This window comes from Cibotium barometz, chromosome 11 (assembly GCF_041138505.1).
Source record: "Cibotium barometz isolate CiBa-2024 chromosome 11, ASM4113850v1, whole genome shotgun sequence".
NCBI lineage: Eukaryota > Viridiplantae > Streptophyta > Polypodiopsida > Cyatheales > Cibotiaceae > Cibotium > Cibotium barometz.
The window spans coordinates 2,381,893-2,517,233 of NC_141056.1; the positions used below are offsets into that span (position 1 = coordinate 2,381,893).

The 135,341-nt window shown below is 44.5% G+C and overlaps 1 protein-coding gene across 4 annotated transcripts; it reads left to right on the forward strand.

The window, feature by feature from the left end:
• Positions 1 to 715: 715 nt before the first annotated feature.
• LOC147633659 (uncharacterized) lies at positions 716 to 108,178 on the forward strand. 4 transcript variants are annotated; one of them, XM_086804626.1, is made up of 3 exons: positions 716 to 918; positions 1,022 to 1,159; positions 105,888 to 106,241. In XM_086804626.1, exons 1-3 carry the CDS (start codon positions 808 to 810, stop codon positions 106,011 to 106,013), a joined length of 375 nt encoding a protein of 124 aa, XP_086660752.1. In that variant the 5' UTR covers positions 716 to 807; the 3' UTR covers positions 106,014 to 106,241. The 4 variants fall into 4 exon arrangements, with proteins under 4 accessions (XP_086660752.1, XP_086660753.1, XP_086660754.1 ...); XM_086804627.1 differs by lacking the exon at positions 105,888 to 106,241 and adding an exon at positions 103,017 to 103,392 and having other exon boundaries at positions 719 to 918; XM_086804628.1 differs by lacking the exon at positions 105,888 to 106,241 and adding an exon at positions 108,152 to 108,178 and having other exon boundaries at positions 720 to 918.
• Positions 108,179 to 135,341: the final 27,163 nt, after the last annotated feature.

Sequence of the window (135,341 nt, forward strand, 5' to 3'; positions counted from 1 at the left end):
TGTATGTAAGCATACACACATATATATACGTGTATATATATGTATATACACACACACACACACACATAGAGAGTATAATTAGTAAAATAAAGGTTTTTAGTTTTGCTTTTTTGAAGGGGTAAGATGAGAGGAGGAGGAGAGAGAGAGAGAGGATAATGAGTCAAAAAAAGACATATTTAAAAGAGCTATATATATATATATATATATATATATATATAGAGAGAGAGAGAGAGAGAGAGAGAGAGAGAGAGAGAGATCTATGGAATACTATTACAGCTGGTTATTTATAGTCTATCTTCATGTCTTTGAAAATAAACAGTCTAATCTATTGGCAAGTCTAAAGTTTCATATGCATGTGCAGATCTGAAAGAAACCAGGAAGAAACTGGCTACAGATATCCAAGACCTCGAACCATCTTAACAATAATGTTGAAGGCTCTTTGGAAGTTGCTATCCTGGCCAAGAAGAAAGAAGTGGTTGCTTCCTCTATAAAAGATAGGAACCTAGAAAAGCACATTCTGGAACTTGTGCAGCTCCAGACCGAACCAGATGACTAAGCTAAGCTTTGTAAATAAGCTGGTTGTAACCTTGACTAGTCTATTATGTTTTCTTTTTTTTTCTTTTAATTTAATTTTAAGGCTCTTTCCGCTAAAAAAAGGTTTTTTGTTTGAAAAATAAAAATGAGTTGGAGAGGCAGGTTGTATTTTAATTTATAAATTTAGTGGGAAGAGAATTGGGTCTGTCCGCAAACCCCAGGGTATAACGCGTATAACACCATTCAAGCACAGTGAGAGCGGGGCAATCGATCATGAGCTATCCGGGAGACACATCATTCGCTTCTGATCTTGAGAAGAAGCTGCGCTCAGCTGCCGATGAAGCTTTCTCGGATGTGCAGGATTACGTGAATTTCACTCTCCAGGTCTCTCTCTCTCTCTCTCTCTCTCTCTCTCTATATATATATATATATATATATATATCTCGTGTCTCCTTTGTAATATGCAATGATTCTCTATTCTGCGCAGCGAGCCTATTTCAAGTGTGCGTACGAGTGCTTCGACAGGAGCCGAAGCCAGCAAGAAATCAGCAGCTGTGTGGAGCGGTGCAGTGCGCCCGTGCTCAAGGCCAGCGCCGCCGTGCAGAACGAGATGTCAAGGTTCCAGGTTGGCTCCTTGGCTTTTCTAACTCCTCGCTTATGCGTGCATGCTGGAATGACCAGTTATCAAATCTATCATCTTAGAGAACAAGAAAGAAGAAAGATTTATGGCCTCAATATCAATGACATTGGAGGCTATGGATGCATGTTTTGACCTTAATGTTGTGCTGTCAGTGGTTTTGCCTGCTGTTTTATAGCGGTAGTTATTGGATTGATTGCTCTGATTGTTTTTTGCTTGACTTTATATAAATCGTCTAGTGCTTGTCTTTGAAAAGTTTGTGCACATCATATTTTGACGCAGGCTAGGCATGGTGGTAAGTCTATACGATCTTAGCACACTTTCATGTTTGAAGGATACGAAGTTATATCAGAAAGCTGAAACCCCAAAGATAACCTGAATTTTGAACCCTTAATAGTGTAGACTCTACCTTGAGTTCCCCTCTCGAGGACTAATCTGAGAAGAGCAAGCATTTAATTTTCGTCGTCCAAACTAGAGGTCCGACTTAACCCATTGTGCGGAGCACTGTTCCCTTTACCTTTTCTTTTTAAAAATTGAGCAGAGGGTAGAACTGTGTAGGAACTTTACAATCTTTAGACACACAATATAATTTGACAGCACCAAGGAGTCACTCGCAGTGGATTTGGCTGGTGTAGCACGGAGAGAGCAAAGTGAGGTAGTAGTTTCTTAGTATTTCAGCCTTTGCTATGGGACTTTTGCTGTCATGTGCACACATGGACATGGCTGTTTTTCAGTGCCTAATTCTTGATTAGGCAGTAGATAAACATTAGTACTAATTTGCTGGACTAATTCTTTCTATTTGCTACTTCCACTTAGTGCTAGGCTTCATTATGGCTGAGTCTGCCCTGCATCTCCGGAGGTTTGATAGAAACTCAGTACGAAGGGCTTTTTGTGAATATATGCTCTTATGTGTATGTGTGTGTGTGTGGAGTGCTTGTGTGAGAGCATATCTTGATAGAGAGTTCTACACCCACTATTTGGCACTGATGACGTTAGCGGGGATGTCGTAGTATCTAGTCCATACTATGCATAACGGAGTTGATAGTTATATAGTCTCGTGGGTTGACTACCACGAGTATATAACATGCACGTTCCTAAAAGGTGAATTTGGGCATGTTCCTGGATTCATCTAGGTATATATATATATATTATATATATATATATATATAATTATCATATATATATATATATAATAATTATATATATATATATATAATTATTATATATATATAAATATACAAATATATAAATATAAATATAAATATAAATATATAAATATATAAATATATAATATATAAATATATATAATTATATATATATATATATATATATATATTATATATTATATATATAATAATTATATATATATATATTATATTAGGTTTAGGTCACTGGAAGGCATTTTTTGTGGACTAGGATCCAGTTGGCTAGCCATAGGAGGTGACACACTTCATGTTGGTAGCATGTAGGGATTTATTGTCCATGAGGCTGGCCGACCAGCAGTTGGCCAGAGGAATAGTTTTCCAAGAGCCTTTAATAGGCAAGTCCTTGTTCAGTTTTAGGGATCTGACCCTCAGTTGAAGGCAGGTCAAGAGTCAGTCAGTGGAAGGTCTTTACACTTCCTCTTTTACAGCTCTCTCTCTCTCTCTCTCTCTCTCTCTCTCTCTCTCTTGGTTGGTGACTCGCATCAGGGGTCCTATTCAGTTGCTTAGGGCTGAAAGAAGACAATCAGAGATTCCATGCATGTGACTGCTTTCAGTACTTTTATCCTGCTGAAAAGATGTGAAATGCAATCTTTTGACCATTCAAAATCATTGATAAGAATTTGTGCATCAATTTAAACTAAATGCTGTTTCTAGCTTGGGTTGTTGAACATAATTCAATAGACTGCAGAGAAAGAGACTGGTAGCCCGCCCTCGACAGGGCACTTTCCTTTTGGGATGATTTCTAGAGCTTTGGCAAGTTCCTTGATTTTAAAGGGGGGAATGCAAGTGATTCCCTAGAGACTAGAGGACAACTTCGCATGCGTGCTGCCAAAACTACTATCCTACTTAGTCCCTTTGAGGGGGGTTGGCTGGCCCCCTCTTTGGAACTCTGCTTTGTATATCCAGTTGTATCCAATTATGGGCCGGCCATGAGGTTTGGGCATCAATTTCCAAGTGTTGTTTTGCAATAGTGCATTATTTGAGCCTTTGATAAATGATTTGAAGCTCTATATTTCCCCATGGTCTTCCCTTCCTAGACCCAGGAAGAGAGAAATTGACATAAACTAAAATATATGCACATCAATAAAACCCATAGCTCAAATATTCAAATTAAGCTAGAGGGAATTACTACATGCATCTTTAAATGTTGTTGGCTCTTCAAGTGCCATCACATTATTCATGAAACAACAATGTGTCCAAGCATAATTGTCGCAATAAGTCTACTTGTCACGTGCTTTGATTTCCTCACATTTTTATCCTCTTCTAATTTTGCTGCATATTTGGCAATGTTCGCTGCGGTAAATTACCTTCAACATTGATGTTGTAGGGTTGGAACATTTGAGCTTTGTGCTACTCGATTTGAAGAGTTAGATGGGTTATGTGAGGTTGAAGTATTGTTGCTAATACTTGTTAGCCATTTCTCCTCATAGAATTTCAGGTGTGAACTAGTCTACTCACGCACTTTTTACGATGGTGGACATGGGTTTTTTCTCATGTGAACACATTGATTGTGTGTTGGCCTTTTAGACCTAGACCATATAGTACTTTATTCTTTCTCATTCTTCATTATTATCAAAGTACATTTCTAGCACACTCTCTCATGTTTTCTCTGTTTGAGCTGTGTGTGTGTGTGTCTATGTGTTTGCAGAGCTTCCCTCATTTGTCACCATTTGGTCCATCTCCATTTTTGGAGCCACTTCTATGGGATTGTCACTCCATAGAGCAGTCATATTGTACCATGTTCACATTTGGCTAGGACAATGCCCCATGTGAAAGGGTCAGTCATTTGGTGTCACATGGATGGGAACCAGTTTTGTGCCACCCGTGTGACCAGTATTGTGTCATATGGACGAGAGCTTGTTTGCTGCCACCTGTGTATGACCAGGATGCTTATCCATGGGACTGTCACTCCATGGTAGGATTGATATTTATGCCGACCTTGTCTATGGGATTGTCACTCCGTAGGAAGGCTCATGCCAGGACTTATGTTTTGCCTATGGGACTGTCACTCCATAGGAAAACCAGGACTTCACATTTCTGTCACGCCAGTTTTGTGTCCGACAAGAAATCCTTGTACAAGTTTCATGAAAGGGAGATTTCGTCCATTACGTGTGCACATGCATTTATGTTTGCATGCATAAACTTGTTTTCACATGACTTGTTCTCGTGTGTTTGCTTGCTATGTCGTGCCAGTACACTGGACGGGGACGCTCCTAGTGCACCGTGGGTGTGCTGTTTGCTGATGAGTTGGTGTGGCATGTGAACAAGTGGTAAGTATTACCCTTTTTGGTCTTTTCAAATGTAAAATCCCTTAAGTAATGTCAACCTTAATATTTATAAGGTTGGGTGTTCACACACATTTAAACATTGGCTGGACATTTGCTTTAATGTGGGTACCCAACATTATTAAAGTTTAATAATAATAATGTAACAAGTATTGCATGAAGAAATTCCATTTCCCCACACGTGGATGGTTGGTGGGAGAGTGATTGATGGAAAGTACTTGCCTGGAAGCTGGACTTGCCTACTTGTACCCGCCTCTGTCTACGAGCTTGTACCCTCCTCTGTTTAGCACCTTGTACTTGGCTGCACTTGTTGTACCAGGCTGTACCAAACTGTACTCGGTTGCACTTGCTGTATCAGCCTGTACCAGACTGTACTCGGCTGCACCCGCTGCACCAGCCTGTACTTGACTGTACCCGGCTACACCTTGTGTACCAGCATGTACCTGATTGTACCTGGCTATATCTGTTAAGGTTTTATAGCTTTATTAACATGATTAAACTTAATTAATGAACATAAGACGAATACTGTAGGAAAAGACTGAGTTGTTTGCATTGAGACAGGGCCTTTCTTAAATAGAGGCCGAAAGGGTACAAGTGAAGAGACACATCCCTGGGAAGGGGTGTGGCTCTTGAATCAATGGTTATGTCCTTTGGACTTAGGGGTGTGTCTTTTAATGAATAGACATGTCCTTTGATAGTGACCCATGTGTAAGGGTGTGACCCTTCAAAGGTGTCCTTTCAGTTAATAAGGGATTAAGGAGTAATTAAGGAGAGATTAAGAGAGTTAGTAACAATCGTGACATTCCCTCCCACTTAAAATAAGACTCCGGCTAAGAAGAGATGGTTGTCTTTGAAAGAATTCTGGAAGAAGTTCTGGATATTCCTGTAAGTCTTCATCACTTTTGCCAAGTAGAGTTGGAATCATCAAGATCTCTCTATATAACCAAAAATTATGTAGTGAGTTTCTGTCGTGTTTCTTTCTGTCTGACATCAAGAATTGTCTCTGGGATTAAGAGTATGTTTTCATCTTCGATTTCTGGAACATAATCCAAAATATCTAAAACTGAAAAATCACCGTCCACAAACTTCTTGAGCTAAGAAATATGGAAAGTTGGATGAATTCTACTCCAAGAAGGTGGTAACTCCAACTTATAACTGAGAGATGAGTTCTTCTTAATAATACGAAAGGGTCCATAATATCTTGGGCGAAGCTTTGGGAAGATTGATTTAATTGTCTTGTATCGATGAGAGGCAATATATACTAATACCAAGTCTCCTTCTTGAAATTCAATGTGACAACGACGCTTATTAGCTGTGCGCTGATATTGCTCTTGGACGTTGACCATCTTATTCTTATATCTTGCATTTCCTGAAGAATGAGTTGCTTTATGTTGAAGAACAAAGTTAGCAGGAACAAGGGGAGTATGGCCATAAGCTGCTTGAAAAGGTGTCATTCCAATAGCTGAATGATAAGAATTATTATAAGCAAATTCCACCAAAGGTAAATATTCTTCCCATGAGTCTAATTGAGACTGAACATAATGATGCAGCATTTCTTCCAGAATCTGATTAACTCGTTCCGTTTCTGTGGATGATAAGCAGAGCTAAAGAGTAAATTTGTACCAAGAGACTTGAATATTGAAGTCCAAAAATGTCCTGTAAACTTTGGATCTCGATCAGAAACTATAGATTTTGGCAATCTATGAAGTTTGAAGATATACTGTATGAATAGTATTGCAATATCTGAAGCCTGGGCTGCTTTGTTGCACGGAATGAAATGTGCCATTTTAGAAAATCTGTCAACCACCACAAGAATCTGTGTATTGCCTTTAGAAGAATGTGGCAACGAAGTGATAAAATCCAAACTAATACTTTCCCAACGTTCATTGGGAATTGGAAGTGGTTGAAGAAGACCAACTGGAACTTGTCTGCGAGCTTTTATTTGTTGGTACGAGAGACATGCTGTAACAAACTTAATAACATCTTGCTTCATTTAAGGCCAATAGTATGTAGCTGTCAAAAGACAATATGTCTTGTTGATGCTTGGGTGTGCAGTATAAGTGACCTCGTGATGTTCTTTCACCAATACTCTTCGAACATGAGTATCATGAGGTACACAAATACGATCCTGATAATATAATAAACCATCCACTATTGTATATGCTCCATAAATCTTCAAGTCGGAAGGAGTTGTATTCTGAGAATTGAGAATTCGAAATGCATTTCCAAAATCACGATTATTTGAATAACGGTTCTTGAAACTTTGAGGTATATCCATTTCAACTGTAGAAATAGCCAAGACCGAAGCTGGCGGCATATGATTGAGGGCATCACGAACCACATTGGTAAGACGAGGAACATACTCAATTGTCATATGAAAATTGGCTAAGAATTCGACCCAACGCGCTTGCCTAGCATTCATAACTGGCTGCGTGAAGATATATTTCAAATAACGATGATCTGTTTTCACCACTGAATCCGCACCAAGGAGATAATGTTTCCATGCACGATAGGCATGAACAATAGCCAAAAATTCCTTGTCATATACCGGGTATCTTACTTGAATTGCAGAGTGCTTATGACTGTCAAACGCAATAACATGTCCTTGTTGCATCAAGACGGCACCAATGGCAATATCAGAAGCATCCGTGTAAACATCAAAGGAGAGAGTAGGGTCAGGAATAGCCATGACAGGAGTTGTTGTCAAAGCTGTCTTTAAATTTTCAAAAGCTTGTGTTGCGGCTTCAGTCCACTTGAATACAGGAGCGGACTTTAGAAGTTCTGTGAGAGGAGCAGCTATTTTGGGAAATCGATGAACCTTTGTGTGATAGAAGTTGGCAAGTCCCAAGAAAGAACGAACATCATGGATGTTTGTGGGAGTTGGCCAATTGACAATAACCTGTATTTTCTTTGGATCCACGGAAAGACCGTTTGCTGAAATAATATGTCCAAGGTACTCCAAGGATGTCTTGAAGAATTCACTTTTGCCTGGATTAATATAAAGAGCATTGTCACAAAGCACCTGGAAAACGATCTTAAGATGTGCCTTGTGTTCTTCCATATTACGACTGAACACCAGGATGTTGTCAAGATAGATAATAACGAACTTGTCCAGAAAAGGACGAAAAAGATCATTCATCAGACTCATAAATGTTGCAGGGGCATTGGTTAACCCGAATGGCATGATCAGGTACTTGTAATGACCATATTTTGTACGAAAAGCTGTCTTATATTCATCACCTTCGCGAATGCGAATCTGATGATATCCAGACTTAAGATCAATTTTGGAGAAGACCTTTGCATGGAGCAATTGATCAAACAATTCATCAATGCGCGGAAGAGGATACTTATTCTTGATGGCCAACTTATTAAGGGCACGATAGTCGATGCAAAGGTGCATGGGCTTATCCTTCTTTTTCACTAAAAGTACTGGAGCTTCAAAAGGGCTTTTGCTTGGTCGAATATGTCCTTTCTCCAAAAGTTCAGTAAGTTGTCGCTGAATCTCGTGAGATTTTGTAAAAGAAGGAGCACGAGTAAGTGGAGCACTGCTAGGAAGGATATGGTCGACTGGTCGCCGAGATGGGAGAACTGCAGGAAGCTCCTGAGGAAAAAGATCCAAGTATGGAGCAAAGAAAGGTTGCCTGAGATACATCACCTTTGTATCTATGTCCTCGGGAGGATCGTTGGCTGAATAGACCATTAAAAGTGCTGAGGAACAACCACTCTTGCGGACCCACCGTTTCAGTTGAAGAGCTGAAAGGGTTGGTGTAGAAGGTTGGTCTCTGATTCCTTCGAGTGCCACAAGCATATCATTTTGAGCAAATTGTATGGAATGGTTCCGGAAACTGATCAGGGGATCATATTGATACAACCATTCTTGACCAAGGATCATATCATAATGTGCCAAATTCATGACTTGGAAATCCAATTTGTCACGATAGTGCTGAATTCGAAAGGAGAGGTGTTTGGCAATGGTGTTACACAAGGATGTGGAACCAACGGCAAGCTCTACTTCATAAACAACAGCACTTGGAGAAGTCCGAATCTTCAATCTCTGAGTCAAGGTGGTTCCCACAAAGTTATGAGAACACCCACTGTCAATGAGCACCTGAATAGGGTGACTGGAAATAGAACCTTGAAGAACCAAAATCTGAGTAGACCACTGGGGCAACGGTGAAGAGGCAGCTTGTGCTGTGGCAATAGCGGTAATCACTGAAGCATGTGCAATAGCATGGTGATTGTACTCCAGCAGCAAGTACACTAGCAGGTGCAGTTGAGTGCAGGACAGCAAGTACAATCAAGTACAGGACAAAAGGTACAGGTTGGTACAGCAGATGAAGCTGGATACAGGCTGGTGTACAGGCTGGTACAACATTTGTAGCCGGGTACAATCAGGTACAAGCTGGTACAACAGATGTTGTCACGATTGTGACTAACTCTCTTAATCTCTCCTTAATTACTCCTTAATCCCTTATTAACTGAAAGGACACCTGCTGTGAAAGGTCACACCCTTACACATGGGTCACTATCAAAGGACATGTCTATTCATTAAAAGATACACCCCTAAGTCCAAAGGACATAACCATTGATTCAAGAGCCACACCCCTTCCCAGGGATGTGTCTCTTCACTTGTACCCTTTCGGCCTCTATTTAAGAAAGGCCCCTGTCTCAATGCAAACAACTCATTCTTTTCCTGCAATATTTGTCTTATGTTCATTAATTAAGTCTTAATCATGTTAATAAAGCTATAAAAGCTTTACAGTGGTATCAGAGCAAACTTTTTCCGCCCTGTGACATGCCCAAACCCTAACCCTAACCCTAAAATTAGTCCTAACCTTAACCCTAAAATCAGTCCGTCCAAACCCTAAAATTGGGTGTAGCCAATGTTGAATGGAACAGAGTGTTGAATGGAACAGCAAGAGAGAATGTCCCATCAACTTCAATCCCCAACTCTCAATTTTTGCTGATTAAGTTTGGGCCAGCCATATGCAGGACACTCTTGAATAGAGGCAAGACAAAACAAAAAAAGCCTTCAATCAGGAGGGCTACCTTTCAGCCGGAACCCTTTCATGGACAGGCACCCCTCTTTTGAATCGGCGCATCCCTTCTTCGAGGCTTTTCCTCCAGGTTGGCTGCCCGTTGATCAACGCACATCGACTTGCTGATTTTATTTTTTTTTAATACCCAACACACCTAATAACCCTACCCAAAGGTTATAACCCTTAGGCTTTAATTGCCACGTATACAGCCAAGCAAAAAAAAAAAAAAAACATAAACACAAACTCACCTTATGGCCCCTGCGAAACAGCGCCACCTATTGGCCGTTTTCAGCTTGCGATTGCCACCACCCTATATTCGTCTGCAATGGACCGGATTGTTATGGCCGAGGAAACCTATGATTTCAGTTATCACCCTCTCAGTCCATATAGTGTCCTCTCCTACCCGTGTTTCTCCACCGGTCTCGGCCCCTGTTCTAGTGAGTGTGCTCCCCTTTTTCCAGCCCACTCATTACCGTATTCAGATAGCTACACAGACTTCTCACCTCCGAGAATTCGACGTGTGGGTGATCTGTGTTCGTACTTTTGCACAGGATCTGGATCATTACTGTTTTATACTCAGGCGTCATCCTTATCTGGGCGCTATCCTCCTCGAGTGTAGCATCATTTTTCACGAATATACACCCTTGACACCAGTAGCTGCCCCTACCCATGTACCTTCTTCTCCAGTAGCAGACTCTCGTGTGAGCCCAGTCCGAGAGGATCGCCCTTACTATACTGGATGGTCTATAGCCGCTTCACCAGTACGTAGCCTCTCCTCTCGGGATTTCCAGATGCCGCACCCTCCAACCGATAGTTCTTACTAGAGCCCAGTGGCGTCATCAACAGCAAAAACCCCTAGAGCCTCGTCACCCTGAAGCCTCTACATCAACATCTTCTCTCATGGCAGAACCTGTTGACATACCAACCCCTCTGGAATGGCAGCCAGCTTTGCAGCAACTTTAGCAGCAATTCCAACACCAACTCCAGGAGTCTATGGCATCCTTGGCTTCGCAGATCCAGCAGCTCCACACGGATCGCCACTCCTACACGAGTTCCGTGCCAGCAACAGATGTCTCAGCAACAGAACCAGCAGACGCAGACATCGTTCCTTCCGAGGTAGAAGGCGACGACCTTAAAACTCTTTATCGTCTTTTACAAGCCAGTAAAACAAAGAAATTGGAAATTAAACCCCCTGACTCTTATGGTGGTCAGGCGCAATAAGCGCATTTTAGACCAATGGCTCTACAAACTGCGGTTATACTTTGAAACCATGACCCTTTCTAATTCCCAAAAAGTGATTTTTGTGGTATCCCTCCTCAAAGACACTGCTTTATTGTGGTGGCAATGACGACAGCACGCTGGAAAATTGGTTACGTGGAAAAATTCCGAGCAAGTCATCCGTAAGCAGTTCATACCTGCCAATGTGGATTTCCAAGCCCGTACTCGCTTATGCCATTTGGACCAAACTGGTTCCTTGGCCTCTTATATCTCCCAGTTCACCAACTTGATATACTGGAGATTGACTCTTTGTCCCCAGCGGATGAACTTTATGCCTTCGTTGAAGGTCTTAATCCCACACTGCGTGCCGATGTTCAGAAATATAACCTTGTCAATCTGGCCGATGCCATACGATACGCCGAGCGCGTTGCAGACATTAATTCTCGAAATTCGGCCTCTTCCGGTCGAGCTAATGCCTTTCAAAAAGCCAATGGATCTCGTACGAACCGAGATAGTTGCAGAGAATCTTCTAGCACTTCTACCTCCCGGTCTAATCCAACCATGCAATTCGGATCATGGACGGGATCAAGGACGTAACCAATCTCGCAATCCTCGTCCTTCCACTGTTCCTTCTGGACGGGATCAACAAAAGACAGGATTGTGCACAATTTGTAATGGACCTCATCGTTGGTTTGAGTGTCCCAAACGACCAACCCATCAACAGAATTCTAATGCTGAACCCTCCACTTCCGAGGAGAAACCCCTAGTTGCTGACAAAGGAAAGCGTGCAGTTCCATTTGTACCTGCAGTTGTACGAGGTGTTGTCCAGCATCTACTGTTGCTAGGACTTGCCTACAGTTTGGAAGTGCAATAAAAAGGGGATGAGCTTCTCTCTTGAGAATTGAATTTGAATATTTGTCAGGTATTTATCTTTGTATTTTCAAATTCAGTAATTATTAAAATTAAATGTTGCTTGCATAAGTCTTGTCAGGCAAAATTATCACATCTCGTTGCCTTCATTAAGTAAGGCCACCGGGATGGTGACTTTTTTCCATGATTACCTTGACCGCGCCCTCACATTTTGAGGAGCCAGTGAAGGTCATTTGGGGTATGAGGAAAACTAGGAGCAAAGCTGATTTGGGAGCACCAAGTATTGCTCCCTTCGTGGTGTTTTACCTTGCCAGGTGTTAGTACGGACATGCTTGTTGGTGCACGGTCCCGGAAGACCAGTGAGGGCAGGTGTTCACCCAGTGAAGGTGGGAGATTACCTGTGACTTGGTCTACTCCGACAACTGATTCTTCGTCGACAAAATCTTATTGTTTACCGGTTGTACTCACTCCTTGTTATGGAGAAATATGGTCTAGGGCCCGTGAATACTTGTACGTATAAATACTCCAAGAAATATAATAGTATTGAGGGGGGGGGGCCCGCCCTTTCCGGCCCTAGTGATGGTGTCAAGTGTTCTTTATCATTTTCAGTTTTAATGTTGCAAGTATTGTCCATTGTTTGAATTAGTTAAGTGATCTAAAATATGTGTATTTTATCTTCCGATTTGTAGGCCTCCTGTAGGGAGCGGTTACATTGGTATGAGAGCCCGATCGTCTCTCTTTCTCAAGAGGAGACACGGTGTTTTGAGATCAGAAGCAAACACAGACACTTGACTCAATGGACAGCCAAGGCAACCCTTTGGAAGTGCCAAATTCAAGAGGCTAGTCTAGTGCTTCTGGTGATTCTGATGCATTGCATGGAAGGCTTGAGAGAGTTTATGTCAGTGCATTCATGGGACAGCCATCCCGTGGAAAAGAGCCTGCGCATGAGGATGAGCCCAATGCATTGAGGACTGAATTGGAGCACATGAAGCTTTTGCAGACAAAGGAGCAGGAGCTGAAATTCTTGCATGAAGATCTCCATGTACAAAGCGTCATTGAAGCAAGGAAAGCTGATGCTATGGTGGATATGACCTTTGAGTCTATGGCTCGTGAAGTGGGCAAGAGCTCAAGGGAGTTGGCACTCTCCTATCTCATCCGAAAGGTGATCTCAAAGAAGGAGAGGATGGGGAGTTAGTATTCAAGAATCTGCCTCATTTGAAGCAGGGAGACCCAACATCTCAACAGTTGAGGTCTTTTATACACAAGGAAGAGGTATCAGTCACTTCTCGCCATGCATCTACTCCTCATGGAATAGGAGGAAACAAGTATGTGCATGTTGGAGCTAGTGGGCGACATGATGGCCTTGTGGATTCAAAGGATGTATATCATGGAGAGAGTGGTCGGCATGCAAGCCGAAAGTCTTTGCCCATTGAGTTGTCTTGTGGTGAGACATTGCATCATTTGGGGAGGTCACATGCATCTGGACCACAGATTCATAATGCACATGCTACCGTGCCTCGTGAAACATCTTTGGTTGCCCATCAAGCCCATGCAGAGAGGGCTGCCCCGTTGGATAAGGGGAAGAGAAAGAGAGAAGAACATGAATCACATTCCAAAAAGCTCAAGGAGTTCAAGGCAGGGGACAAGTCCGTGAAATTTGATGCCTTTCATGGAGAGTATGATGCCTCCAAGGTGCTTGCTTTTGTGCCACAGTTTGACATTGCTTTTAGTAATGAGGACTTCACACTGAGAAGTCTAAAATTCGTCATGCAAGCATGTTTTTGAAAGGGGCAGCTGCCCATTTGATAGAATGTGTAGGGGAAGAAGGGAAAGTGGAAACACAAGAGAGAGAGAGAGAGAGATGGAGAGAAAACACAGGTGAGAACCTGCTCTCAATATCATCACCAAAAAGAATACATGTCCCGAGCAAGAGGGCAGAACCTCGTAAGTGAGGGACTGCAGCTAGACAAGCTAGACAAGCAATGCTAAGAAGTGAAATATGAGGGAGGCATGCCGGCTATATATACTACTACATGTAGGTAGCCGACTGGAGCAAAAGACCTCCACGACTGGGAAAAATACCCAGGACAATAATTGGGGAATTGTCAAATCCCCACGGATCTCCTCGTGATCGATCTTGGTTCGAGACTCGAAACCTGCAAACAAACGAACAAACAAACAACAAGGGGGTGCAGGCCTGACTCACCTTCCAACCATGACAGCCGTGGGCAAGCCCACAGTCTTGGCTGTCCCCACCGAGCCACGAGTTGAGCTAACTAGGATGACGTACCGACCAATCTCCTCCCCGCGACGTCCCATACCGCCACGAAGGTGCCCTCGCGGGCCTCGAGACTGCTGCCGGCCTCGGTTGCGTAAAGCAGGTGCACGTCTGCACTAGATCCAGGCTCCAAGACCATAGAGCTCTCACAAATTCACGAGATTCTCTATATTCCAATAACTAACCTTGGCCACCCTTTTATAGGCTCTTGGCCGGTCATCGGGCGTCCACACTGGGGCGTCCGCCCGTCCATACTTGGGTGCCCGCCCGTTAGTATATCCCTAACTCAGCTCGTCAATTAGCTTGCCTAGTTCCAAGCTTCCCCAAGCCTCGAAACTAGTCTTGCATGCGTGTAGCACACGGTAGATACACACTGTGCACATGACATACTCCCCTTGCTCTAAGACCTCACTCCTGAGCTCACTAAAAAGCCAGGGTAATCTCTCTGAAGAGTAGTCAATGTCTCCCATGTAGCGTCCTCCTCAACACGATCCTTCCACTTGATCTTGTATTCCGTGATAAGCGTGTTACACAATCTTCTCTCACGAAATCCAAGAATCTTTTCAGGTTCGTGCGGAACAAATGTCATGTCCTCGACATCTATAATTTCTTGAGGAGTAACTAACTGATCTGCTCCACCCAGTACTTCCTTAAGTCTACTGACATGAAATACAGGATGAACTTTCACATGAGAAGGCAAATCCAATTCATATGCAACTGAACCAATCCGTCGTGTAACACGAAATGGTCCACAGTATCTGGGGGATAATTTCGGAGATCAACCTGTTCGTAAAGTCTCGGAATCTTTCGGAACTCGCAAATACACCATCGTTCCTTCAGAGAACTCTCTGGGTGAACGATGTCTATTAGTGTCACAAATCCCTATATTCTAGGGACATGCGGATGCGTGTCAGGCCTAGAAACATGCGGATGCATGTATGTATTATACCTGGGCATGTGTATGGATCATATGAGTGGATGCATATGAGTCCAAGGACATGGCAGGACATTTGTGGACTTTCGGGCGGTGCCCGTGTGGATTCCGGCCATGCACACATGGTGTGTTATGATGGCAGGCGGAATATTTTCAAGTACAAGAATGATGATAGGTGGTTCTCCAAGTTTACATGTGCACAATGCATAAATGATGCATGCCATAACTTTATTTTACTTTGCGTGACATTGTCTTGCTGCCTGGACAATGCTTGTTATTTTGGCTTGTGAAGTCCGAGGGACCGGGGACGCCCGGGCACCTTGTGGACACGTGTGTGCACTCCTGCTTGGGCCTAAAACTGTGGGCTTATGGGTTTTGCAGGTGGTAAGTGCGTCCACACTCAATTTACAGTTTATTTCATTTACTACTAAAGTTTATTGGTTTGCAGGTCCACACTCATTAATAAGTGGCCGGACAACTTATAATGCGTTCGCATTTGGTTGGACCAAAATTAATGAAGTCCGGACAGCTTATGGCCATTTCCCATTTGGTTGGACCTAAACTTATACAAACAGGACAAATGGAGCACTATGGGCTGGACACCTACCTGGACACCTTATGGGGACACTTGTCAGCCATTATGTGTACCCACCAAGCCCCATAGGTGGCACTGGAGAAAGGCGCCTCCTTCAAGAGGCCATTTGGGCTGTTTTATTCATAACTCAACACATTGGAGAGCTGATTGAAGCTTTGGGAGTTGCTACAGGGCTGGTTGCTTGCTTCCCGGACTCACACAAGCTTGGATAATGATCCCCACACTCTTCTAAAGGGCTGGTTGGTAAATTTCAGACCTGTATTTTCTGGTTATTGCGAGTTTTGGGCTGGTTACAGGTGTCCAAAGTCAACTTGGACAATACAGGACAGCTCTAGGGACCTCCACAGGGCTGTAGGACCCTTTACAGGTGGATTTCTCGCGATAGAAAGTTGCTGTTTTGGACTGGTTATTGCACAAAACAGGCCGGACAGCAATGGAATATGTGAGCATGGATGTGTCTCAAGGATTCCTGGTGTAACAGGTGTTTAGGGTAAGCATTGGGAACACTTGCTCGCGGAGAACACAGGTTTCTGGATCAGTTTCTCGCGTGGAAACAGGGCCTAAAGATCCATTTACATCCTGTGCAGGGCGGAGTACCTGTGAGGATTGTGATACTCTTGTGCAGGGCGGATGTACCTGTGAAGAGGCTTGTGCAGGGCGGATGTACCTGTGTGTAGGGCGGATGTACCTACAGATTCTCTTGTTTGAGATGTATTCATACATGATGTATTTGGTAGAATCAGGTGCAGGCTGGTGGTGAATCCCCAGGCACCCGTAAACTTGTACTTGCAGACTCTTTTGGTAATATAACCTAAAGGGGGGGGGTCAGCCTATCATCGGCCCCTTTATGCGGTGTACTGTCATTTTCAGCTTTGTGGTTGTAATGCTCAAGTGTTAGGTGCTCAGAATCTTGTTCACATTTATATGATTCCAATACACGCGTCCGCCTCCCGTTACATTGGTATCAGAGCTCAGTTTTTCTCCTCATTGGAGAACGGTCTGAGGCTTGGAATCATAAGTGGTGACCTGATTTGAGTGTCATGGACAGCCACATTTCTGACAGTGTGGAGAACACACAGGACCGTGAATTTCATGGTACAAAGGATGCAAGAGATGCTGCAGGCAATGATGTCTATGGAGATGCAGGTACTCATGACACTATGCATTCTGATTTGGAATCTTTGAGGCGTCAAGTGCGACGCTATAGGGCTGAAACCGAAGAGCTTAGGTCATTGAAAAATGACCCGGATGTACAAAGGGTGTTGGCTGCGAAGGCAAAGGCTTCGGTCCATGAAGTCACTTTTGAAGCAATTGCAAAGGAAATGGATGTTGAGAAACCCCGAGAGCTTGCACTTGCATACCTAATGGTTAAGGGTGATGTATACACTAAAGCAGATGGTAGTTTGGCTTTCAAGAAGCCACTCCTCATGGCTGCCCATGGTGATGCACATGATGCACAACAAGCAGAAAGAGCACAGCAAGTGCCAAATGCTGAAAGGACAAGAGTCCCTGGTGCTAGGCTTGATGCAGGTCAAGAGAAGAGTAAGAATGAGGGATCCTCTACTCATTCCCGCTTTGCTCCAAGAAGACATGTCCATTCTCGTGTTGAGCTTTCCACTCATTTGGAGAGTGTGGCTCAAGAGAGAACAAAGAGGGATCGTGAATCTTCATCGCGGCATCATCATCATGCAGATGAACAGGATGTACATAGGGATGCATATAGAAGGAAGAAGCCTCGAGAGTTCAAGTCCGGTGACAAGGATGTAAAGTTTGAAAACTTTCAGGGACGGATGGACTCTACCAAAGCACTTGCTTTCATTAGACAGTTTGAGATAGCTTTTTGCAATGAAGACTTTTCGGAAAAGTCTATGCTCAGGCATGTGGGAATGCATCTCAAGGATACGGCAAGTGATTGGTGGCTTGCAAAAATACTTGATGGAAGTGCTGCCCCAACTTGGTCTTCTTTCAAAATTCAGTTTTATGATCAATTCTTACCACCAAACTTTGCAAAGGATGTACGCAAGGAGTGGGATTGGCTGTCCCAAGATGAGGGAGAGTCCGTTGCTTCATACATAGCAAAGTTTTGGAAAGTCCTTCTCAAGGTTACTCCCTTCATGAAGATTGGAGAGGACGAGAAGAAGAGAAAGTTTGAATCGGGACTCCATCACATCATTCAACAAAGCTTGGGAGTGTACCCAAATAAGACCATACAAGAGCTTATACACTCAGCCATGATTGCGGAGAACTTGCACATAAAAGCACCCACAAATAAGCCATTTGCAGGTCAAAACAAGAGCAAATTCAGGGCTGGTTATGACCAGAAAAAGGGTGGACAGCCACCTAAGAATGCTCCCAAAGATGGCCGAGATGCAAAGGATGACTCCGAAAAGAAGCCGGGGGGTAAACGCCACAATTTTGGGCTCTCAAAACAGCAATTGGAAGAATACAGGAAGGCTGGAAAATGCTTTAAGTGTGGCAGTAAAGATCATATATATCCTAAATGCCCACAGAATCCCAAGAATGCTGAGCCTAATGTGCAAAAGCCTCTTGTGAATGTTGTACCCGATGTGCAGGGTAATACAGGGCATGAGCCCAAGAGTAGAGTCATATGCAAGGCTTGGGGCAAATTGAAGGATCAGCCCGCTTTGTTTCTTTTTGATGATGCTTCCACAGATAACTTTATATCCGTACAGATGGCTGCCGCCATAGGTCTTAATGTGGAAGACATGGGAATGCAAATGAATGCAGATGCCGCCTTTGAGGGCAAACAGGTTGATGTAACTCCGGTCATTGGTAAGCTCCGTGTACATATACAGGACTACCTCGACTATGAGAGCTTTCTAGTGGCTCCTCTTACAGGTTGTGATGTTTTGTTGGGGATGCCCTGGCATCACCGTTTAGAGCCTACTAAGGCTTACAAAGAGAAGAAAATCAGCTTTGTACATAGAGGCCGTGAGCACTCTATAGATGCTGGTACTACTGGAAGTACCATACCTCTTGTAAGCCATGTACAAATTAATAAGGCAATAAAGAAATCAGCTTGTTCTTACTTGGTTTTTGTACGTGATACCATTGAACATTCTAGTGTTGATGTTAGTACATTAGATCAAGACAAGCTTAACTTTTTGAATGAGTTCAAAGATTGTTTTGCAAATGCTTTGCCAGCAAGGTTGCCACCAGAGAGGCCGGAAGATCATTGCATAGATCTAATTCCCGGTAGCTCTCCACCTAATAGGCCACCATACAGGGTGAGTGCTAGTCAACAAGAAGAGATTATGGCACAGGTGAATGAACTTTTGGAAAAGGGTTTGATTCGGCCTAGTTCCTCGCCATATTGCTCGCCGGTACTTCTTGTTCAAAAGAAGGATGGTACTTACAGGATGTGTGTTGATTACCGTGCCCTCAATAAGATAACCATCAAGAATCAGTTTCCGATTCCGCGCATTGATGACATCTTGGACAAGCTTGAAGGTTCGGCATGTTTCAGCCGAATAGACCTCAAGAGTGGGTATCATCAAGTGAGAGTGGCACCTCAAGATGTACACAAGACTGCATTCAGGACAGCCTTTGGTCTTTATGAGTTTTTGGTGGTGCCTTTTGGCCTTACAAATGCACCCGCTACCTTCAACAGGATGATGGACAGGGTGTTCAGAAAGCATAGAAAGTTCACAGGTATATTCTTTGATGACATTATTGTATTCTCAAAGAATGAAGCCCAACATCGTGAGCACCTGGCTATTGTGTTTAAAGAACTTAAGGAAAATCAGCTCTACATAAATGCAAAAAAGAGTGAATTCTTCCTCCCAGAAATTCACTATCTTGGTCACATTGTATCAAAGGATGGTGTGCGCATGGATCCCGCAAAGATACAAACCATGCAAGAATGGCCAGAGCTGAAATCAGTCCATGAAGTGAGAAGCTTCCTTGGTTTATGTGCTTATTACAGGAGGTTCGTCAAGCATTTTGCTTTCATTGCCGCTCCGTTACATGACTTAACGAAGAAGAAAGCAATCTTTAAGTGGACACAAGAAGAGAGAGATGCCTTTCAAAAGTTGAAGAGTGCAATCATCTCGGGACCGGTACTCATTATTCCGGATTTGCACAAACCTTTTGTTGTGGAATGTGATGCAAGTGGGGACTGCATAGGGGCTGTTTTGAACCAAGAAGGACATGCCATTGCCTATGAGAGCAGACGCTTGCAACATGCAGAGCTTCACTTACAGGTTTATGAGAAGGAGTTGTTGGCTGTAATTCATGCCCTTACTATTTGGAAACACTATCTTTTAGGGGCTGATTTTATGGTCAAAACTGATCATCAAAGTTTGAGATACTTTTTGACTCAAAGTAAGCTCTCAGAGAAGCATATGAGATGGGCAAATTTCCTCTCAATGTTTCATTTTCAGATTTTACACACTCCAGGGAAAAAGAATGTGGTGGCGGATGCCTTATCTAGACGACCACAGGTTCATGCTATTACAGTTGCATACCATGAGGACTTATCGGATATGCGTAATACTTATCATCTGGATGAGGATTTTGCACATGTATGGGCTGATTTGCAAGAGGGTATTGCTGTCCCATCTTATGTCATAAGAGATGGATATCTCATGATGCAAAATCGTATGTGTGTGGTAAAGAACCTTCGCCATAAGGTTATGGATGAGTGTCATGCTCCTCCATATGCAGGTCATAGAGGCATTTTGGCCACAGCACAAGCTTTGGAGAGGTATTTCTTTTGGCCACATATTCGCAAGGATATTGAAGCATATGTGCGTGAATGTATGGTATGTCAAAAGGTCAAATTTGATAGACATAAAGCACCTGGATTGCTTCAACCTTTGCCTATACCAAATGAACCATGGGAAAGCATTGCTATGGATTTCATTATGGATTTGCCAAGGACGCCACAGGGAAATGATGCTATTTGGACCATTATTGACAGGTTTAGCAAGCAGGCACATTTCATTCCCGTGCGCAAGACAATAAAGCCAGATCATATGGCTAGGATGTTTTTGGCACAGATATTCAAACACCATGGCATGCCTAAATCTATTGTGGGGGATAGAGATCCTAGAACCACAAGTTTATTTTGGCGCGCATTGTTTGACAATATGGGTACAAAGCTGAACTTCTCATCAGCTTACCATCCACAGACAGATGGGCAAAGTGAAATAGCAAATTCAGCCGTCCTCGACTTGCTGAAATCTTATGTATCCGACCGCAAATCGGATTGGGAGAAGTATTTACCACTTGTGGAATTTGCCTACAACAACACGGTACATACTTCTACGGGCAAGGCGCCCTTTGAGATTATCTATGGCAAGGTGGTACTACCACCCATCCTTCGTACAAAGGATGAGATTTTTGCAGCAGATGAGTATGTCAGAGACTTGGATACTGCATTTGCACAGGTACGGACAGCCATAGAGAGGTCTCAAACCAAGAATAAAAAGGCAGCTGATAAGCATAGAAGGGATGTACAATTCAAACAAGGTGATTGGGTCTTGCTGAAATTTGAAAAGGCACGCCTTCGGAAGAGGCCAGGAAAAGAGGGAAAGTATCCTAAACTTTCCAACAGGTACTATGGACCTTTTCAGATCTTGGAGAAGATCAATGATGTTGCATTTCGGCTTGTACTCCCAGATCATTGGAACATGCATAATGCTTTTCATGTGAGCCTATTGAGACCTTATGTGGGACCGACACCGTTTGAGCCGGTTTTGGAAGACCCACCCGAGGTGGATGAGCTGGAAGAGATTCTTCAACCTGAACAGATTGTTTTTCACAAGGAACGAAAGCTTGCGGGAGGCAAACTTGTTCGTAGCTACCTTGTGAAGTTCAAGAATTATTCAGCTTTGGATGCGAAATGGATGGATGAGGCCTACTTCGAGGATTACCCAGATCTTTTGAAGGCCTATCTGGAGGCTTTTCAGTTGCGGTCAACTGATTAGAAGCCGGGGGGATGTCACAAATCCCTATATTCTAGGGACATGCGGATGCGTGTCAGGCCTAGAAACATGCGGATGCATGTATGTATTATACCTGGGCATGTGTATGGATCATATGAGTGGATGCATATGAGTCCAAGGACATGGCAGGACATTTGTGGACTTTCGGGCGGTGCCCGTGTGGATTCCGGCCATGCACACATGGTGTGTTATGATGGCAGGCGGAATATTTTCAAGTACAAGAATGATGATAGGTGGTTCTCCAAGTTTACATGTGCACAATGCATAAATGATGCATGCCATAACTTTATTTTACTTTGCGTGACATTGTCTTGCTGCCTGGACAATGCTTGTTATTTTGGCTTGTGAAGTCCGAGGGACCGGGGACGCCCGGGCACCTTGTGGACACGTGTGTGCACTCCTGCTTGGGCCTAAAACTGTGGGCTTATGGGTTTTGCAGGTGGTAAGTGCGTCCACACTCAATTTACAGTTTATTTCATTTACTACTAAAGTTTATTGGTTTGCAGGTCCACACTCATTAATAAGTGGCCGGACAACTTATAATGCGTTCGCATTTGGTTGGACCAAAATTAATGAAGTCCGGACAGCTTATGGCCATTTCCCATTTGGTTGGACCTAAACTTATACAAACAGGACAAATGGAGCACTATGGGCTGGACACCTACCTGGACACCTTATGGGGACACTTGTCAGCCATTATGTGTACCCACCAAGCCCCATAGGTGGCACTGGAGAAAGGCGCCTCCTTCAAGAGGCCATTTGGGCTGTTTTATTCATAACTCAACACATTGGAGAGCTGATTGAAGCTTTGGGAGTTGCTACAGGGCTGGTTGCTTGCTTCCCGGACTCACACAAGCTTGGATAATGATCCCCACACTCTTCTAAAGGGCTGGTTGGTAAATTTCAGACCTGTATTTTCTGGTTATTGCGAGTTTTGGGCTGGTTACAGGTGTCCAAAGTCAACTTGGACAATACAGGACAGCTCTAGGGACCTCCACAGGGCTGTAGGACCCTTTACAGGTGGATTTCTCGCGATAGAAAGTTGCTGTTTTGGACTGGTTATTGCACAAAACAGGCCGGACAGCAATGGAATATGTGAGCATGGATGTGTCTCAAGGATTCCTGGTGTAACAGGTGTTTAGGGTAAGCATTGGGAACACTTGCTCGCGGAGAACACAAGTTTCTGGATCAGTTTCTCGCGTGGAAACAGGGCCTAAAGATCCATTTACATCCTGTGCAGGGCGGAGTACCTGTGAGGATTGTGATACTCTTGTGCAGGGCGGATGTACCTGTGAAGAGGCTTGTGCAGGGCGGATGTACCTATGTGTAGGGCGGATGTACCTACAGATTCTCTTGTTTGAGATGTATTCATACATGATATATTTGGTAGAATCAGGTGCAGGCTGGTGGTGAATACCCAGGCACCCGTAAACTTGTACTTGCAGACTCTTTTGGTAATATAACCTAAAGGGGGGGGGGGGGGTCAGCCTATCATCGGCCCCTTTATGCGGTGTACTGTCATTTTCAGCTTTGTGGTTGTAATGCTCAAGTGTTAGGTGCTCAGAATCTTGTTCACATTTATACGATTCCAATACACGCGTCCGCCTCCCGTTATAATTAGAATAAAACCTGTCTCGGTCTTGAGCACTTCTAATAGATTCCTTCGCAACTTGTAACATTTCCTGCATATCTTGCAAAAAATTACGTGCTGCATTATGCTGAAGTCCTAAGAATCCTACTGTAACAGGTGATCTAGGTTGAAAACCATACATAAGCATGAAAGGACTTAACCCTGTACTCGTATGCTTAGTACTATTATATGCAAATTCTAACATAGGAAGATAATCCTCCCATGAACTTTGTCTTTTGGATACATATGCTCGAAGTATATCCTCCAAAATCTGATTCACTCTTTCAGTCTGGCCATCAGATTGAGGATGATCTGAGGAACTCAAATTCAAAGTTGTTTCCAACTTCTCAAAAACAAGTTTCCAAAAATCACTCGTAAACTTAGAGTCCCTATCACTGACTATGTCTTGCGGTAACCCGTACAGTCTAAACAATTGCTCGATAAACTACCGTGCTAATTGCGTAGCTGTAATAGTCTTCCGGGTCGGTAAAAATCTAGCCATCTTTGTCAAGCGATCTACCACAACCCAAATAGAGTTGTAGCCTTGATGTGTTCTTGGCAATCCGGTAATAAAATCCATGGAAATACTTTCCCATTTATTACCTGGGATTTGCAAAGGATGCAACAACCCAGCCTGTCTAAAGCGTTCAGCTTTATTTGCCTGACAAATTTGACACTTGAGAACATAATCTTCTACATACCCTTTCATCTTTGGCCAATAAAAAGTGTGTTTCACTAACGATAGTGTCCTGTGTACCCCAGGGTGTCCAGCAGAAGGGGCGTCGTGACACTCCTTAAGAATCTTGGACCTAATGTCCGAGATCTGTGGTACACAAATTTTGTCATTACGGAATAGTAAACCATTCCGAATCATCCACTGGCCTCCTGCAGCCTGAATGGTAGACTGCTCAGTCATCGAGTCTTGGTCAATCAATGAGCTCCCGTCCTGGATCTTCTGCCAAAATGGACCAAAATAACTATCAGTCCTGCAAAGCCCTCTCAATGACTGAAATAAGTCAGTAGAAATCTCGGTGAACGACAAAGTATTCACCTCTCGAATTCGACTAAGCGCATCTGCAATACTATTCATGGACCCTTTCCGATAACGGATCTCAAAATCAAAATCTTGCATTAACTCGGCCCAACGAGCTTTCTTGCCTCTCAAATCATCCGCATCACACACATACTTGATTGACTGATGATCAGTCAATACCACAACTTGGAGCCATATAAATAATGTCTCCAAACCTTGAGAGCATGAATCACAGCATAAAGCTCCTTCTCAAGGGTTGGCCAACGAGATTGAGTGTCGTCTAGCTTTTTACTTTCAAAAGCAACCGGTCTACCATCTTGAAATAAAGCAGCCCCGATAGCATAGTCACTGGCATCAGTTTCAAGAACATAAGGCCGACTAGGATCAGGCAATGCTAAGATAGGTGCTTCCTTGACTTGATCTTTCAAAAGTCTGAAGGCCATATCCAAATCGTTATTCCAAGTGATAGGTTGATTTGACTTACGTCCACGACCTTTCAATAAGTCGGTCATCGGTAGTGTGAGCTGAGAGTACTCCCGTACAGATTTCCGAAGAAAAACAACAAAACCGAGAAAAGAACAAAGTTGTTTCACTGTTCGTGGTATAGGCCAGTCCAAAACCTTCTGAACTCGGTCATAGTCAATGCTCAATCCATCTCTAGTGATCTTGTGTCCCAAGTAAATGATGTCGGTCATAAAGAACTCACATTTACTTAACTTAGCATATAGTCGATTCTGTCTCAAAATAGATAAGACAATCGTGAGGTGTCTGACATGATCCTCAAGAGTACGGCTATATATCAATATATCATCCAGGAACACCACCACAAATTTTCCCAAATGTTCACGAAAAAGATCGTTCATCATTTGCTGGAAAGTGACTGGAGCATTGGTTAACCCAAAAGGTAATACGAGAAACTCGTAATGGCCATACCTAGTCCGAAAGGTGGTTCTTTCGACATGCCTTTCATGAATACGTATTTGGTGGTAGCCAGTACGTAAATCTATCTTCGTGAAATATTTCGCTCCTGCTAACCGGTCAATCAGGTCATCTGATCTAGGGAGAGGATAACGGTTCTTAATGGTCAGCTTGTTCAATCTCTTGTAATCTATACACATTCTCCAGGTATTGTCCTTCTTTCTCCTAAGCAACACAGGTGCACCCCAAGGTGATTTACTTGGACGGATCTGGCCCATCCTCAAATAATCTTCGAGTTGTTTAGCCAACTCACTTCCTCAGCTTGGCTCATCCTGTAAGGTGGAATACTGACAGGATGAGCACCAGGGATCAAGTCAATATGATGATCTACTGCCCGTTGAGGTGGTAAACCCGATGGCAGTTCCTTAGGAAATACGTCTTGAAACGAATCAAGTATCTTCTGTAATTCTTTGCTTTTAAACACACTTAATTCATTTACATCCATGGAAGGGATGAGAAAGGAAGAAAGTGGAATCAATACACAATGGAAAGCGGTATACAAAGAAGAATCCATTATATTTCCAAAATCAAGTGTATTTACAAGAGGTCCCTGCGAGGGATGTATACAATCACCTAAAATACTATACTGGGTGTCCTTATGCTGAAAAGAAAAAATATGACTAGACTAATCTATCTGGACTTGAAGAGTCTTAAACCACTCAATCCCTAATAACAAGTCTACATTTTCCAGATGCATTACATAGCATTCCAGAGTATCTTTGTAGTCCTGAATCTGGATTGGAAGCATCTCCACCTTGCGATCCCAAACTTGCCTTCTCGCAGGTAGACGTACCTCATAGGTATGGTCGCTTAGTGTCGTATCAAGACTCAATTTCTGCACAAGTTTGTAGTTAACAAAGTTATGCGAACTGCCAGGGTCTAAAAGAATGTGAATTTTATGGCCATTCACTTCTCCATAAACTCGGAGAAGATCATGCAAGCCAAATACTTTAGAATTGAACAGACAATTAGAACAAGTACTAGGGCGAGAAAGTACAGTAATTGACGTACCTGTCAAAGACAACTGGTTAGCTGCCTTTGGCTTGGGTCTTGCGTTTGTCTTGGTACCCTTTTGCTTTGGGCACTCATTACGCATGTGTCCTTTTTCTTCGTAGATAAAACGTCGTCTTTCCTTCTTGAGCTTTAAAGCCCTAAGGAGTCATTTCTTCTTCGCTGGTGTCGAACTGGAACTCTTCGAAGGTTGGTCCGAAGACTTTCCTTCTGTCGTGTTAGCCATAGGTGCGGAGAACTTTCTTTTATGCTTGTTCCCCTGCTCGGTAACGGGTTTCGACTTGGAAGAGACCATCGTATCATCATAGATACGAGCTGAATGAATGGCCTCGTCCAATGTTTTACATTTGTTATTTTTTACTTGTAATCGGTACGAGTCTGGTAAACCAGCTACGAAAAACCCCAAAAGAGTAGTGGGATCCATCTTTGTAGCTTTCATCTGCAAGTCACGAAACTTCTGGAGGTAGACCTCATAAGTGAGGTGCTGCGAGGTCATGGTCAAAGCTGAAAAACAGGCAACAACATCATAATCATCCTCTTTAATGAGGAATTCTTTCTTGAAGACGTCTTCAAATTGTGCCCAAGTCGTTGGCTTAGGGTTGAGTTCCTTCCACCAAAGCAAAGCTTTGCCGGACAGGAAACCTGCTGCTAACTGGATCTTCTTTCCGTCATCATATGGATGAAACTGAAAGTGAACTTGCCACTTATGTAGCCACGTGTCCACGATCTCCTTGGTGCGTTGCTTTTGCTCGCCCCCGAACGGTTCCAGAGTAATATTGGGGCCTAAAGCTGAAGCTAAGGTATCCATACCCGAGAAAGTAGAGAGGGTAGTGGTCAATAGAGCAATGGAGTTCTGCAAAGCTTGCATCTGAGCTGCGATTTGTGCCTGACGTTCCGATGAAGAAGCTTCGAGAGCTACTTTGAACTCTTGGAAATCTGATTTTGACACAAAATCGTCAAAAAGATCGGCATCGGTACCTTCCGTAGCCGGCAAGCCTTCGCGTTCCACAAGGGGCTCCAACTCTGATTCTTGGGTCGACATCGTGAAGAGGGTACGTGGAGAGAAAATTCGATCTTTGCACAACAAAAGTGCGAGTGAACTTGAGAGCTTGAGAGCTTGAAAACTTGAGAGATGTGTGGCAAGAAGTCCACTTAAGGGGTTTATAAAGATAGCCCCAAAAACTAAAAATCTCCAAAAGCTAGGCTTAGCTTTTGCTCTGCTTTTGTGTTTTTTTTGAATAAATAAATAAATAAATAAATATATATATATATATATATGGATATATATATTCTATACTCTTAAAAAAAAAAAAAACACTTTGAAACCTTGGAGGAGGGGTCTTTTAAAACTTAAAAAAAAAAAATTGAACTAAAAAAAAACGGAAGCTCTAGAAAAAAAAACGTATGCTTTCCTTTTTTTTGGGTTTTTCTCCTCCCGGATTAGCGCTGCCGGCGTGCTGTCTGCAGGCGTCACATTCGCCGGCCGGTGCTTTCTTGCGCCGACCTGCGCCTGCGCCTGCGTGGGCCTGGGCATCATGGCAGCGTGCGTGGGCGCCGGCCTGACCTAGGCGCTGCCTGGGCTGGCTACACAGGCCTGGCCGCTTGGTTTGGCAGGCCTGGCCGCCTGGTTTGGCTGCTTCCCTGCCTGGGTACAGAGTCCGCCTGCGCACAAGGCTTGCACACGTTTGTGTGCGAATGTGCTTTCTTGGCCGACTGTGTACTCGCCCGCCACAATGCTGCCCACAAACGTGGCGCCAACACGACCGCTAGCACGTTTTCCAGCACGCCACCACGTTTCAACCCTTCGCATCTCTCTTCGCTCTCTCTTTCAACGAAAAGCAAATGTGCTTTTTGGTTCTCTGTTTCTCTCATTGCTGAAAGTGTTTATACAGTTCAAAGCCATCTTCCTCTTCGTTGCAAAGCAAACGACCCTACCATCTACCATCCCTAGCATCTTTGATGAAGAAAAAACACATACTGAATCTGAAAATAGCAGTATGCACAGAAAAAACAGCAAACTTTTTAACACATACCTTTCTTCGACCTCATCTTCTGTACCTACCGACTTGCTCGTTCACGAGGTATGCTCTGATACCACCGTGAAATCCCCACGGATCTCCTCGTGATCGATCTTGGTTCGAGACTCGAAACCTGCAAACAAACGAACAAACAAACAACAAGGGGGTGCAGGCCTGACTCACCTCCCAACTATGACAGCCGTGGGCAAGCCCACAGTCTTGGCTGTCCCCACCGAGCCACGAGTTGAGCTAACTAGGATGACGTACCGACCAATCTCCTCCTCGCGACGTCCCATACGCCACGAAGGTGCCCTCGCGGGCCTCGAGACTGTTGCCGACCTCGGCTATGTAAAGCAGGTGCACGTCTGCACTAGATCCAGGCTCCAAGACCATAGAGCTCTCACAAATTCACGAGATTCTCTATATCCCAATAACTAACCTTGGCCACCCTTTTATAGGCTCTTGGCCGGTCATCGGGCGTCCACACTTGGGCGCCCGCCCGTCCATACTTGGGTGCCTGCCCGTTAGTATATCCCTAACTCAGCTCGTCAATCAGCCTGCCTAGTTCCGAGCTTCCCCAAGCCTCGAAACTAGTCTTGCATGCGTGTAGCACACGGTGCACATGACATGAATAAATATGGGTAAAATATGAGTGAGGGGTGACCAACCCCTCTGACTAACATGGTCAGTCCTAGAGGCTAAAATAGGACACCAAATAGGAAGCTAGCAAGTAGGAGATGATGTCTAACACCATTGGTGGATCACTGAAAAGACCACTAAAGATCCCATTTGCACTTGGAAAGAGTTCAAGGACAGATTTTATGCACAATTTTTGCCTCCAAATACGGAGCAAACTCTCACACAAAAGTGGGATAGACTTGAGCAAAAAGACAATGAGAGCGTGCAGCAATATGTCAACAAATTTTGGAAAGTCTTGCTTGAGGTAACTCCCTTTATGCAACTCTCCCGAAGATGAAAAAGGAAGAGGAAGTTTGCAACCAGCTTAATGTTCAGGCATCGAATTGCACCCGAAACGCACCCTTCAACAGCTCATAGCATCTGCTCTTGCAACGGAGCAATTGGTGCTTAAAATTAAGCAGGATCAGGGAGGGTCTAAGGGCAAAGAGAGGGCTGTCCCAAACCTGCAAAAAGGTGGACAGCCACCTAAAAAGAACTTTTGGGAAGCCCAAAAGGGAGGTAAAGCTGAAAGTACCCCATCCAAGGACATTGCACCAAAGAAGAATAAGTTAGGCTTGACCATGGAGCAAAGGGAGCTATATGCCAAAGAGGGGAAATGCTTTTCTTGTGGTAGTAAAGAGCATATATTTAGGCAATGCCCTACCCGCAAGCAAAAGCAAGAGGACAAGCCTCCCAAGGCAAATGTGTATGCCATTCCCGATGTGCAGGGTAATACTGAGCATGATGGCAAAGAGAGAGTGGCATGCAAAGCTTGGGGACAAATCAAGGACCAGCCCGCCTTATTCATGTTTGATGATTGTGCAACAGATAACTTCATCTCTACACAGATGGCAGCCGCCTTGGGCATAGAGATTGGGGACATGGGACCCCAAATTGAGGCAGAGGCAGCTTTTGTTGGCAAAGAGGTGCAGGTCACTCCTCTTATTGGCATGTTGCGCATACATATACAGGGTTATTTGGATCATGAGCATTTCTTTATTGGCCCTCTCAATGGATGTGATGTATTGCTTGGCAAGCCTTGGCATCATAGCCTTAAGCCCCGCATAGAATATAAAACCAATAGGATCACCTTTATGCAAAAAGGCCGCATGCATGTCATGGATGTTGGCAAAGAAGAGGACTCTATCCCAGTTGTATCTCACATCCAAATTAATAACGCAATGAAAAAGAGTCTTTTTGCGTACTTGGTTTTTGGTCGTGACAAAATTGAACAAAATAATGTGAACGTGGATGTATTGACTCAAGAAAGGCTGAATTTTCTTAATGCTTGTAAAGATTGTTTTGCTGATGCATTGCCAGGAGAGCTACCTCTTGAGAGACCCGAGGATCATCGCATAGATCTTGTGCCAAGTAGTTTCCCACCTAACAAACCTACATATCGTGTGAGTGCCGTACAACAAGAGGAGATCGTGAAGCAGGTTAATGAGCTTTTAGAGAAGGGATTGATTAAGCCAAGCTTCTCACCATTTTGCTCTCCTGTGCTTCTTGTACAAAAGAAGGATGGATCTTTCCGCATGTGTGTGGATTATCGAGCTCTAAACAAGCTCACCATCAAGAACGGGTTCCCAATCCCACACATAGATGACATCTTGGATAAGCTTGATGGCTTGGCTTGTTTCAGCTGTATAGATTTGAAGAGTGGCTATCACCAGATTCGTGTGGTATCCCAGGATGTCCATAAAACTGCATTTAGGATAGCTTTTGGATTATATGAGTTCTTGGTGATGCCTTTTGGCCTTACCAATGCCCCGACAACATTAAACCGTATGATGGACAGGATATTTCGACCCCATCGTAAATTCATAGGTGTATTCTTTGATGATATCTTGGTTTTCTCCAAGAATGAGGATGAACATAAGACTCATTTGGCTACAGTGTTTGAAGAGTTGCGAAAGCATAAACTTTTCATAAATGCTAAGAAAAGTGGGCTCTTCCTCTCGGAGATACACTATTTGGGGCACACCGTATCCAAAGAGGGTGTAAGAATGGATCCTGCTAAGATCGAAACCATTCCGAATTGGCTAGAGTTGCAAAATGTACATCAAGTGTGTAGCTTTCTTGGGTTATGTTCATACTATAGGTGATTCATAAGGCATTTCGCTAAGATTGCCTCGCCATTGCATGATCTTACAAAAAAGAAGAAAGCCACTTTCCAATGGACTTCGAATGAGCAAGATGCCTTCTTGCAACTCAAAAATGCTATCATTTGTGGACCCGTTTTGATTGTTCTTGATTTGCAAAAGCCACACGGTGGAATGTGATGCATGTGGGAAGTGTATAGGAGCTGTCCTAAATCAAGAGGGTCATGTAGTTGCTTATGAGAGCCGTCGATTGCATGATCCCGAGATCGATATGGACATTTATGAAAAAGAGCTCTTGGTTGTAATTCATGCCTTAAAAATATGGAAGCATTATCTTCTTGGGGCTGAATTTGTAGTCAACTTTCTTTCCATGTTCCATTTTTAGATCATACATACTCCGGGAAAGAAGAATGTAGTGGCAGATGCTTTGTCCAGGGAGCCTTATATAGCTGCAGTTTTAGTGGCCTCTCATGTGGACTTATCTGCCATGCGTGATTTGTATCATTTGGATGTTCATATATGGCTGGTCACTCACATGTCTCTTATGAAGAAAAATTGCATGTGTGGTGTGAAGGATATCAAAGGTTATGGAGGAATGTAACGCTCCACCTTATGGTGGTCATAGAGGTGTTTTATCCACCACATGCATGATAGGAAGATATTTCTTTTGGCCAAACATGCGTAAAGACATTGAGGCTTATGTACACGCATGTATTACCTGTCAAAAGGTAAAATTTGATAGGCAAAAGTCTCTCGGTTTGCTTCAGCCATTGCCTATTCCCTTGCAGCCATGGGAAAGCATTACTATGGATTTCATTATGGACTTACCTAGATTCCAGCATGGGAATGATGCTATTTGGACCATAGTTGACAGGTTTAGTAAGCAAGCTCACTTTTTGTCCGTCAAGAAAACCATTAAAGTTGATTATATGGTGAAGCTTTTCCTTGCTCATATATACAAGCATCCTGGTATGCCTAAGTCCATTATTGGGGATAGAGATCCCAGGACTACGAGCCTCTTTTGGAGGGCTTTATTTGATAACATGGGCACTAAGCTTGAGTTCTCATGTGCGTATCACCCCCAAACAGATGGTCAAAGTGAGGCTACAAATTTTGTTGTGTTGGATTTGTTGAAGTGTTATGTGACAAATCAAAAGAGTGCCTGGGAGAAGTATCTTTCACTTGTAGAGTTTGCCTACAATAACACAGTACATGCGTCCATAGGAAAGGCCCCGTTTGAGATTATTTATGCCAGAGTGATCTTGCCACCCATCCTTCGTACAAAGGATGAGTTTTTTGTAGCCGATGAGTATATGCGTGACTTGGATGTAGCCTTTGCTCAGGTGCGGACAGCCATTGCAAGGTTACAAGACAAGCATAAGAGGGCTGCCAACAAGCATAGAAGGGACATGCAAGTCAAGAAAGGTGATTGGGTATTGCTGAAATTTGAGAAAGCTAGGCTTCGGAAGAGGCCAGGATGAGAGAGATCATATCCAAAGCTTTCTACTCGATATTATAGACCCTTCAAAGTTATTGAAAAGATCAATGAAGTGTCCTACAGGCTTGCTTTACCGAGCCATTGGAAGATTCACAATGCTTTTCACGTGAGTCTTTTGCTGCGGGGCCAGATCCGGAAGAGCCTGTCACAGAAGATCTGCCCGAGATTGATGAGCTTGAGGAGATCCTCTAGCCAGAGCAGATTGTTTTTCATGAGGAGAGAAAGCTACCGCATGGGAAGCTTTCCAAGAGATACCTTGCGAAATTTAAGAACTACTTACCCATTGATGCAAAGTGGGTAGATGAGGATTACTTTGTTGACTATCCGCAGCTTTTGCAAGCATATCTCGAGGCTTTTCAGTTGAGGTCAACTGTTTAGAAGCCGGGGGGATGTCACCATTTGGTCCATCTCCATTTCTGGAGCCACTTCTATGGGATTGTCACTCCATAGAGGGGCCAGATTTGTACCATGTTCACATGTGGCCAAGCCAGTGCCCCATGTGAAAGGGTCAGTCATTTGGTGTCACATGGACGGGAACCAGTTTTGTGCCACCCGTCTGTGACCAGTATAATGCCATATGGACGGGAGCCTGTTTGCTGCTACTTGTGTATGACTAGGATTGTGTCTTATCCATGGGACTGTCACTCCATGGTAGGAAGGATATTTGTGCCGACCCTGTCTATGGGATTGTCTCTCCGTAGGAAGGCTCGTGCCAGGACTTATGTTTTGCCTATGGGACTGTCACTCCATAGAAAAACCAGGACTTCACATTTCTGTTGCGGCAGTTTTTTGTGCCCGACAAGAAATCCTTGTACAAGTTTCATGAAAGGGAGATTTCGTCCATTACATGTGCACATGCATTTATGTTTGCATGCATAAACTTGTTTTAGCATGACTTGTACTCGTGTGTTTGCCTGCCGTAACCTTTGGACGCATATCCTTCACCACACATAAGCAGTTATCCTTCATAAGATAACCCTCTTTGATCACATAAGAGGCATGTGAGTGACCAGCCATCAAATCAATCCATATATGGCAAAAATCAGCATCCAAATGATACTCATGGCAGATAAGTCCCCATGAGAGGCCACTGAAACTGCAGCCACATAAGGCCTCCTGGATAATGCATCTGCCACCACATTTTTCTTTCCCGGAGTATGTACAATCTGAAAATGAATCATGGAAAGAAAGTTTGCCATTCTCATCTGCTTCTCCGAAAGCTTTGTTTGAGATAGAAAGTATCTCAAGCTTTGATGATCTGTCTTGACTACAAATTTAGCCCCAAGAAGATAATGTTTCCATATCTTTAAGGCATGAATTACAGCCAAGAGCTCTTTCTCATAGATATCCATATGAAGCTCAGCATCATGCAAACGACGGCTCTCATATGCTACTGCATGACCTTCTTGATTTAGGACAGCCCCTATACAATCGCCACAAGCATCACATTCCACTATGAATGACCTTTGCAAGTCGGGAACAATCAATACGGGTCCACGTATGATAGCATGCTTGAGTTGCAAGAAGGCATCTTGCTCCTTTGGAGTCCATTTGAAAGTGGCTTTCTTCTTTGTGAGATCATGTAGAGGGGTGGCTATCATAGCAAAATGCCTTATGAAACGCCTATAGTATGAACATAATCTCAGAAAACTACGTACTTGATGTACATTTTGCAACTCTGGCCAATTCCGAATGGTTTCTATCTTGGCAGGATCCATTCTTACTCCATCCTTGGATACAATGTGACCCAAATAATGTATCTTTGAAAGAAAGAACTCACTTTTCTTGGCATTAATGAAAAGTTTATGCTTCCGCAACTCTTCGAACACTGTGATCAAATGAGTTCTATGTTCCTGCTCATTCTTGGAGAAAACCAAGATATCATCAAAGAATAGACTTGTGAATGGGGTCGGAATATCCTATCCATCATACGATTGAATGTGGCTGGAGCATTGGTGAGACCAAAAGGCATCACCAAAAATTCATATAATCCAAAAGCTGTCCTGAATGCAGTTTTGTGGACATCTTGTGGCACCACTCGTATTTAGTGATAACCACTCTTCAAATCAAGATGGCTGAAACAAGCCGAGCCATCAAGCTTATCCAAAATGTCATCAATATGCGGGATTGGGAATCTATTCTTGATGGTGAGCTTATTTAAAGCTCTATAATTCACACACATGCGGAATGACCCGTCTTTCTTTTGAACAAGAAGCATGGGAGAGCAATAAGGTGAGGAACTTGGCTGAACCAAACCTTTCTCTAAAAGCTCATTTACCTGCTTCATGATCTCTTCTTGTTGTGCAGCAATCACACGGTATGCGGGTTTGTTAGGTGGAGAACTGCCTGGCACAAGATCTATGCGATGATCCTCGGGCCTTTGAGGAGGTAATTCACCTGGCAATGCATCAGTAAAACAATCATTGAATGCATGAAGAAAATTCAGCCTATCGTGTGGGTGAGTCAAAGCATCCACATTTTGATGACTTGGGTCAATGCTATCACGAACAAAAACCAAGTACGTAGAAAGACTCTTTTTCATTGCTTTATTAATCTGGATGTGAGATACAAGTGGGATAGAATCCCCTTCCTGGCCGGCATCAATGATATGCATGCGGCCTCTATGCATAAAAGAAATTATGTTTGTCTTGTACTCTTTGCAGGGCTCAAGCCTATGATGCCATCGCTTGCCAATACATCACATCCATTAAGTGGTGCAACCAAGAAATGCTCATGATCAAGGTAACCCTTGATATGTATGCGCAACTTCCCTATTAGTGGGGTAACCTGCACCCCTTTACCAACAAAGGCAGCTTCTGCTTCAATTTGAGGTCCCTGTTGGGTGTTGGACTCACACACTCACACACACAAACCTGCACATTAGGGTTAGGTGCAGGGTAGAATAGCTCACACACAGAAATGAGAGAGAGAGAGGGAGAGCCAAAAGTGTGGTATCCACAAAATGCAAGTCAACTCTTGCATGTGTGCCACATCCATATAATATAGAAGTACAAAATATTATATGTTAGAGTGTCCTTTCACACTTGATGTCCAAAGGGAAAAACCACATGGGAAAAAGTGCCCTTGGTTAAGCCCTGTTCACACATAGCACTACCATAAGTGAGCATATGCCTACAAATCCCCCCTGTAGTGGAAGTGTGAACCTGTACAAGGTAGCAGATCACTCTCTGTATGAGAGTAAGCCCAAAGCTTTGCGGAAAGCTTCAAACTTTTCTCGAGGTAAAGCCTTTGTGAATAGATCTGCAACATTATCCTGTGTAGGGCAATAAGATAAACCGATCTCCCCTGCATGTAGCCTCTCTCTGACATAGTGATAATGAATCTCTATGTGCTTGGTACGTGCATGAAATACTGGATTTCGTGCCACGGCCATAGCACTCTGGCTATCAGTGAGAATGGTGGTGGGTGTCTGCTGACACTCACGAAGATCAGCCAATAGTCTCCTCAACCATACACAATCTACTGTAGCTGTAAAGACTGCCCTGTACTCAGCCTCACAAGTAGATGTAGCAATAGTGGGTTGCTTTTTACTCAACCAAGATATGCATGAACTGCCAAGAAAAAAACAATTCCCACTGGTGGATTGCCTGGTATCATAATCACCAGCCCAATCTGAATCACTGTCTGCATAAAGCTGCAAGCTGCCCCCCTTGGGATAGAACAAACCAAGATCCAGGGTACCCTTAAGATAGCGAAAAATGCGTTTGACTGCTTGCCAATGCTTTGTGCCTGGGCTGTGCATGAATTTGCTCAACAAAGACACCCCAAAAGATATGTCTGGCCTCGTGTTACACAAGTAAATGAGGCATCCCACTGCCTGGCTGTAAATGCCGGCCTCAAAAGGCTCTCCAATATCATGCATAGTAAGCCGTACACCTGGTTCTACCGGAGTAGAAATGGGCTTACATTCATCCATGTGAAACCCTTTTAGCAAACTTTTTAGGTACTTAGTTTGCTGCATAACAATGCCATCATCTGTATGCATAAACTGTATGCCGAGATAGTAGTGTAAAGGTCCCAAATCTGACATATCAAATTCAGCTTTCAAATCAGATTTGAAATCTGAAATTTGTGCTTTGCTAGTACCTGTAATGAGCATGTCATCTACATACAAGATGACTATGAGAATATCGGCATCGGTTTTCTTCACATACAATGTGCTTTCAGCTGGACTATTCTCATAACCTTGGCTGGTTAGATGAGCATGTATCTTATCATACCAAGCTCTTGGAGCTTGCTTTAACCCATACAATGCTTTGTGCAACCTGCATACTTTATGTTCCTCACCCGGAGCTACAAAACCAATGGGTTGATTTACATATACTTCCTCCTGTAAATCCCCATTTAAGAATGCAGTTTTGATGTCCAATTGATGCACTTTCCATCCTTTATGGGCAGCCAATGCAATCACTGATCTTATTGTGGTCATTCTCGAAGTAGGAGCAAAAGTCTCTTCATAATCTATTCCCTTTTTCTGGGAGTAGCCTTTAGCCACAAGTCTTGCTTTGTACCTGTCAATAGTACCATTAGACTTTCTTTTGACTTTGTACACCCACTTTGTTCCAATTACATGCTTGCCTTTAGGCAAGCAATTCCACAAGATCCCATGTATTGTTCTTCATTATAGAAGAAATCTCATCTTGCATAGCTTGCAACCAATGCTCATTCTCATGTGCTTCTTCATAAGAAGAAGGCTCTTTTGAATCAAAGAGACCACCCATTGCGAATGCAAACTCCCCACGATGTACATTCAAAGCATGGCTGGAACTAGCCCTTGTTCTACCTGTGAGTGGAGCTGCAAGTTTGCTTTCTTGCAAAGTTTTCAGCAACCATCTTGGCACTGACTTGGCTGTGTCTATGGCTGTTTGCTCTTCCCTGACAAGATCTTCCACTTCTTCCATAGAAGGGGGCTGAATGGCTGGCTGGTCCACATGTTCTACATGTGAATTTTCTTGTGTAGGGGCTGGCTGATCTGAATCCCCCCTAATTACAATGGGTAAAAGTCCATCAAACATGTCCTGTAAGCCTGTATCATTGCTTTTATACAAGCTGTACATGGGCTGTTCTGAATTTTCAGCAAATACCACATCTCTACTTACAAAAATCCTTCGTGTAGTTGGATTATAAAGACGGTATCCTTTGCTTTCATTGCTGTAGCCCACAAAAATGCATTTAATTGCTTTGTCATCTAGCTTTGTTCGGAGTTGTTCTGGCACATGTGCATATGCCAAACACCCAAATGTACGCATATAATCCACTGTTGGCTTTCGGCTATACCAAGCCTCAAATGGTGTTATGGTTTTCAAAGCTTTTGTTGGACACATGTTCAACACATGAGTTGCACACATTATAGCTTCCATCCAAAATTTGTGAGGCAACTTTTGTGCTTTCACCATGCATCTTGCCATCTCCATGAGAGATCTATTTTTCCTTTCAGCTACACCATTCTGCTGCGGTGTATAAGGAACAATACATTGGTGTTTGATGCCCTTTTGAAGCATATAATCTTTGAATGCATTTGACATGTATTCTCCACCTCTATCTGAGCGGAGTGTTTGGACTTTACAATCACACATATTTTCAGCCATTGCTACAAAGTGTCGAAAGCATGTAAACACATCTGCTTTCGCTTTCAAAGGGTAAGCCCAAGCAAACCTGGAGTAGTCATCAATGAATATGACGAAGTAAAGATGCCCCCCTATGGATGGTGTCCGCATTGGACCACATACATCACTATGTATGAGCTGTAATTTACTTTCAGCTCTAACAGCTCCATCTTTGGGGAATGGTTTCCGTTGCATCTTTCCCAAAATACACCCCTCACATACATGTCTTGGTGGAGACTCAAGAGGCGGCATATTATCAACCATATGATGCTTCTGCAAAAGCATCAAACTCTGAAAATTTACATGACCAAAACGAGCATGCCATAGCTCTGCATCATGCATAGCAGGAGTGTGGGCAGCCACTGTATTTACATCATAAGTGTGCTTGTCATAGCTGTCCAGCTTATATAAGCCTTTGTATCGTGTTCCAGAAGTGACTATTTCATAACCCTTTGATGGGTCTTTTACCAAACACTTCCCATCTTCAAATTCAACCTTTAAACCTTGGTCGTTTATGGCTGAGACGGAGAGCAGATTTTTCTTTATCCCTGGAACATACAATACATTTTTCATACATATATTGGCACCATTGGCTGCAATAAGTATGACATTACCAATTCCCTTTACTGGATATGTGGTATGATCTGCACATGATACAGTGCGGCCATTTGAAGCATAAACCAAGTGCTGAAATACATCTTTGCATGAAGTGATGTGGCTCGAAGCACCACTATCAAAATACCATGATGCATTCTGTCTGTCAGATGCAATGCAAGACATATCAGTGTCTGAAGCACTTGGTGTGTCACTAGTGCATGTGACCAAAAAAATGTACTCTTCCTGGATTACATTAGCCGATTGCTGTGCTTTGTCATCAGAAGAGTTTGCTACTACATTGCCTGCTTCTTTCCTTTTCTCTTTTGCAATCCGCTTCCTACATTCACTGATGTAGTGTCCAGGCTTATGGCAGTAGTGACATTTGCCCTTCTTTTTGGGCTTGTTTGCATCCCCTTTGTCAGACTTTTCACCACTAGAAGAGGGCTGTCCATGACCAGCCTTGCTAGACTGTTGTCCCCCATGCCTAAAGCTCTTTGCTTTACCCTTATCCTTGGCTGTAAATACCTTTTCTCCACCACGGTTGCTCGATAAGTTTGCTCTTCCTGCAAGAGTAAATCCACGAGCTCTTCAAAAGTGACGGGATCACCACCTCCTCTCATTGAGAGGTTGAGAGAGGTGTGAAAGCCCAAGTAGGAAGGCGGTAAAGAATGAAGAGTGTTGGTGACCATCTGTCTGTCTGGGATAACCTCATCAATGTTGAGCAATTGTTCCTGCAAATCTTTCACTTTGGTGAGATGATCTGCCATGGAGTCACCCTCATCCATAGAAAGAAAATCCAATTGCCTCTTCAAGTAGGCAACTCTTGCCTCGTTGCGTACCTGATACATTGCTTCCAATGTGTCCCATGCAAGCTTCGATGTCTTGCAAGAACGAATGTGCGGAATAATAGTCCTTTTCACTGAAAGGGCTATCAATGACATGGCCTGTGCATCTCTAGAGTCCCATCTCTTCTGCTCTTGTGTGGGAGCAGGATCTACATCAGGAGCTCTTTGAGCACTTCCCCTTTGAGGCGTGGCTGGCTGTATGGTAAGTGGGCGTGTGTCATCACCACACACGATGCCCCAAAGCCCTTTGGCTACCAGCAAATTACGGATCATGAAACTCCAGAGGGAGTAGTTAGATCCATGCAGCTTGTCCTCCTGGGTGAGCACACCAAATACATCTGTAGCATTCTGTGCCATGTCAACAAAATATATCTGCAAGCAAACCAAGCACCAATGTGCACTGCGAGGCAACCAAATGTCTTGTGCAAATGTATGCCTGCAAACCAAAGCAAGTGTAAACCTGCACCAAATTGTCCAATTACACTCAATGTGTATACATACGCGACAAATCGCAGCTGTAATGCTCAATTACATGCTCCAATCTGAAAATCCCCAATTTTTATGCACTCCAATCGCTTCAATGTGCATCTAATTGGCCAATTTTCACAAAAGCCCCAAATTTTTGCAAGTGAAAGAGGTTCAATTTGTTGATTTTGACCTCAATTTCGAAAACCCCCAAATTTCTGCAAATGAGAGAGGTTCAATTTGCTGATTTTGACCTCAATTTCAAAAACCCCCAAATTGCAGTCAAAGCAACATGCCCAATTTTATCAATTTGTCCTGAAATTGAGAAATCCCCCAAATTGCACTTGCAATTTTCCTGTGAATTTGACTTGCACAGAAGTGTCTGCTAGATCTGCACACATGACCTGCACTGGAATGGCTACAAAATCTTGTATTTGTATTTGACCAAAAATTTGTCCAGAGAATACCTTCAGGCAAGGGCAGCAGGCTTGGAGCAGACAGTCGAATAGAGGGAGCCAGCAGGCTGGCCAAGTCGTTGCAGCTGGAGAATCAACGTTGAAGGCTGGTGCGTGTAGCTGGCAGCCAGGTGGAACCGGGTGCGTGTAGCTGCAGGTGTCGAGTAGGCCTGCAGAGCGTGGGTGTTGAGCAGTCGAACAAGCGGGAGCTGAGCAGGTGTCGGGTCCCAGTGAGAGGTGTAAACACGCGTAGGGAAGCGGTACGAGCAAGGCGCACGGCGCTGGAGTCGGGCAGGGTGCGTCGGCGGCCTTGGACCAGCGCGGGTGCCTGGAGTCGATGGTGGAGGACGGACGGCGGCCGGAGCAGGAACGGCGACGGGTGCCGGTCGAGACGGAGCAGAGACGGCCGGCGGGCGGGTAGCAACGTCGACGGCCACCCGAACGGAACGGAGGGGCAACTTGCGACGGGGTCGGCTGGAACGGAATGGAGAGCCGACACGACGGTGGGCCGGCGGCTGCTGTGACGGAGCAGAGGCACGCTAGGCGGCGACGGAAGTGGGCGCCGGCTGGAGGTGGAAGGGCCGCCCGCGAGCTGGGCGGTGGTGGTGGGCTCCCCACTAGTGCTGCCCGCTTCTGGCGGCTGGACGGTGGAGCAACGACGGACCTGTCGGACAGACGTCGACGGAAAAACACAGCGTCGACGGAAAAACGCAGGTGACGGACGAAACGTCAGATTTCGACGGAATTTCGGTGACGGAATTCCACAGCCAGCAGTAGTTTTTCCTGGGGCAGAAATCCACCAGCTCTGATACCAAATGTTGGGTGTTGGACTCACACACTCACACACACAAACCTGCACATTAGGGTTAGGTGCAGGGTAGAATAGCTCACACACAGAAATGAGAGAGAGAGAGGGAGAGCCAAAAGTGTGGTATCCACAAAATGCAAGTCAACTCTTGCATGTGCCACATCCATATAATATAGAAGTACAAAATATTATATGTTAGAGTGTCCTTTCACACTTGATGTCCAAGGGGAAAAACCACATGGGAAAAAGTGCCCTTGGTTAAGCCCTGTTCACACATAGCACTACCATAAGTGAGCATATGCCTGTAGTCCCATGTTCTCAACCTCAATACCCAAGGCAGCTGCCATTTGAATAGAGATGAAGTTATCTATTGCACAATCATCAAACATAAATAAGGCGGGATGATCCTTGATTTGACCCCATGCTTTGCATACCATCCGCTCTTTTCCATCATGTTTTGTGTTTCCCTGCACATCGGGAATTGCATGCACATTTGCCTTGGTTTGCTTGTCCTCATGCCTTGGTTTGCGGTCAGGGCTTTGCTGCCACAAGAGAAACATTTCCCCTCCTTGACATATTACTCCCTTTGTTCGGGGGTCAAGCCAAATTTGTTCTTCTTTGGCCCATGATCTTTAGATGAGGTATTATCAGCTTTACCTCCCTTCTGGATCTCCCGAAAACTCTTTTTAGGTGGCTGTCCACCTTTTTGCAGATTTGGACAGCCTTATCTTTGCCCTTTGAACCTCCTTGATCTTGCTTAATTTTGAGCACCAATTGCTCTGTAGCAAGAGCAGAGGCTATAAGCTGTTGCAAAGTGTGTTTCGGGTGCAATTCAATGCCCGAACGATAAGCTGGTTGCAATCCGGAGCGAAACTTCCTCTTTCTTTCATCCTCAGTGATTTGCATAAAGGGAGTTACCTCAAGCAACACTTTCCAAAACTTATTGACATACTGCTGCACACTTTCATTATCTCTTTGCTCAATTCTATCCCACTTAAGTGCAAATGGGGTCTTTGGTGGTCTTTTCAGTGATCCACCAATGAGCGGCTGTCCCCTTCAAGAACATGCTAGCATGGCGTACTTTAGACTTCTCAGTGAAGTCCTCATCACTAAAAGCAATATCAAACTGTGCCACAACTGCTAACACCTTGGAAGCATCATGCTCTCCATGAAAAACATCAAACGTAACGGACTTGTCACTTGCTTTAAATTCCTTGAGCTTTCTGGCATGAGGCTCATGGTCCTCTCTTTTTCTTTTCCCCTTATCCAACGGGGCAGCCCTATCTGCATGGGCTCCATGGGCCATCATGGAAGTTTCATGAAGCACGGTGGCATGTGCTCCACGAACCTGAGAATCAGATGCATGTGACCTTCCTGCATTAAGGCAATGTCTTTCCATGAGACAACTCAGTAGGCAAAGCTCTTCTAGTGGCAGATCTGTCACCCCCTCCATGGGATACATGCCTTGAATACATGTGACCATCATGCCCTCCATGAGCACTAGCATACATATACCTGTCACCCTTTGTGCCTTGTGGAGAAGATGCATGACGAGAGGGTGGCTGTCACCTCTTCCCTTTGCATAAATGACCTCAACCTTTGAGATGCGGGATCTCCATGCTTCAAGCGAGGTGGATTTCTGAATTTCAGCTCTCCATCTTCCCCCTCTTTGATGTCACCTTTGCGGAGGAGGTAGGAAAGTGTCAACTCCCTTGGCTTCTTGCCCACTTCTCGTGCCATGGACTCAAAAGTCATGTCCACCATTGCATCGGCTTTCCTTGCTTCAATGGCACTTTGCACATGGGGATCTTCATGCAAAAATTTCAGCTCTTGCTCTTGTGCCTGCAAAAGCTTTCTCATATGCTCCAATTCAGCCCTCATTGCATTAGACTCTTCTTCTTGCATAACTGTCTTTCCACGAGACAGTTGTCCCCTCGAATCACTATCATTCACCCTCTCAAGGGGTTTGTGCCTTCCCTGTAAAGCATCAGAACCACGCGAGGCACTTGATGGGCCCCTTGAATTAGGCACTTCCAAAGGGTTGCCTTGGCTGTCCATTGTGTTAAGTGTGCTAGAAGCGGGGTGTCCAATACACAGGTTCGTTTCCCCACTAAGAAGAGGGAAATAATCGTACTCTGATACCAATGAAACCGATCCTGTCAAGTGGGAATAGACTCCGTTGGACACCCACATGCGTAAATAGCACAACTTAAATATTACAATATGAATGGACAACTCAATAACAACTGAAAACTGAAATGAAAAGAAACGATGATCAATGGACACCAGCATTGGGGCCGGAACGGGCCGACCCCCCCCTCAATATATAATATATTATTGGGAGTATTTACGTGATACAATGCTCCATGGGTTCAATGAACCAGATGATGTCTATGTACAACTGAATGAATACAGTTACCAAACAAGAGACTCGAAGTAGATGTTCGAAGAAGAGCGATCCACTTGAAGAAGTTTAGTCTCTACGGTCTCGTGCCTTCACTGGAATCCGCAGAGAGCGCTCCACTGGTGTTCCAGGACCACGCACAAACAGGCACTCCCGTACTAACACCTGGCTCTCCCGATCTCGGCACCCATGGTTTATTTGGCATCGTTGCCTCCCATATACAAATCTTGTTCCTTGGGCTATCGGGCATCGTTGCCACCCAAACTAGAGCGTGTCCAAGTAATCATTACATGAGCATAATAATGATCAATTCCAATCCAATATATATACAATGAAGAGGGCTAGAGGTACAATCCCTCCCTCTTGAATCTGTCTTGATCACAAGACGTCTATATCTGGACTTGAAATACATATGGACCAACCACTTTGTCACCATTTGGTCCATCTCCATTTTCGGTGCCACTCCTATGGAATTGTCACTCCATAGAGTAGCCAGATTTGTGCCATGTTCACATGAGGCCAGGCCGGTGTCTCATGTGAAAGGGGCCTGTTACTTTGTGTCACATGGACGGGAGTCAATTTTGTGCCACCCGTGTGACACTAGGATTGTGTCATATGGAAGGGAGCCTGTATCGTGCTACCTGTTGTCACCATTTGGTCCATCTCCAGTTTTGGAGCCACTTAAATGGGACTGTCACTCCATAGAGCGGCCAGATTTGTACCATGTTCACATGTGGCCAGGCCAGTGCCCCATGTAAAAGGGTTAGTCATCTTGTGTCACATGGACGGAAACCAGTTTTGTGTCACCCGTGTGTGACTAGTATTTTGCCATATGGACGGGAGCTTGTTTGTTGCTGCCCGTGTATGACCAGGATTGCGTCTTACCCATGGGACCATCACTCCATGGTAGGATTGATATTTGTGTCGAGCTTTGTCTATGGGATTGTCACTCCATAGGAAGGCCTGTGCCAGGATTTGTGTTTTACCTACGAGACTCTCACTCCATAGGAAGGCCTGTGCCAGGATTTGTGTTTTACCTACGAGACTCTCACTCCATAAGGAAGACCAGGACTTCACATTTTTGTCCCATTAGTTCAGGCCGCTTTTGTTGGCAAAGAGGTGTAGGTTACTTCTCTTATTGGAAAGTTGCGCATACATATACATGGTTATTTGGATCATGAGCATTTGTTGATTGCTCCTTTGAATGGATGTGATGTATTACTTGGTAAGCCTTGGCATCATAGGCTTGAGCCCCGCAAAGAATATAAAACTAACAGGAGCACTTTTATGCATAAAGGTCGCATGCATGTCATTGATGTTGGCAAAGAGGGGGACACATCGAGATTAATAAGGCAATGAAAAAGAGTCTTTTTGCATACTTGGTTTTTGTTCGTGATAAAATTGAACAAAGTAATGTGAATGTGGATGTATTGACTCAAGATAGGCTGAATTTTCTTAATGCATATAGAGATTGTTTTGCTGATGCATTGCCAAGAGAACTATCTCGTGAGAGGCCCGAGGATCATCGCATAGATCTTGTGCCAGGTAGTTTCCCACCTAACAAACCCGCATATCGTGTGATGCCCCACAACAAGAGGAGATCATGAAGTAGGTTAATGAGCTTTTGGAGTGGTTCAGCCAAGCTCTTCAACTCCTGTGCTTCTTGTGCAAAAGAAGGATGGATCATTTCGCATGTGTGTGGATTATCGAGCTCTAAACAAGCTCACCATCAAGAACCGATTTCCAATCCCACGCATAGATGACATCTTGGATAAGCTTGATGGCTGAGCTTGTTTCAACCATATAGACTTAAAGAGTGGCTAACACCAGATTCGTGTGGTACCCCAGGATGTTCATAAAACTGCATTCAAGACAACTTTTGGATTGTATGAGTTTTTGGTGATGCCTTTTGGACACTTTGTATCCAAAGAGGGTGTGAGAATGGATCCTACTAAGATTGAAACCATTCGGAATTGGCCAAAGTTGCAAAATGTACATGAAGTGCGTAGCTTTCTTGGGTTATGTTCATACTATAGGCGATTCATAAGGCATTTCGCTAAGATTGCTTCGTCATTACATGATTTTACAAAGAAGAAAGCCACCTTCAAATGGACTTCGAATGAGCAAGATGTCTTTTTGCAACTCAAAAATGCTACCATTTGTGGGCCCGTGTTGATTGTTCCGGACTTGCAAAAGCCATTCATGGTGGAATGTGATGCATGTGGGAATTGTATAGGGGCTGTCCTAAATCAAGAGGGTCTTGCAGTTGCTTATGAGAGCCGTCGATTGCATGCTGCCGAGATCCATATGGACATTTATGAAAAAGAGCTCTTGGTTGTAATTCATGCCTTAAAAATATGGAAGCATTATCTTCTTGGGGCTGAATTTGTAATCAAGACAGATCATCAAAGCTTGAGGTACTTTCTATCTCAAACAAAGCTCTCGGAGAAGCAAATGAGAATGGCAAACTTTCTTTCTATGTTCTATTTTCAGATCATACATACTCCGGGAAAGAAGAATGTAGTGGCAGATGCCTTGTCCAGGAGGCCATATGTAGCTGTTGTTTCTCTGGCCTCACTTGGGGACTTGACTGCCATGCGTGATTTATATCATTTGGATGCTGATTTTTGCCATAGTTGGGCTGATTTGATGGTTGGTCACACACATGCCACTTACGTGATCAAGGACGGTTATCTCATGAAGGATAACTGCTTATGTGGTGAAGGATATGTGTCCAAAGGTTATGGAGGAATGTCACGTTGCACCTTAGAGGTTATGCTGGTCATAGAGGTATTTTACCTACGACACGCATGATTTCTTTTGGCCAAGCATGCATAAAGACATTGAGGTTTATATACGTGTGATACATTGCTGGCTGAAGCTCACGCTCCCCCCCTGCTCGCGTTGCTAAAAGACATTGAGGTTTATATACGTGTGATACATTGCTGGCTGAAGCTCACGCTCCCCCCCTGCTCGCGCTGCTGCCTGCGCGCCCTCCCCTCCTTCCCGCCCGCGCGTCTGCTCCCCCTCCCGCCTGCCCTCATGCAAGCTTTCCCCCCCTTCCTCCGCTTGGCTTTCTTGCGTGCCCCAGCGCACCCGCCCCCTGCTCCTCTCCTTCGCGCCCCCCCTCCCTTCATCAGCGCCCCGCCCCTCCTCCGCCAGCCGTCGCCCTCTCTCCCCCCCCACCCCCCCCTTTTTTCATGCTGCTCCCTCCCGCGGGTTTTTTTTGTCTTCGCCGCCTTATCTCCCCCTCCCCTTCTTTCTGTTTTTTCGTCCCCTGGGTTTTTTTCCCTTCCGCCTTCCCCCTCCGCCCTTTGTGTGCAGCTCGGTTTTTACAGGACTCTCCGCATTCGCTCCGCCTTCGACATAGCTTCAGACTCTAATGGAGGCTCCTCCCGCCCCACCTCAGAGGGACTCTCCCGCAGCCCCCTCGCCCGCCCCTGAGGATACCCCCATCAGGCTTTCTCTTTCGCCAGAAGAGGAAGCGAGCCTCGCCGCAGAGGTGGAACGCCTCCAGGCACATTCCACCATCTGTCGTATAGTCGGCACTCGCCCCAGCAGAGGGGAGATCCGGGATCTTCTCCAGGCCCGCCTTCTTGCAGATGTGGGCAAGATCCTGGATGTTCAGCTACTGGGCCGTGGACACTACCAGATCGAGTTCGAGTCAGCCCAGAGTGTGGCCAAGGTCCTAGCCATGAGTCCCCTTGACATCAGGGGCGCTTGGGCATTCTTCAGACCTTGGCAGCATGGCTTTGACCCAGCAGCGGTCGAGCAGGGAGAGCGCCTTTTTCATGTTACAGTTTGCTTCCCTGGGCTCCGTCGTGAGTACCTTCCGCTCCTTTCTAGGCTAGGAGCATTGGTGGGTTCGGTGCTTGAGGCTGGCCCCACAGCAGCTTCAGTGGTGGCCAGAGCAGCTGGACTACCTTCGGTCAGAGTTTTGGTTCCTGATGGATTGATCAGAGAGTGGAGTTTTCGGGGCTCCCGAACCAGTGCTTTATCTGCAGGCAGGTCGGCCACCTGGCCAAGGCCTGCCCTCGCAGGAGACCCCGACCTTCACCGCAGCAGCAGGCCCTCGATGGCCCGCCCACAGATGCGGCTGGGCAGGTAGTCTCCCGGACACCTGCTCAGCCCACAGAGACCTCGGAGTGGCAGCCTGGACAGGGGCGCCGCCGAGGGAGACAGCCCCAGCAGCACGTCCAGAGACCGATGCAGTAGCAGCCATAGTCTCAGCATCACTGGGTTCCCGTGAGGAACAGCTTTGCTCCCCTACAGGAGGAGACCCCAGCGCCGACTGAGGACCAGGAGATGCCAGCACCCCCTCCTTCGCCCCACCCCCACCCCCCCTCCCCCGTCCCCCCCTCCCGCCTTGCTTCCACCTTCGCCTCCTCCCGTCCCCGTCCGGTTTTGGCAGCGGCTCCCTCTCCACCCCCTCCTCCCCCCCCTCCTCCCCCCCCCGCTCGCCTCAGCTCCTTGGGAGGCCCTGGCAGTTCCCTGGCGCTCACCTTCAGTCCGGCGGACACTGAGCACCGACCTTGCTTGAGCACCGCAGTTGAGACTTACCATGCCGATTCGGGCTTCACGGATATCCTCTATCCGCAGTCGGCTGAGTCGCCTCGACACTAGACAGCGCTCGGAGGCTTTTGATTATTCCTTCACACGGCTTTTTGGAGCGGAGGGCCCCCATGAGCCAGCACCCATCAGAGTTCATGTAGTGATGGCCCGAGGGGAGGAGGCACTTGATTCAGCGGTGGCCTTCTCATTCCCTCTCTGTGGCCCTAGCGACCGGGAGTGGACGATGGATCTCGCTCTTAGCACTTTGAAGACTCAGGCAGTTGAGTTTTCTCACCATGTGAGCGATCTGGAGGTGACAGATGTGATAGGCCGACTATGGGAGTTGGCTCATTTTTTCCTTGATCCCGAGAGTGTGGATGCCTCCGGGATTCGACATTTGGTGGTTCGCATAGTGGCAGACTTAGCACGCGACCCTGGATATGTATGCATACACGAGGTTGCTCTGTCTGAGCGAGAGGCAGTCGCCATGGGACACAGCCACTGGCGTCTGATCTGTGATTCTTGCAGCACACCAGGTGGGCAGATTCGTAGCCGCTCGGATGGGGACTATTCTCCATCCAAGCCGCTTGCGAAGGCCCGCCGTACGGCTGAGACAGCATCCACCTCAGCAGGTCATCCATGAGGATCATCTCATGGAATGTACAGGGCCTTGGCGGCGCACACTATATACGTTACCGTGGTTGCTTGAGGCAGGAGCTTCAGAGATGCCTGGTTGGGTGCAGTATTGATATGATGATGATGCAGGAGCACCATTTGGGTGAGAGCAGGATCCGGAGATACGGTTCGGTGATGCCTGGTAGATGGGACACCTTTTGGTCTGCAGGGTTTGGCCCCTTGGGTGGGCAGGGAGGAGTATGTATGGTCATTGCGGATGTATGGCGGCAGGCCATTGTGGATCGCGGGATCATTGTGCCTGGTAGAGCACAGTATGTCATTCTGAGGATGCATGATGAGCTCTTTGGCGTGCTCAATGTCTATGCGGCCAACCATGCTAGTGCCAGAGCAGAGTTCTGGACCCAGGTTACGGATGCATTGCCAGAGGCCGCACATTGGTGTGTCGGGGGAGACTTCAACATGCTTGAGGACCCGGCCGATAGGGTGGGAGGCAGTCATGTCATAGTGCACGGCACGGAGCTGGCAGCTTGGGAGCGATTTTGCATGACACTGAGGATCACTGATGCATGGCAGCATGAGGCTTTCTTTCGCTCTCAGGACAGTCTTAGTTTCTCTCGGTCGGATCGCCGGCAAGGAGGGACTAATCTATCACGGATTGATGGCTTCTATGTGGGCGACAGGTTAGGGGAGTGAGGGGGCTCCGTTGGCATTCTCGCTGGTACCTCTTTTTCAGACCATGCGCCAGTTATTTTGACACTTGAGGAGAGGACACGGGAGACCAGCTTGCAGTTGAGGATCCCAGAGAGGATACTTACAGATCCTAGTCTCGCTGAGGACATTGAGAGGATATGGCATGATAGCCAGAGCTCTGACCAGGATGCAGCAGGCCAGTGTGCCCAGGTACTCATCGAGCTCAGCTCTTTTTTGCACGCTGCAGCCTTGACACGGCTGGGAGAGACACGCGAGCGGGAGCGGCGGCTGAGACGTAGCCTTGCTTCACTTCAGGAGCAGCAGCCTACATGTGAGTGGGTGGCGTCCCAGCTGAGCCAGGCACGCCAGGAGGTTAGAGAGGCAGAGGAGCAGAGACATGAGTTTTACTATCGTCGCCAGGCCTCTCAGTGGACGCAGCTTGGTGATAGAGTGACGGGGGAGTTTTTTTGCTTGAGCGGGAGTCCGCCAGCTTAGGAGGCAGGACGGATCGACAGCCACTGAGCCCGGGGAGATCAGAGCCATTGCCACTGACTTGCTTTCAGCGGAGCCAGCCACTGAGGCTCGGGATGCTTGCAGACAGACTGTGTGGGCCCATGTGCAGAGGAGGGTCACAGATCGTATGCGTACAGTTCTGGGTGAGCCTCTTTCAGAGGTTGAGCTTGCTGAGGCCTTGAGAGTCCTTCCGCGCCACAGTTGCCTTGGGGAGGATGGATTGCAACCAGCCTACCGTTCGGGCATCGAATTGCACCCGAAACACACCCTTCAACAGCTCATAGCATCTGCTCCTGCTACTACAGAGCAATTGGTGCTTAAAATTAAGCAAGAAATTGGGGGGTTCTAAGGGCAAAGAGAGGGCTGTCCCAAACCTGCAAAAAGGTGGACAGCCACCTAAAAAAAACTTTTGGGAAGCCCAAAAGGTAGGTAAAGCTAAAAATACCCCATCCAAGGACATTGGACCAAAGAAGAACAAGTTTGACTTGACCCTCGAGCAAAGGGAGCAATATGCAAAAGAGGGGAAATGCTTTTCTTGTGGTAGCAAAGAGCACATGTTTAGGTAATGCCCTTCCTGCAAGCAAAAGCTAGAGGACAAGCCACCCAAGGCTAATGTGCATGCCGTTCCCGATGTACAAGGTAGCACTGAGCATGATGGCAAAGAGAGGGTGGTATGCAAAGCTTGGGGGCAAATCAAGGAGCAGCTTGCCTTGTTTATGTTTGATGATTGTGCGACGGATAACTTAATCTCTACACAGATGGCAGTCGCCTTGGGCATAGAGATTGGGGACATGGGACCCCAGATCCAGGTAGAGGCCGCTTTCTCCCCAAGTGTATATTGTCGTCGTGGGCCACGTAATGGTTGAGAGGCGCAATCTGTCCATGCTAAAACCATGTGCCTGGAACCAAGATGTCATCTGTCCATACCAACAAGCCGTGTCTCCCTGTAAAGCTAACTGTCGGGAGGACTCAAGGGCGAGGCGTGCATACCTGTCTCGGGGAGATCCCACAAGCCATGTATGTAGGAGACTGATCTCGTAAGAGCCTCAATCACCAGAGGGGCAGCCGCCAGCTCTGCTCGAATAATCTCATGAGGTACCACGGCCTTGGCTCTAATAATCCTAGCAATCATAGATACCAAAGGCCTCTCCATACCTCTCCACCTGCCTGCGCTGTGATGGCCCACTGAAGGTCTCCATATTTGCACTCCATAAAGCATAGCTGATGTCACTAGAGTGTCAAAAAGCCAAAGTTTCGTTCGAGGTTCCTGAAACTGAACCTGTGAACACATCCTCTCCAAACCACCCAGGGCTGCATGTGCTCTAGTCAATCTAGTCTTTGCTGCTCTCCTCATCGAAAACACTGGCCCACTGAATACTACCCCAAGATATGTATATGCATCTGTATACTCCACAATCTCCTACCCATATGTAAATGTGGGAGCTGATCGCCTAACCCACTGTGGCGTGGTGTTAAACACCATAACCTTGGTTTTGCCAAGGTTGAGAGAGAGAGAGAGAGAGAGAGAGAGAGAGAGAGAGAGAGGCCTAGAGCCTAGAGGCTTGGAAGTTGGAAGACTCAAGACTCGAGAGGCTTGAGGGAGAGGTGAGAGAGTCTAGAGAGAGAGAGAGAGACAGAGAGAGAGTCTAGAGAGAGAGAGAGAGAGAGAGAGAGAGAGAGAGAGAGAGAGGCCTAGAGCCTAGAGGCTTGGAAGTTGGAAGACTCAAGACTCGAGAGAGAGAGAGAGAGAGAGAGAGAGAGAGAGAGAGAGAGAGTCTAGATAGTAGGGCGGCGGCCCGCGGGCCTTGTGTGAGAGGCTTGGAACTTGGAAGTTGCAAGCTAGAAGAAGCTTGAAAGCTTGAGAGTTGTGTGTGCTTGTAGCCTTGTAGAGGCTTGTTCTTATATAGATAGGCAAGAGAGAGAGGCAAGCCTCAAGGGCAAGAGAGAGAGAGAGAGAGGGCCAAGCCTCAAAGGCTCAAGGGCCAAGGCCCAAGCAAGCGGCGGCTGGAAACGGCTGGAAACGCGACTGCAACGGCTATAAATGGCGGGCGCAACGGCTGCAAACGGCTCCCTGCCGTCCCCTCACAGAACCGTCCCCCCACCGGCGTCCCCGTTCCTGAGCCATCCCCGTCGCCGTCCCCTGTGAGAAACGCCTCTTAGGGGACGTCCGTCCGTCCCCTGCCGTTCCCGTCGCCTGTCCGTCCCTCCGTTCCAAGTAGTCGTCCCTTCCGTCCCCTGTGACTATGACTTGCCTAGATCCCCGCATGGGAATGATGCTATTTGGACCATAGTTGACAGGTTTAGCAAGAAAGCTCACTTCTTGCTCGTCAAGAAAACCATTAAAGCCGATCATATGGTGAAGCTTTTCCTTGCTCACATATTTAAGCATCATGGTATGCCTAAGTCCATTGTTGGGGATAGAGATCCCAGGACTACGAGGCTCTTTTGGAGGGCTCTATTTGACAACATGGACACTAAGCTTGAGTTTTCATTTGCTTATCACCCCCAAACAGATGGTCAAAGTGAGGCTGCGAATTCTGCTGTATTGGATTTGTTGAAGTGTTATGTGACAGATCAAAAGAGTGCCTGGGAGAAGTATCTTCCACTTGTAGAGTTTGCCTACAATAACACGGTACATGCCTCCACGGGAAAGGCCCTGTTTGAGATTATTTATAGCAAAGTGATCTTGCTACCCATCTTTTGTACAAAGGATGAGATTTTTGCAGCCAATGAGTATGTGCATGATTTGAATGTCGCCTTTGCTTAGGTGCGGACAACCATTGCACGGTCTCAAGACGAGCATGGGAGGGCTGCTGACAAGCATAGAAGAGACATGCAAGTCAACGACGGTGATTGGGTATTGCTGAAATTTGAGAAAGCTAGGCTTCGGAAGAGCCCAGGACGAGAGGGATCATACCCTAAGCTTTCTACTTGGTATTATGGACCCTTCAAGGTGATTGAAAAAATCAATGAGGCAGCTTACAAGCTTGCTTTACGTAATCATTGGAAGTTTCACAATGCCTTTCATGTGAGTCTTTTGCGGAAGTATGTGGGGCTAGATTTTGAGGAACCCATCACAGAAGATCCGCTCGAGGTTGATGAGCTTAAGGAGATCCACCAGCCAGAGCGAATTGTGTTTCACAAGGAGAGAAGGCTACCAGCAGGAAAGCTTTCCAGGAGATACCTTGTGAAGTTTAAAAATTATTTACCCATTGATGCAAAGTGGGTAGATAAAGATTACTTCGTTGATTACCCAAAACTTTTGCAGGTGTATCTTTAGGCTTTTCAATTGAGGTCAACTGTTTAGAAGCCGGGGAAGATGTCACCATTTGGTCCATCTCCATTTTTGGTGCCACTCCTATGGGATTGTCACTCCATAGAGCGGCTTGATTTGTGCCATGTTCACATGAGGCCAGGCCGGTGTCTCATGTGAAAGGGGCTTGTTACTTTTGTCAGATGGACGGGAGTCAGTTTCGTGCCACCCGTGTGTGACCAGGATCGTGTCATATGGAAGGGAGCCTGTATCGTGCTACCTGATGTCACCATTTGGTCCATCTCCATTTCTAGAGCCACTTATATGGGACTGCCACTCCATAGAGCGGCCATATTTGTACCATGTTCTCATGTGGCTAAGCCAGTGCCCCATGTGAAAGAGTCAGTCATCTTGTGTGACATGGATGGAAACCAGTTTTGTGCCATCTGTGTGTGACCAATATTGTGTCGTATGGACGGGAGCTTGTTTGTTGCCACCTGTGTATGACCAGGATTGCGTCTTACCCATGGGACTGTCACTTCATGGTAGGACTGATATTTGAGCCGAGCTTTGTCTCTGGGATTGTCACTCCATATAGGAAGGCCCATGCTAGGATTTGTGTTTTGCCTATGGAACTGTCACTCCATAGGAAGACCAAGACTTCACATTTCTGTCACGCCAGATTTGTGCCCAACAAGAAATTCTTGTCCAAGTTTCATGAAAGGGAGATTTTGTCCATTACATGTGTACATGCATTCATGTTTGCATGCATAAACTTGTTTTCGTGTGTTTGCTTGTTATGACGTGCCAGTACACTGGACGGGGACGCTCCCAGTGTACCGTGGGTGTGCTGTTTGCTAACGAGTTGGTGTGGCGTGTGAACAAGTGGTAAGTATTGCCCTTTTGTCCTTTTTCAAATGTAAAATCTATAAAGTAGTGTAAACCTTAATATTTATAAGATTGGGTGTTCACACATATTTAAATTTATGACTAGATGTGGGTGCCCAAGGACTAACCATTGATTAAGGCTAATAATATTTAAAACTAAGGATTGCATGGGAAAAGAAATCCCCTCCAGCACGTGGATGGTGTATGGGGAGTGGTTGATGGAAAAAAGGGCGCCTATTGGATTGGAAGAGGGGGAATGGTTTTCACCCGCTTGTGGCTGCCCCTGTACCGGCCCTCACACCTGCCGCTTGCTGTTGTCCTTGTACCTGCCATTAGCACCCGCCTGTGGCTGTCCCTGTACCGGCCCTCACACTGGCTATTGGCTGTTGTCCTTGTACCCGCCACCAGCCCTGCTGTCGGTTGCTGCTGTTGCCTTTGTACCCGCCAACAGTACCTAGCTACTGCTGCCTGTGTATCTGCCAACAGTACTTGGCTGTTGTTGCCTTTGTGGGTACCCGCCAACAGTACCTGGCTGTTGTAGCTCCTGTACCCGCCATCAGCACCCGTTTGCTGCTCTTGTACTCGCCATCAGTACCCGCCGACTGTTGTTGTCTGCACCAACCAGGACCACACTAAAGGGGACAGTCTCCTCTCCTTAGATCCCAATTTGAATCTAAATCAGGTATTTGTTTCTGTAATTCAAATTTAGATAAGATTAAATTTAAATGTTATTTTTTCAAGTCTTTTGTAGGCAACCATCACCACTGGTATCCTTCACCATGGACGGCCACTGGGATGGTGATCTTTTCCCGTGAGTACCGTGACCGCTCCCTCACATTCAGAGCTACCAGTGAAGCTCAATGGGGTTTGAGGAAAATTGGGAGCAAAGCTTACTTGGGAGCACCTGGTATCACTCCGTCCGTGTGCCTCACCTTGCGAGGTGTTAGTACGGGCGTGCCTGTTGGTGCACGGTCCTGGAAGACTAGTGAGGGGCGAGTGTTCACCCAGTGAAGGTGGGAGACTGTCTGTGATTCGGTGTACTCCGACAACCGATTCTTCATCGACAGAAACCTTATTGTTTCAGTTGTATTCACTCCATGTTATGGAGAAATCTGGCCTTGGAGCCCTTGAACACTTGTACATATAAATACTCCAAGAAATACAAACTGTATTGAGGGGGAGGGCAGCCTTTTTCGGCCCCAGTGATGGTGTCAAGTGTTCTTTGTCATTTCTAGTTTTAATGTTGCAAGTATTGTTCCACTGTTTGTATTGGTTTCGTGATCTAATAATGTGTATTGTATCTTCCGATTATAGGCCTCCCGTAGGGAGCGGTTACACACTTCCTCATAAGCTCATAGTATATCTGGATAGTCCTTGAGGTACTTCTCTGGCATCCATTTCGCATCCAATAGCGAATAATCTCTCGAATTCCAAGAGGAACTTTCTGATCACTGTCTTTCCTCTTTTTTCTCACAGAATGAAAACCGAATCTGTTCAGGCTCTTCTACCCCTGGTAGATCCTTCAATACAGGCTCCTTTGGGGGTAACCCTGTACATGGTTCCAATAAACTGTCCAGGAAGGCATTATGTATCCTCCAATGATCTGAAAGGTCTAGCCGATAGCATACACTGTTGATCTTCTTGGTATCCTAAAGAGGTCCATATACCATCGTTCCTGGCTTTGGAAATCCAAAGATAAATTCCATAGCAATACTCTCCCATATTTAATGGGTGCAATAATCCTCCTAGCTTTTGTCAAACTTGACCTCCAAACATTCTTGAACATAAAACTTAATGTTATTTCTGTTAGGCCAATAGTAGTAGCTTCTTCCAAGCTTGAGTTGTAGTCACTTTTGGCTTCAAGTGCTTGTTACACATAAAAGGATTTACTTCATAAAAGAATCTTCTTGAATGACAAGAAAAGTCACATAATTTTCATTATACCGTCATCATTTGGTCCCTTCACCAGCCTTTATCAGTGTTTCACACACTGAGCGGAACCAAGGTGTGAACATGGATTTTCCACAAAAGAAAGCTGGAGCATTAATTGGCAAAGTTTGGCCTGAAAGATGGCTATGCAGCATGAGCACCATGGGGTTTTTATCAATAAAGTGACTAATAATGTTTATAAGTCGGTGTGTTCACATATTTATTAAAGACGGGCTGGACATTATGATTCTTTTGGGCATCTACACGTGGACAAAAGGAGGTGCCTACTTAAACTTAGCCAACAAGCTTGGGCAAAGCACAAAAGTTGATATTTTGGACTAAAACTTGGAGTACAAGCCAAGAAAAGCATATAGTTGATATTTTGGGCTCAAATTTGGAGTACAAGCCAAGAAAAAGCATAAAGTTTTTTCGGTTGGCTTTTGGTGCTGTGTTTGTATCTTGGCAGTGGATAGTTATCTGGGTAAGATTTGTGCTGATGCTTTGTGCAAAATCCGGTGCTGTATGCACCCGCACCTTGGTATCTTGTAAAAGCTTCTGTGTGAATAAAGAAGTTCCTACGGGGGGCCGGCCGTTCTGGCTCAGTGCGGTGTTATTGTATTATTTATGGTTCTACATGGGATTTTATTCATCAAAGTGACTTAACAATATTTATAAGTCGGTTGTTCACATATCATTAATGATGGGCTGGACATATTATTGTTTTTGGGCTTGGACATGTGGGCAAAAGGAGGCGCTTAGATGAAACTTGGCCAATAAGCTTTGGAAAGGCATAAAGTTGATATTTTTGGGCTAAAACTTGGAGTATTTGGGCATGTTCCTAAATTCATCTAGGTATATAACTCAACCGTATTAGCGGACATGTAGATTTCACATTGTGAAGTTTTCGTCTGAGTTGCGGCCAGTTGATATTGTGCTTATTCTTTCTATCTTTAGCGGTGCATTTGCCCTATCAACTACTTATTTGCTGTACTAATTCTTTCTATTTGTTACTTCCCTTAGTGCTAGGCTTCATTATGGTTGAGTCTGCCCTGCATCTCCGGAGATTTGACAGAAACTCAGTACGAAGGGCTTTGTGTGAATATATGCTCTTATGTGTGTGTATGTGTGTGTGTGGAGTGCGTGTGTGAGAGCATATCTTGATACAGAGTTCTACACCCACTATTGGGCACTGATGATGTTAGTGGGGATGTCGTAGTATCTAGTTCATACTATGCATAGTGGAGTTGATAGTTATATAGTCTTGTGGGTTGACTACCATGAGTATATAACATGCACGTTCGTAAAAGCTGAATTTGGGCATGTTCCTGGATTCATCTAGGTATATAAAACTTGGAGTACAAGCCAAGAAAAGCTAAAGTTGATGTTTTTGGCAAGATAAGCTATTATGGGCAAAAAGGGGAAAAAGCACTTCATACAGCTAGTCAACTTCATTAAAAAAGGGGTGGGGCTTCTCTTTTGAGGCATGCGCTCCCATCCTCAAGGAAGGTAGTCTCCCTCTCTCTCTCTTTTGTACAGCCTCTCTCTTCTTGCGCTGGCCGTACAGGTGCTGAGGGTGGCTGTGTGCAGGCGGTACAACAGATTGGTTGTGTTTTCTTGTGCTGTCCGTACAAACAGCAGGTACAGCAGTTGGGCTGCCTTACGCTGGCCATACAGAGCTTCAGTACAGCAGCAGCCTTTGACTTCAGCAGAGACACGACAGTTGTACAGCCGTACAGGCTCACACTTGTGGTGTCAGAAGACCTCTTTTCTCTTGCAGATCCGGCTGATCTTGGGGCTGAGGTTGAGGCTTTTTTTTTCGTGGACTGTTTTGGATGAATCTGGGACAGATTTGAATCTCTCTTCTAGGGCTGATTTGAGGCTCAGCTTTGAGATTGTTTTGGCACGGAATTCGGACTGTTTTGGGCTCCGTACCGGGCTGTTTCATGGACTGATTATGAGCTGATTTTTGGGACTGTTTTGAGACATTTTGTCGGATGGCCTTTGGTGCTGTGTTTTGTCTTGGCTCAGGATAGATATCTGGGCAAGAGATTTGTGTTGATGCTTTGTGGAAAAATCTGGTGCTGTATGCACCCGCACCTTGGTATCTTGTAAAAGCTTCTATGTGAATAAAGAAGTTCCTACGGGGGCCGGCCGTTCCGGCTCAATGCAGTGTTATTGTATTGTATATTGCTCTTCCGCTGTCTCTTCATGCTCTGTGTTTGGTACCTTAAGTGTTGGTCTATTGTTATTTTTCGTACGGGGTCCCCTTCTTGTGACAATGGTATCAAAGCATAGGCTTTCTCGGCATAGTAACACGGAACATTGTTCCATAGCCTTGGGAACGAGGGAACGCGTTCCATAATCTGTGTTGTTCTCGTTCTCGTTCCCGTTCCCGTTCCGTAAATGTGCATCCTTGGCTAAAGGCATTCTGGGTCTAACTTTTGAGTAAATGAGAATTTTTGTATTTTTCTATGAGTATATCATATCATATGAGAGTGGTGTATGACCTTGCATCTAAAAGGCTTGGCAATATATGCCCTTGCATCTCCTTAGCTTGCAAATGGTAGCCATATGGTGATGATGTGTCGTTCCCATATTCTTTCCGAGTTCTTGTTCCCGTTCCAAAACACACCCCTATTCCATCTGCCCGTTCCCGTTCCCGTTCCATGTGACTATGTTTCTCGGAAGCAAGAGTGGTAGAGTGAACTTGAGCCCACCTCTCCTCCGAAGTGTATGCTCTGAGTACGGACACGGAGTGCATGTGGTAGAGTGGACATGATGCCTTGTTGGTTGGGTACTTATGTCTACGCCAAGGGTCATGTGATCTGGATTCACTCATGAAAGGGTGGTAGCCCTGGTGAGTGATGACGTGCACTCATGGAAGGGTAGTTGCCCTGGTGAGTGAAGCCTCGTGGAAGGGGAAACCCTGGCGAGCCTCGTGGAAGGGTGGTAACCCTGGTGAGTGAATTCTTTCTGTGAACTCATGGAAGGGTCGTAACCGTGGTGAGTGATGACGTGCACTCATGGAAGGGTAGTTGCCCTGGTGAGTGCAGCATCGTGGAAGGGGAAACCCTGGCGAGCCTATTCATTCATGGTTGGGTGGTAACCCGAATTCTTTCTGTGAACTCATGGAAGGGTCGTAACCCTGGTGAGTGATGACGTGAACTCATGGAAGGGCAGTTGTCTTGGTGATTGAAGTCTCGTGGAAGGAGAAATCTTGGCGAGCATGTATGGTTTCATGGAAGGGTTGTTGCCCTGGTGAACCATATGGCTTGGGCATGCGTAAGGATCATAGGGGTGGTGCCCTTATGCAGTCCAATGGCATGGCAAGATGTTTTGTGGCTATGTATGCTGATTCTTTATTTTTGCAGGTACTTAAAGCTACTTTTGGAATTATGGATACTTGAGACACAGTTGGCTCTTGTGCCTGTGTCTATTGATTATTTGGCTTATGGATTTATGGATATTTGGGACACAGTTGGCTCTTGTACCTGTGTCTAGTTATTATCCGGCCTATGGAATTATGGATTTTTGGGACACAGTTGGCTCTTGTGCCTGTGTCTGCTTATTATGAGAGTTGTTGACTCAGGATATGGATTAAGTTCCTTGATATGGTTGGCTCTTGTCATAGTTGTCAAGTACGACACCGTACGGTTCGTACGATATGATACCGTGTGGAAAAATACGGTATGGTAAAATTTTTTTCTTATCCTATGGTATCGTACGGTCTTTTAAAAAAATACTTAAAAACTTTAGTATTTTCAATTTCAAAGAGAAGACAAGTTGTCACAAGACTCAAACCAAAATTCCATTAAAACCACGTTGAAAACATACATAGATGTTAGGCTAAAGCTGTTCTGGCTCAATGCGGTGTTATTGTATTGTTTATTGTTCTTCCGCTGTGTCTTCATGCTCTGTGTTTGGTACCTAAAGTGTTGGTCTATTGTTATTTTTCGTATGGGGTCCCTTGCTTGTGACATGACGAACCTGTCAAAGAAAAGCTAAGTATACTTTGAGTTTTACCAAGTTGATGCTTTTTGTCAATATTTAGAATTTTGTACATGTTGAACTCCCTTGCTCACGCAAGTGGAGAGTGTTTCTCATGTCTATCTTGAGATGTGTTTTAGGAAAGTTATTTTTCTGAAAGGCGTTTTTCTTGGAAACCATTCTGATTCTGGAAAGGCTTCTCCATGGTATTGATGAATAGTTTATGGTTTTGGTCTTGTGTACTGGAGGCTCCTAGCATATGCGGTTACAAAACTATGAGTATACTATGGTTACAATCGATTCTTTGGATATCGTATGGACTGAGGATTTCTCTTTGGATTTCTATCATCGGCTGTAATGCCTGGAAAACTATTTGTCGCAGACATGTTTATGGAGAACCAAGATCTCTATACCTGTGATTTATTGAGATCTTATGTTATACTGCACTCATGGAAGAGTTGGTGACTCTAGTGAGTGAGTATCTGAACTCATAGAAGAGTTGGTGACTCTAGTGAGTGAGTATCCCAGCAAGAGCTGCATACCCCCGGGTCACTCTGTCTCAGACTGCCTGAGCCATGGAGAAGCGTCCAGCTGAGCTAGTAAATGTGATGCCAAGGTAAACATAAGAGCTCACCACCTCGACCCGCCCTCTTGCTAATGTGAGAGTAGTGTGGCTCCTGACTGCGGGTGAGGTGTGGAAGATCATAACCTTGGTTTTCCCAAGGTTCACTGTGAGCCCCTGCTGTGCGCAGAAGTCATCAAGAGCCACAAGGTGTCTTTGAAGCCCAACCTGTGTGTCGGATACCAAGATGATGTCATTAGCATAAAGCATAACATGGACAGTAATACCTGATAGCTCAACCCCAGAGCCTCCTCCTTGTGTGATGTAATCGACCACCTCATCAATATAGAGCCCAAAGAGCGTGGGGGAGAGCGGGCACCCCTGCTTCACACCAATGGTGCTAGCAACTGTGTCGGACAAGCCTCCTGGGCATCGAACTCTCCCAAAGACCTGCTCATATAGCCTGTATATGCCCCACATCATGTCTGAAGGTATGCCTAGTGTCTGTAGTCGCCGAAAGAGGCGCTCTCTGGGCACAGTATCAAATGCCTTGCGGAAATCCACAAAGCAACAATAGAGCCGTTGCCTCCGTGCCTTGGCCTGATCAATCAGGCACCTCAATGTAAAAATGTGGTCGATGGTCGAGAAGGCTCGACGGAAGCCTGCCTGGCCTGCTGCTTTCAATCCCCCAACCTCTGCATGAGTGCTCAGCTTTGCCTCCAAAACTGCCCCGTATAGTTTGGCCAATATATGGCCAATCATGATGGTCCTGTAGTTCCCAGGGTCCACTCAGCCGGAAACCCCTCTGACAGAGCTCTGTTGAAGAGATGAGCGAGAAATGGTGCCAATGTATCAATAGCATAGATGAGATGCTCTCCCTGTAATCGTGTGTGATCTGTCGCCCGTCCATGTTGGGGTCAGCATATGGCCCTCCTAACCATAGGTGGGGTGAAGGTGGAGACTGTGGAGCATGGCTCTGTGGGCTGTGGTATAGGGGGCTGTGCAGGCACATCAAAAAGTCTCTCTGCATATGTCTACCAGGTCTGAGGATCGGCAATAGGTGTGGGAGGACGGGGCTCTCTGAGTCTCCTCCAAGCAGCAGCAACATCTCTGCTCATGAGCATGTGATATGTGTCCCAGTACTGAGCCTCCTCATAAGCTCGCCGCTTACGGCGGGTGAGAGTATGCATCCTCTTGCCTGCCTGCCTCTGGGTGATCTCCCCGCGAGCCCTTTGCACTCGGAGACTACGGTAAAGGTTTCTGCACTCATCATCATACCATCGGTTCTGGGGCATGCTCCCAGATGTAGGTGGCCGTCCTGTCTGTATGTGGTATGGGAAACTCCTCGCGGCTGCGGAGTGCAGTACATGTGAGAGCTGGGAGGTGAGCATGGCCATGGGTGCCCATGGATCTAAGGCAAATAGCTGATCATGAACATGATAGTCGTACACCTCGACTAGGTCCTGAGTGAAGTGAAAGATAGTGCGTGGTGGCTGTATGATGGGTGGGTGGGTCTCCAGTAAGCTCCTGAAAGTGAGGGATAGGTATGTATGATCCGCCCCAATGGGGCATGGTGGTACGGTGAAGTGAGACACCATATTTGCTGCCTCCCGGGATCCCATCACATAATCCACTGTACTACTGCCGCCTCCCACTGGAAAGCAAGTCAACCCACCTGAATCTGGCCACTGAGTCATCCCGTTATAAATAACGAGATGGTGTCGGGCCCCAAGCTCCAGCAAATGTTGCCCATATCCAGTGCTGTCAGCTCCTCCATCAGCGGGGATTCGAGTGGTCCCTGTATCCTCTGTGGCTAGCGGCTCTAGTCTCAAGGGATCCTCAAAGTCTCAGATCTCGCACTGTTTGCTCTGAGTCCGTGCATTGAAGTCTCCCATCAAGAAGACTTCTCCCAGTGTCGAATAGTGTAAGATCTCCTCAGAGAAGACAGAGTATGGAGACTCACTAGCCTCTCCTCCACCCGGCTCCTCGGTGGTGGCAAACCGCGACCCCTTCGGAGGAAAGTAGCAAAGGGCGATATAAATCCATCTGGTCTCCGAGAGGCGTAAGCTAATCCACATGTATCTCGTGCTACGACTCGAACATGCTCATGTAACCCATGTCTGAAAAGCACTGCAATACCTCCTGAACCTCGGGAGGTGGCCTGTCTCATCCCCTGTCCGTGAGCTGACTCCCACTGATAACCCTCAACCCGTCATGTGTCTCTTTCATCAAGATGATATCCCGGCCCTCCATCACCTCCTCAAGTCTCCCTGGATGTGTCCATAAGACTCCATTACAGTTCCAGATTGCTATGTGTATCTCTTTGTCTTCATGTTGTTTCCTCCGTGTCTCATAGGCCAGATGGCGCTATTCGACCCTCTTCCCATCAATGTAGATGTGACCATCCCTATAATGTGCCTTCTTCCCTTCTTTGCGTGCCGCCTTGATCTTCGGCATGCATAATCTTCTGTGCTCCCGTTGCATCCATGTGAGGTCATCATCGAAGTAGATGGGGTCCCCTGGCAAGCTCCTCAAGATAGCCCGTCTTCTCATGAAGCTCATCCTACTCTCCTCGTCCGGGAACTGTAGCACTAAGGCCTTGCCTTTGGTGGAGTCCTTTGGGGTTGTCCTCCATACTCTAGTGAATGGGAGCGGCTCATCCTCCTTTAGTCCTAGCTTGGTACATAGGTTCCGCCCGTCGATCTCGGGCGTGGAGGTAGTGCTCTCTGGTATCCCTATGACTCGGATGTTGAGGCGCCGGATCCGTCGCATCTTCTCTTCATCAAGAGTAGACTGCATCATGTGTACATCTTCTTGTACCTCCTTCTTAATGTTCTTCTTCATCACTTGTACATCTTCTTGCACCTCCTTTTTGATGTTCTTCTTCATCACTTCCACCCATCCTTCGTGGGCCGCCAACATTTTCCCCTCGATTGTGTGGGTGAGGGTTTTGGTGATCTCTTCTTTGATTGCCTCTTTGTCCACCTCAAGAGTCTCTCCTTCCTCCCGTGGACGATCGCGTAAGGATGCCACTTCGCCCTTCAAAAGGTTGATTTCCTCCTGCATGGCGAGCTTTTCCTTCTTCCACTCCTCTTGCATGGTAAGCTTCTCTTCCTTCCATATTTCCGCTTCGGCCTCCAGCTTCCCCATGCGCGTCAATAAGTCCTTCTTGATGGCGGTGATGGTGCTATCCAATGTCTTCTTCTGGTCCTTGATAAGATCCCTAAGGATATGATCAAGCTGGCTGATTTTATCATCTACAGACCCTCCCATTGTAGAGGGAGGGAATGTTTGAAAGGAGCAGGTAAATATGTGGGAGAGAAAGAGAAGAAATGGATGAGTTCAAGTCCCCATTATGTTGCTGCCTTGGGGGCCTGAGCAAGGGTGGGTGGGCCTGATGGAGAGAGAGAGACGGGCTACACAAGCAATGGAGGGTAGGCCAGCACAGCGCGAGCTGGGCAGTGCCAGGCGCAGCACAGCAAGCGTGCGCAGCGAATCACTGACAGAGAGAGATGGGGGGCGCAGGCAGGCAGTGCGAGGGGTACCCAACACAGGCTGATCCAGATGTTGTCCAAGCTCCTTTGAATGGCACTTCAATGACCACTATGCAACCCCAAAAATGAGGGATGCACATATGCTGGCTGAAAGCTGAAGATACCCTTCATGGAGGCCTGGGAATGCTTGGAACTGATCTTGACTTATGCTAAAATTGTTGAATACCTGAATGATGGAATGGGACTAAAGCGCTTGTATTTATATGGTCTTATGCTGCTGGTCGGCCAGCATAAAAGCTGTCAGCTAGTAGAAAATAGACCAAAAATAGCATTTAATGCTATTTAAAATGTTAGCGCATGAAATAAATGCTGTTTTTTCTGTGCAATATTGCAGCCCCACTTCTCTATGCTGCCCGACTTCATGCTGAGCAACCTCCTATGCTGGCCGACTGAGCACACAAACACGCCGATTGCTATTATGAAGCAAATGGTGCTGTTGGCTGCATCCCAGTGCTGGCCAGCAGTTGCTACTGCTTTCGGCTAGATCATAGAGCCGGCTGTACACAACCCCACACAGGCTGTCGACTCAAGCATGTGGCCATGGGCTGGCCTTTGGCTGGCCCATAGGCATGATCCTAAATGCTTACTCATGCATACCTAATACTAAGGCTGACACTACATGCACTATCTGACAAATTCTCCAAGTCGGTCAAGAGGGCTGACACATGAAGACTCACTATGGCTATGGAAACTGACCTATGTAGCTCGTGCCTGACATGTCCCGGACTGGGGCTCACAATGGGCCACGGCATACGACAAAATAAAAGGTAATTCCTACTGTTGAATGGTGCACTGATGTAGAGCCAGTGTGTCACATAGCACTCCAGTGCAAGGTGCATGTGACACAAGGAGTTGAAGCTGCTAAAGCCTATCTTCGGGCCAAAGGAGTCACATTGCAGAAGGATCTAGAGCTACCTGATATATTTCTCATGGAGGAATCAGGGAGGCTATTCCCAAGCCTGCTTTCTCAAATGCAGCTTCTTCGGGATAGGTAAGGGAAAGGAAGGCAAAGAAGCCTACATCAACTGGCAAGATGGAGTTTAAGCCGGGAGAGAACAGCGTCAAGATTGATAATTTTCATGGAAAGCGGGATACACAAAAAGCATTATCTTTTGTTAAGCAATTCGATGCTTCTTTTGGAGGAGACGACTACTCTGAAAAGTCAAAGCTTCGCATGGTGTGCATGCACTTAAAAGATGTCGCCTTGAATTGGTGGCTAAAAGTAGTACAAGAAGGGACCAAGCAGAAGACGTGGAACGACTTCAAGGTTATGTTCAACAAAAAGTTTCTACCCGCAAACTTTGAGGCAAATGTGGAGAAGGAATGGGATGAGGTAAAGTAGAAAGTTGGTGAGAATGTTGTTGAGATATCGAGCTCGTCTAGTGAGGTGGTGGACACTGATGACCCGCCTGGGGGATAGGCCCCACACTTACACCACTGGCATGGTTGGTGAGATCTTGGGTGATATGCAGCCAGTGGGATGACAGGCTGTGTGACAGCCATTCTAGAGACTGGCATAGTTATAGCGCCAGCTCATTTAGTTGGGTTCACACTATAGAGAACCCGTGTATGTATTGGTTGAGTACATTTCATATTATGTGTACTCTTATCTTGTATATGGTGTGTTGAGTGTTGAGTAAAGAAGAAGAAGATTTTCAGCCTCACCTTGTGTGTTCTCTATTAGGGTTTTGTGAGTGTGTGTGTGCTTGCAAGAGCTCAAGCTCTCTTCCCCCTGCATCTTTTCATGGTATCAGAGCCTGGCCTCAGAGTGGCAGCCTGGACAGGGGCGCCGCCGAGGGAGACAGCCACAGCAGCACGCCCAGAGACCGCTGCAGCAGCAGCCACAGTCTCAGCCTCACTGGATTCCCATGAGGAACAGCTTTTCTCCCCTCCAGGAGGAGACCCCCGCGGCAACGACTGAGGACCAGGAGATGCCAGCACTCCCTCCTTCACCCCCCCCACCCCCGTCCCCTCCCACCGCCTCGCTTCCACCATCGCCTCCTCCCATCTCCGCTCCGGTTTCGGCAGCGGCTCCCTCTCCACCCCCCTTGCCTCCCCCTCCTCCCCCTCCGCCCGCCTCACCTTCCCGGGAGGCCCTGGCAGTTCCCTGGCGTTCACTTGCAGTCCGGAGAGCGCTGAGCACTGACCTCGCTCGAGCATCACAGAGGAGACCTATGCCGATTAGGGCTTCACGGATTTCATCTATCCGCAGTCGGCTGAGTCGCCTTGGCTTTAGACAGCGCTCGGAGGCTTTTGATTATACCTTCACACGGCTTTTTGGAGCAGAGGGCCCCCATGAGCCAGCACCCATCCGAGTTCATGTAGTGATACCTCCGGCCCGCGGGGAGGAGGCACTAGACTCAGCGGTGGCCTTCTCGTTCCCTCTATGTGGCCCTTGCGACCAGGAGTGAACTCTAGAGCTCGCTCTCAGCACTTTGAAGACTCAGGCAGTTGAGTTTTCTCATCACATGAGCGATCTAAAGGTGACAGATGTGATAGGCCGACTTTGGGAGTTGGCTCATTTTTTCTTGGATCCCGGTGGTGTGGATACCTCAGGGATTCGGCATTTGGTCGTTCGCATAGTGGCAGACTTAGCACGCGACCCTGGATATGTGTGTATACACGAGGTTGCTTTGTCAGAGCGGGAGGCAGTCGCCATGGGCCACAGCCACTGGCGCCTGATCCGGGATTCTTGCAGCACACCGGGTGGGCAGATTCGCAGCCGCTCGGATGGGGACTACTCTCCATCCAAGCCGCTTGCGAAGGCCCGCCGTACGGCTGAGACAGCATCCACCTCAACAGGGCATCCATGAGGATCATCTCATGGAATCTACAGGGCCTTGGCGGAGCACATTTTATACGCTATCGTGGTTGCTTGAGGCAAGAGCTTCAGAGATGCCTAGTTGGTGGCAGCATTGATATTTTGATGATGCAGGAGCACCACTTGGGTGAGAGCAGGATCCGGAGATATGGTTCGGTGATGCCTGGTAGATGGGACACTTTTTGGTCTGCAGGGTTTGGTCCTTTGGGTGGACAGGGAGGAGTATGCATGGTCATTGCAGATGTATGACGGCAGGCCATTGTGGATCGAGGGATCATTGTGCCTGGTAGAGCACAGTATGTCATTCTGAGGATGCATAATGAGCTATTGGGCGTGCTCAACGTCTATGCGCCCAATCATGCTAGTGCCAGAGCAGAGTTCTGGACCCAGGTTACGGATGCATTGCCAAAGGCCGCACATTGGTGTGTCGGGGGAGACTTCAACATGCTTGAGGACCCGGCAGATAGGGTGGGAGGCAGTCATGTTACAGTGCACGGCACGGAGCTTGCAGCTTGGGACCGGTTTTGCATGTCACTGAGGATCACTGATGCATGGCAGCATGGGGCTTTCTCCCGGTCTTAGGACAGTCTTAGTTTCTCTCAGTCGGATCGCCGGCAGGGAGGGACTAATCTATCACGGATTGATCGCTTTTATGTGGGCGACTGGTTAGGGGAGCGAGGGGGCTCCGTCAGCATTCTCGCTGGCACCTCATTTTCAGATCATGCGCCAGTTATCTTGACATTGGAGGAGAGGACACGGGAGCCCAGCTTGCAGTTGAGGATCCCAGAGAGGGTACTTACAGATCCCAGTCTCGCTCAGGACATTGAGAGGACCTGGCATGATAGTCAGTGCTCTGACCAGGATGCAGCGGGCTAGTGTGCCCAGGGACTCATCGATCTTAGCTCTTTTCTGCACGCTGCAGCTTTGACACGGCTGGGAGAGATTCGCGAGCGGGAGCATCGGCTGAGACGCAGCCTTGCTTCGCTACAGCGCCTTCAGGAGCAGCAGCCTGCATGTGAGTGGGTGGCGTCCCAGCTGAGCCAGGCACGCCAGGAGGTTCGAGAGGTAGAGGAGCAGAGACATGAGTTTTACTATCGTCGTCAGGCCTCTCAGTGGACGCAGCTTGGTGATAGAGTGACTGGAGAGTTTTTTGAGATCACTGGGCCCCGTCATGCGCGAGCAGGAGTCCGCCAGCTTGGTAGACCGGATGGATCGGTAGCTACTGAGCTCGGGGAGATCAGAGCCATTGCCGTTGCATTCTATAGAGACTTGCTTTCAGCGGAGCCAGCCACTGAGGATCGAGATGTTTGCAGACAGACTGTGTGGGCCCATGTGCAGAGGAGGGTCACAGACCGTATGCGTACAATTCTAGGTGCGCCTCTGTCAGAGATTGAGCTTGCCGAGGCCTTGAGGGTCCTGCCGCGACATAGTTGCCCAGGGGAGGACGGACTGACGTCGGCCTTTTTTATGCGCTATTGGGACCTTTTGGGGCCAGGCCTCCGCAGGGGCTTTCAGCATGTTTTGGACACTGGGGTGATGCCGCAGAGCTTTTCAGAGGGCTTGATCTATCTTATCCCCAAGGGGGAGGGAGTATCAGATGATATTCGGCATTGGAGGCCTATTACGATCCTCAATACTGTCTACAAGGTCTTAGCAAAGGCCTTGAGTTTGAGGATCCAGCCGTTCCTGGGGGAGTTGATTCATGCTACTCAGACAGGATTTGTCAAGGAGCGCAATATCCTTGACAACATGTTTACTTTCTGGGAGGCGACGGCCCGAGCTAGATTTCTTGGCGAGGACTTGGTCGTGATGCTTCTCGATTTTGAGAAGGCAAACGATAGAGTTGATTGGGGATTCTTAGAGGGCACTATGCTTCGCCTGGGCTTTGAGCCAGGATGGATCAGAGGGGTGGCGGCTCTGTATTCCACAGCTCGCAGCCAGGTGTTGATTGCATGAGGACGGGGGCCGAGTTTTGAGCTGACCAGATCAGTCCGTCAGGGGTGTCCCCTCGCCCCTTTTCTTTTTCTCTTCTTTGCGGAGGCTATGAGCATGTATTTGACGGCAGAGGAGGTCGGTTTGAGAGGACTTCAGCTCCCAGTCCGGGGGGAGGACCGCTCCCGGATTGGCGCATATGGGCATATGCAGCGCGCCCCTTGGCCCGGCTACAGTGGGACCCCGGGGAGTACGAGTGGCATGATCCTTATGCATCCCTTGAGGCCACAGAGATCACCTTTTTCCAGTATACTGTTCGGCTGGGGCGGCATATTTTGACGGCGAGGAGGACGGTCTCTCCAGCGGCAGCGGGGCATTGGCGACTAGCCTTGATGTATGCAGCAGCGGTTTGGGCACCAGGGCTTGCAGCCTCCACATGGGTATAGCTGGAGAGACCACAGATCTTGACGCTCTCGAGGATGATACGCAGCAAACCATCCATCCCACACGACATTGTTCGAGCTGAGTTTGCTGCACCACCTATGGCAGTGGAGGCATTGTTCCAGACGATCTCCTTTATATACAGGATGAGGGAGATGCCCACGGAGGGATTATCCCGCTGAGCTTTTGAGGCATCCAGACAGATGGCCGAGGCTGGACACACTGGATCTTGGTATGCACAGATGCTACAGTGGTTCTCACATCATGGGATAGACATTGAGCGGTTGCCACCTTTTCAGTATGATCAGTCTGCTCCACGGGGTTACCTCTCTCTCAATGAGAGGAACAGAGTGATGAGACATGACATATGGCAGCACTACATACAGGAGACATGGACAGCACCAGAGAGCCCACTACCACCGAAGATGCTGAGTCTGAATGAAAGCGAGCTAGCCTCTCCTGTGTCTCCATCTGGTGTCTCATTCGGATAGCTGCTATCTCTCGGTGACGGAGTTGGGGTGCTCTATGTCCAGTCTGTCTAGGTCTCCTCCTGGCTCTCAATTCCTCTGCTCTCTGTGCGGTCACCCCACGTGGTACATCAGCTGGCACTGGCATAGCTCTCTGGAAGAAATCTGTGAGCTGGGACTGTCTCCCACCCCTAGTGGGAGTGGGTGTCTGGAGGAGTCTCTCTCGAGAACTATGAAGCTCTAGTAGTAGTCTGCCAAGCTGTCGCTGGTCCGAGGCCTCCATCAACTGATGTAGTGAAAAAGCTCCTCAAACAATCCTGCATATCTATCTCTGACCCCCTGGTGGGCTCTACATCTACATACAAAGTGATCGTCAGTCTCCACCTCCTCGCGGCACAATCTGCATATCCGCTCAGCTTGGGAACCCGTGCCGCTCTCCCAGCCTCTATCTCTAGCTGATGTGATGAGACTCGTAGCTGGCCAATAGCATCGCGAGAGCTGTGTGGCATGTATACATCCATGTACCGCGGTCGATGTATAAACCCATCCCCTTATATGCTCATAAAGTGGTCTCTGTAATACAGCCTCAGCATCGGCGATGTATGATATCTTATATCCCTCTTATGGCACTGGATGGAGTTAGACATAGATCTGCATAGCATGCTTGTACTACCCCTTCAGCATATAGAGATGCATCTTGCCTTAGCACTCCATCCACATCCCCACCCCCCCTTATATTGTTTGTATATGGGCTCCACCGATCCATGATGATTCACAGTTGTATCCAGACACATGCACACTTTTTCTTTTCTTTCTTTTCTTCCGATGACCGGAAGAACACAGTTGTATTATTTTTTGTCTCATAGGCCAACTTTGGCCTCTCGTAGACATTAATATATCTTCCTTTCTTTCTTTCTTTCTTTCTTTCTTTCTCTCTCTCTCTCTTACTCTCTCTCTAAGTCGAATTGCATAGAGTCACGGGTTTAAAGAAGGCTTTGTTGCGTGTTACGACGATCAACCTCTTGCATGCTACATTGGTATCAAAGCTGTAGGTTGTAACCCAACTTGGCTACCCTAAAGTGAGCATTCCGTGGATGGTAAAACTGCGATCGGGAATAACCACCTAGGCCTCCACAATTTCAAGAGAGACATCATCACCAAGTTACAAGGAAGATATTGAAGAGGAGTTCTACAGGGAAGACACACCGCCTACAGAAACGCTTCCTCCAAGCATTGAAGATTTCATCATATTGCTCTTGGAGCAAAACAGGTTGCTATGGCAACGAATTGAAGCCAAAGAAGAAGAAGCGGCACAATTAAAAAAAGCTAAAGAAGAGGCTGAAAAAGCCAAAGCAACAGCTGAAAAAGCTAAAGAAGAAGCAAAAAAGCCCAAAGAGCTCTCAGAAGAAAAGACCGAGAGCAGGTAGACCAAGTTGCTTGCGAAAGGCTTCATCATGAGGCTATGCAACTTCAAAATCAGTAGTTGATAGCCGCCATGCAGGCAAATGTTTTGTCTATTCTCCCTACACTGGCGAACCAAGGCACAAGTTCCTCCACCACCCCAACCACCACCGTCATACGAGCTCAACCGAACTTCAATAAGTATGATGGTAAGTGTGGTCATGCTTTGCAGTTTTACAATTCATTCATCAATTTGTCGCATATTTTCCTTTGGCTAAGCTTTTAGATCCACAAGATTGAGTCCTCCTAGTGACCGCTAGCACCTCACCTTTCAGGTGAAGTAGTACTACACTTGGTGGCAGCATTGGTCGACTACATGTAGACCCGTACACAAGGGCTCCACAGTATGTATGGGACACCTTTTTGTCCGACCTAAAGAAAAGTTTCTTCTCCATAGTACATGACCAACCTTGAGGATGAGTTTTACAAACTCTCCCAAAATGGGTCACCCGTGCTAACTTACTCTAATAAAGCAATCACGTCAGCACAATGGCTAGGTATGTTCGAGGAGGATAAATTGAAACAATTCATTAGAGGTCTGGATACAAACATTAGGTTTATTGTACGTAATTTTGAGCCACAGTCTTATGATAGGGCTCTCACTCTTGCTCAGAATCAGGAAATGATGCTGAACAAAGGTAAGCCCAAGCAACCCCAGACTAGCTCCCCAACAACAATCATCCACGATCCAACAGTCATCATCTTAGGGGGGGAAGGGGCTCGTAATAGCAAAGATAATAAGAAAGAATCCCAAAGCACTTCAGGAGGCAAGAAGGATAGAACCTTCGCGCCTAAGAAAACACCTGAGAAAGGCCAAGGAGGGTATCACTGGTGGATATCTCCAACCAGAAGAGAAAATGCGGTATAAGGGGGAGAAGATATGTTTCTTTTGCCACACCGTGGGGCATGGTAAGAAAGATTGTACCAAGTGGTAGGCTACGCAAGCAGCCAAAGCCTTTGTCCCCACAGTCGCCACCGCAACAGCTATAGCTACACCTCCCGCATCGGCCACCAATGCAATCCAACTCTTGCACCCCTTAAACGCCGTACCCACAATGGTATTTGACAATAAGCAAGAGGGTGAGGTTGGGGAGCAAAAGAAAGCTTATGGTACAGCAAATGGACAATAGTTCATTATTCTCTTTGGTATACAGGTAGCTCTGAGGATGCCATTTCTCCTTAGTTGGCTAAAAAGATGAGTTGTACTCTTATACCCCATCATCTGGACGTAGACTGGTTCACACTCGTTCTTCGCAAACACATCTCTCATAAGGCTCAACAATTCTCATTCATGGTTCAAAAGGCCACATTTCAACGAGACTTCATTGTCTCCTCTTTTGGGATATGATATGATTCTCGGCAGTAAGTGGTTTAGGGAGTATGCACCCATTCCTCATTGGAGGCATGACACTTTCACGATTGTTGATGGTGTTCCTAAGCTTGTCCTAATTCATGGGGATAGGAGCATTCCAGGTATTTTCCTAATTTCACACATCCAGGCCCAAAGAGCTATCAAAAAAGGAGCCGAGTGTGCATTGATTTATGTCCGTAGCCAGTAGTCTGCTGTTCAGTCAATAACCCCATTAATGCTAAAGTTGGATAGTCTTCTAGCACAGTTTCAGGACATCATGCTAAAGGATAATCTTTGACCGCAGCTCCCACCCAATTGTCCTAAGGATCATCGCATTGAGTTGGCCCCGGGACATAACCACCCAATAAGTTCCCCTATTGCCTTTCTAAGGCATTGGAGAGCGAACTAGAGCATCAGCTTTCCTAGCTATTCCACGCTGGATTTATCTGGCCGTCATCCTCGCCCTTTGCTGCACCTATCTTGTTTGTGTAGAAAGACAAGTCCGCACGATTATGGGTGGACTACAGGGCTCACTGGCCTTTGAGTCTCCAGTTCTCAAATTGGCTTCATGGGATGATCCTTTCGAGGTAATCAGCGACGCCAGCAATTTAGCCATGGGAGCTGTCCTCCAGCACAGGAAGGGCGTCCAATGGCTTATTACAACTGAAAATTAAATGATGCAGAAAAGGATTATTCTGTGTATGACAAGGAGTTATTGGGAGTGATGACAACACTTAAGCCCCGGAAACACTTCCTTTATGGGAGAGAGTTTACTGTTAACACCAGGCATTGAAATGGTTATAGACCATGCCTAGTGCCCAATGGAGTGACAGACAAGCCAGATGGAGTCATTTCTTTCAACAATTTGGAGGTATGATTGAATACATCCCTGGCTCAAATAACCCTGTTGCCGATGCTCTTAGTCGAAAAGGCATAATTCAAAAATTGCAGGAGTACACTGTGCTTGAAATACAGGAAAAGATCTTGACAGTATGAAGGCACAATACGAGAATTCTTTGGAATTTGGGACTCAATTTAGATTGGCCTTGCAGTTAGAACCGGGTCACTACACCATTCATGATGGTTGGTTATTTTACAAGAACCGGTTGTGCATTCTAGGGAAAGGCAACAGGCACTTCTCCGTGATGCTCATGATTCTTTCATTGGATGGTATCATGGTATCAACAGTACACTGGAGAAACTAGAGTGATCATTCTATTGGCCAAAGATGAGATGGGATGTCTATCAATATGTCCAAGCATGTCAAATATGCTAGAAAGTGAAGGTACCTCATACGAAATAGGTAGGGTTACTCCAAACTATGCCAGTCTAGACAATCCTTTCTAGGATATCAGTATGGACTTTGTTGGACCTCTTCCTGTTGCATTTGGATCTCGGAACACACAATGTATGAAAGAAAGAGCATCACAGGTTGTAGGCCCAAAGCACAAAGTCTAGAAGGCTGGAAACAGTTGATTATTGCTGAAAATGAGCACGAGGGAAGCTTGTAGGTGCTTACAAGCATAAGAGACTGTTGCTACAGCCAATGACCTCTAGCAGATATGCAAGAATGAGATGAAAAGTAAGGGGAAGGGTGAGCACCCTTATGTATCCCTCTAGAGAGCTGGTTGGCCAGCTGAAGCAGGCCGACAGCTATCTAGTAGCATAAAATGCTATAAAATGCCTCAATAATGTCTGCTAAATATGCCGATGCAAGCTCTCATAAAATGACCAATACAAGCATGAAAAGGTGATGTAGACCCTCTGGAGATATATATTCCAACACCTCCTCTTCAGTGCTTGAGGGGCAATCCAATACCACCACGCTGAAGTAACACCTCCAAAGTAGCTCTTGGAAGTGGTTTGGTGAAGAGATCAGCCACATTGTCCTTGGTAGAACAGTAGGCCATCCGAAGAAGTCCCAACTCGATCTAGTAACGTACAAAATGATAATGCACCTCAATATGCTTGGATCGTCCCTAGAGCAATAGCACTCTGAGAATCCGAGAAGATGGTAACTGGGGAAGTGTCGGCATAACACAAATGCTCTAGAATCTGATGAATCCAAAGTGCCTCAGTGGAGGAGAGAAGGTAGGATTTGTACTTATTCTCGATGGAAAAAGCAGAAATAGTCCTTTGCTTTTGAGACTTCCAAGAAACCAATCCTATACCAAGCATGAAGCAATATCCAGATGTAGACCTCCGAGTATCAATGCAGCCTGCCCAATCTGAATTTGTGAAACCAACCAAATCAGCACCAATGGAATAGGTGATGCCATAATTTGAAGTACCTCAAAGATGACAAAGAACTCTCAAGGCTGCTTGCCAATGAGACCTTCGAGCAGCTGATGAGAACTGGAGCATAGGAGATATCTGGACGGGTGTTGGCTAGGTAAAGCAATGAGCAAACAATTTGCCGGTACTCTGTGAAATCCACCAAGGATGTATCATCCTCTTTGGATAACTCGGCATTGGGATCCATGGGACAAGAGAGAGGTGTACAATCTGACAACCCATAAAGTGAGAGTAGCTTCTTCACATACTTCTGCTGAAAAATGAAGATACAATCATTTTTTTGCCAAATCTCCAGCCCAAGAAAATAATGACGAAGGCCAAGATCAGTGTCTCAAATGTCGTTGAAAGCTTGGACTGAACCTATGTGACCAACTTAGTATCTGAGCTAGAAAGAATGAGGTGATCAACATACCAAACAATGACACAAATATCCCCATCAGAAAGTACATAGAGATTGCTGTCAACATATGCCCTCTCAAAGCCAAGAGATTACAAGAAGGCATCAATCTTCTGATACTAGGCACACGGGGCCTGTTTTTTGAGACCATAAAGAGCCTTCTTGAGAAGATACACATGTGTGTCTTGTCCTTGAATCACAAAACCAGGAGGCTGCTTGACATAAACTTCCTCCTCTAAGTCTCCATTCAGAAAAGCAGATTTGACATCCATTTGGAACATGGGCCATCTAAAGTGTGCAGCGAGAACCAAAACAATCCTGATGGTGGTATAGGAGCAAATGCCTCATCAAAGTCTTCACCTGCCTTCTGAGCATATCCTCGAGCAACAAGGCGGGCTCTGTACTTATCCAAAGTACCATCTGCATGAAACTTGACTTTGAAATCCATTTCACACCAATCACACGACGATGTAAAGGCCGTGGCACCAAAGACCAAGTGTGGTTCCTCTCAATAGAGGACATCTCTGCTTCCATGGCTTGCCGCCACTGCGGCTGTGAAAGAGCCTACTGTGGACTCTCATGCTCATCGATCTCTTTGAGAGAACTCATGAGAGCATAATTCATTGTGTGATGAGATGTGGAAGCCCGAGATGAATGGTGAGGTCCATGTGTGTTGTAGAGAACTGGCTATGGAGCTGTGCATCAGTGAGACCAGAATCTCTCTAGAGTTGCTGAACCCACCGAGGTAGGCCAGCCTTCCTCTCAAAGCGTGAAGAAGAAGAAGATCCAGTTGCAGTAGAGGACTCATCCGATGCTGCTGGGAGAGGTGATGAAGTAAGCACTGGTGGGTGTAATCTCGGAGTCAAAGCAGGACTCGTAGAGGGACTGGGAGCTGTAGAAGCTGGTGCAACAGGAACTGGTGGCTCTAAAGTAGCAACTGGCAACGGCGTTATAGCAGCAGGAGGAGGAGGAGGAGCTGGATGTGGAAGAGGTATAAGATCACTAACATTGGCCGGGGATGGATCATCCAGTAAATCTGTAGATGCATCAGGTGAAGAGGAGTCCATGCCAAACAAGCTCTCATCAAACCGAGCATCACGGAAAATGATGATGTCATCAACCTCCGGATCCCAGAAGCGGTACCCTTTGGACCTAAGACTGTAGCTTGTGAAGATCCTCCTCTTTGACTTCGGTGCGAGTGTGGTCCTCTTTTGATCTGGGACATGCACATAAGCAACACAACTGAAAACACGTAGATGAGAAATAGAAGGCTTGTGTACTGTAAAAGCCTCCTTCGGAGTCATCCCCTCAACCACTTTTGTGAAAGCGGTTAATGAGATAAACTGAGGTAGCCACAACTTCACCCCGGAAAGCAAGAGGGAGACTTGCATGATGCAATAAAGAACGAGTCATCTCTTTTACGTTTCAGGTCTTCCGTTCCACAACTCCATTCTGTTGAGGAGTGTAAGGAACTGTGGTCTAACAGTGAATGCCCTTCAATGCAAGGAAGTTATCAAACGGTATAAACTCGCCACCATTATCAGTCATGAGAAAAGAAACTGTATCGCTAGACTGATCTGTGGAGGTGCTCAAGAAGTGGTATCTGTAGTAGAGCATCTTCGTCGGGAGTGGCTGACTGGGAGATAGCCAAGTCTCCTGTATGTGGCCCTGCCAAATGTCATGTCTCATGACTCTGTTCCTCTCTGTTTGAGAGAGGCATCTGTGTGGTGCAACTAGGTCATACTGTAAGGGTGGTAATCTGTCAATATCAATCCTGTGTGATGATATCCACTGTACCACCTGGGAGTCCCTCCTCAGCAAGCTGTCTGGATGCCTCAAAAGCAGCCCGAGATACCCGATTTAGTGGGAGCTCCCGCATCCTGTGTATAAAAGATATAGTCTGGAACATGGCCTCTACTAACATAGGTGGTACAGCAAACTCCGCTCGAAGGATATCATGTGGTACTGAAGGTTTGCTGCGCATCATCCGTGAGAGCATCAAAATCTGAGGGCGCTCTATCTGTGTCCATGAGGATGTAGCCAAACCTGGTGCCCATACTGTTGCTGCATACATCAATGCTGGAGTAACTAGTGTATCAAATAGCCACTCCTTAGTATGGGGCTCTTGGAAGTGTGCCTGGTGACACTGCGTTCCAAAATTGCTAGTGCTGCGTACCCTCGTGTCACTCTGTCTCTGGTTGCGTGTGCCATAGAGAATCTCCCTGATGAGCTGGTAAATGTGACCCCAAGGTATACATATGAGCCCACCACCTCTACCTGTCCCCGGGCTAGTGTAAGGATAGTCTGGCATCTGACTGCTGCTGATGTATGAAAGACCATAATCTTGGTTTTCCCAAGGTTCACTGTCACCAATTGGCCGACCATTTGGTCCATCTCCAGTTTTTGCGTCTCGTTCACTTGAGGCCGGGCCGGTGTCTCGTGTGAAGAGGCCAGTATTTTGCTGACATGGACGGGAGCCAGACTGGTGCCACCCGTGTGTTAGCAGGATGGTGTCGTATGGACGGGAGCCAGACCAGTGCCACCCGTGTAACTCGTGCCTGGAACTGTGTCTTACCTATGGGACTGTCACTCCATAGGAAGACCAGGTTTTTATGTTTTTATGTCGTGCCAGTTTTGTGCCGACAGATACTTTGTACTTGTTCCATGAACGGGAGATATGTCCATGTTACTATTTGCACATGCACACATATTTTGCATGTTTGAAACTGTTTTCGCATGACATGTATTTGTGTGTTTGCCTGCTTGACGTGTTACTTACTGAGCGGGGACGCCTGCCAGTGAGTCGTGAAATCTGCTCTGTATTCTGACAAGTTTTGGTGCATGTGAACAGGTGGTAAGTATGTCGCACATGTAGTTTTTAATATTTTATTCTAACCTTTTATTTTATAAGGTTAGGTGTTCACATTCACTTAAATGTGGGCACCCCCTTTGGGCACCCACTTAGGGGCCAAGGTGGGGAGCCCCACTTTAAGTGAGTGTGGGGGTGGGCATGGTCACCTACCCACACTAGTCCCCCCACATGCATGCGTGGAAATCTCTAGTTGTAACTTCACATTAATTTTATTAAAAAAAAGCTCCCTTCTTCAAGCGTGATCATCATCGCTTCCACTCTTGCACGTGAGAACAAACCCGGTGATCACCTTCTTGCGTTGAGAAACCGGCGACCATCTTCTCTTCGCTTGCTTTTCCCAGGCGGCTGGCTGCCTTCCCTGCACAACGACTGCTTCTGTTTCCTCTGCTGCTGGCTGCGCCTCCTCTTCTACAGGCGGCTAGTGTTGACTGCAGGTGCGCTTCACACATATAAGCATTGCTGCAGGCGGCCACCTCCCTACAGCATACGCTGCTCTCTGCAGGCGAATCCCTTGGTCCTGCAGGCTGCGTGTTTTCACCAGCAAACTGCCCTTTCTTTCCTCTCCAACAGGCGGCTATCTTCCCCTGTACAGCAACTGTACCTTAATAGTCAGGCGGCTGTGCACTACTACCTGACGGCTGCAGCACCTACTGTTGGTGGCTGCGCATGTTCTCTCCAACAACCTGCACTTCCACCTCACAGGCTGCTGTCCCTCTCATGCAAGCAGCGTTCTAGCTTCAGCAGGCGGCTGTCCACCGAGTGTGTGTGCACTCCCGCAAACGATACTCTATAGGCCGGTGGCTGCAAGTTGCCATCTCTTCTCCACTGGCGTTCTACAAGGGGACTTCGCATCTCTTGGGTGGCTTCATCATACCACGAGTATTGGTTTTCTATCAACCATCTACAAGTAAGTGAATTTCAGATTTAAGTAAGGTATTTTATGTTTAAATCTGATAAGGGATTCATCCCGCTCGGCCAACACCCGTTCGGTGCCGGGTTGTCCAAGCTATTGGCGAACCTCGGTCCAAAGGTGCTGAGATCGGGAGAGCCAGGCGTTAGTACGAGAGCGCCTGTCTGTGCGTGGTCTCGGAACACCAGTGTGGCGCTCTCCGCGGAGTCCAGTGAAAGCACACGACCGTAGAGATTGGACCACACTAGTGGTCGTTCTACTTCAAGCTTCTACATCGAAATTCGACTTCGAGTCTATTTTGTTTGGTACTGTTTTCATATGTACATGGACATCATCTGGTTCTTGGAACCCATGGAGCATTGTATTCATTAAATACTCCCAATAAATATATCATATATTGAGGGGGGGGTCGGCCCGTTCCGGCCCCAGTGCTGGTGTCCATCTTTCCATTTCATTTCATTTAAATTTCAAGTTGTATTAAGTTGTCCATTTCAAATTTGTGGTTTTAAAGTTGTGCTATTAAGCGTGTGGGTGTCCAACGGAGTCTTTCCCACTTGACGGGATCGGTTTCATTGGTATCAGAGCACGGTTGTTTCCCTCTTCCTAGTGGGGAAACGAACCTGTGTACTGGACATCCCGCTTTTAGCAAACTTAAAACACAATGGACAGCCAAGGCAACCCTTTGGAAGTGCCGAATTCGAGGGGTCCATCTAGTGCCTCTCGTGGGTCTGATGCCCTGCGAGGTAGACACAAGCCTCTTGAAAGGGTTATGGATAGTGAATCAAAGGGTCAACTGTCTCCAGGAAAGACAGTTATGCTTGAACAAGAGCCTGATGCTATGAGGGCTGAAATGGAACATATGAGAAAACTTTTGCAGGCTCAAGAGCAAGAGTTAAAGTTTTTGCATGAAGATCCCCATCTGCAAAGTGCTATTGAAGCCAGGAAGGCTGATGCTATGGTAGATGTAACTTTTGAATCAATGGCTCATGAAGTGGGCAAGAAACCAAGGGAGTTGGCACTTGCCTATCTCCCCCGCAAAGGTGATATCAAAGAGGGGGATGACAGAGAGTTGAAATTCAGAAATCCACCTCGTTTGAAGCATGGAGATCCCGCGTCTCAAAGGCTGAAATCTTTTATGCAAAAGGAAGAGGTGACAGTCACCTCTCGACATGCATCTTCTCCACAAGGCACTAAGCCTGATAGATATATGTATGCCAGTGCTCATGGAGGGCATGAAAGTCACATGCATGCAAGACATGTATCTCATGGTGACAGATCTATTTCTAGAAAAATTTTGCCTTCTGAGTTGTCTCATGGAGAGACAATGCCATATGCAGGTAAGTCACATGCATCTGAGTTTCGAGTTCGTGGAGCACATGCCACCGTGCCCCATGAAATTTCTATGACGGCCCGTGGAGCCCATGCAGATAGGGCTGCCCCGTTGGATAAGGGGAAAAGGAAAAGAGAAGACCATGAGCCTCATGCCAGGAAGCTCAAGGAATTCAAAGCAGGTGACAAATCTGTCAAATTTGATGCTTTTCATGGTGAACATGATGCTTCTAAGGTTTTAGCATTTGTGGCACAGTTCGACATTGCTTTTAGCGATGAGGACTTCACAGAAAAGTCAAAGGTGCGCCATGCTAGCATGTTTTTGAAAGGGACTGCTGCTCATTGGTGGATCACTGAAAAGATCACCAAGGATCCCATCTCCACTTGGAAGGAATTCAAAGATAGATTTTATGCTCAATTCTTGCCACCCAATGCAGAGCAAACTCTCACTCAAAAGTGGGACAGGCTGGAACAAAGAGACAATGAAAGTGTGCAACAGTATGTTAACAAATTCTGGAAAGTGTTGCTGGAAGTGACTCCCTTTATGCAAATCACTGAAGATGAAAGAAAGAGGAAGTTTCGTTCTGGACTGCAACCAACATATAGATCGGGTATTGAATTGCACCCGAAACATACGTTGCAACAACTCACAGCTTCTGCTCTTGCTACGGAGCAATTGGTGCTCAAGATTAAGCAGGATCAAGGAGGTTCCAAAGGGAAGGACAAGGCTGTCCCAAATCAGCAAAAGGGTGGACAGCCACCTAAAAAGAACTTCCGGGAGCCCTACAAGGGTGGTAAAGCTGAAAATGACACATCTAAAGAACAGGACCCAAGAAAGAACAAATTCGGCTTAACCCCGGAGCAAAGAGAGCAATATGCCAAGGATGGAAAATGCTTTTCTTGTGGTGGCAAAGACCACATGTTCCGACAATGCCCAGATCGCAAATCAAAGCACGAGGATAAGCACACCAAAGCTAATGTACATGCAGTTCCTGATGTGCAAGGAAATACAGGTCATGATGCAAAAGAGCGAATGGTTTGCAAGGCTTGGGGGCAAATCAAGGATCAGCCCGCACTCTTCATGTTTGATGACTGTGCAACTGACAATTTCATCTCTATGCAAATGGCAGCTGCATTGGGTATTGAGGTCGAGCATATGGGACCTCATATTGAAGCCGAAGCTGCATTTATTGGTAAAGAGGTGCAGGTTACCCCTTTGATAGGGAAGTTGCGCATCCATATCCAGGGCTACCTTGACAATGAGCATTTCTTAGTTGCTCCACTGAATGGATGTGATGTATTGTTGGGCAAGCCGTGGCACCATAGGCTTGAGCCCCACAAAGACTACAAGTCTAATATGATTTCTTTTATGCATAAAGGCCGCATGCATTTTATTGATGCTGGCAAAGAAGGGGATTCCATCCCAGTTGTATCACACATCCAAATTAATAAAGCAATGAAAAAGAGTCTTTCAGCGTACTTGGTTTTTGTGCGTGATAGTCTTGTGCCAAATCATCAAAATGTGGATGCTATGTCTAATGATAGGCTGAATTTTCTTAATGCATTCAACGACTGTTTTGCTGACTCGTTGCCAGGTGAATTACCTCCCAAAAGGCCCGAAGATCATCGCATAGATCTTGTGCCAGGTAGTTCTCCACCTAACAAACCCGCATACCGAGTGAGTGCTGCACAACAAGAAGAAATCATGAAGCAGGTAAACGAGCTTTTAGAGAAAGGTTTGGTTCAGCCCAGTTCCTCACCTTACTGCTCTCCTGTGCTTCTTGTTCAAAAGAAGGACGGATCATTCCGTTTATGTGTGGACTATAGAGCTTTGAACAAGCTTACCATCAAGAACAGATTTCCAATTCCGCGTATTGATGATATCTTGGATAAGCTTGATGGCTCGGCTTGCTTTAGCAGACTTGATTTGAAGAGTGGTTATCACCAGATACGCGTGGTGCCACAAGATGTCCATAAGACTGCATTCAGGACAGCCTTCGGATTATATGAATTCTTGGTAATGCCTTTTGGTCTCACCAATGCTCCTGCTACTTTTAATCGTATGATGGATAGGATATTCCGATCCCATCGCAAGTTCACAGGAGTCTTCTTTAATGATATCTTGGTTTTCTCCAAGAATGAGCAGGAACACAGAACTCATTTGGTCACAGTGTTCGAAGAGTTGCGGAAGCATAAACTTTTCGTCAATGCCAAGAAAAGTGAGTTTTTCCTTTCAGAGATTCATTATCTGGGACATATTGTATCCAAGGATGGAGTTACAATGGATCCTGCAAAGATAGAGACTATTCGGAATTGACCCGAGTTGCAAAACGTACATTAAGTACGTAGTTTTTTGGGATTATGTTCATATTACAGGCGTTTCATAAGGCATTTCGCCATGATTGCCACTCCTCTACATGATCTCACGAAGAAGAAAACTGCTTTCAAATGGACTTCAAAGGAACAGGATGCTTTCTTGCAGCTCAAGCATGCTATTATATGTGGTCCAGTATTGATTGTTCCTGACTTGCACAAGTCATTCGTGGTTGAATGTGATGCTTGTGGTGATTGCATAGGAGCTGTCCTAAATCAAGAAGGGCATTCAATTGCATACGAGAGCCGTCGTTTGCATGATGCTGAGCTTCATATGGATATCTATGAGAAAGAGCTCTTGGCTGTAATTCATGCCTTAAAGATATGGAAACATTATCTTCAAACTTTCTTTCCATGTTTCATTTTCAGATTGTGCATACTCCAGGAAAGAAAAATGTGGTGGCCGATGCATTATCCAGGAGGCCCTATGTAGCGGCACTCTCAGTGGCCTCTCATGGAGACCTATCTGCTATGAGAGATTTATATCATTTGGATGCTGATTTTTGTCATATATGGACTGATTTGATGGGTGGTCATTCACATGCCTCTTATGTTATCAACGAGGGTTATCTTATGAAGGATAATTGCCTATGTGTGGTCAAGGATTTGCGTCCAAAGGTTATGGACGAATGTCACACTCCACCTTATGCTGGTCATAGAGGTATTATGCCTACTACTCGTATGATTCAGAGGTATTTCTTTTGGCCGAGCATGCGTAAAGACATTGAGGCTTATGTGCGTGCATGTATTACTTGCCAAAAGGTGAAATTTGACGGGCAAAAGCCTCCAGGTTTGCTTCAGCCATTGCCTATTCCCTCGCAACCTTGGGAAAGTATCACGATGGATTTTATTATGGATTTGCCTAGAATCCAGCATGGGAATGATGCTATTTGGACTATTGTGGACAGGTTTAGTAAGCAAGCTCATTTCTTGCCCGTCAAGAAAACCATTAAAGCTGATCATATGGTAAAGCTTTTTCTTGCTAATATTTTCAAGCATCATGGTAATGCCTAAATCCATTGTTGGGGATAGAGATCCCAGGACTACAAGCCTATTTTGGAGGGCCTTGTTTGATAATATGGGTACTAAACTTGAGTTTTCATCAGCTTATCATCCCCAAACGGATGGCCAAAGTGAAGCTGCAAATTCAGCCGTGTTGGATTTGTTGAAGTGTTATGTAGCAGATCAAAAGAGTGCATGGGAGAAGTATCTTCCACTTGTTGAGTTTGCCTACAACAATACGATCCATGCTTCCACAGGAAAGGCTCCGTTTGAGATTATTTATGGCAGAGTGGTCTTGCCACCTATCCTTCGAACAAAGGATGAGATATTTGCAGCTGATGAATATGTTCGTGACTTGGATGTTGCCTTTGGTCAGGTGCGGACAGCCATTGCAAGATCTCAGGATAAGCATAAAATGGCTGCGGACAAGCATAGAAGGGACATGGAAGTCAAAGAAGGTGATTGGGTATTGCTGAAATTTGAGAAGGCTAGGCTTCGGAAGAGGCCAGGACGAGAAGGATCATATCCTAAGCTTTCTCCTCGCTATTATGGACCCTTCAAGGTGATTCACAAGATCAATGAAGTGTCCTACAGGCTTGCTTTACCTAGTCATTGGAAGATTCACAATGCTTTTCATGTGAGTCTATTTCGGAAGTATGTGGGGCCAGATCCTGATGAGCCTGTCACAGAAGATCCGCCAGAGATTGAAGAGCTTGAGGAGATCCTCCAGCCAGAACAGATTGTTTTTCACAAGGAGAGAAAGCTACCTGCAGGAAAGCTTTCCAGGAGATACCTTGTGAAGTTTAAGAATTATTTGCCTATTGATGCCAAATGGGTAAATGAGGATTATTTTGCAGATTACCCACACTTGTTGCAGGCATATCTTGAGGCTTTTCAGTTGAGGTCAACTCTTTAGAAGCCCGGGGGGATGTCACCAATTGGCCGACCATTTGGTCCATCTCCAGTTTTTGCGTCTCGTTCACTTGAGGCCAGGCCGGTGTCTCGTGTGAAGAGGCCAGTATTTTGCTGACATGGACGGGAGCCAGACTGGTGCCACCGATGTGTTAGCAGGATGGTGTCGTATGGACGGGAGCCAGACCAGTGCCACCCGTGTATGACCTGGACTGTGTTCGACCCATGGGATTGTCACGCCATGGAAGAGCCAGTATTCGTGCCGTGTTTTGCCTATGGGACTGTCACGCCATAGGGAGACTCGTGCCTGGAACTGTGTCTTACCTATGGGACTATCACTCCATAGGAAGACCAGGTTTTTATGTTTTTATGTCGTGCCAGTTTTGTGCCGACAGATACTTTGTACTTGTTCCATGAACGGGAGATATGTCCATGTTACTATTTGCACATGCACACATATTTTGCATGTTTGAAACTGTTTTCGCATGACATGTATTTGTGTGTTTGCCTGCTTGACGTGTTACTTACTGAGCGGGGACGCCTGCCAGTGAGTCGTGAAATCTGCTCTGTATTCTGACAAGTTTTGGTGCATGTGAACAGGTGGTAAGTATGTCGCACATGTAGTTTTTAATATTTTATTCTAACCTTTTATTTTATAAGGTTAGGTGTTCACATTCACTTAAATGTGGGCACCCCCTTTGGGCACCCACTTAGGGGCCAAGGTGGGGAGCCCCACTTTAAGTGAGTGTGGGGGTGGGCATGGTCACCTACCCACACTAGTCCCCCCACATGCATGCGTGGAAATCTCTAGTTGTAACTTCACATTAATTTTATTAAAAAAAAGCTCCCTTCTTCAAGCGTGATCATCATCGCTTCCACTCTTGCACGTGAGAACAAACCCGGTGATCACCTTCTTGCGTTGAGAAACCGGCGACCATCTTCTCTTCGCTTGCTTTTCCCAGGCGGCTGGCTGCCTTCCCTGCACAACGACTGCTTCTGTTTCCTCTGCTGCTGGCTGCGCCTCCTCTTCTACAGGCGGCTAGTGTTGACTGCAGGTGCGCTTCACACATATAAGCATTGCTGCAGGCGGCCACCTCCCTACAGCATACGCTGCTCTCTGCAGGCGAATCCCTTGGTCCTGCAGGCTGCGTGTTTTCACCAGCAAACTGCCCTTTCTTTCCTCTCCAACAGGCGGCTATCTTCCCCTGTACAGCAACTGTACCTTAATAGTCAGGCGGCTGTGCACTACTACCTGACGGCTGCAGCACCTACTGTTGGTGGCTGCGCATGTTCTCTCCAACAACCTGCACTTCCACCTCACAGGCTGCTGTCCCTCTCATGCAAGCAGCGTTCTAGCTTCAGCAGGCGGCTGTCCACCGAGTGTGTGTGCACTCCCGCAAACGATACTCTATAGGCCGGTGGCTGCAAGTTGCCATCTCTTCTCCACTGGCGTTCTACAAGGGGACTTCGCATCTCCTGGGTGGCTTCATCATACCACGAGTATTGGTTTTCTATCAACCATCTACAAGTAAGTGAATTTCAGATTTAAGTAAGGTATTTTATGTTTAAATCTGATAAGGGATTCATCCCGCTCGGCCAACACCCGTTCGGTGCCGGGTTGTCCAAGCTATTGGCGAACCTCGGTCCAAAGGTGCTGAGATCGGGAGAGCCAGGCGTTAGTACGAGAGCGCCTGTCTGTGCGTGGTCTCGGAACACCAGTGTGGCGCTCTCCGCGGAGTCCAGTGAAAGCACAGGACCGTAGAGATTGGACCACACTAGTGGTCGTTCTACTTCAAGTTTCTACATCGAAATTCGACTTCGAGTCTATTTTGTTTGGTACTGTTTTCATATGTACATGGACATCATCTGGTTCTTGGAACCCATGGAGCATTGTATTCATTAAATACTCCCAATAAATATATCATATATTGAGGGGGGGGTCGGCCCGTTCCGGCCCCAGTGCTGGTGTCCATCTTTCCATTTCATTTCATTTAAATTTCAAGTTGTATTAAGTTGTCCATTTCAAATTTGTGGTTTTAAAACTGTGCTATTAAGCGTGTGGGTGTCCAACGGAGTCTTTCCCACTTGACGGGATCGGTGCCTGCTTGTGTGTGGTCTTGCAATGAGAGTTTCACATTCACTTGCCTTCAGGTGTATGAGACTAGTCACCAAGCTATTTAGACTCATTCGATGAGTCCAACATCGACAAACTACTCCGACACACTTCTTATCTTCATACTTGCATTGCATTGGATTATCTAGCTGGCAAGCCCTTGAAACTTTGTACAGATTGAAATGCTCCAATAATATACTTCAGTATTGAGAGGGGGGGGGGGGTGTTTGGCCCGTTTGCGGCTCTAGCCATGGTATACTGTGCAGCGTTGGTCTCTTTTGCAGATTATCTTGTGCAATGACGTATCATTCAATTGTGTTATGTGCAACGTGGCTTTTACATATTAAGTATGAGTGTGTATTGTTCATGAGACGGTGCACAAGGACGTGCACACCTAACTGTTGTAGTTATAGCACTTGTCCAAAACTTTGTTCCTAAGAGCTTACACCACACATAGACGATTGTGACACATAAGAAAACCATCCTTCAACACATAGGATGCCATAGGTTTCCTTGCTTGTAAATATGTCTGCAAAGGCGCAAAATCCTCATCATCATGGTACATCTCCGGCATCAAAGAAACCGATGAGAAATAAGTGTAATGTTGTATGGTTTGCGTGATAAAGCATCAGCTTCTCTCAGGGATGTGCATAATGTGGAAATGAAACATGGAAAGAATATTGGCCATCCTCATGTGCTTTTCCGAGAGCTTGGTCTGCGTAAGGAAATACCTTAAGCTCTAATGATCTATCTTCCTTGTAAAATCACCTTTAAGAAAATAATGCTTCTAAATCTTAAGAGCGTAAATTACAACAAGAAGTTCCTATCCATAAACTCCACATGATGTTCAGTCTCGAGTAAGCAGTGACTCTCATAGGCGACATGTCCCTCTTGATTGAGGACATCCCCTATGCAATCCCCACTGGCGTCACACTCATAGTTGTGACGGTACGAAAATACGATACCGTACGGGAAACGTGTGAATTCAGCAGCCAATTCAGAGACAGGCGATGGAGAAAATGCAGAAATCAGCCCATGGAGAAGCAGGCGATGGAAAGAATGCAGCCAACCTCCTTCCATGTGAAAAATTACTAAGTTATCTCATGCAAAAGTTATCCAAAGGTTTTAAGGGTTACACAATATTAAGGGTTATTTAAAATGCTCATGGGCACCCTACAAAGATAATGTCCAGTCCCTAATTTAAATGTTTGTGAACACATTGGCTTATAAATATTAAAGTTGGCCATAACTCATAAATTTTACATTTTAAAAAGGGAAAAATGGTAATACTTACCACATGTTCACATGCCACACCAACGAGTCAGCAAATAGCACTCCACGGTACACTGGAGACGTCCCCATCTAGTGTACTGACACGGCATAACAGGCAACTACACACAAACACATGAAAACAAGTCATGCAAAAACAAATTTATGCATGCAAACATAAATGCATGTGCACATGTAATGGACGAAATCTCCCTTTCATGAAACTTGTACAAAAAGTTCCTGTCGGGCACAAAACTGGCGCGATAGAAATATAAATATATGTCCTGATCTTCCTATGGAGTAACAGTCCCATAGGTAAGACGCCACCCTGGCCATACACGGGTGGCACCAACAGACTCCTGTCCATACAGCAGGAAGCAGGTCACACACGGGTAGCATAAAACTGGTTCCCGTCCATGTGACGCAGTATTGGTCACACATGGGTGGCACTAATCTGGCTCCCGTCCATGTGACACCAAAAGACTGGCCCTTTCACATGGGACATTGGCTTGGTCCCATGTGAACATGGCACAAATCTAGCCACTCTATGGAGTGACAGTCCCATAGAAGTGGCTCCAGAAATGGAGATGAACCAAATGATGACAGATGGCGTGCATGATCCCGATCCACCACACGACTCCATCGTAGAGGCTTGAGTTGCTCTTTCCATCGTCGCGGGATCCACGGCCACTCATGGTGTCCTTCTTGCCGCTTCGACCGCCTCGTAGATGGCAAGCTTGTCGAGAGTTCCCATCTCTTTTCGGGCGTGACATTTGTGCAAAACGGCACCTCATGCCCACTCACATGCAAGAGGTGGGCTTACACTTTGTCGGCACACCCCGTTCGCCGGTACGGGCAAAGCTTGCATGCCCATGGCCGAGAACCGCCTCCATGAGCAGATGGGGTGTAGTTAACCTCCTCCCACCATGTCCATCCTGTCGTCCTTCTATGGGAAGCCCCGACACATGAGGAGGAAGCCATGGTTGAAGATGGCTTATGAGAGGGAGAGTGAGGGAGAGAGAGACTTGAGGGAGAGAGACTAGAAAGTAGAGAGTAGAGACTAGAGTGCTTGTGTGAGAAGCTTGGAAGTTGGAAGAGGCTTGAGGGAGAGAGACTAGAGTGCAGCTTGAAGCTTGAAGCTTGAGCAATGAGCAAAGAGACTTTAACTTGGAGGCTTGAAGGTGTGTGTGTGTGAGGAAGTGTGTGTGTGTGTGTGCTTGTTCTTATATAGATAGGCAAGAGAGAGAGGCAAGGCCCTAGTGGCTTAGTCAAGAGAGCAAGCATTCAAGCAAGCAATGAGTGAGGCAACTAGGGAACTAACAAGGCTATTCATCCAATGTGCTTTGTCTTTTAACATTGTGCGCACCCCGCAATGGAGAAAGGTCATGAAGGCAATCGGCCACATTAGGTGTGAGTGGGAGACGGACCCTCCTATGCTAGCTTAGAGCTCAAAAAAGACGAACATGCAATGAAGATGGATGTGGAGCCACTTAAATCCACTTGGACCAAGTATGGTTGCTCACTGTTATGTGATGGGTGGACATATGTGCGCAAGAGGAATGTGTGCAACATTTTGGTGTCCTCTTGCAAGGGCACTATGTTTTTGTGTGTCATTGATGCATCTATGCCTGGGACACAGGAGGGTTTAAATGGAGACACGCTGTCATTGAGATAGGCCCACAAAACATAGTGCAGGTGTGTCAAAGGGCCCATAAAATAGGGAAAACTATGGAAAAAATGGAGAAAATATGGGGAATGTTTGAGCATAGAAATGCCTCCTATAAATACGAGAAAAGCAACCAATAGGAGATGATATATGCTAACACCCCCTCTCAGGTCATGGGGGTGGCCCAATACCCAAGGAGCTGTCATGAACGTCAATAGATGACTTAGATAATCCTTTGGTGAATAGATCTGCAGCGTTGTCCTGGGTAGGACAATATTCAAGGATAATGTCTCCCTTTAAGATCCGCTCCCGCACAAAGTGGTACTGGATCTCTATATGCTTGGTTCGTGCATGAAATACCAGATTCTTAGCAATAGCCAAGCAACTCTGGTTGTCGCATGAGATAAGGGTAAGTTGCTGCGGTCGAAAACCGATCTCCTCAAGTAGCGTTCGCGACCTAATCACCTCACAAGCATCCAAACAAGCCGCTCGATACTCCATCTCAGTCGATGAAAGTGCCACTACTCATCCATGAAATGGCTCCAGATCCAAGAGTAAAGCAATATCTTGTAGTGGATTGTCGGGAGTCCGCATCTCCAGCCGGGTCGGAGTCACTCCAGCCACGTAAAGTGACCCCCTTTCCATAGAAAATACCAAAATCCTTGGTGCCTTTCCAGTCAACACACAGAGTGTTGCCTACCAATGAGTGTCCAATGGTGCTTGCATGAAAGCACTGAGAGTTCCCACCACAAATGCACAATCAGGCTGTGTGTTGAGCAACTAAATCAAGGAACCAACGAGTTTCCTATACATAAGTGTCTGTCACTGGATCGGATCTAGTAGAGGAAAGTTTGATGCCGGGGTCCATGGGTGAAATGATGGGCTTACAATCTGTCATCCTGAAAGCCTCCAGTAGCTCTGTAACATACTGCTACTGAGGAATGAATATGCCATTTGACCGCTGAAAAATCTCCAATCCAAGAAAGAAGTAAAGCAACCCAAGATTTGTCATCTCAAATTCTTGACTGAGGGCAAGTAGAACTATGCTCCTGAGATGAAACCTGCTGTGGAGCATCCCCGCCACAATCTCCTCCTCGTCAAGTTGAATGATTCCTCCACCTGAGGACTTGCCGGGTCCAGGAAGAAGAGCAGGAGGATCTAGCGAGGAACCAAGGAGAGGCTGAGTCGAATCAGCCCCTGAAGCCTCCTCTGCAACGGAAGATGAAGTCTTGTCAACCACCACTAACGATGATCTTAGAGGTTGCAAGATTGTAGAGTCGATAACCTTTAGATTCTAAGCTGTAACCAACCAAAATATGATGCTTGGACTTAGCCTCCAGCTTCCGCCTATCACCATCAAGTACATGAACAAATGCATCGGACCCAAAAACCCAAAAATGAGAAGCTGTGGATTTTCTACCAAGGTAGGCCTGAAAGGGGGTTTGTCCTGGAACAGCAGTAGTAGGGGACTGATTAAGAATATAAACATCAATATCAACTGTCTCTGTCCAAAGCTTTTGAGGAAGACTCCGATGTTCCAACATTGTCCGAGCCATCTCAATCACCGTTTGGTTCTTCCGCTCCACCACACCATTCTCTGAAGGAGTACTTGAGTTGGCAAACTCCCTTTGAATGCCATGTATCTCACAATACTGGTTAAATTGACGAGAAGTAAACTCGCTCGCTGCCTTTGTCGGCTCGAAATGTCAAGACAGAGTTTCCCGACTGTTTCTCCACCAAGGTTCTCCATATTTGGAATCTGTCGAAAGTTTCATCTTTGGACTTGAGAAAATAGGCCCATGTATACCAGCTAAAATCATCAAAACATAACTGGCAGAACCAAGAGACGGAGTGCGCATCGGGCCACACAGATCTGCATGAATCAACTCCAGAGGTGACGTAGCTCGCCATGTAGCCTTCTTCGAAAAGGCCTCCCAATGTTGTTTCCCTTTGAGGCAAGAGTGACAAGGCCCCTCACGTGTGCCAACATCTGGTAATCTATCCAGCAGCTGCTCTCGAAAAGCCTTCCGCAATGTCTCCAAATGAAGATGTCCAAATCTAGCATGCCAAAGATTGCATGTGCGGGTACCTGTGTGAGAGTAAGAGCTGTGAGTTTGTAGAGGCTATGGTCCTCGATGCCTTGCCAAAGGATCTTGTCAGTGAGAGGGTCCTGAATGATCATTGAGTCCTCTATAAGTTCCACCTTAGTGCCCAATTTGCAATTCTCATGTAGATGAAATCCTAAATCTGGCACATATAGCACTCTCGAGGTGTCCTCCATTGCCATCCGGAATGAGGGACATTGTTCGTTCGCCATGAATGGGGACAGTAGAGTTATCTCCAATGGCAACTGTGTTTCGGCATTGCTGCAGTTCGTCAAGCCAATCCTTGCGATAAGTCATGTCCTGTAAAGCACCGCTGTCCAAAATCCACTGAGGAGAGTGGGAACAAGAAGGAAGGGCCTGCACAACCACGCGGGGGGGGGGGGGGGGGGGGGGGGGGGCACGGACACGAGATCAATCAAGGTGACAAAAGTTGACTCCACAACTTTGGCGGATGAACTTGCTCGTGCGACTCCGGCATTGTCGCCACATAAGTGCCTCTGTTTGGAGCAATAATCACAAACCTTCTGGTTGCCAAAAGAATTAGAAGTTGAAGACCCCTGCGGCTTTGTATCCTTGGATTCCTTGGAGTCCTTAGAATCCTTAGAAGGAGGTGCCCCACCTTTGCCTCTGCTAGGCTGCCCCCCTCTCTCTTCAATAAACGCCTAGTTACCTTTCTTTGAAGAAGAATCCCTGAATCTACTCTCCTAATCAAGGACCATAGGCATCAGCTCGTCCCAGGTAATGGTTTCCGTTTGTCCTGAGGTAAGAAGTGAAGAATAGAAACTCTCATATTTCGGGGGCAACTAAGCAAGTAGCCGGATGGCCATATCCTTAGAGAAAATCTCCTTCCCGTACCCAGAAATCTCAGATCGCAATGACTCCCGTTTGTTGATGTGATCCTGCATAGAAGTAGAATCAATGGGTGAAAGCTTCAACATTTGAAGCTCCAGGGAAACTCTCTTTATGGGTGTCTTTCGGTCCTAGATTTCGGAGAGTCTCTTCCAAGCAACATGTGCGTTTGATGTGAGCGATGACTGAGGGTTGAGAGTTCAGTAGAATGAATGACCGAGCACGGGCATTAAGCTGATCCCATAGAGCAGCTTCGTGCGTAATGGCATCCTTGTATCCTCATCCTTTGCGGTGTGTGGGCTCGGCTGAGGGACCGATCGAGTGATGAACTCCAAAAGATTATAAGTCTCCAAGACTGCTTCCACCATGACTTTCCAGATGTCGTAGTTTGTGCCATCCAACTTGGCATCTGAAGGAAAAGTCGGAAGAGTGGGTATTTGAACCGCTTGGGGTTGGATGAGAGCCATGTTGTACCTACCTCCTCTGAAAAACGCAGCCACCAAAACAGGGCTTGGGGCAACTCAGGAGTCGAGACTGGCTGGCAGCTGCAGCAGGCTGCACTGTGCAGGTCGGCTAGACGTACTACCTGGTACGCAGCAGTACGTACTACGGGCAGGCAGGCGACAGTAGTACGCAGGTTAGCGACAACAGTACGGGCGAACTTTGGAAAAGCGGCGAGCGAAGCAGTACGGGCGTCGGGTAGTTTTTTTTTAATAAAATTCCACGTCATCGTTCCCACGTGGGGGAACGACAGCCCAACGTTCCGTTCGGCGTTCCCTGGCGTTCCACGGCCGTTCTACCACTTGGACGTTCCTGAGCGCCGTTTCCATCGTTCCCTTCATGTTGGCCATGGGGGATGTGTTCCACCGTTCCCCATGGGGGGAAACAGGGTTCCCCTGCTACTATGATTTCCACGAAAGGGAGCAGCCATTGCTGACTCAGTAGATGTCATGTTGTTCTTGTTGGAACGAGATTGCTCTTCACTGAGCAAGAGAGTCACAAGGTTGTCAAAAGTGACCGCATTAGGTGCATTGCCAGCCAACAACTGCAAAGTGGTGCCAAATGTCTGATAAGAGTCGGGCAAATTACGCAAAAGTGTCCGAACAAGATAGCTATATGTCAAGACCTCATCAATGTTAATGAGTTGCTCTCGTAGGTCTTTCACATGCGTAAGGTACTAATCGATAGAGTCACCTTCAAGCATGCGGTCAATCTCAAGCTTGCCCCGAAGGTAAGCTACACGAGCCTCATTGCGACCTGCATACGCCGCCGCCAAGGTATCCCAAGCACCCTTTGCAGCGGTGCAGGAACGAATGTGCAGAATGATATGTCTGCGGCACGAGAGAGCAATCAACGTTGGCATGGGCCTGAGCATCCCTAGCATCCCAAGTACGCTATTGCTGAGTAAGAGGAGGACGAGGAGGTGGACCTGCAGGAGGGTGAGCGGCGGGAATCACTTCACCTTCAGCTGGAGCAGGTGCAAGACACACATAGCCATACATTCTTGGTAACCTGTTGGCCATGATAACATAGCAAATCTGTCACAAGTCACCATGAGTAGGCAATGCCCAGCAAAACCGTAAGAATGCGGGAGATAAATAGCATGATGATCAATGGACTGAAAGAGAACTCCTTCACCATGAGAAATACATATGCATGTCCCAAATCTGCAAGTGTACTGCACGATGATGCAAATCTGTCAAAGTGTCCACAATGGCATACATATACTGCAGCAAACCACAAATGTATACATGTGCCGTGAAAAACACGATCAGCTAACACCTATAAAAGCTGCAAGTGCTCAAATCCTGGCAAAATCAAAGGTAAATTGGTCGAATGCCCAAAGATGGGCTCAATGTAGAAAAGCCCCAATTTTCAAGCAGCCAATTAGACCAAATCTAAACCAGAGTCACCTATACCAAATGCTGTAATGCCCAAAAATTGGGGGAAATGCCCCAATGCCAAGTAAATGTGCCTGTAATACCCAAAATGCCTGCAAATAGTCCCAATTTCTGCAAAATAGTGCCAATTTTTGTAAAATTTTCAAATTTCCAGTGCAATTATGCACCGAATCTGTTGAAATCAATGCCAATGTGTGTTAATGTTGCAATTGCAGACTCAATGGTGAAAAGCCCCAAATTTCAACAGGAAAAATGTGCAATTTCAGGTCAAAAATGTGCAATTTTTAGCTCAATGTTGAAAAGCTCCAAAAATAATGGAGTGTATTTAGCAATTTCCAAGTATTCGAATTTTTTTTATTATAGAAATACCCCAAATTGTGAGCATCTTCAATCGTGCAGGTACAGTAGCACAGTCGGTGGGTACAGCAATACGGGCAGGTACAACACAAGGTGGCACAGTACGGGCAGCGCAGGGGCGGAGCAAGTCGGCGCAGATCTGGTGAAGTGCAGGTACACACAGGCGGTGCGACGGACGGCGCTGGTGTAGTCGGCGGTGGTACAGGGCGCAAATACAGGGCGGCGCATAGCACAACGTACGGACGGACGACGCACAACGTACGGTCGGTGCAGTACAGGTATTATCGACAGGTAGCAGCACAGTAGGTGTGATGTTCAGTGCTTAGTGCAGTAAGTAACAAAACCCTAACCCTAATGTTGGGAGACCAGCAGGGTGTAACCCTAACCCTAACCAAGCTCTGATACCAATGTTGGGTAGGAGGGCAGCTAACCTACACACACACACACACACACACACACACACACACACACACACACACATAACCTCAAGCACAAACAAACGTGAGAGTCCTGGAAAAGATGTACTCAATAATAATGAAATGAAAGTACAAGTGAGTACATATAGTAGCCTAGGGCAAAGTGCCCAACACACATAAGTGTGTTCACATGGGGAAAAAACTTGTGTCCAGTCACAGGGAAAAAATGCCCGTGAGTAAGCTGTGTTCACACCTGAACTAGCCGGGAGTGGACATGACCAACATATGGCTATTTAGCAGGTTCACAGGTGTATGGATCATCCATATTGGATGAAGGACATGTTTATGGTTTTATATGGATAATCCGGCATCTCCCGTGGGGAGGCTCTCCAAGCTTGTACATGATATTTTCTCCTTGGGTATTAAAGTACTCCCGGGGTGGGGTGTGCAGGCATCCCGGCGTCAATGTGGTGCAACTCTTATTTTCAGATTTGTGGATTGTTCAATGGCTGTGATTAAATGCCGAAATGTTTACTCCCACGCTTCCCGAGCGAGTTACAAATTTTATTTATTTTTTTTGGGGGAAAAAAGATCCTTCTATTAGTTATTGAAAAAACAGCCCCGATGAGAGAAAAAACATCCACGAAGGGCAGATACAAACTTGTGTCATGTCCAAGGCGGGAATCAAGTAGTCAGAGGGATGTGAGGGATGCATCCTTGGAAAGATGCACAGGAATTCCTTTCCTAAAGATGGTGCTATGAAGGCTGTCTGTCCATTACAACTTATTCATAGTGATCTTTGTGGCCCCATGAGGGCTCCATCTTTTGGAGGACACTTGTACTTCATCACGTTCATTGATGACTACACTCGGTTTTGTTGGGTGTATGGTTTAAAAATGAAGTCAGGTGCCTTTGCAGCTTTCAGAGACTTCCGTCCCATGGCTGAAAATGCTTGTGGACACAAGCTTGTCACATTGCGTACAGATCGAGGGGGGGAATATTTGTCAAATGATTTCACAGCTTACATGCAGTTACATGGTATTTCCCATCAGTGTACTACTCCCTATACTCCTCAGCAAAATGGAGTTGCAGAGAGACGTAATCGTACATTTATGGAGATGGCACGTTGCATGCTGAAGAGCAAGGATCTGCCCAGTAAGTTTTGGCTTGAGGCGGTTATGTGTGCCAATTATGTGCTTAACCATTGCCCCATTAAAGCCTTGAAATCTATGATTGCCTATGAGGCATGGAATGGCAGGATTCCAATGGTGACTCAAATGAGAGTCTTTGGGTGTTTGGCATATATGCATGTGCCCACACAACAAAGACATAAGCTTGATGCAAAGGCAATCAAATGCATTTTCATTGGTTATAGTATTGAGAGTAAGGGATACAGACTCTATGTGCCTAATACAGGCAAGATCATTGTGTCAAGAGATGTTTTCTTTGATGAATATGCATCTCAACCACTTGTCTCATGTACCAGACAGCCATCTATCGGGCCAGAAGATGTGTTTGATACTTCGTTGCCTTTATTCAATTCCAATGTGGATAATGTAGAGCTAGTTTCAGCTCATTTACAGCCACCTATGCTTGCTGAAAATCAGCAAAATCAGCAGCTGAACTTGCCCCAAATTGATCTTGAAATGCCTCAAATTGATCAGGATTCCTTGGGTGATGCATTGGTAGAGGAAGATGCAGATACTAGGAAGTCAAAAACTGTTCCTAGATGGCTGGTTGAGACTTTGCGTGATAGCAAACAGTCTACATTTATGCCAGGTCGTACACGTGCTACGTCTCGTCATGCATCTTCACATTATGTGGATACAGCTTTTGTTGCCACCACTTGTAATGAGGAACCCATTTCTCATGTTGATGCATTGGAGGATGACAATTGGGTGGCAGCCATGCTACTCCATTGACAAAAATGGTACTTGGGAGTTACGTGACTTGCCTCCAGGCAAGCGTGCTATTGGCACAAAATGGGTTTTCAAGCTTAAGCGTAAGTCTGATGGTTTAGTTGATCGCCATAAGGCTCGCTTGGTTGCCAAAGGGTATGCCCAACGTGAGGGCATTGACTATGAGGAGACCTTTGCTCCCACTTCATGTATGACTACCATACGTAATGTTACTGCATTGGCTGCCCACAACCAATGGCATGTACATCAGTTAGATGTCTTCTTGAATGGTGATTTGTAGGAGGAAGTTTATGTATCTCAGCCTCTTGGCCTTGTTCAAAAAGGTGCAGAAAGAAAAGTATGCCATTTACATAAAGCACTATATGGTCTCAAACAGGTTTTTCGTGCTTGGTACCACAAAATTCATGCATACTTAACTGCCAAAGGGTTTCAAAATAGTTCAGCTTAAAGTACACTTTATGTTCGCCACATTCGGAACAATATTCTCATCCTCATTCTTTATGTGGATGACATGCTCGTCTCACTGGCCTTGAAGAGGGTCATATTTTAGCTTTTAAGGCTGATTTACAGCATGCATTGGATGTCACATACATGGGGCATTTATATTACTATTTGGGCATACAGTTTATACCTTTTGAGGGGGGTATCATGTTATCTCAGTGTAGATATGTTGAACAACTCCTTGAGTGTTTTCACATGACAGATTGTAAACTTGTTTCTACTCCTATGGAACTAGGTTTAAAACTGTCACTTGCTCATGCTGGTGAGCCTTTTGATGCTGCCACCTATCAGCAAGCTGTGGGATGCCTTATCTATTTATGCTCTACTCATTTGGACATATAGTATGTTGTTTCTCAGTTGAGCAGATTCATGCATTATCCGAGCACTATGCATTGGCTAGCGTGTAAGCGTGTCCTTCTCTATCTTAAAGGCACTGCCAACTTTGCCTTGTTTTATGGCAGTTCTTCTACACTATGCTTGCTTGCATTTATAGACAGTGATTGGGCAGGTTGCTATGACACGTGAGTGTCAACCAATGGTAACTGTTTTCTTCTTGGTGACTCATGCATCTCATGGCTCAGTAAGAAGGAGCCTACAATGGCCACTTCTAGCTGTGAAGCTGAATACAGGGCAGCCTTTACAGCTACTGTGGAATGTGTTTGGCTACGATGCCTTTTAGCCGATCTTGGTGTTGGACAACAGTCATCTACCACCATTTACACTGACAGTCAAAGTGCTTTGGCAGTTGCACGAAACCTAGTATTTCATGCCCGCACAAAGCATATTGAGGTTCACTATCATTATGTCAGGGAAAGGCTCCATGCAGGAGAGATTGACTTGGCTTATGTGTCTACACATGCCAATATAACAGATGGATTTACAAAGCCTCTTTCGAGGGAAAAGTTTGAAGCTTTTCGCAAAGCTTTGAGCTTACAGCCTCTACCAAGGTAGTCTGCTACACCCTGTCTCCGTTCACACCATTCACTTGAGGGGGGCTTGTTGGTCATGACCACTCCCAGCTAGTTGAGGTGTGAACACAGCTTACTCACGGGCACTTTTTTCCTGTGATTGGACACAGGTTTTTCCCCATGTGAACACACTTATGTGTGTTGGGCACTTTGCCCTAGGCTACTTCATATACTCACATAGTACTTTCATTATTATTATTGAGTATATCTTTTCCAGCACTCTTGAGCTTCGCGCATTTTCTCTCTCTTGCGGCTGTGTGTGTGTGTGTGTCTGTGTGCAAGCTTCTCCCCCCATACCCAACACTTTAGATGAGAGAAGAACCTTGCAAGAGAATCTCTTCAATCTTCCCTCTATAGTAGAGAAGAGACCAATGAAGTGAGACAAGGCAGCTGGCGTGCTGGGCAATGCAATTAGTCGTAGACATCTGTAGAAAGACTGAGGCGGTGAGACAGTAACATACAACCTCACAGATGACGTTGCCCAAAAGAGCAGATGGTGTAGAGGGAGAGCGCAGGTCACAGTCCATGAGAAGAAGCACAGAACACAGTCTAGCACGAGTATGAGAGGCAGACGGCAATTGCAACAACATCGACGACGATCAAGCAATAGTACCAGAGTATGCGTCTGTTTTATTGCAAGAACATGGACTGATTGGGATAACTATGTTCAAATTGGACTCAGTGGTTCCGCTATGAGCAAATGGACTCGAAATGGACTTCGTGTCTAGGATGGCTAGGCACATGCACACACACACTCGTTGAACACTCCAATTTGCATTGAGGGCATAGTAACATGAAACGTTTCGTTGTTTCAAAGGTTTCGTTTCGTTTTGTCTGTTTTGGACGACACGCAAAGGTTTCGAAATAACACTTCTTATATACACATACCAAATTTATAACATAGCCAATAGAAACATGAAGATACATTTTTTGGGACTAGTGGGTATGAAATTCATGATTTTGGGAGTAGGTTTTTTGGTATTTTCAAACTTTGGGCAAGAAAAGGAGAGGAAGAGAGGAGGAAAGAAACAAGTTGGAAGGGAAGAGGGAGGTGAGAAGAAAAGGAGAGAAACTTGGAAGACAAGAAAAGGAGAGAAAGAGGAGGAGGGAAGAGGAGGGGTGGACCGTGGAGGAGAAGAGAGAAAGAGGAAAAGGGAAGAGGAAGAGGAGGTGTGGAGGAGAAGAAGTGAAGGAGCGAAGAGGAGGAGTGGACGAGGAGAAGAGGCGGAGCAATAGGTTGCGGCTGAGAAGAAGCGTCGAATGCGTGAAGTGGCAAATGGGCAGCAAACAAGGACGGAAATGATGGCAAAAATCACATTTGCAAAAAAAAAACCCGCCCTTTTTTGACCTCACTTTACATTTGGGCGAAACACCGTTTCGATGGGCAGGTTTCGTTTTGTTTCGAAACGTTTCGTGCCAGAAACGTTTTGTGCCGTTTTGAGAGGGAAAAACGGGTTTTTATGTTACTATGATTGAGGAGTGTTGAGATTGGCAATGCAAAATTGTTGGGGGTGAGAGGTGAGTTGGTGAAATTGATTGAAGAGATTATATGCACACACCAAAGTTTACATTTAGGAGGGTTGTTGAAATGTGCAATGTAAAATGAATGGGTTATTTGGTTGAGTATGTGGAAAAGCATTCTAGAGGTACAAGATATTGTGGAAAGATAAGAATGTCACATATGATATTGTATGGTGTGTGAGTGTTGACTAAAAGAGTGGAAAAAAGTGTGCCACATGGATGCACACATGTAAAATGAGATGAGGGCTATCTATATTAGAAGCCTCATTGTGTGGTTCATAACAAGATGTGCAATAAAGCTATTATTGAGTGGAGTTTCTTGTGTGGTTTAATCCACCTTAATCTCATGCTTAATCTCGTGTTTTATCACCATGATCATTCCCATATTAGGATTGTTAACATCACCAAGAATGATCAAGGAATGATGATAAAATGAGGAAGAGGGCAGCCTATATATATACACTCCATCATGAGCTGGCTGACCACTTCCTAGTGGCCTAGACGACTGAAAATAGGTGAAATACTCCATAAAATGGGTGGGCAACCCATATCAAAGGCCCATAAAATAGGTAAAAATGGGGAATGCTTGAGCATAGAAATGCCTCCCATAAACACTAGAAAAGCCACCAATAGGAGATGATATATGCTAACAAGGTGGTCAGTAACAATGGAAGCAATTGTGTCTATGGGATGGATTCGGAGCTTCATGTGTGTGTGTGTGTGTGTGTGTGTCCGCGTAGCGTGTAACCCCAGTTTGTGTGTCCATGTATGTGTGTGTGTAAACACTCTCTTATGAGTTTGAGTGTGAGTGTGAACCAGCTCCTAAGGCTAGATATTATGTGTTGATAAGCAATGATGTCATAGCTCATGCCATGTGTCAATGCTTTAGTGTGTGTGAGGTAAGGGTCTATGCCGACAAAAAGGCATTGTACTCGATGAATAAAAAACACAACGAATCAAATCTTTATTGAGTCGTGCAAAAGGTTGAGCTTTTCTCTCTCTTTCTCTCTCTCTCTCTCCACACAGAAATGGAGACCATAGCTCTTCCCTTTCACCTCTCAAGAGTTGGGCTCATACCATCAATTGGTATCAGAGCTGCAACACGATAAGCCCCTCATCTTTGCTATAGGCAACACCACGACTGCACCAGCTCTCCATAGTTGTTTTGCTTGTGGAGGCCCTGCTCGCATCAGTAGCGATGGAGCCACTTCTTGTATTGATGCGCAGATACCGCAGACGTGAAAACGTGGAGCGCTTCTTGTGCTACTATTTGCTTGGTATGAGCCAGCCAAGAGCAGTTTAGCTACCGGCGTTGGCAAAGCATCATCGCTTCCCGTCTCTGATAAGTGCCAGCAGCACCATCGCTTCTCATCTCTGATAAGGGCCAGCCGGGCAAACACACGTATTACATTGCAGACGAGATCACCACCATCCACTTGGAGGCGCTGTGGCCATATCCCCAACATGGTGCGGTGGGCATGGACTTGTAGTTTCTAAACCTGTGGTCGCCTCTCAGCAGCCGAAAACCCAGCATCTCTAGCATCTCTGTGTTGAAGCTCGCCGGCAACCTTGACCACCCCCTCCCCCCCCCCCCCGCGCGCGCGCGCGCGCGTATTGATGCGCAGATACCGCAGACGTGAAAACGTGGAGCGCTTCTTGTGCTACTATTTGCCTGGTATGAGCCAGCCAAGTGAGCAGTTTAGCTACCGGTGTTGGCAAAGCATCATCGCTTCCCGTCTCTGATAAGTGCCAGCAGCACCATCGCTTCTCATCTCTGATAAGGGCCAGCCGGGCAAACACACGTATTACATTGCAGACGAGATCACCACCGTCCACTTGGAGGCGCTGTGGCCATCCCCAACATGGTGCGGTGGGCATGGACTTGTAGCTTCTAAACCTGTGGTCGCCTCTCAGCACCCGAAAACCCAGCATCTCTAGCATCTCTGTGTTGAAGCTCGCCGGCAACCTTGAACCCCCCCCCCCCCCCCCCCCCCGCCCCCCCCCCCCCTTCCCCTCTCACCAGTTCCACCCGGCTAACCAGGGCCAGCCTCTTACGACATGGAGCAAAGCATTTGCTACCTGCTCGTAGCACCTACAGTCGTCATTAGCACTTGGCCACTTCTCCTTCCGACTCCATCAACGTCAGTCATCGACTGCCACATAAACTTTTTTTTTTTGAAAGAAGAAGAAAAAATAACCTTAAGGTTAAGTCTTTAAGTCTCTGGTGTCTCCTCTAACGGGTGTTTCTATGCATATATATTTGAAAGCTTTTATTAAATCTTTAAGATCTTCACCCATGAACTTTCATTGACAAATTTGATGGGAAATTATTCCATACTTGGCCAACCAAAAGGATGGGTAGCACGTGATGAAAAGGCATTTGCAATTATTGCTTTGGGCTTGAGTGATAACTTTATTCATCACATAAATGGGTTTGAAATAGCCAATGAAGCTTTGGAAGAACTTAATAAGCTGTTTGAAGCAAGTGCAAAGATTATTCTTCTCATGAAATTATTTGTTTAAAGATGGAGTCTGGAGATTCTATTCCATCTCATCTAAATTACATAAAAAACACATTAAGCCAACTTGCAGGTATCAAGATGCTTATAGAAGAAGATATAGTCATTGCTGTACTTCTAAAAAGTCTGTCACATGAAGATTATGGCAATCTTGTCACAACTCCCCCAAATCTTCCTGCGCCCAAATTGGTGGATATCGAATTTTCAATATTAGAAGAGGAGAAGAAGATAAAGAAAAGACAAGCACAAGGGCTCTACCACGAGAATGAAGAACTACAAGGGATCTTCATCAAAGGGCAAATTCAAAGGCAAAGGATTTAAGGAGTACTAACATGTGATTTTTTGTGGAAAGCTAGGCCACATTGGAAAGGAATGTTTTGTAAGAGCACAAAAGGTTTAGTTTGCAGAAGAGGACAAAGAAGAAGATAAGGACGTACAAAAAGAAGCGGCCTCTACTGAGGATATATATATATATATATATATATATATATATATAGGGGTGAAACTTTTTGACATGAAACCTCACTGTGTAGTATCTGTGTTCTCTTCCTAGAAATTTTTGAAAAATACACACACACACACACACACACACACACACACACACACACGTGTGAACTGATCATTTTTCCAAAACCTTTACTGGGGTGAAACTTTCCTCACTGTGTAGTACCTCTGTTCTCTTCCACAAAGTTGCTACTGGGTAGAAGCAGTGGGACATGGCGTTGTGTATATACGATATGCTGACGTGTCATTTTGGGGGGGGGGGTGTGCAGGAGCGACTGACTCGTAGTTTGATGGTTTGTCAAGACAAATTTGAAGCGCAAAATCTAGTTAGTAGACAGGTGGCGGCCGCCGCCGCTGATGGTTCGTCCAAGGAGAAGGAGCTGGAGCAGTGTATGGAAGGAGTAGTGAAAGAACAAATGAAGACGTTGCCACACCTTGCAGCTAAACTTAAGTCACGATTGCCTTCGGAGCCAAGCCAAAGGTTATGACAGGGAGATATATATATGTGCTAGGATTCTCTATCTAAACTCCTAATTGTTTCGGTGACTAAGGGGACTGGCAAAATTGGTTTCTTGATTCCGTGTGTGTTGGGATGATTTTAAGGTAACAAATTGTCACTGCTGGCAGGTCTGATTCTCTTCTATTTCATGAGGTCAAAATCCCGTTCATCTTGGATGCCTGATTGATATCTTCAATTTTGAGCCTTTTTGTGCAAATCGTGTCAGCAGACACTTGCATTTCATTTTGAGTCTTAGTAGTCTGCATAGATTGCGTTCTTTGATGCTTTCAATCACACACATGTATTTGTAAAATGGAGTTAATGTGATACTATGAATATGAAGGCTTTTGGTGCCATCATTGAAGAGTTGAATAAAATGCTCAAAATAGCAAAAAGAAGGAAATGAAAGGGTGGAAATTTGTGTTGATGGAAGATGCCTGCGAATTTCTCCATTGAAGAGCTAATCATTGTTGAATTGCAAATGCTAGCTTGTTTAGGCAAGAAAGCTCTATTGATTGAATCAAGAGCTTTTGGAATAAGAGGACACGTTTTTGGAATGTTGAGGTATATGAAAAGGAGAAACTTCATTTAAAAATTAGGAAATGGCAACTCAAATTAAGGTGAAAACAAGCTTTCAAGGACTTCCATTTCTTTTATGAATCATAAACTTTATTTAAAATTTAGGAAACGGCTCACTTAACCCTTTAAAAGGAAAGCCGGTCCTCATACCAAAATATATCAAATGGCAACTCAAATAAAGGAGTGCGTCTATGTTCAAAATCAAGAGGCTGGTCCTCCTGCCAAGATATATATCAAAAAGAGAAAAAAAGATGGTCCATTATCATAGTTCTCACCATCAACATCACATCACTTATAAGAGTGGCTTGTGCTAATATATCTCGAGCAGTGCTACCAGTAAGGCCCTTTTATATTATTTTATTTGCCCTGTCACTAGTCCCAATGACCATAATAAATAACTTTGTAACATAAAGCACTAACTATTGTCGGGGAGATATGAGTAGAGCACACCTCTTGTCAAGCTTAATTAAAGTGAAGACCTGGGTTGTCATGATTGGCATGAGTTTTGACTCGATTAATCCAGTAAAAGAGTCTTTAAAGTGAAGGGGGGCGTCTTTGCATAGGGATCGTCTATCGTCCTCCAGGTCCCTATCAAAAGCAGCGGGGAGAGATTGTACATTGATTCATCCATGTGCAGGTATAATACATATATTTATTATTAGTCCGTCCATCTTGATGAAGAGAGAGACTGTTAGCTTGTTGAGGAAGGTTTCTTTTCCGGACTAACTTGAATCATGGGATATATATATTTATTCTTTTTGGAAAGAGAATTCTTTCGATCGTGCTTGAGATTTCCATTTGGGGGACATGCCAGCGAGGGAGGTGCCATTGTCCGCCACGTTTAATATATATATATATATATATAATGTGGGGGCTTTGAAGTAAATTAGAGTAGTAAGAGAGGTGAATCTTTTGAAAGTTTCTCAAGATACTCCAGTCCAGTCCGTCCTCATCTTTTATATAAATCCAGTCCAGTCCGTCCTCATCTTTTGAAAGTTTCTCAAGATACTCCAGTCTAGTCCAGTCCGTCCTCATCTTTTATATAAATCCATTTGGTTCTATTGGCCAAAAGCTAGCATATATGGGATTCCCAAACCGGGTACCCAGAGGTTTAGGTTTCTTATTTGACTTTAGGAATAGCCTTGGTGTTGGCAATTACCTGGCCAAAGAAGATTTTTTAGATTAGAATTGGATGGAAGATAGGAAGCATGTAACAGAAGGAATCACGGATTTTTTTAAAGGCAAAATCTTCCTGCATGATTTTCTTGCGTCCCTTTCTAACTATCAAATTTTGTCGTGAGTCTTGCCAAGAAGTATGATAATATGACCTTATTGAAAACATTGACAACCTTGATTGAGCAGGAATTCTTGGAGAGGATTAATAAACAACAAGGGGAAATACAAAGCATATGCATGCACTCACAAAAGGCATTGATAAATCCCATATCATTGTGGATAAGGGAATTAGTGTCATCAACAAACTGTTGAAGAGGAAGACGACCTTCACTATCATAAAGATTGATGTCTTCTAGCTCTCTGGTAAGGATTTTATGTTGGATCAACCAATTGAAACCATTTGCAGCAGCAGCAACGCCAATGGACACCCTTGTCTAGTAGATTTTCTTGATAGAAAACTATCGAATAGAGTTCTATTCTCGGAAGCATTGCTTTGGCACTAGCATGACCAAACAAAATACTAGTCCAATAAATGAAATTGTTTCCCAATCCCAGACGAAAGGAATGCTTTCTCAAAATTTATTTTGAAGAAGATAAAGTTTTGTTTTGAATCCTTGGCATTATTCAACACCTACTCACATGGCAATAATGGCATCAAGAATATATCTTCCTTTAATAAAGCCTTTCAATTCAACTCTAATCTAATTGTCCATATGACTACTGAGTCTCTTGGAAAGGCATTCGGTAAAATTTGTATAGATAATAGTAAGCATTACAAGGGCCTCTAGTTAGCGAGGATGTTTTTGTCTCCTCTCTTATGAATCAATTCAATAATTCTCACATTAACGTAGGGGGGTAGAGTGGGAAACAAATGACAACATAGGAAACATCCTTCCAAGAAACCTTAAAAAATTATGCAGGCAAACCATCAACTCTAGGGATCATACGATCTTTCATTGAGGGAACTACATAGTGCATTTATTTCTTAGTGAAGGGTGAGTCCAAGAGTGGAGTAAGATCGAGAGTTAATGTATAGGAGGTCTAATCTAAGTAATCAAGTCTCTACATCTATTAATTTTTGAGGAGGGGAAGAGAACAAAAAGCACACTCTCTTTCTTAGAGCTAGTATGAGTCAAGCTCTTTTTGAGTAGCAAGGAAAGGGTGGTTGCCGGGGGCCGGGGGGGGGTGATAAAGATGGCCTTTTATGTTATTCCAAAAGAGCAATTCCCACCATTTTTGAATCTAAAAGAAATATTCTAATTACTCCATGTATAATATGTCACCTTCAAGGCTCTGGTGAACATCTTGAGGTGATTATATTCAATAATGTCTTCTCAAGGAGAAGATATTCACATAAATCCAATTTCTTCTCCAAACTTTGTAGGGTACCCATTTTTTTCTATTTTTTCCTCTGTTATCTAGCTTAATAATCTAGTTCTTGCTCTCATTGAGGACCTTTTGGGTTTTCGTGCAAGCAAAGTCCAAACTAGAAGTTGGGCAAAAAGTTTCAACCTTCTTGATTGGCAAGAGCCTTTTATAGACCAACCAAGATAGCCATGACTAATGGTTCAGCAAAATAAATGTGAATAGGGTTGATTAGATTCGTGAATCACTAATTAATCATCTTGTCTTGCCTCTTTTGTGTACTAGCTCGATGATTTCATTGTTCCATTCCACCATAAGGCAGCATTAAGAGTTTTTGGAACTTTTCCATGTTGAAGGTCTATGTTCACCTTGTTTGATCACATTCCACCATAAGGCAGCATTTTTTATGATTACAAGCACATTTAATTTTATCCTTTTTTGAGAACTTCTCGCTAGAGAAATAGTCATCTAATTGGCTAATCCAAGCAATGAGAACTTGTGCATCCTTCTTGCCATCATAATTTTAGAAAGTGAATGCCTTTTGACTGACTTGTGAGTCTTTCTTAGAATTTTGAACACGCAATGTAGCTTTAACAGTGCATCTAACTTGATCACTTTCCTCCTCATCTGGGTTGAAAGAATCAAAAGCATCACGTTTGCATTTGATATGCTTGACTTGACGCTCTAATTTGCGTCGAAGTTCTCGTTCATTAGCAATTTGTTCTCGAAGCGCTAAGATTTGTTCTTGAACCTTGAGAGAGAGAGAGATAGATGGTAATGGAATAAAGTGTGTGTGTGTGTGTATATATATATATATATATATATATATATATATATATATATATATATATATATATATATATATATATGTAAAGTTTATTGTAAAACGGGATTTATCAAAGGTTTTAATATTAAAGCTTAAGAAATCTCTTTAACTAAAGTTAAAGAGTGTAGCTTTAATACAAGCTTAATAAGCTTTTGGAAAAAGTCTCCTGCGCAGCTCCTTTTATTAATTAAAGCTTATAAAGCTCTTTAATTAAGCTTACTATGCAAAGCTAATAATGTTTTCTATGAATTAATCCCAGCGCGCAGCTTAATCATAAGCTTGGGTAAAACAAATTGACTCATTTAGCCAGTCTTCTTCCTAGATTCGTAGCGTCGTCGGTTGCCGGCTTTGCCCGTGAAGGAGAGAGAGAGAGAGAGAGAGAGAGAGAGAGAGAGAGAGAAAATTCAACTATGTGCGGTCGCCCGGAAGATAGAAGCGTCGTCGGCTTCCCGCATGGTAGAATAGAGGAGTGAAATCGATGCCTCTTTTTTCACTGAAGGATAAATTTCTAAATTCTCCATTTTGCAGGAATTATAATAGCCTTCCACTATACAAATTGAAGAGTAACTAGGTTTAGTAATTCTGACTATGGCTCTCCATGCTCCTCTCTTTGCTGATTCAATCCGTACGGACAGATTATGAAGAGGATTAGTGTTGAGGAAGGTGGTTTTAACAAGCCTTCTTTCAACCATGCCTAAACATAAATCCATAAATGTGTTCTTCTTCAATTTAAATTCAAAAAAATTTACCAAAAGCACCTCTGTTTTTGTCTCTTTCACCTCTTTGTCCACAAGTTTTTGATCGCCTTCAAGAAGATTAAATTAAACCAAAGCTCTGATACCACTGTCACAGGACCCTTTAATCTTCTTGAAAAAATAATTAAAAACTCATAAATTATATCAAAAATTAAAACAAAGACTTGAATTTAATTAAAAAATCAAATCACATAGCATAACATAAGACAAGAGAGAAAGAATAACATCACCCTCAAGACAAGATTGGGTGCAATCTCCACTCCGACATGTGTGGCTCCACTCCCACATGCGGTATTTAACTCATATTAATAAATTTAGCCCTTGGAGCCATAAATAGCATAGCTTTTCCAAAATTGGGCTTTTTACAAAATCAAAACTTAGTCCAATGCTTTTAAAGCATTTCATAAAAAATAAACCTTGCCCAATATATAATTGCTAGTGGGCCTTGTTACATAAATGACTATGTACACATTGACATCTATACATTAATCTTGTGCCCATTTACATATTCCATTAAACTGAATCCTGCAGAAATTAAATCAAACATATTTTTGTAAGATTATTATTTCATAAAAAATATGAATAAATATATACCTGTAACAATCCTCCTGTTTGAGGAAGCAATTGTCCTCAATTGCGTAAAAGAAAATGCTACAACAACAAACAACAAATCTTGTGCGACACCTAAATTGGTGATGCTCGCACTATCATTAAATCACAATTAATAAAAATTAATATGATATAGACAAGATCCCTTGTGTGTGACACACATATTTCTCTTCACCACAAATATAGCATATATTCACCACTTGTTTCACTATAATGAGAGTATCGCTATGTACACATCATCTAGCATGGTGTGAGCTGCCACTTGTTACACTCCAATGAGCATGGCACATCAGTTTCATAAACCACTTGTTTCACTTTGACCGTGTGCAGTTTTAAAGCATAGTCCATTTGTTTCACTTGATCACAATACAATTGTCAAGCATGGCACTACTTGTTACACTTTAATAACATACACCCGTCAAGTATGGTTTCAAGCTATGCCAATACCAATAGGTAATCAATATTTAATGTGGAGTCACCCATGATACCAATTCACTAGGATGGCACACTAGTGTCCGAGCGTCCCTGTACAACTAAAGGATGGACATTATGTAACATCCCTCTGGCTTGGATAAGCAACTGACCTCAAATGCTTGTTTGCTTATGCGAGCAAAGCAGATCAATTGTCATATACTATATAAATTCAAGTATGTTCCCTAACAAAATACATTATATCAAGGACTTCTATGTGTAATAAATTCTAGTGTCCCATACCACCAGAAATTATTCCACACAGATGTAGAGATAAGTATGCATCGGAATCCTTCACACATGATTAATCTCGTGTCCCATACCACAAGATTAATACCATAAGTATCCCACACATGAGTGGGTTTAACGAGATGTGGTAGAGTCCACACCTCTCAAAGAAGACTAGCCAAAGATGAGCAAGAAACCCCTTTCACTTAGAGTGCACACATAGGTCGCCAAAGAAGACTAGCCAAAGATGAGCAAGAAACCCCTTTCACTTAGAGTGTACACATAGGTCGTCAAGTGTTAAAAGGTGGTGAGGGAATTGGTCAAGCCAAATGGCATGATGCAATTTGCATAGGATCCCTAATCCATAGTAAATTCTATCTTGTATTGGTCAATATACTTAGGTTTCCCATTTCATACCAAACGTCATCTTATATTGGGTCGGTTGGGTCGATCATCACTTGGTTGTAGCCAGAGACGCCATCTAAGAAGCTGCAAGCTTCTGATTTTCTAGCATATGGCCTATTTAGGGCAAGGGATAGTGATTATGAATTGTGGATGATGACATTAATCTTTTTAAGGTTAACACACACTCTAAGATTTCCATTCTTTTTGGAAACAATCAACTACTATAAGCAACAGCCAATTTCATACACAAATCCGGTGTCAATGAGCTTGTCTAGTTCTTCTTTTACCATTTGACTGTACTTGGGTAGTATCTCTTTTGGTTGGATTGTTTTGATGCCTTAATGAATGGTGTGTTTCATCACTTTCGGAGGAATTCCCTCCATGTTTATATATTTCTAGGCAAACACATACTGAAATTCCTTGAGCAAGGCTCTCAATTCCCTTCATGCTCACGTATTTTCAAGCATACACATCTTGAATTTCCTTGAGCAAAATCTCCTTCTTGCTTAGGGGTGAGGTCCTTAGTAATAAACATTGGCTTAGTAGGTTCTTCACCTAGGCTAGCAAGAATTATTTCCTTAGCCTCGAAGGGGCCGTCATCATATGAGGCATGTGTCTCTCCACCCGAGATTCTTTGAGAGGTTGATCCTTCTGGCAGGAGAGTTCTCACTATATCAATCACTAGCTACTCCTAGCTCAAAATTATTATTGGCTCCCAAGAGAGATACTACACTAAGCATGAACATGGAGGTGATCTCTGTCCCATCCAATCGTGCAAACCATGTTCTAAGATTTTTTGGAAGAGTGTCCATGGTTACGAAGGCATGGACCCAATCCTCAAAGTCGTTAAGCTTTGGGGGAGAGGTTCATGATCCTAGTTCTCATCTTCACTATCTCACAACTTGTTGCAACATTTCCACATGTTGAGATTGAAGTAATTTGGACATTTGTTGCAGACTCATTTGTAAGAATGACTCGGCCTATGGGAAGATTTTTTCCTATTTTTAGGTTTATCTTTAAAGATAGGTTGCCTTTGCATATATAGATGTGATTGGTTTCCCAATCATGAATAGACTTGCTTCTCTCATATAAGGCCTTATGAGGATCATATCCTCTACTCTAAAAATCTATCACCATAAATGTGTGATGGAAGCTTAGTATAAAGGTCTTGAATTTTTAATCTTGTGGGATGCCCACAGATTTGGCTATTTTCCCACCATCGGGCAAGCTTCACTATGAGGCTTGTGCCCTACGCAAGTGGCAGGCTACCCCAAGCCTCCAATAATCCTTGGTGATTATGCTGATACTAGCACAACCATCCAAGGTCGGGGACGTTGTAAGTCCCTTGTACGTAACATATAACACGACATTCATTTTATTACTTTCAAAATAGTATCCCAACTTGTTCATGGGAACTTTTGGCTATCCTTTGGTTTGGCTATGCAGGGAGGGTGCTCAATGGGGCATGCTTTATCCTCTTTCTCCTTGGGATTGTGTTTAGCTAGGTGGACATGCTTTATCCTCTTCTTCCTTGGGATTGGGTTTAGCTAGGTGGGCTCTTAAATTCCCATTTATCTAGTCTAATAAGTTTCTCCAAAGTTATGAATTTTCTTATAGAAAAGAACTTATCGGAACTCAAACCTTGGAGGACAAAAAGGTTATGAGGCATGCTATGTCCCACATGGAAAATATTTGCACGCATCACTAGGCTCGTACTCAGTCTCAGGTGGGCTAGGAGGTACCTAGTAATGTAAAAAGGGTATGAGGCCTGCTATGTCCCACACATGGAAAATATTTGCACGCATCACTAGGCTCGTACTCACTCTCAGGTGGGCTAGGAGGTGGTGCCTCTTTGAAGGGACTAGATAAAGTCACCGGTGATGATCACCTAAAATAAAATGTTACGTTAGCCAACTTTAACCTCCCACTAAGTCTTCCCTCATTGCATGTATCAATGTGAAGCTTGGATGGATTGGTCCTAAAGGCTGAGGCTCTGGGGGGACAAGTTCTATTTATGACCTCTTAAGAATGGATATGGGTATGTCTGAGGCCTTTGGGTATGTGCGAGGCCTTCGAAGTTTCCTCACCGGGTCTATGATTGGAAAAAAATTTGCTCAGCTCGTTGGTAAATGGTCACATTCATTGCTCTAAAAGAATCATAGTCTAGTGGAAAACCTTTTTCTCATCTCGTTTTGCAACGGTCACACACACTGCTCCACAGGACCGCAGTACAGAGAAAAGATTTTGCTCGGCTCATCTCATTTTGGCGATTGGACTCTATTCTCCCTTTTGCATGTTGAAAGTTGAGCTTCTCGTTTTGGGGTGCTTGGACTCTGCTCTCCCTCCCTTATATATATATGCATGCATGCTGAAAGTTGAGCTGCTCTCTCTCTCTCTCTCTCTCGCTTTACTTTCTCTCTCTCTCTCTCTTTCTATATATATATATATATATATATATATATATATATATATATATATATATATGTGTGTGTGTGTGTGTGTGTGTATATATGATGAGAAACCACGATGATGATGTGCACATGCCATCTAATCTTTAAACTCCGCTACTCTGCTCCTGTTGCGCTTACTATAATAAGACGGGTACCAGATCTCATAGAACCATCAGAGCATATAGGCGTCATTTTGACGATCATCTTTGGTTGGTTGGTTGGGATTATATCGGATCATCTTTAGATAGGATCTCTCGCATAGATTAATGTTGGACCATCTAATTTGGCTAGGATTACATAGAATGTTGGGGATGATCGTCTTTGGCTGGATCGATCATACATATTAATGTTGGGGATTAATCGCCTTTGGCTAGCTAGGATTGCATAGTCGAAGCGTTGCAGGCAGATTTGGCTGGGATGGATTGTCGTCCTACGACGATTTGAGAGACATATCTGTGCGTGAGCTGTAGAATATACTGGAATTGTGAAAATAGTGTAGGATCATTGAATGTACTTGGGATCGTAGGAGGATATGCTAGAGATCATTATAGAACACTAGGATCGTCGGTCGCCCGTGATCACAACTTGCTAGAATTATTATCAGAAAGCAAGCGTGACTAGATCGTCCCCCCACGCACGATCTGAGAGCTCGAATCATCAAAAGGTAGATTGTCCCCCCACGATCTGATGAGAGTCCAAAGCGATTGCGATCTGAGAGCTCAAATCATTGGAAGCTAGATTATTCATGAGCTACAGTCTGGTAGTTTGATCGCCCGATCTTCGGATCATCAGATCATCGAGATCGTTGGATCATCAGATCATCTGCGATCTAAGGGCCCAATCATTGAATCATCAGAATGTCGTCTGCAATTTGAGATTGTTTGATCGTTGGGAAGCTAGGATGCGATTATTGCTACGATCTGAGAAACTAGTCGTGCTCCCCTAAAGATGTGATGCCTGCTTCTACTAAGAACAAGACCCTTGCGCCTAAGAAAGTAGTTGCTCCTTGCCTTAATATGCATTGTTAATTATTGATAGGTATTTATTAAGGCTTTTTTTAATGCAGTAATCCATTGTAATTAGCTTTTTGCGCCTTGGTTAATTATGATTTAAGTAGATCTTGATAAGATTAGCATTAATCTCATGCTGTTTATCTCCTTTCTTGAGCAAGAAATTGTCCAAATTTATCCTTAATCACCAAGTGATACAATATCTATCACTAATCACCTTGATTAGGCCTCAAGCTTGCTTAATTTCTATATAATCCAATAAATCAGCTTATTGTCCACTTGTTTCATCACCTTTCAACCTTTCTTTACATAGTAATGATTCTTTACAAGAAAATCAACTAAGAATTGAAAAAGGTTAAAAAATTAAGTACAAATCCATGCTAAAAACTTGATTTGCACAAGATTTCAATTCAGCACACTTTCTTAATCGAGGTTTGTAATCAACACTCCAATATTTCAACTCTGAACACTTTCTTGATCAAGATTTACAATCAGTACTCCAAGATTCTCCAAAGAGTTACAAAAGAACCATTTCTTGATCTTTTTCTACCAAGATTTGCACAAGACCAAAGATCTTTCACTAAACAAGAAATCCCTCAAGATTTTTAAGAAAAGATTGGTTCCACGGTTTGTTGTATTACTGTGCAGAGATTAGGGTTTATAAAGTGACAAAATTAAGGTCTAATAAGAAGTTATAGTAATAGGAACTCTAATCAAGAAACAATGTAGATTAAGATTTTAAAAACTATGATTAAAATGTACCCAAAATGATTAACATTAACCCCATTACTAATCCCCCCTCAACAATAAATATCAAAGCAAATTTAAAAAATTAATGTGTAAAACTTAATCTGAAAAAAAGAGATCTAGGCAAAGCTTTGATACCAACGTAAGAAAGGGATCTAGGCAAAGATTAACATCAGCTACTCTGAGTGGATGACACTCCAGACAACTATGGCATCATCTCAAAACTCTCATATTTGAGTAAGTACTAAGAGGTGCAATGCGAGTAGAGAGGATCCTAAGGAAAAGCAAGAAAGAGCCTAAGAATAAGAATGAAAAATAAAAGAAAGAAAAAGAGAAAGAAGAGAAGTTCTCATTGTGAAAGTGTGAAGACACTTATGGTTCAGACTCTAGTTTACATTTAGATACTGAGGAAGAGCAGAAGCCCCAGAAGAAGAAAGGCAGGCATGAAGTAGGCAGTCGATGTTTATGAAGAATTAAAGGCCACCCTAGCCAAGCTTACCTGAGGACACACAAGAAAGAACAAATATGATTAAGATCGGTGGATGTCTGGTGTACAAAGTGCAAGAATTAGGGTCACACTAAGGAGGAGTGCTAACTCCCTTTTGCTCGGTTATGTGCCATCTACAACAATACCAATCATACCACTGACAACAACCATTACTACTATAACATGAGGAATAAGAATCCTAGGATAGCAGAGAGGCAGGAACATTAGAAAACCTCTACTAGACAATAATCAAGCAACCACTTAACCTCAAAATAATTGCCCATATGGAAGAGAAGGAGGTGAAAGGTTCGACCAACGAGGAGCAAGATTGACTTGCTATTATTGTAATATGCTTGGTCACATAAAAAATAAAGTGTCTAGACTGGAACAGACACATCAGTAGGAGTTGAAATATACAAGAGAATTCTAGGAGGACCTATCTGACTGTGAACATCATAAAAGTGGATGCCACACCTAGGAGATTACATGAAAAGCCCCTGAAAATTTTGGCACAATAAATGAGATGACAAGGAACGATGAAGGCATTAGCAGAGAAGAGATCTATCTAAAAGACTAGAAGAAGCTATAACAATGGGTGGGACAACAAAGGGTGAATAAGTCACCAAGCTTGTGAAGAATGCATTAGGAGTGGTATTATGGATGATGTAGGAGAACCCATGACTACAAGGGCAAGCTGAGGATAGTTTGAACAAGACCACTTTAGCCTAGAAAAGAGATGAAATTACAACAAGTAAGAAGCCACAAGGTAGTATGAATGTGCTTTGAATGAAAGGGTGTAAGCGTGCTAAAGAGAGCCCAGAGCAATGAAGCCTTCTTGCAAGAAAACCTGAGTGTAGAGCAGATACAAGATACAAACGGAATCTTGACAAAAAATGGTCAAGGAAAAGGAAACAAGAAGCAAGAAGAAGCAACAAGTTCTTGCCTGAACAAGGGAGCAGTGAAATTAGAGAGTGATATGAGCTATGGGAAGATCTTAGAAATACGAAACTTAATATCATTCTAGAACAATTCCTAAACATGGTGCCTAACTATAGGCAAAAACTTCCTCAAAAAATAGTGCCCATAGAGAAGCTAGTGGAACTTCCAAGAAAGTACAAGATTGCGATGACACGACAGTTCCTAAAGTGAAAATAAAGATAAGAGGACAAGTAGTGTCCCCCCAAGTGATCATAGATGGAGGGTTTGGTGATAACATATTATCAGATGGCCTAGTAAATAAGTTGGGAACAACAATGTAACAAGTATCATTCCAAGTTAGGATGGAGGACTAGAGGAGGAGAGTGGCCAGTTGGCATTATCCAAGGGGAAGAGATTGGGATAGCAAAATGTACATTCCCCATAGTATTCATCATCCTTAAAGATGGTAGAAATATCAAGAGCCTACCCCCCACATTATTGGAGGTCATGGCTTAGGAGCGAGAAGATCAAGCACACAATTGGAAAACTGGGCGGACTACCATTAAGGAAGGGCAAAAGGAAAGTCAAAGTGTTAATTTCACGACAAACCAAGGATAAGTTAAATCCAGCTAGATGACCCAGTGCATGCAAAAGGATTAAACTACATACTAGAAAGAGTGGAGGATGATAAGAAAGAGCAAATTCTAAGGGAGAACCCAAACCTTCTCTCACTATTTAAGGTAGATGTGGAGCAGATCATCCTAAGGTATGATCCAAAAATCATGATAGTACAAGAAGAACCATAAGTCACTAGAGGATGGCAAAAAGAGCCATCAAAGTAGGACAAGACCATTCTTGCACTCAAATAGTAGGATGAAAAGCACAATGTTAGAGTGTAGGAGGATGAGTTGACAGAAATAAATATGGGTGATGATGAGTAGCCTTGTATGGTCAAAATAAGTGCCAACCTGAGCCAAAATTTGAAGGGAGAACTATAGGAATTGCTAACTTCTCATGAAAGGATGTGTTTGCATGGAGCTACACAAACATGAAGAGAATTTAACCAAGATTCTACTAGCACAAGATCAATCTGAAAGATGAAATTTTGTATCACACAATGAATCCAAATTATGCAAGTAGGTCAAGGAAGAAATAGACAAGTTATTAAAAGTTGGGTTCGTCTATCCTGTGGACAAAGCAGAATACTATCACCCAATATTCATTGTCCCAAAAAAGAATGAAAAGTTGAGTCTTTATCGATTACATAAAACTCAATGCAGCCATAAATGTTGACCCATTTTCTATTCCTTTCCATATATTCTTCACTAGATGCAATGGAACTACATGAAATCTACGTGATTCGAGATGGATTTAGTGGATATAATCAAGTCCAAATGGCAACAAAAGAATAGTGATTGTCCCAAAGAAGAATGGAAAGCTAAGAGTAGACTACAAAAAACTTAATGCAGCCACAATTCTTGGCCCATTTAGCCCACAAAAGACAAAGAAAAATCATCTTTTTGACAAAATGGGAAGCATTTACTTCCAATGCAATGACATTTTGGTTGAAGAATACATCAACAACATTCTAGAGGATGGTTCATGAAGTATCTTATGAGTATATGACCACCTTTATGAGTGTCTTTCATGGATGATTTTAGTGTGTTTGGGAAATAGGTAGATCACCACATCACCTTACACTATGCCTTAAAAAATGGAGAGAAACCAAGCCCAGTGTGAATCCAGCTAAGTGTGCTTTTGTAGTAACCAGTGGATCCTTGCTAGGATGCATATTGTTAGCAGATAGATTGGTAGTGGATCCACCCAAGGTGGAAGTTATTGTAAAGCTACAAGCACCAAAGAAACAGCTAGATTCTTAGGGCAGATCAAATGGCATAATAAATTTATGAGATTTCTAGTAGATATGGCTACACCTTTGTATTACTTTTACAATGAAGGATGTAAAGTATGTTTGGTTCCAAGGGTATTAAGAAGCATTTTGGAATCTGAAGAAAATGTTGGCTTTTATATCTTTGTGGATGCTTCAGATGGGGTAATAGAAAATACCCTTATTGATGCAAGAAGCACAAGAAGAAGGCTAGTTTTGACTAGTATACTATGCAAGCAAAAGGCTATCCAAAGCAAAAGGTTATACTATCCAAGCAAAAGGCTCTCCAAAGAAAACTTATTCCATCAACAAATAAGGAATTATTGGGAATGATCTATCCCATTAAAAAGTCTAGGCACTATCTATGGGGAATGTTTTGAAGTTCCATGATGGAATTTGCTAAAGAATTTTAACCTCACCATCAACACACGTTGGGTAATCATCATGCAATTGGCAGATTTGTGTTCAAGGCTAGAGTCCGGAGAAGCTATATCAATAGGAGTCAAAGATGGTTGTCTAGATGCATAACTTTTTGTGATAGATGGTGAAAAGCTAAATTAGTACAAAGAAATGTTGCAATTCGTGTGACTGACTTATCTATTTTGGAATACATTGTCAAGGGACAAGCTGATCCTCATGAGATTCATTCATGATGATATCTAGGAAACCTATACAAAATGGACATTGATCAAGTAAGTCATCCATGGTGAGAGGGGAAACTGTACAAAATGGACATTGATCAAATACTTAGAAGATGTGTCCCAAAGCATGAGCAACAAGCTGTGTTGGCTGAAGCACACTAAGGAGTCAGTGGAGAACACTTTTTCAAGAGAGATCATAGGAAGAAAAGTGTTCCAAGCAAAACTATGGTGTGGCTAACAACAATCAAGGATGCTCACACCTTTGCAAAATAATATGACATGTGCTAAAGGACGGGACAACCAAATGCTTCAGACAATTTGCTGTTGCCTCTTGAGCCATTCTCTAGAACTGGGGCCTAGACTTTGTAGGTCCGTTCAAACCAACAATCCAAAGATGGTAACAACATACTATTGCATAAAGTGGGTGCAAGCAACAAGCAAAGTCAATAGAGACTACAAAGCAGCATTAGCCAAATTCCTATATAAAGTGATCATCATCACAAGATTTGGATGTCTGATCAAACTTATAAGTGGCGACTCACTTCTTGAATGAGGTAATCAAGAAGTTTATAGAAAAACACATGGTAATACACAAAAAGTCAATAATGTATTATCCATATGCCAACGGTCAAGAAAAATAATCCACAAACTGGATCTTGAAGGGGATTTTAGTCAAGACTATAAATGAGGAACAAAATAGATTGAGACACAAAGCTCCATTCTGCACTATGGGCATTCATAATAGCTTACAAGTAAACTACAATAATGACACCCCCTTCTATACACCCTTTTGTACGGTGTATCATTTTGGAAGTAGTAGTGCCCATGGAATTCCCTTTGCCGAGTCCAGATAGATATAGCAAAAAGGCTGACTCTAGAAGATTCTAGGAAGAATAGGATAGAGCATCTCGTGAAGCTAGAGGTTGTTTAGTGCATGGATAGATTTGGATAGAGATGAAGGTGGTTGTTTAGTGCATGGATAGAGATGAAGGTGGTTCAAAAGAGAAGGAAACTTTAGGTAGACATGAACTCAAGGTTTAAAATCTTTGAGAAAGGAGATGCAGTGCTGATGTGCTCAATTCCAAGATGGAACCACACTTAGGAAATCTTTAAATGAGATGGGTAGAAGCATACAAAATCTTCAGGAAGCTAGGTATAGGAACATTTGAAGTAGCTAGGGTGGATGGAGAAAGACTATCGAAGCTGGTCAACGGGTATAGGTTGAAGTCATACCATGGACTTGTCTCAAAAGAATATCTCAAGAATGGGAAGAAAAAGACTAGTGGTGGGTAAACCAAACAAAGATGTAGCCTAGATCCTAAGTGATGTGATTATGAGATAGATGTGGTTATAAAAGAGTAAGAGCTAATTATCGGGTTGGTGATGCTAATAATGCTAAAGGAAATGGCTAAAAATATCATGCATCTGGAAAAGAGTGTGGAGGTCACATCTACCCCCTTATAATTTCTATTGTTTTGTGTGCGTTTTCCACTGAAATCCTCCAAAAGCTAAAGATTTTGCTCAATCATGAGGATCTCAATGGTGCATGGCTAGGTCATCAAACATTCACGTGGATCTAATGGTCGTTAGTAATTGTGGCCCCTTCTTGATTTGGATAGATTGCCATGTGCCCTTCAATGTTACTTTAAGCTCTCTCTAATTGTGCTTTATGCATCCCTTACTCTCTATCATCAACCAATCCCATCAACCTTCCTAGCAAGATGGTGGAATTCAAACACTCCAGCTCTTTTATTGTCCCTAAAGAAGTAAAAAAGCATGCATAGAAAGGCTGTAGAATGTAGGTGTAATGAAGTAGCAACTTTAATAGTTAGCTTAGATTTATGGTCATAGGGCTCAAGTATAAAAGGGGCTCAAGGAATTTCATTTGTATTTTTTGATCATATGACTTTTAGAATGTACATTGGAGCCTAGAGCTACCATACCTTGGCTTATAGAAGGCTATTTCCATCCTTTAATGAAAGGCTAAATCACTTAGGCATTGTGTATGATTTCGTGCGGCTAATTGCATGTTAATCAACATAATGATTTGTCCCAAAACTTAGCTTATGGTTAATTTATTTCAATTGGTATCAGAGCCTTGATTTTGATTTTTTGGATCTTTCTTATGCAATTTGGGCAAGAAAATTGCAAGAAAATGAGCATCTACATGTGATTTTGGTAATTTTCTTGATTTCTTCAAGCTTTTTCTCATGTATTTTCTCGGATTTTCTTGATGTTGATGGTGTAGTTGCAAATTTCTACTTCATTTCATCAATTTTCTAAGGCTTTGGAGCATTTGGGCAAGATTTACATCAATTTTAGTAAATTTAGGACCAAATTTAGGGTGGGGATCAATTTTTAGGAAGCTGTGGACTAAAATTAGGGAAAGTTTTTTGATCCCCAAATTCTTTGGCTTCATGGAGAATAGCTAGTTGCTTGAAGAAATTTGTGAATCGGCGCCTCAGCCCACTTCTTCACGGTGACTTTCTATGGCTTTGGGGAGAGAGAGAGAGAGAGAGAGAGAGAGAGAGAGAGAGAGAGAGAGGGAGGGAGGGAGAGAGGGTTACATACTAGGTCTAAAGAAACCTTGGAGCAAGTGATTTTATTCAACAAGGATGCCATTCAAGCTTGTAATGGTGAGATTTGAGCCTCTTTCTTGAGATTTTATCCATGGCAAAGTGCTTGAAAATGTTTTACAATTTCTTCAAGAATCATGCTCTTCTCACTTCCCTCTACCCATTCATACCTTCAATGCTTTATTCCAACCAAGATTTTGTAGCATTATATGGTAGTGATGTGTGTGAATACACTTAGGACCGTCGGGACACTTCTTCCCTCACTAAGAGGTTTTTTCCCCCGTGCGTATGTATACCTTCTTATCTACTCATTTTGGAGTGTGTACTTATCTTTTGTATCTGGCACACATTTGTTTATTCTAATCTAGTGAGTTTATGTGCTCTCAAGCTTCTCTATCTTGTGTGTGTGCATTGTTGCAACCCTATCCCTAATTCCAGCAATTGGTATCAGAGCTAGCTTCCTTGACACTTGATCTAGTAGTCTGCCGTCTCCCTCCTCACACGACCCTATTTTTCTATCTCTGATTGAGATACCCTCTCAGGAGAAGAAGGTGTATACTGTAGTGTGCTGTATACAAAGTATATCCATATACAAAGTATACAGAGTTTTCAGGGTCTACCGGCGCGATTCGTGTACATTTTGGGCACCGCAAGGTTTCTGTTGCAGACGTTCTGGAGAGGCATCATTTTGGATTGGTTTTGCTCAATTTTGGGTGTTTGGGCTGTGTAGCTGCAAAGATTTGGTGTGCAGCAGCATCTACAGTGTCTTCAACAACATCAACCATCATACTTTCGCCAGTAACACTCTATTATCTACTTTGTATTAATTTTCATACACTTTACAGGTGATTTAGTCAGTTGGCAGCCATCGAAGGTTGCATTCAATGAATACTAAGTACTTACAGTGTGTTTAAAGAATTTGCATTTGGTAGAAAGTCATGGCTGGGAGTAGTGATGTATTCAACATGTTGTTGAGAATAAACTTGATGAGACTAACTACCCATTGTGGTCCTATATGATGCGGCATGTATTGGTTGCTAAAGGCCTTTGGAATGTGGTCAGTGGTAGTGAAACTCGTCCTGTTTCACAACTACCAGTGCAACCAGGTGGTGTAGGTACATCTGAAGTAGAATCTGATATAGATGTGGCTCCTCCACATGCACTACCAGTACCTCCCATAGCTGCTCAAACAAGATGGGATATAAGAGATGCACATGCACATATATTACTTGCACTTCCTGTGAAGCAAAGCATTATTCCTCATATTCGGTCATGTAAGACTTCAAAACAAGCATGGGATGCACTTGGTGCATTATACCAGGTGCGCAAAATGAAGCACGTGTTACATATCTACGCAAACAGTTGGAGTCTGAGCACATGAATGAGGGAGACTCAATGAACAACTTCTTGGCCAAGATCAAAGATTTTAAGGAGCAGCTTGCTAGTGTGGATGAGATATATCCTGATAGTACATTGGTGCCCACAGTTCTCAATGCATTGCCGGATTCTTATCAGAGCTTTGCCTCTACCCTTAGACTCATGAAATGAAGGGAAATCCAAATGCCCTTACATTTGATGAGCTGGTTTCAATACTCTTGCAAAAAGGGCAGTCTAGGCGCAAAACAGATCTAATATGCAAGTTGGTAACCAAGCATTTGTTGCCAACAATCAGAAAGGCAAAGGTAAAGCTTCTTCGCATAGCTTCTTCGCATGGTGGCTATAAGCCAAAACGAGAATCCTCAGGTAAGGATATAGAGAAAGAAGGTGATAAGCCTAAAAAGAAGGGCAAGTGTCACTATTGCACGAAACAAAGGCACTACATACATGAGTGCAAGAAAAAGCTAGAGAAGGAGAAAAAGAAAGAATCGGACATGGCTGTGGCTGATGCATCTACACCAAGTGCAGATGCATCTGCACCAAGTGCAGAGAAGAAGGAATCTGCAAGTTTTGCTCAAGATGATTGGACATGGACTGTACATTGTAGCTATGACCCTTCTGTTCATGATGTATGCATGTCAGTGTGGCAGAATCAGATACTTGGTACTTTGACAGTGGTGCTAGTAAACACATTACTTCACAAAAAGGTTTGTTCTCATCTCTAGAATCTATCCCAAGTGCAGGAACCGGTACATGCGCAAATGATTCCTCATATCCTATCAGAGGAGTTGGTAGAGTTGTGACTCACTGCTGCCAAATGGGGGCATATTTACTCTTTCAAAATTTTTATATGTGCCAGGCATTAAGAAGAACTTGCTATCAATTTCAACCTTAGCCTTGTTAGGCTTGATGGTGAAATTTGTGGATGACAGATGTACAGTTCAAGATAGAAATGATGGTTATTCTATCATTGCCTCTCAGGTACCTTGTTTCATGGCCTATACAAGATGGATGTATTTGAGAAGTTGCAGCATGATGCTTGCTCAATCTCTACGACTCGTGCTATGAGTGATGTAGAATTATGGCATGCACGATTTGGCCATCTGAATTATGGTAGTTTGTTACACCTTCAAAGGCATGATATGGTGTCTGAGTTGCCAACTCTTGAGACCCCTACTAGACATGTATGTGAGGGGTGTATTCTTGGTAAAATGCATCGGGCATCATTTCCAAAGGATGGATCTATGAGAGCTGTTAAGAAATTACAGCTTATGCATAGTGATGTATGTGGTCCTATAAGGACACCATCTATTGGGAGATATCTCTACTTCGTCACACTTTTATATGATTACTCCAAATATAGCTGGGTGTATCCATTAAAGTGGAAGTCAAAGGTTTTTATGTGCTTCAAGCACTTCGTATCCATGGCTGAAAATGCATGTGAATGTAGAGTTGGCACCCTTCACTCAGATCGAGAGGGGGGGGCATATATGGCTGAAAAAGGCATAAGGCATCAATGTACAGTGCCATACACACCTCAGCAAAATGGTGTGGCTGAGAGGAAAAGCAGGTCTCTCATGGAGATGGCACGATGTATGGTGAAAGCCCAAGATTTACCTCATGGTTTTTGGCTAGAGGCAACTATGTGCGCAAACTATGTGTTGAACAAATGCCCTACCAAGGCCTTGCAGTCTAAAACTCCTTATGAAGCTTGGCATGGAAGGAAGCCTTCTGTGACTCATTTACGTGTTTTTGGTTATCTTGCTTATGCTCTTGTGCCTAAGCAACAATGTAGTAAGCTTGATGATAAGGCAGTTAAATGCATATTTGTGGGATAGAGTTCAGAAAGCAAGGGATATAGACTCCACCATTCAGTCGTCTCAAAGCGGATTTTGGTAAGTAGAGATGCTATCTTTGTCGAAAACTCAATTCAGCCCATGCTTTCATGCAAAAAACAGCAGAATGTATGCTCACAAGACATGTTTGATTCGCTCCTACCTTTGTTTAATGGAGGGTAGCCATATGTAGAGGAATTGAATGCTCAACCAAGTGTTGAAATTCAGCCTTTACAGGTGAAAATCAACCTTTTGATGAGGCAATTATTGAGGATATAGTGGATGAGGAGAGAGCAGCCATAGAAGAATCTAGGCGTATGCCAAAATGGCTTGTGCAGACATTGAGGGATAGCAAGTTGGCAGCTCCTTTACCTAGCAGAACTCGTGTAGGTTCTCATCATGTAGATTATTCTCATGTGGATCATGTTCTCATTTCTACTTTATGTAACTTGTTTCCTTTGAGGAAGCACATGATGATGATCATTGGATGCATGCTATGCAGGATGAGTATAACTCTATACTCAAGTATGACACTTGGTATTTAACAAATCTACCTCATGGCAAGAAGGCCATTGGTACTAAGTGGGTTTACAAGTTAAAACGCAAAGCAGATGGTAGCATTGATCGCTACAAGGCCAAACTTGTTGCAAAGGGTTATGCCCAGCAAAAGGGCATTAATTATGATGAGACCTTTGCACCCATATCTCGTATGACTACCATTAGGTGTCTCATTGCACCCACATCTCGTATGACTACCATTAGGTGTCTCATTGCTTTAGCAGCACATCATGGGTGGAATGTACATCAGTTGGACATTAAGACTGCATTCTTGAATGGTGATTTATATGAGGAGGTGTATGTATCGTAGCCTCCTGGTTTTGATGTGAAAGGAGAAAAGTCTAAAGTATGCAGGTTTAAAAAGGCTCTTTATGGCCTTAAGCAGGCTCCTAGAGCATGGTATGAGAAGATTCATGCATACTTGGTTGCAAATGATTTTTGCAACAGTACAATAGAGAGTACCCTCTATGTGAAGACCTCTATGTGAGGAGTAAGGACACATTTTTGGTCATTGTTCTATACATTAATGACATGCTGCTCATGAGACCCAATATAGATAAGATTTCAGCCTTTAAGGCTGATTTGCAGTCATCGTTTGAGATGTCAAATTTGGGGCCCTTGCATTATTATTTAGGGATTTAGTTTATGCGGCGCAATGACATCATTGTTATGCTGCAGTAGTCTAAATATATACAAAAGCTATTGATGAAGAGGTTTAATCTTGAAGACTGTAAACCTGTGGCTACACCTATGGAGACAGGTACTTGACTTAGTCTTCAAGATGCAGGAGACTCTTTTGATGCTAGTTTGTATTAGCAAGCTATTGGATCCCTTCTTTATGTATGCAACACGAGGCCAGATATACAGTATGCGGTCTCACAGTTGAGTAGATTTATGCATAGCCCAGGTACGAAGCATTGGCAGGCTGTCAAGCGGATTTTCTACTATTTGCAGGGCACTCAATATTTTTGATTATTTTATCCAAAGGGGGGTGAGTCACAACTGCATGCTTTTAGTGATTCAAATTGGGTTGGATGTTATGATACACGAGTGTCCACTAGTGGGTTTTTCTTTTGCCTTGGTGACTCATGTATATCATGGCTCAACAAGAAGAAGCCTACAGTGGCCACTTCCAGCTGTGAAGCTGAGTACATGGCCGCTTTTATAGCTACAATTGAGTGTGTGGCGCTTAAACATCTTATGACTGATTTGGGTGCAGTTGTTTGTGAGGAACCCAGTGTTTCATGATCGCACTAAGCACATTGAGGTGCATTACCACTTTGTCAAGGAAAGACTCTTTACAGAGCAGAGATCAGCTTGGTCTATTGGCCTAAACATAACAACATAGCAGATTTATTCACAAAGGCTCATCCTCGTGAAAAGTTTGAAGCTTTTCACGGGCTTACTTCTTTTTCAGGATTGATCGGCCATACCTTGTACATGTTCACATTATCACTCCAGGGGGGATTTGTAGCATTATATAGTAGTGATGTGTGTGAACACACTTAGGACCATCGGGGCACTTTTTCCCTCACTAGGAGGTTTTTTTTCCCTGTGCATATGTACACCCTCTTATCTACTCATTTTGGGGTGTGTACTTATCTTTTGTATCTGGAACACATTTTTTTGTTCTAATCTAGTGAGTTTGTGTGCTCTCAAGCTTCTCTATCTTGTGTGTGTGCGTTGTTACAACCCTAGCCCTAATTCCAATAGATTTAGGGTTTTTTGGCGGCCCACTTGAATGATTTGGGGGTTCTCTTCAAAACTAGGGTTTTCACTTCTTTTTTTGGGATCCAAGGCATTCATTCTCTTCATCAAGCATTCGTCTATCCATCCATACCACTCTTGCAGCCAGAATGAATAGGTGATTAGGGTTTCTTGAATGGATTAGGCTTTTGGGGGTTTCTTTCTCAAATTCAAGATTTCTATGGACATTTTACAAAAATTTGAAGCTTAGTTGAACCCCATAGACTCCTTGATATACATAATGATCCTTTCAACTTTGAATACCATTTGGAAGAACTTCTATCAATAATTTCATCAACACATGCTTTCTTGGGGAAGTTAACCTTGCTTGAGATTACATCATGCATAATCTTGATAAGTCTGATCCTTGCATTAGTTTGTCAAGATTAAGAATCAATTTCATGGATCGTTTTGATTCCCAAGCCAACTCTCTAGAATCTAGTTGAATGTATAAGAGGTACCTTAGCACTTTGGAGGAGAGGCCAAGGGGAGAGTTTTCTTGAACCTTCCTTGCCATGAGTGCCATGGTAAAGTGGTAAGGAAGGGGATTAGGTGCTTGGTGGTGAAGACATGGCCCCGATCCTTGCCATTGGAAATTAAACCTTGGAAGGGGGTGGGAAGGCTTGGCCAAGAGATCGGCAACAAGCAAAATATCTACACCGAATTCTCTCAATCCAATTAAGTGGCAATTATTCCTAAATATAACTGGCACAATGGGTTCAAGGACACTTGGAAATCAATGGTTCACAATGTGGTTATGCAACGATGCATAGTTGATCGTGTTGGTTGTATTGGTTGAGATCTATTGTTGTAAATGTAACAAAGTTTAGAATTTTTTTAATCAAAAGTGAGTCAAGTTGCATTGAAGGGATTCTAATTGGATGCCACATGATGCTTGGGATATGCCGGAATGAATTTGTGCAAGGGTGTGCAAAGGGGATGTTGACATTTGGGCATAATCAGCAGATTTTGCAAAAGTTCAATTCATTCCGAGGATTTTAGGCTGACCCAAATTAGACACCTACAATTTATTCCCCATCCCAACACCTTCCAAACAAGCCAAGCGACATACCATTTGGAGCTATTTACACGCGTTTTCATGGGGCAAACCTATTTTCAAAGTTTGTATACCAAAAATGATCTTATGTATTGAACTTGATGGGTGTGTAGTACTCAAAAGGGTCCTAAAAAGCTAAAAAATTCCCAAATCGAACTCTTGAGTAGGGAGTTACAACTCTTTTTTTTGTGGAAGCCTGTTTTATAAAAACCCAAAACAGAGAGTATTAGGGCTCAAACTAAACTTAAACTAATCACATATGCTTGTTCCTCATCTTATTACCTTTACATAGAGATTTATTTTGTTCAAATCGGATAACACTAGCTCCACTTATTAGCAAATTTCTCAAAATAATCCATTATGCCCGACAACCCAAAAGGTCAGCCTTGGGAGCTATCATTCATGGAAGATATGGAAGGGGAGGAGTTAATGGAGCATGGCAACATGGATACAATGGAGGAGTTAGAAGAGCAATTGGTTGTGATATGCACTCACAAAAGCACTTCTCCATCAATGGGGCAAGCTTCGAAGGAAGATGAAGAGGAGGCAAATATGGGAAGCGCTCATAAGAAATTCTCATTAGATGGAGGAGAGGATGCCAAGGAGTCTCATGAAGTTGAAAAGTTTAAGGACTGCCATGATTCTCATTGGATGGAGGAGAGGATGCCAAGGAGTCTCATGAAGTTGAAGAGTTTAAGGACTACCATGAAGAAACACCAGTTGAAGAGTCACATGAGGATCACTCTTTCATAAAAAAGAGGGTGATGCATTTCCATTTGACCCCAGTGGTTGGAATAATGGACACATTGTGGATGACACGACATTTTAAAAGGATACATTTCCATTTAACATCAGTGGTGGAATTCATCTATGGGAGAGTTGTTCACTCTGTAGTGGATTTACCTATGGGGGATGAGGTTACATATGGTAACCACTTTCTTATATGCAACAACAAGGTCTATTATGAGAGGATGTGGTTTGACCATTTCGCATGCATTATATTGACTCCTACAATGGAAGATGTGCATTCTGGAATTTACTAGATAGATTTGACAAAGACACTTTTAGGAGTATTTTAGTAATCTCAATGAGCTCTAATGGTGATGGTAGTTTATGATATGTAGATGCTTTGGCATCATGCATGTCATTTGGGACTCATTTTAAAGTTTTTTCATGAGAGATTTGCAAATGGTTTTGACATTGACATAGACTATCATAATAGTCCACTATGCTTTAAGAGAACTTGTTTTGAAGGGTCTAGTTCTACATTGCTCATGCTATGGACTCACGGAATCTATTTAGGGTTCATACTACTTTGACATGACTACTTTTTGGATACCCTACCATTTTCTTGTATATATGACTACTTTTGGAGACCCTACCATTTTCTTGTATATATGATGGAACCCTCTCTTCTCATTGATGCATATGGGAGATATGGCAATTGTACACATGATAGGTTTTGAGGACAAAAATCTTTGGGAAAGGGATGGTTTGTAATGGAGTAGCAACTTTAATAGTTAGCTTAGGTTTATGGTCATAGAACTCAAGTATAAAAGGGGCTCATGGACCCTCATTTGTATCTTTTGATCATATGACTTTTGGAATGTACATTGGAGCGTAGAGCTACCATATCTTAGCTTATGGAAGGCTATTTTCATCCTTTGATGAAAGGTTAAATCACTTAGGCATTGTGTATGATTTCTTGCTAATAATTGCATGTTAATCAACATAATTACTTGTCCCAAATCTTAGCTTATGGTTACTTCATTTCAGTAGGGCCTCAAAGAGTTTTCTAGGGGAGGAATTACACCTTAATTTGCATGGAGAGGTAACTTACAAAAGAACTTACAAAAAATACCTTTTTATTACTATCATAATCTTAATAATATGAGAAAGATATCAAGAAGAGAGAGAGAGAGAGAGAGAGAGAGAGAGAGAGGGTGCATGAAAACCTCCCCCAATAGTAGAACCAAGAAGAGAACCTAATTGAGGTGAAGAGCAAGCAATGCAATTGAAGGAGTTTGATTTTTTTTGCGAGCTTTATTTGGCGAGCTTTTTGGAGATAAGATAGTTTTATGCAAGCTTGTAAGAAAAATGATACATTTTGGTGAGCTTTTATATAGTAAGTATTTATGAAAGAGAAATAAATACATTCACATACATACATATAAACATGCATATTCTCAAACACACCTACCTACCTACCTACCTTCCTACATATATACATACATATATACATACATACATATATACACACATGTTTACAATACATACATACATGCATGCATGCATACTCCCAAACATATACATGCATGCATACATACCTACCTACATATCTACCTACCTACCTTCCTACATATAAACACACATTTTATATCAAAGAAACTTAAATATAGGCACAAACATACCTATCGATGTACCTTTCTTCCAATACATACAATTTATGACAAGGATACTTCAACTTTTCATGCATACTCAAAGAAAAGACCAATATTTATTTCAACACAAGTAAAAACAAGTATACCCAATTCATATTTTCTTACAAAAAGATTGAGTTCACATTTCCTTACGAGAAGATATATGGTTGGTACAACAACTTTACCATAGCATCGCAAGCTACCTACAATAAGACTTTAGAGTACGTGACAGTATACTCCATCCCAAAAAGCAAGACAAAAATATTGGGTTCAAATTTTCTTACAAAAAGATTGACTTCACATTTCCTTACAAGCTTAAGTAGGCACAAACATGAGAGGCTTGATTAAAGCTTAAGTATAGGCACAAACATCCTTGCTTCGAGGACGTGATAGTATATTGCCCACATCCTCTGGTGATAGTGTCGGTTGATGCATTACCATATCCTCATTCTTATGTAATCCCAAAACTCATAAGAAGACAAAATAGATATGCTTACATGCAACGTAAGACTTTTCTCTAGATTCTCTTTGTATGAAATCAGGACATGTACACCAAGGTTTTACCTTGATGTGTATAAAATAGTCCTCTCCACTCTCACATGCCAAATGAAAAATAGAGTAGGGGGACGGCTGCATTGCACTCTCATTAAGGAGTGTCACTGTCATGGCCTCGGCACTACCAATCCTCTTTTCTGCTTCTTTGGAAATCCAATGCCGCCACTTGGTTGATCTTTTTGTATTCTGTGTAGCATCATGTGGCCTCTTGTCACTTTCTTTGTTGCCCGCTGCTTGTGTGGACGTTTCTCCCACCCCTGACACAAAAGGTTCTTCATAAGTAACATCTAACTTGAACCCTGACTTTACTAATTTCTCTACCTCTTGGCTGGTTATGTTGGTCCCAACATCCACTTTCCACATATCTGGGTATGATGGCTTGTATATTATGTTTGGATCTACATGCCATGTGTGTGAAACATCTGAAGGACAAAACCACATCATTTGAGTCTTTGGCCCTCCCGGACCAGGATGTCGTCGCTCTGAGTAGAAGCTAGGGGCAACAACTCCAATAGAGCTTCCTTGTATGTATGAGTTGCACTTAAGTCTTCCATTAATACCTCCCAAACATTTGACTTTTGAGTTCAATGGGGTTTTTGTTTCCAATGGAATAAGCACGTTCGCTCCCTGTCCTCCATAATGTTGTGCGGACCCCCATTGAAAACGGTCCTAACTGCACACCAATTTGACCCTGCTTCATCGGCCATAAACCCATAGAAGTGTGCGGGTGCATAACCACATTGCTCCATTGTGCTATTCAGCATTTCCCAAAATAGTACTTGGCTTTTTGTATCCTCCTCCTTCATTTCGCATGTGGCAATTGTCAACAGCTCTTGAACACTATAGGATTTTGGAGAGAATTTTTTTCAATCAGCTATCATTCAAGGTAAATGAAAGAAAGGAAAAAATAGAAGTACATAGTCTCACCTTGGGTTGTAAACATGACAAGCCATTGTTAACCAACCAAAAAAACTCGATGAGTGTGATCAAACAAAACCCAGGACTTTGCCAAGTCACCTCCCGCATGCGATTCACCAAGTCCACGCCTGATGCTGGTCCTCGTAAAGATATCTTAAAGACATAACATTTGTCATCAGGGCCACCTTGTCCTAGGAAATGGCTACCTTGTATAAATGAATAGCGAGATCTTCTCTGTATAAGAAGGATGCTATCAAAGCCCTCTCTTGTCGGCATCAATTTTCTTTTCTCCTTGGATACAATGCGTCTAAACCTAAAAAACATAATTTCACAATAAAGAGAGGACCGAATGTAGAAAAATACATCCAAATATAATTAAGTTACAGAATGAATACTCACCTCTGGTTTTCCATAAGAGGACTCAACTCCTCCAAAAAATTACAGAGCTCATGATCCCCAATACTTGTAGGTAGCTCATCATTTTGATTCATCATGGAGGAAAACAACATATCCTTCACAATATCCATCTGTGCTTTTCGAGGACCTGCACTTCTTTGGGCTTTCAACACTTGAGAAACAAACATTTTCACGCGCTCCAACATTGACCTTGAAGTTCCTAGCTAAACTGGATGTTCATGCAGCCCAATGTGGAGCATCATTCTTGTAATAGTTGTGTCACGAGGCATTACGTAATACACAACACATCTACACACTTGCACACAGTGTGCAGTTGCGACAAATGTGACAAACTATTTTAGTTTTCTCATCCTCTGTCAGAAGTCCAACTGCAATCTTTTTTGTTAGATGTCCATGAAAGATACCTTTTATTGTTCAAGTAAAAAGGACAGCTGAGCCTATGGCACTCCAAAGTACCAACACAATAGCTAATACGCACGGTACAACTTACAGACATGTTTGATGTTACTAGACGTGTCCATAGGTGACCATCATATTTTTGCTCCATTCCATCCATATTTCCTATTTTGCCATATGTTGGTGGAAACTCTAGGATAGAATCACCATCATAATGTCTTGGCACCTCCTGGACTTGGATGACTCGAGTAACTTTTTTCAACAATGAACGTAGAAGAGAAGGGTGCTCCTTCTTATTACGAAGAACTGAAAGTATACTCTCTGAAGCAATACATTCATCTTCAGAGATATTGTGCTTCGAACCTTTTGGATTGCTTGTGCCTTCACCTGGTTGCAAAACAGTTGCTGAGCCATTCAAGTCACTTTTAGAGGAGGAGCTCGAGATATGAACATGGGTGTTTTGTGTCCCTAATTCTTTCTCTCCAAATGTCGGACATCTTGGGCAATGTCATTAGCACTAGAATCAAGACTATCAGCAGCAGCACAGAGAGGACTACATTGTAGCATATATGTTTTACTTCGAGTAATATCTACAAGGTAGTTTTTATTACCCTCCATGTCATAATGAGCGATGATTTCCTGTAGGCTTCCATTGGTCCTAGTAGCTTTCACTCCAGAAAGGGCGTGTGATGAAGGCAGAAACCCTTGTAGATATCCATGACTAACAAGCGTGGTCTGGTGTGGAGAAGTATTAAAGTTTGAGATTTTTTGCTGCAGCCATCAAGCTCCCACTCAAAGGTCACAGTGTGCTCCATAGGGAAGGCAATACGAAGATGCAGAAAGGACACGAGACGAAAATGTGAAATGAAAATATAAAAACGAAGGAACAGGTGGACTTTATAAAACAAAAATAGAAGATCAGGTATCTAGGCCGAATCAATCATTGTCAGGTAAGGCAGCTGAAATGATAAAATAAGGTGGAGCAATCACGATTGAGAATGAAGGCGACTGAAATGATAAAACAAGGTGGAGCAATCACGATTGAGAATGGTCACGATAAAATTTTTTTTATAAAAAATATACAAATATATATGTATCTTTTTATATTAATTTATTATATGTATGTTTTAAATTATACATTTATTGGTTCTAAGTATTATATGTATCTTTTTATATTAGTTTTTTATATGTAAGTAACCTTTAAAATAAAAATAATATGTAACTGTCTATAGGCCCTATTTAAATAGTAGACGATTATTATTATTGACATCAAGGTTTATAGTTCGAGTTTCTATATTTATCTCCTATATGTATCTACATCTAACCAGACTCTCAACTCAGCTGGCGATCTAACACATCTATGAACTTCGAACAGGTAAGGTACTTCTCTTTTCTGAAAATTTCTTGCTGTTCTCTTTCTGAAAATTTGAGGGCCGACGGCAGAGGTGGAGGTGGTGGCCATGGAGAAGATGGCCCGAGTGCTTAGAGATGGGGGCGGCAATTTGATGGGCGGCGGCGGCGATGGTGAGGGGGATGAGGCGTTCACAGCGTTTTGATGGGCGGCGGTGGCGATGGTGAGGGGGAGGAGGCGGCGATGCTCGAGGCGGAGATGAAGGTGGAGGTGGAGGCGGTCATGATCTCCCCCCTTGCCCCCCGTTGCTTCGGCCACTCCAGGCACCCGGCAGAGCTGGGGGACCGGGTGCCTGGAGTGGCTGAAGCAACGGGGGGCAAGGGGGCGGCGGTGATGGGTGGCGGTGATTTGATGGGCGGCGGTGATTTGATGGGCGGTGGCGGCAATGGTGAGGGGGGGGCGGCGGCGCTGGAGGCAGAGATGGAGGTGGAGGGCGAGGTGGATGGAGATGGAGGTGGAGGGCGAGGTGGATGGAGATGGAGGTGGAGGTGGAGGTGGAGGCGGTCATGATCTCCCCCCTTGCCCCCCGTTGCTACGGCCACTCCAGGCACCCGGCAGAGCCGGGGGATGGTCAGCGCTAGACCATCCCGGCTCTGCCGGGTGCCTGGAGTGGGCGGAGCAACGGGGGGGCAAGGGGGGAGATGGAGGATGGGGATGGAGGTGGAGGGCAATTTGAGGGCTGGCGGCAGCGATGGTGAGGGGGAGAAGGCGGAGAAGATGGAGGCGGAGATGGAGGTGGAGGGCAAGGTGGGTGGAGATGGAGGTGGAGGTGGAGATGGAGATGGAGAGGTGGGCTTGGGACGGTCTAGGCAGGAGTGCAGGATGGAGATGGAGGATGGAGATGGAGGGCTGAGAGGGCTATTCGCAACAGTTTCTAATTGAAAATGGCGATGGTGAGGGTGAGGAGGCGGAGGCGGAGAAGATGGAGGCGGAGATAGAGGTGGAGGGAAAGGTGGGTGGAGATGGAGGTGGAGGTGGAGATGGAGGATGGAGGATGGAGGATGGAGGGCTGAGAGGGCTATTTGCAATAGTTTCTAATTGAAAAAATAATTAGAAAATGGAACGGCAAGTACAAAAATCAGCAATAGTCCCCAGTAAAGGCTTGTACGATTCAACTCTACACTCTGTTTGTGAGGGGGAGGTGGAGGTGGAGATGGAGGTGGAGGGCGAGGTGGATGGAGATGGAGGTGGAGGTGGAGGTGGAGGTGGTCCAGGCAGGTGTGATCTCCCCCCTTGCCCCCTATTGCACTGCTTGCCTCCCGTTGCAATGGCCAGTCCAGGCACCCAGCAGAGCCATCCCCCGGCTCTGCCGGGTGCCTGGACTAGCCGAAGCAACGGGGGAAGGGGGGAGATGTGCAGGATGGGAGTCACAGTCTGTGTAATAGTAGTAGAGCAAGATTCATGACCTTTCGTCTCCTATCTGTCATTCAGCTCAAAGTGTTTCCTACTCATATTCAAGGCAAAAGAGAGAGAGATGGCTCCAAGAAAAGCAGGAAAACAACAGGCAAAGACTAAGAAAGGTATATGATGTGAATAGCCAAGATTCTACTAAGATTGTGTTTTAATGTTTTTAG

What these genes read in the sequence shown, in the direction of transcription:
- LOC147633659 (XM_086804625.1), top strand. Translation starts at nt 808, where the DNA reads ATGAGCTATCCGGGAGACACATCATTCGCTTCTGATCTTGAGAAGAAG. An exon ending in ACGTGAATTTCACTCTCCAG is followed by an intron (nt 919 to 1,021) that starts GTCTCTCTCTCT and finishes TATTCTGCGCAG; the next exon opens with CGAGCCTATTTCAAGTGTGC. An exon ending in ACGAGATGTCAAGGTTCCAG is followed by an intron (nt 1,160 to 103,716) that starts GTTGGCTCCTTG and finishes GGGGGTGTGCAG; the next exon opens with GAGCGACTGACTCGTAGTTT.